The 143,107-nt window shown below is 52.1% G+C and overlaps 1 protein-coding gene and 1 pseudogene across 5 annotated transcripts; one reads left to right on the top strand and one right to left on the bottom strand.

The window, feature by feature from the left end:
- Nucleotides 1–40,730: 40,730 nt before the first annotated feature.
- Nucleotides 40,731–41,590, top strand: LOC129021839 (large ribosomal subunit protein eL8-like; annotated as a pseudogene).
- Nucleotides 41,591–82,181: 40,591 nt separating this feature from the next.
- SRC (SRC proto-oncogene, non-receptor tyrosine kinase) lies at nt 82,182–142,265 on the bottom strand. 5 transcript variants are annotated; one of them, XM_063659459.1, is made up of 17 exons: nt 141,888–142,229; nt 140,912–141,030; nt 122,187–122,260; nt 104,889–105,056; nt 103,273–103,530; nt 101,505–101,604; nt 101,202–101,219; nt 94,613–94,645; nt 93,635–93,733; nt 93,351–93,454; nt 91,310–91,459; nt 89,769–89,924; nt 87,303–87,482; nt 85,915–85,991; nt 85,011–85,164; nt 84,719–84,850; nt 82,182–84,428 (listed from the first exon to the last, which is right to left on the bottom strand). In XM_063659459.1, the coding sequence occupies exons 5-17, from the start codon at nt 103,520–103,522 to the stop codon at nt 84,220–84,222; spliced, it is 1,662 nt and encodes a 553-aa protein (XP_063515529.1). In that variant the 5' UTR covers nt 103,523–103,530; nt 104,889–105,056; nt 122,187–122,260; nt 140,912–141,030; nt 141,888–142,229; the 3' UTR covers nt 82,182–84,219. The 5 variants fall into 5 exon arrangements, with proteins under 5 accessions (XP_063515529.1, XP_054323745.1, XP_063515530.1 ...); XM_054467770.2 differs by lacking the exon at nt 140,912–141,030 and having other exon boundaries at nt 141,888–142,230; XM_063659460.1 differs by lacking the exons at nt 94,613–94,645; nt 101,202–101,219 and having other exon boundaries at nt 141,888–142,265.
- Nucleotides 142,266–143,107: the final 842 nt, after the last annotated feature.

Below are 143,107 nucleotides of genomic sequence, written 5' to 3'. Positions count from 1 at the left end.
AATCAGCTCCTTCCTGGACCCTCTGCCTGCTCCAACTCCCCCTCCCTCGTTTCTCAGCCAGACCCAGTTCATTCCCCCAACACCAACAGGGGCTTCTGCCCCTTGCCCCAAAGTTGCTGTGACAAAAGTCCCCAAAGGCCAGGTCTAGGAGATGCCTGAGCCTCCGCTGACCTCTGTGGATGTGGCCCACCAGTGGCCACTCTCTGGAAATGTTCCTTCATGGGCTTCTGGGACTCTCTTTCCCTGTCTTCCCCTCTTTCTCAGGCTCCCCTTCCCCTGTCCAGTGCTGGTGCTGCCCAGGGCTCTGACTCCAGCCTTCTCTCTCACTGTGCACCTTTTCCCTCAACTTCATGCATCCTTGAAGCTTTGCCTCCCTCCTGGAGGCTGATTCCCAAAACTGATAGTCCACACTGGGCTCCTTTAATCTCCAGTCCAACACACCCATCTTCCTCTCTACATCCTCTTCCAGGTCCAGCCCAGATCTCTCGTCTGAGCTCCAGAACCTGATGGCCAGCCATCTCAGACATCAACAACATATCCCAAATGAAATTCTTGGTTTGTTATTTTTTCACTTCATTATGCTCTTTAATTCAAATTCCTAATCTTTCTTCTGCAAATTTGTTCTTGACTGATGTCTCCTATTTTGGGAGACACTTAGCAGTCCCCTAGAATCTCTGCCTTCTTCTCTTGCAACATCTCATGGAAAGGTCAGTTGATCTTACCTCCTAACCAACTCCATCATCATGACCGTGGCTCAGTCCAAGCCGTCATCTCTTGCTTGGTCACTGCAGGTACTTGCCAACTTTCTTCCCAATAATCCAACCCCCACAGAGCAACCAGAGTAGCCTTTTTTGGTTCTGTTTTGTTTTTGAGACGGAGTCTTGCTCTGTCGCCCAGGCTGGTGTGCAGTAGTGCGATCTTGGCTCACTGAAACTTCTGCTTGAACTTCCGGGGTTCAAGCAATTCTCCTGCCTCAGCCTCCTGAGTAGCTGGAATTACAGGCATGTGCCACCACACCCAGCTAGTTTTTGTATGTTTAGTAGAGATGGGTTTTGACTGTGTTGGTCAGGCTGGTCTCGAACTCCTGACCTCAGGTGATCCGGCCGCCTCAGCCTCCCAAAGTGCCGGGATTACAGGCATGAGCCACTGCACCCAACCCATAAGCAAATTCTTCTAGTCCTCCAGTGCACCAAGCTCATTCCTCTCTTAGAGCTTTGGCTCCCATTGCTCCTCATACCTGGAAAGCACTTTCCCACCACCCTCTTCGCAGACTTTTGGGCTCAGCTTAAATGTTTCCCAAGAGAGACCCTCCCCAACCACCCATCTAAAGTGGGGCTCCTACCCCACGCTCTCTCTCACATTCTGTTTGCTTCCCCCACAGCCTTTGCAATCACTTCTTTGGCAACTGCCTTTTCCTCTGTTTTGGAGGACTCTCCCCTAATAGACTGTAAGCTCCTTGAAGTCCGTTTCTTCAGAGACCATTTCTTCCCTGCCTGCTCTTTTATCTCTGGCGCCTAGCACACATTTGTTGAGTGAAGAATAAGGCTGTATTGACATTCTGTATCTCACGTGGTCTTGACAACCCCATTTCACAGAAAAGGAAGCTGAGATGTCCCAAGACGAAGTAGTGTGGGGAGGGCCCAACACAGTGCATGACTGGCAGGGATGTGGCTCAAAGCCACATCTCCTGACCCTGCCTCCAAGATTTCAGGATTGAGTGCACCACTGGCCTGCCCCTGTGGAGCACAACAATACCATGTGATCTCCAGGGAGAGGAGGTAGCTAGAAAAACATGTATTGTGTAAAAAAGTCATGCTATGGGAAACCCAAGGTTAGATTACCAAAAGGGAAATTGGGTGTGGGAGTTAGATGCTTGGGGAAGTGATCTGATATGAAACAGAGATTTCAAGGGTTCTAACCCTAACAGACATTGCAGAATAAAACAAAACAAAATAACCATCATTTTGTAACAGAAAGAAAGACATCTCAATGAAACAGAATAGAAAGCCCAGATGCAGATCCCTAGAATGTCTAATTCTATGACTTATGAGAGCAGAGGCACTGCAAATGAATGGGGGCAGGCAGGGGGAATGAAATGATTTGTCACTTAGTGAGGCTGGAAAATTATTTTATCTATTTCAGAAACAAAAAGCGATTATTTATCTCTCTTTATATCAACCACCAACATCAATGCCCTGTGATTTATTTAAATTTTTTTCTTTTTTCTTTTTTTTTGTCTTCTTTACTTTTTTATTGATGTCATCTTTTCAGTAAGTGTCAGGTGATTTTTTTTTTTTTTTTTTTTTTTTTTTTTTTTTTTTTTAGACAGAGCTTCACTCTTGTTGCCCAGGCTGGAGTGCAATGGCATGATCTTGGCTCACTGTAACCCCCACCTCCTGGGTTTAAGTGGTTCTCTGCCTCAGCCTCCCAAGTAGCTGGGATTACAAGCACCCACCACCATACCCGGCTAATTTTTTTTGTATTTTTAGTAGAGACGGGGTTTCGCCATGTTGACCAGGCTGGTCTTGAACTCCAGACTTCAGGTGATCCGCCTACCTCAGCCTCCCAAAGTGCTGGGATTACGGGCATGAGCCACCATGTCCGGCTGTGTCAGATGATTTAAATGCAAGAAAAAAAAAAGCTTAGTAATAACTAGAAAAAATTGGAAATGATTCATTATCCAAACTGTGGTCGAGGAAGGCCATTGTAGCATTTACAGCAATACAGAGAACTGTGCTGGAAAATACAAATATAATTGACTATAGGAAATGTAAAGCTTCTGTGTGTTGGAAATTCTCATAAATAAAACATTCACAGAGGCAGTAAGAATTTTCATAATGAAACATTGGGGTGATAAAAGGCTATAAGAGCCCATTTATGAAAGATGAAGTTCAAAAGGCAAATTCAGTTGAAAATGTTGAACTTACTCATAATAAAATAAATGTAAATTTGAATGCAGGGATACCACTTTTGGCCCATCGAATGAGTACTTTACAAAGCAAGAGTTCACAGAGCTCATTCAGCCCTGGTGGCATGGGCCCTCTCTTGCACAGCTGGCAGGACTGTGAAGTGGCAAAATCTTTCTACAAGGCAATTTGTTTAAGATGTGTGAAGAGCCTCAAAAAGGTTCATACTGTTTGACTCAGTAATTCCATTTGCAGGAAGCTCATCCCAAGAAGTGCTCTAAAGCAATGCCCAAAGATTTCTGCAGAAAGATGTGCACTGTGGCTTTAGGTATCATAGCAAAAAAGAAAAAAGGAAGTTATCAAAATCTCCAGCTCCAGGAGAAAGGTTAGGCAAATTATGTTCCATTCGTTAACTGGATTATTAGGCAGCCATTAAACATAATAATTACAAAGGATGTTGACTAATATGGGGAAATGTTTAGCATATAATCAGTGGAAAAGGATGGTGCAAAATTACTTACAATAAAAGCATCTATTGTAAATAAATGCATTAAAAAGGCTAAGAAGAGATGTGCTTTTCCAGCGCATTTTTACAGAACTTGACAATGGATGCTGGGATTCTTGTCAAGATGTTTTAGTTCTTCATGACTTACTTCTCTCCAAATTTTCTGCCATATTTGGATATTGCTGTTTTTATGATAATATATTTCATTTTTCCCTTATTTATTTTGCTTAGACTGTTGGAGAAATATAATATATTTCAAAAGTGCAGAAGAGAGCAAGAATAATATAATGAATACAATATACTTACCATCTAACCAATATAATGAATGCAATATACTCATCCATCCATGTATTTATTTTTACAATAGAAAAAGAAGAAAAAAAATAAGAGCTAGGTCTTAAGGAAACGGTACCTGCATCAGGCAATTTTTGAAGGGGTGAGGGCGTGGAGGGGGTAGGCAGGAAAGGAAAGAAAATGGTTCTGCATGAGGAGGCTGCCTGGGTGGGCCTTCTTCAAAAAACCTCAGAGTTAAAGAACAGGGAGGGAGCTTCAAGCTCCTGGCGACAAATGTCCATCATTTGAAATGCCCTTTCTAGTATATGGCAAATTCCCTCTGGACACAGGTCAAATCCTGAGCTCCTCAGTTCTGTAGGTCAGTGTGTCTATCCCTGTGCCATTGCCACACTGTTTAATCCTTTTGTTGCTTTGTCGTATGCTACCTAGTAGGGCAAATCCAGTCCTTTTTCTCCTACTGTGTTCCACCACTTGTTTTTCTTTCTCAAAATTATCTTGGCTATTCTTGCCCATCTCCTGTACCATATGACTTTTAGAATCAGCTTATTAAGTTCCATTAAAACATCCTAGTGGGATTTTGATGAGGAAGACATTGAATTTCTAAATTAATTTTGAGAGAATTGACATCTTTACAATATCAAATCTTCAGGACCCTAACATTTCAAGGGTGGTTGAGTCAGAGGTTCTGATTAATGAGACTGGGAAGGAAAAGTCGTCATAGAGACGGGTTAAAAACAAGGAGAGGGTGTTGTCATGGAAACCAAGAGAGCCCAGCATTTTGAGAAGGCGAGAGTGATCAACAATATCAAACCCTGCAGAGAATTCCAATAAGACAGGGTTGGAAAAACACCCACTCAAGTTGGTAATTAGGAGGTTATCGGAGCCTTCAGCAAGAGCAGTTTCAGGGGTGTGATGGAGCAGAACCCCGACTGCAGTGCCTGAGGATGATAGATAGTCAGTCAGTGAAGACAGCCCTTTTACAGAAGTTTAGATAATTAAGTTTCGATAATTAGAAAAGTTTAGAGAAGGATTGTCTGGGAGCTAGAAAGTGAGATGCGGAGTCAAGAGCAAGTTTTCAACTCAATTCCACACATATTTTTTGAGCACCTCTTGTGTGCTGGCTAGTTGTTGGGGAGACCATGCGAAAAAGATAGACACACATCCCTGCCCATGTGGAGCTTATTGTCTAAAAGGGGCTCCTGTTGCTTCCCCTAAAAGGGGAAATAGATGTGAATTAATTACATGAATAAAAGGATAATTAGCAACACTGATACTCATGAAAGACAAGTGTGTGGTGCTGAAAACAGTAAGGAGACCCCCAGAAGGGATCTGAAAGATGAGTGGGTATCAACCAGGCTAGGAGGAATCAGAAAGAGCATTCCAGGCAGAGGGAACAGCCCAGACAAAGGCCCAGCAGTGGGAGGGGCAGAGTGTGTTCTGGGAGGGGAAGAAAGCCAGTAAGGCTGGAACACAGTGGATGAGGGGAAGCAGGGTAAAACATCTGAATGGAAGAGCCAGCCAGCTGGAAAGGTTTGGGGCTTTATTCCAAGAATGATGGGGAGTCTTTGGAGACATTTAAGCATGGCAATGACTTGTTCCAATTTGCATGTGGAAAGTATCACTCTGGGCTGGGCACAGTGGCTCATGCCTGTAATCCCAGCACTTTGGGACACTGAGGAGGGTGGATCACCTAAGGTCAGGAGTTCAAGACCAGCCTCGCCAACAAGGCAAAACCCCATCTCTACTAAAAAAATACCAAAAAAAAAAAAAAAAATTAGCTCAGCATGGTATCGCATGCCTGTAATCCCAGCTACTCGGGAGGCTGAGGCAGGAGAATCACTTGAACCTGGGAGATGGAGAATGCAGTGAGCTGAGATCATGCCATTGCTCTCCAGCCTAGATGACAGAGTGAGACTCTGTCAGAAAGAGGAAGGAAGGAAGGAAAGAGGGAGGGAGGGAAGGAAGGAAGGAAGGAAGGAAAATGAAAGAATGAAAGGAAGGAAGGAAAACGAAAGAACAAAAGGAAGGAAGGAAGGAAGAACGAAAGAACGAAAGGAAGGAATGAAGGAAAGAAGGAAGGAACGAAGGAAGGAAGGAGGGAAGGACGGAAGGAAGGAATCACTCTGGCTTCTAGCGAGGAAGGGATGGCAGGAGTGCAGGAGGGGATGGAGCTGAAAAGAACCGGAAGGGCCCAGGAGCCACTGGGAAATGAAGTCTCCAGGCTTGAGGCTGGACTGTGGAGGTGGGTGGTGAGAGCCAGTGAGCTGTGGAGGAAGATGCCAGGCATCTCCTGGGTCTACTGGCTGGTGGCATCTCTCCATGAGATGTGGGACTCTGGTGAAGCACCATATTTGGATGAGAAGAGTTGTCTGTTGAGTCAGTTGAGCATGAGGTGCCTTTGGGACTTGTGGGTTCTGGAGTCCATAGGAGAACTTGGGCTGGAATTGGAAATTGCAGAGACTTTGGGTCCAAGCCGGGGTGGAGGTGGTGTTGAAGCAGCTCAGAGATGGGTGAGATTAAGGAACAGAGCACAGAGGAATGAGCAGACGACAGAGGCTGAGCCCAGGCGAGCACTCGGGTTCAGGTGGCTGGGTAAGGGAAGAGGACACCAAGAAGGAAGGACCAGGGAGGAAAGCAGCAGGGGGGACTGCCTGGGGCCCATGGAAGAGAGTTTCCAAAAGGACACAGTGGCGGTGGCAAGGAGCTCAGGGGAGGTAAAAGTTGATTGGTGACCCTGAACTTGTCCGTCAGGGCCATTTGTCAGTTTTTCGGGGATGCAGAGGGATGGGTCAGGAGCAAGGTTGACACAGGGTCTATCTGTCAAGAGAGGAGAGTCAACAAAGGGGGGCAGAATTTTTTGTTTCATTTTGGTTTTAATAAAAGGGCAACATTTGCATATTAATATTCCCAAAGGAAGGTACCTGTGGGATATGAGTTACTGTGGAGCAGAAGCAATTAGCTAAATGAGGCCTCCAAGGAAATGAGGCCACATGGACGAGAGGGATCCACCCTGGCGGTAACACACATCCAACCTCTCGGGACAGCGTTCGATTGGCCTTTTACTGAGTAATCTGCGTCCCACTTTCTGTCTGGGAACTTGTATGTGACCTTTGTGTTTTAACTGTGTCTCCCTTTGGCAGGAATTTCATCCCACTCCATGGCCAGGACCCTGTCTCATTCATTTTGGAATCCTCCCCAGTCTGGAGCAGCCAACTGGGGCTGTTGAACAAATATTTTCTGATTTGAAATAAAATGTCTGAAATGGGAGGTCAAAAATTTTTAGCCAAAAAGAGTTTGTGATTATTGAAACAAACAAATTCCGTGTGTTTGCTGAATTTTGCACGACAGAGTGAAGGAGGGGCTAGGAGAGTTGGAGGAGGAGGTTGTGTGGTTGGCATCCTTGTCATGCAGGGATGATGGGGTATGGGACAGGAGGTCTGCTCAGGAGGGAGAACCAGGATCCCCCACCCCAGCATGGGCACAGGACTTCACAGTTTACACAGTTGAGTCAGAGCTAAGTTTTATATGATCCCCACAAACCCCACGAGGCTGACAGGGATTCCACGGAGAAGCAAAGAAGGAAAATGAGACTCTGCACAGGGCACTAGCTGTGGAAGGCCTCAGGGCACGCTAGTGGCAAGTAGAGGACTCAACCTCTGCGCCTCTTGCCTCTGACTCCAGCGTCCCAGCCCCTCTACATCCCAGGGTGAGCTCCAACTAGGTTCATGTCCAGAACTTGACTTCGGGGGGAATCTAGTCCACAATCAAAAGTCAAAGTTATGAAAGATGAAAGCAGAGTTTGCAGGTCATGAGGGGAAGGCATTCACCAGAAGGCTGTCTGGAGTGGGAGGTTTGACCAGCCTTCCTGGCTAGCAAAATATAACCCAAAACCACATCAATGAGATGACAGTGGCAGGGTGCAGGTCCAAGCTCCAGGACTCAGGGAAAGGCGACTTGTGTGTGATGGGCATGAATGCCACATTGTCACAGACAGGATACACAGACTGCTCTGCTCTGCCTGGCAGGATCTTGCCTCTTCTGGTCCCATCCTCACTTCCTGGCAACCACAGCCTCTGTCTCTCCGAGTTTGGCAAGCCCTAGCTTCCCTGGGTCGGCAAGCTCACTCTTGGCCCCAACCAAGCCCAGACACCCTCCGGTGCCAGCTCGGCTCCACAAGGCTGCTCAGGGAATTCTGCTGCCTTTGCTCCCCTTGATGTAACCACCAGGTTAGACTTAAGGCTTCTGCTCTGGAATCCCCCAGACTTGTCTGGGACTCCATCAGATTCCTCCTTGGGATTCAGTCCAGGGGCTGGAAGATGAGCCCCTTCTGGGGGATCCAGCCAGTACTAATATTCTGCTTGAATCTCCTTGGATTTCTCTCCTTCTGCCCACAGGTTGAACTCTTACCCCCTTCAGGGAGCTCGGGCTCCACCATCATCGTGAACTGTCTTTTCCAGCTATTGTCTATGCATAAACTCTTTGCCTCTTCCTTTACCTTTAACTCCAAATCCTCCAAGCTTTATAGAATCTAGAATGTTTCCTTTCTCAAGTCCCAGCTCTTGCCCTGAAAATCTACGGCTTTCATTCCTGTAGACTCCCCTGTGGACAATAGTCCACACAACTGTGATTTGTGCTACAGATTCACAAAAGCCCACAGAGGAGCTCAAAGGCCAAGCCAGGGACTCTATGTAATGTCAGCACCCCAAAAACAGTGCACCCAGGAAGCTTGGACAGTGGGGCGAAGAATGAGGGTAGAGGATATTAAACCCATACACAGTATAACAGAAAAATATTACCATACTCCACAGAGCTAAGAAGGGACACCATGAAGCAGTGAAGAAAGAAGGGATTAGTTAATAAATGGTGTTGGAACGATCGCTAAGCTGTTTGGAAAAGCAAATCCACTCATTCTTTACTTCATGTCATACATCAGCATCAAGTTCAGATGGATTAAAGATTTAAATTAAAAATCACACTTGAATAAAGTAGAAGTGAATATTCACCCCAAACTCTCGGTGAGCCTTCTAAGCTTAAAAGCAAGGGAAGCAATCACAAAGAAAATAAGAAGAAAATAGATTAAAAATTTTAGATTTAACTGTGTGGAAATTGAAAACAACTTCCGAGGATGTCACGCAGAGGGTTAATATCCTTGGTGTTTAAGAATCCATACAAATTGAGTTTTAAAAATTCAAATCACTGCTGGGTAAATGTGAAGGGATGAACACTCAATTAACAGAAGATTAATTTTTTGTGGCTCATAGGTTGAACCCATTTTCCAATATCTAATTATTTTTTAAAAAGTAAATTAAAACAACAGTGAGATAACACTTTTTGCCCATCACAGAGTGAAGAAAAAAATTTTAATGAGAATACCCCATGCTGGCTAGGGTGTGATGAAACAGACAATACTGCTGATGGGAATGTAAATTACTACAGCCTTTGACCCAGTAATTACACTTATGGTGCTCCATCAGAAGGAAATAATCTCAAATCGACAAAGATTTATGTACAAAGAGATGTAGTATGCCCTTGTTTCTAATAAAAAATGGAAGCAACCCAAAAAACCAACTATAGGGGAAATGTTAAGCAAATTATTTTATATCCACTCAAATGGACAATTATTCATTCACTAATTGTATTTTTACAAAAAGCTCAAAAATTCTTATAATATAAAAAGTGGAGCAGCAACTGAGAAGCCAGGGTGCAAATTATATGCAGGATATAATCTCAGCTGTGGAAAACAGAAAAGAACATCCAAATAAAGACTGGGAGGAAGTGCACTGGGACCCTGAACCTAAGGGCACAGGGCTCAGGACCGGTCAGCTTTGATGGGGGAAAGAGAAATAAATGGAAGATGCTCAAGTGGGGTCCTGGGTGTAGTCTCACGTAAAAAACAACTTCATATCCGGAGGAGAGGGGGAATGGAGTCTTGCTTCAGCCTGGCTGTCTGATCCAGCCTGCCCTAAAGCTCCAAGAAAGAATTGCCCTGGGCATTGAGCTCAAGGAATTGCCATTCAGTGTGTACATCCAGAGCACAGGTCACCATGAGGGGCCAGAAAGGAAAACGGTCAGGAATCAGGCCAGGACACAGGGCACCATGAGGGGCCAGAAAGGAAAAGGGTTGGGAATCAGGCCAGGAAGTTCATGCAGGCCCTTTGAGCCATGCTAGGGAGTTTAGGACTTTTATCCCAAGAGAAACGAGGAGCCATTGAAGGTCTTTAAGCTTCACCTTTCAAATAGATTACAATATTAGCAGGGTCTCCCTTCTTTGCAATACCAAAAACCCAACTCTAACTCAGGCATAAAAATATAAGTAAAAAATAAAAAGGGTAAAACCAAAATGATAAAACTTCTAGGATAAAACATATAAGAGAACAACCTTCATAACCTTGGGTCAGGCAAAAATTTCTTAGCTACAACACCATAAAAGAACTAAATGATAAACGCATGATTCATGAAGCAATAAATCGATCAACTGGACTCCATCAAATTTTTTTTTTAAGTATGCTCTTTTAATCGCTGAGAGAATGAAGGGACAAACAACAAACTGGGAGAAAATATTTGCAAATCATATATCTGATAAAGAACTTGTATCCAGAATATTTATAAAGAAGTCTTAAAACTCAATGATTAAAAAAAAAAAACAACCCAATAAGAAATGAGCAAAAGATTTGAACAAACACTTCCCCAAAGAAGATAAACAGATGGCAAATTAACATACAAAAAGATGCTACAAGATTTGGACTTAATCTTGTAGGCAATAGGATGCCGTGGAAGAGTTTTGAGCAGGCAAGAGCCACAGGCAGATATATGTCGTATGACGATCTCACTGGGACTTGGAGAAGCAAGTGGATCAGGGAGGGGTAATGGCCACAGTTCAAAGTTGACTTTGTGGGGCCTGCAGACACCTGGGGGAGATGGCCAGCAGAAAGTCATGGCCAGCGGGAAGTCAGGTCCAGCAGTCTGGTTTTCAGGAGGACATCTCAACCAGAGATGCAGAGTTGGGGTGTCCATGTCTTGGGGAGACTGAGAAGTAGGGAGAGTCCTGTTGGAATCTAAGGACCTCCAACCCATCATTTCAGGGGCTGGCAGAGCCTGGGGCACCTACAAAAGCAATGGAGAGAAAGAAATGTCAGTGCCACGTGGCCACGTGAGCAGAGCTGGAGAGCAGGTTGTCATGGAAACTGGGCTAGTGAAGCGTTTCTAGGAGAGCAAGATCAGCAGGACCAAATGTAGCAGAAAATCCAAACCGATGAAGGCTGAAAATTTCTTTTGATTTGGCAATTAGTGCAACATTGATGAGCTTAACAAGAGCAATTTCAGGAGACCAGGGGCCAGGGAAAGGGTGGAGACAGAGAGAGATTTAGGAAATAAAATCCCCAGAGTTGGGGATGGGGTGCACCCTGGGGGAGGAGAAGCAGAGGAGGAGGAGGAGGAAGAGGAGGGCAGTGTCAAGCAAGACCCCTGGGTTTCTGGCATTCAGAATGGGTTGAATGGCAGCGGGAAGGGAAGCTGCAAGACGATCAGGTTTGCAAGAGGAAAATCAGGAGTTCCATTTGGGACATTTTTATCCAACAAATGCATTTTAGTATTTACGATGTGCCAGACACTGTTCTAGGAGTGTTACTTAATGTTAATTCATTCATACTTACAACTATCCCATAAGGTAGATACTACCTCATCTATCATCATTTACACACAAGGAAACAGAGACACAAAGAGGTTGAGAAACTTGCCCACAGCAAGGAGGTGGCAGAGTTCAGACTTGAAGCCAGCCCATCCAGACATGTTGGCGTGAGGTCCCTGAAGTAAACAAATGGGGTGTCAAGGAGGCAGGTGAATCTGGGATCTGGGGGTTGGCAGGGTTGGAGGGGTAAGAGTGGATCCAAGCAGGGAAGGACCTGATTTGGTGTGGAGTGTACACTGGAGGTCGCTGGGTCCAGGAGGGTGTCGAAGCGTCAGGGGTGGGTGATACTGCAGGAAAGAGTCCAGGCAGATGCCCAGACCATGCCAGCATTTAGGGGGCCCCCCAGGGAGATTGAAAAGGGAAGGCCAGAGGACAGACATGAGGAGGAGACACACGGGAACCCAAGGAAGAGGGTTTCCAGAAGGTGAACTGGCTGGCCATGGGCTGTGTCCACAGAGGGCAGAGGAGGTAGCTTGGCCCTGGGGAGGCTTTGGGGGGATCCTTGTCAGAGCAGCCTCGGGTGAAGGCAGAGGAGCCGTAAAAAGGGAGGCAGTCAAGGCTCTAGCTACAAGGGAGGGAGGGACAAGGGGGAGAGACAGGGGAGCAGGGCCCCGAAAGGTATTATTTTTAAGTGGAAACAATTTTTTAATTTTTAAATGTTTTTCATTAAATCAGAAACTACATTTATATGGTTCAAAATTCAAAATCCACAAATGGCCACCCAGAGAAAAGTCTCCCTCCTGTCCGTCTCCTCCAGCCCCTCAGTCCACCTTTGTAAAGGCAATTGGCATATCCTTCCAGAGACAGAAAAATGAAAATCACAATGTGGAATTCTGGAAATAGAAAAGCAGTTCAGAATCCTGAGGTTCTTAAGAAGAGGACGGTGTTCGGAGTGAGCGACGCAACAGAGACACAATCAAGCTGGGTGCAGCAGAAAATTAGCTTTGGACAAGAACATGTGTTTCGGTGAATAGAACAAAATTGAATCATTTTCTTTCTGCCAAGTAACGTGAGCTCAGCATTCTTCTGGGGCCCTCTCGCCTGTCCCTGGGTCCTGGTGGCAGCTGGCATCACAGGGACTTTGTCCTGCCCCACAGCTGGAGACACCAGCCCTCGCCTTCACCCTCAGCACCTGGCGACTGGCATTCGTCCTGGTGGCTGCTGAATTCACATTTTCTGACATGAAATGCAAATGTCTGAAATGCAGTTCAATCTTTAAAAAAAAAATGATGAAAACCAATTGGGGTGTCAAAGAAGACATAGTGAGCAGAGGCTGGGTTTGGGGGAGGGTAGGTGTGGGGTAGGGGAGAAGAGGCTGTTGACAGGGAGGGCTCCTGACTCCTGGGGTTCCTGTGGGATCAGGAGATAAAGGCTGCATGCAGTAGGACTAGGATTCTCAGGGCAAGTTTGCCCTCCCTTGCCTCAAAAGCCCCAACTCTGGAGGCAGGTGCTGGACTAACAGGAAGCCCACGGGGTTATGGGATGGGCTCAGGGCAAGGATCACTTTCAGGGGAAAGGCCTCAGGGGACAGAGTGACCCCTGCCTCACCCCATGACTCCAGGCAGATGGCCACCCCTCTCTGTGCCTCAGTCTCTCTGGTTGTAGAAATAGTGGGCAGGTGGTTCGGGGAGAGCTAGCAAAGAGCCACCACTCCCTTCTTCCAGCAATTTGGGCCCTGACCACGGTGGACTCTCGGGATCCTTAGGCCACCTTCCCTGTCTATAGCGGATGCCTCGGAGGCCACTCAGAGCCCTGTTGTCTAGTACACATCACAGTCATGGAACCAGAGCAAGGGGGCTCAAGGGGTCAGTGGGCACCCCCAAGACAGTCTGGCAGTTTGAAGGGGTGGGAATGGGCCCTGGGGTCTGCCTGAGCCTTGAGAGGTACATCCTCGGGGAGCCAGGTTAAGTTCTCAAGTGGGCCTTAGAACAGCATCACCGTGCAATAAGAGGGGCTGGCCAGGCTACTCCCACTGGCACCATCCCTGCCACCTTCACGGTACCTGGACCCTCAACTCTTGCTGCTTTGGGGAGTGGCCTTCATGAGTCTTGTGAAGGGTTATGACCCCTGAGAAGGGGAAAACTGCCATCAGACTCTCACACTCTTTATATAAACTTAATTATTATTATTATTATTTATTTTTTTTTTAGATATAGGGTCTCACTCTGTTGCCCAGGCTGGAGTGCATTGCTGCGATCATAGCTCACTGTAGCCTCGAACTCCTGGATTCAAGTGATCCTTCCTCCTCAGCCTCCCAAGTAGCTGGGACTAAGGTGTGTGCCACCACGCCAGGCTAATGCTAATTTTTAAACATTTTTGTAGAAACGGGATCTTGCTGTGTTGCCCAGGCTGGTTTCAAACTTCTGAGCTCAAGTGATCCTCCCGCCTCAGCCTCCAAAGCACTGGGATTATAGGCATAAGCCACCATGCCCAGCCTGAACTTCGATATTATAATTGAAAAAATAATACTTTTATGGAGGTAATGTCCGCCTCCCTCCCCAGAGGCCACCACAGCCACCTGGATGTCATGAATCCTTGAGGGCTTCAAGGAGCTAGCATTAAGGTGGAGGAGAAGGATTGGAAGGGGGGAATTGGAGGTGCACAGGATGAGCTGGCCTATCAGATGTGGGGTACAGGAGGGAGAACAATGGGATGCTTGTGCTCAGGTTCCCACCCGGGAGTTCTGGTGGGTGTTTGTAGTATCCCTTGCAGGAGGCAAACTGAGAGTCCTCTGTGGAATATGACAGGTTTGGTTTAGGACATCTTGGGCTGGGGGACACCCAAGGGATGTGAGCATCAGAAGTTGCCCGGTGCAGCAGATGCCTCGCTCAGCTGCAGCTCCAGCTCACCGGGTACAAATGGGCCTTTGTCCTTCCCCGTCTCTCTAGATGCTTCCCTCCACATTCCCCAGCAACTACTCCATACATTCTCCTGCTTTCCACAAAACACTGACTTCCCTCCCTGCCCTGCCTCAGGGAATGGGGCTGTTTTGTTTCCCAGCATAGATTCCCACTAAATATTTGCTGATTGGCTAAAAGCATCCAAATGGAGATCTTACCTGAGAGCCCCTGTGCCAGACACGGGAGACACAGCAGAAGATGCCAGAAGCCCTGGACCACACAAAGCTCTTAAACTAGCAGAGGAGACGACAAAAAAACCAGGTGTGCAAATGACTACAAACTCTGTCTTCAGGTGGTCGTGAGTGTGAGGGCGAACATGCAGGATGAGGGCAACAGGCTGGAGGATGACCTGAGCCTGCGGTTGCAATGGCGAGGGAAGGGGGCAAGCCATTTAGATGGAATATTCAGGAAAGGCCTCTTGGAAAAGGTAGCTTTCTGTCCGAGATCTCAAAAACACGAGGAGTAAGTCATGTGCTGATTGGGGGAGGGAGGCATGCCTGTCAGAGGGACTGTCTTAATTTGCTAGGGCTATGAGAATAAGTGCTTCAAACTGGTGGCTTCAACATCAGAAAGGTATTGTCTCTGTTCTGGAGGCAAGAAGTCCAAGATGAAGGGGTCGGTAGGGAGCTTCTGGGGACTGTGAGGGAGAATCTGTCCCAGGCCTTCTCCTAGCTTCTGGAGGTTGGCTGGTGACCTTTGGCATTCCCACTCTTGTAGACCAGCACATCCATTTTCACCTTCACGTGGCGTTCTCCCTGTGTGTGTCTGTGTCCAAATCTCTCCTTCTTATAAAGACACCAGTCATAATGGATTAGGGGCTCACCCTACTCCAGTGTGACCTCATCTGTATTAGGTTGTTCTTGCATTGCTGTAAAGGAATACCTAAGACTGAGTAATTTATAAAGAAAAGAGGTTTAATTGGCTCACAGTTGTGCAGGCTATACAGGAAACATAGCAGCTTCTGCTTTGGCAAGGCCTCAGGAAACTTAGAATCGTGGCAGAAGGTGTGAAGGGGAAGCAGGCTCATCTTATACGGCCAGAGCAGGATCAAAAGGGAGTAGGGTGGCACTACCCACTTTTAAACAGCCAGATCTCGTGAGAACTTATGAGAACAGCACCGAGGGGGATGGTGCTAAACCGTTCATGAGAAACCACTCCATGCCCCACGATCCAATCACATCCCATCAGGCCTCACCTTCAACACTAGGGATTACACTTCAACATGAGATTAGGTGGGGACACAGATCCAAACCATATCATCATCTTAATGAATTACATCTACACAACCCTATTTCTTTTTTGAGATTTAGTCTTGCTCTGTCACCCAGGCTGGAGTGCAGTGGTGTGATCTTGGCCCACTGCAACCTCCGCCTCCTGGGTTCAAGCGATTCCCCTGCCTCAGCCTCCAGAGTAGCTGGGATTACAGGCATGTCTCACCATGCCCGGCTAATTTTTGTATTTTTAGTAGAGATGAGGTTTCACCGTGTTGGCCAGGCTGGTCTTGAACTCCTGACGTCAGGTGATCCACCTGCTTTGGCCTCTCAAAGTGCTGGGATTACAGGCTTGAGCCATTTCTCCCAGCCTACACAACCCTATTTCCAAATAAGGTCACAATCTGGAGTATAGGAGGTTAGGACTTGAACACATGAATTGTGGGGGTGTGCAGTTCAGCCCATTAACAGGGATCCTGTAAAGCAAGGCCCTGTAAATGGGCTGAGTTGCATGTCCCCACAATGTCCATGTCCTGGTGTGTTCCAGGACGGGCAACAAGGCTGGTGTGGCTGCACCAGTGAGCAAGGGGAAGGGAGCAGGAGGGTGGAGTGGGAAATGGAGACACTTCACGCAGGGCCTTATTGGAGTTTATTCCAACTGCGGTGGGGGGCATTGTGGGTCTGAGAACTGACTTCAATTTCTTAAAGATCCTCCGGCCACCATGTGGGAGTAACCGAGTGAGTCTGCAGGTGGAGTCCTCTGCACCAAAGGGGCTGAGCAGGCCCAGCAAGAACACAGTGGGAGACATGACAATGTCAGGATGGGTTCCAGACATGAGCCAGCTGAGCAGGAGGGCCAACGGGATTTCCGGAGCCAGCTGCTCTGGGGACTGAGGCAGAGATGCATAGAGGGCCTTGCCATCTGCTTGCACCCCAAGTAGGGTGGGGGCTGAGAAGTGCCAGCCATGGCTGCTAGCCAGGGGGCTTTAGTGGCCTGGGCTACAGCTCAGAGACCAACGTCTAACCTGGAACACCAGGCTGGGAAGGAGGACACAGTCCAGTAACCTGAGGGAATGCCAAGGAGAAGAGGCCTGGGGCTGAGTCCCGGACCTCACCAGACATAGGCACTGGATGCAGAAAGACAAGCCCGCCAGAAATGTTGATGAAGGCCCACAAGGGGGTCCTAGGGGAGCAGGAGAAGGTACCAAGGAGACTGATGAAGGTCCTCAAGGGGGTCCCGGGGGAACAGGAGAAGGCGCTCTGGGAAGCAACGGAGGAGGGCGTTTCCAGCAGGTGGACAGGGTCACCCGTGGGCTGTGAGCAGAGAGGTTGGATGGTGGATGAGGAAGCCATGGAGCCCCTGGGCTTGGCCGATGGGAAGCTTTGGAGGACCTTCGTGGGAGCAGCTGGTGAGGAGAGGGGAGGGGCACAACTGGTTGGGAAACCACTCAAGAAAGGAAAAGGAAGGAAGGAGAGAGGCAGGAAGGCAGGGTCCAGCGAGAACTAGTTTTGATCAAGCATGAGATGTGTGAGGGTTAGTGAGTGGAAGGGGCCAGGACATTGAACAATTAAGGATGCAGCAGGGAGCAGATGGGGCATTGCAGAGGGATTATGATCGGACAGTCACATGTGTCAGGTTGAACAAGACCTAATTAAACCACTGCCTCTCATGGGCAACCTGATCCTTGTGTCCTTCTAGGGCTTAGCACTCCCCCTCCATGGGTGGTAGCAGCCCCTGCAGGCCCCAGTTTCATCTCACCTCCTGGCTGGGATCTTGTATTCCTCATCTTCCCTCACCCTTGGCTCTTGCAATGATCAGTAAGGCTGATAAGTGCAGAATATATTTTGTTTTGTATTTTGTATTATTATTATTATTTTCAGAGACAAGGTCTTGCTCTGTCACTCGGGCTGGAGTGCAGCAGTGCAATCATAGCTCATCGCAGCCTCAAACTCCTGGGCTCAAGCAAGCCTTCTGCCTCAGCTTCTCAAGTAGCTGGGAATACAGGGGTGCACTCTTCGCCCTGCTAATTAAAACAAATTTTTTTTAGAAATGGGGGGTCTTGCTATGTTGCTCAGACTAGTCTCAAACTCCTGGCCGCAAACAATTCTCCCACCTCAACATCTCATTATTTTGTATTAACACACCTAGAACCCACACAATACAGTGCACAAATCTTAAGTGTGTGGCCCAGTGAATTTTTAATTACACACACACCCATGTAATCACCACCTAAATATAAAATAATTCCATCCCCTAGAAGCTTCCCTTGTACCCCTTGTCCGTTAGTACCCAACCCCACAGAAGTAATTACTATTCTGACTTCTATCACCCAAGAGTGGTTTTGCTTGTTCTTAAACTTCAGATGAATGGAATCAGTGTGTCTCCTCGCGTCTGGCTTCTTTCATGAAACCTGTCTATGAGATTCACGCAGGTTGCTGTGTGTAAGTGTAGTTTATTCTTTCTCATTGCTATGTAGTATTCCTTCTTATGAATATACCACCAAGGGATCTATTTGTGCATGTGTTAGCGCTCCGAGAGGAAGGGCCGGGGACACTGAGCAATTAAGGATACAGCAGTGAGCAGATGGGATATAGTAGAGGGATAACCCGGCAGTCACATGCATTAGGTTGAACAGGACCTTATTAAACCAGCTACCTCTCATGGGTAACCTAATCCCTGTGTCCTTCTAGGACCTATCATTGATGACATTTGGGTTGTTTCTAGTTTTTCGCTATGACAGATAAAGCTGCTGGGAGCATTCAGTGTACATCTTTGAGTGGCCTGTGTACTCCTTTCTCTTAGGTATATCCCTAGGAGTGGGATTCCTGGGTCGTGGGATAGGCATATGTTCAGCTTTCACAGATATTGTCAAACAGTTTTCCCAGTGGTTGTACCAATTTGCACTCAGCAGAAAGGGCTTATTTATTTATTTCTTTGTTTATTTATTTATTTATTTAGAGAGGGTCTCACTCTGTCGCCAAGGTTGGAGTGTGGTGGTGTGTAGTGTGTGGCTCACCGCAGCCTGGACCCTCAGGGCTCAGGCACCCCTCCCACTTCAGCCTCCCAAGTTGCCGCGACTACAAGTGTGCACCACCATGCCCAGCTAATTTTTGTACTCTTCTTTTTTTTTTTTTTTCTTTTTGTAGAGACAGGATTTCGCCGTGTTGCCCAGGTTTGTCTCAAACTCCTGGCCTCAAGCAATCCTCCTACCTCAGCTTCACAAAGTGCTGGGATTACAGGCATGAGGCACTGTGCCTGGCCAGAAAGGGCTTTTTTAAAAAGAAAAAAAAGTCAGGTTTATTGAGGTACCATTTGCATAGAATGACATTCACTCTTCTCAGTGGACAGTTTTAACAAATGCATATCATTGCATACCTCCCACCACAATTAAGATATAAAACATTTCCATCAACTCTAAAACTCCCTCATGCCCCACCAGCCCCTGGCAACCACCGATCTGTCCCCTGTCCCTCTACTTTGCCTTTTCCAGAATGTCGTAAATGGAGCCATACGGTATGTAGCCTTTTGGGTCTGGCTTCTTTCACTTATCGTAATGCGTCTGAAATTCACCCATGTTGCTGTGTGATTCAATATTTGTTCCTCCTTATTTCTGAGAATCGTTCTATTATATGGCTGTGCCACAATGTGTTTGTTTGTTTGTTTTAATGTCTTTGCAAGTTGAAAGATATTTGGGTTGTTTCACATATGGGGCAACTATGGATAAAATTACGATCAATGTCTATGTAGAGGCGTTTGAGTGGACAAGAGTTGTCCTTTCTAGGGGAAATACCCAAGAGTGGGGTTCCTGCGTATGTTTAACTTTATAAGAAACCGTTAAACCATTTTTAAAGGCTTACCATTTTGGCACTTCCACCAGCAATCTATGAGAGTTCCAGTTACCCTTCATCCTCACCAGCACTTCATATATTGTTAGGTTTTGTGGTTTGGTTTGGTTTTTTAATTTTCGCTATTCTAAGTGGGTATGTAGGGGTTCAAATCTTTTTCTCATATTTTTGTTGAGTTGGCTGGGAGGGTTTCAAGTGGAGGAACAGCATAATCAGATGTGTAGTTGAGAGGGAGCTGGAGGGAAAGCTAGACCAGAGTGGATGAGCCTGTCTTCTGGGGTCTGGGAGGTGCTTGGTGCATTCAACGGGATGACAAGGCCCACCTCAAGAGGATGGCCCTGAGGGTGCAGGGTGCCAGAGTCTGAATGAGGTTTCGGAGGGCGTTAGGGAAGAGCTGGTAATTCGTTGGCTGTCGTGTTCACCACTGCCTTGGGCTGGAGTCCCCAGAAGCAGACCCTGGGACAAGAATTTCGGAGCAAGTGATTTATTGAGGAAGCGGTCTCAAGACAAACCGGACAGGGAATGCGGAAGCAGGACAGGAAAGGGAGAGGAGGTCCGGCCAGGCTGTGACCTCAGACCGGGTCCCGCAGGGGGCTGCCTCAGCCTCACCCCACAGGGGAACTCCACTGGGTAAGTCACACTCCCGAGCTGTCCCTCCTGGAGGCAAGGAAGCTGGGCTTTCAGACTCTTGCACCAAGGCAGGCATTGGCTATAGGATTTGGGGTGCATTGTGCGGTTGGGACGTAAAACATAAATACCCATGTACTTCCAGCCCTCGAAACCTGTGGGAAAAGAAGCTCCTGGAACTTTAGTCCAAAACACAACTTGCAAGGGCTAGTCGTGGGAAACTAACTTACCAAAGATAGGGTTCAGGGGCATAAAACACTGGCTAAGCAGGGTCTGAAAGGATCTAGCAGAGCCTCAACACGTCCCACCGCAAACGCAGCATCGTAGCACCTAGAACAGGGTCTGGCCCCTGGTAGGTGCCCAGTAAATACTTGCTGAAATCACTGAATGAATGAAGCACTGAAGGCAGATGCCAGGGAGATGGGACACTCAGGAAGGAGGGCTGGTTCTGAGGAAAGATAGAGTTTGAATCTTTGAATCTTTGCTCAAAAAGCATCTCTTAATTTTAGCAAAGAGGCTAAGACTTTTCAAAACCATCAAGTTCCGGCTTCTTCATGTTTTTAACAGTTATTCACTTAGTTCACCTATTTCATCTTGCATTTACCATAAACATCAAAAATAGAGTTTGGTTTGGGGCCTGATGACTTTGAGGTGGTGACATGTCATCAGCAGTGTTAGCCAAGGATCCAGCAGTCAGAGAGATGATGGCCCCGGAAAAGGGTGTCGAGAGAGGAGAGAAGAGGAGGAAGGAGGCGGGTAGTGGCTCACACCTGTAATCCCAGCACTCTGAGGGGGTGAGGCTGGAGGGTCGCTTGAGCCCAGGCGCTTAAGGCTGTAGTGAGCCGTGATCGCGCCACTGCACTCCAGCCCGAGTGACAAACAAGACCCTGTCTCTCAAAAAGGAAAAAAGAAAAAGAAGAGGAGAGAAAAAGGAAGTCTTCGAGGCTTAGCGAGCCAGGGAAGAGGAGCTACAAAGAGTGAGGAGGGGACAAAGTGGCCAGAGAGTGAGCAAGAAAGCCAGGAAAGAAGTGGATGCTGGGGAAACCCAGGGTTCACACGTTTGAGGAAGAAGAGGTGGTTGATGGTCTCAGATGCTGCCAAGTTAACACCACTGGCTGAGCCCTCATGGAAGACCCTGATGACATTGGCCAGGGAGGTTTCGATTGCCCACAGGGCCTGGAGCAGCCCAGAAGGGGAAGCCAGGCCTGAGAAGGAGGAAGACTGTTGGTAGAGGGGTGGAGGAAAAAGACAGGGTATACTAAGAAGGAAGAAATGGGCTGGGAGGCCCCATGTCGACGAGATCCAGGCCTGGTGGAAGGCTCAGATCTAAGCAATCCCTCAGTGTTGGGCTGAGCTGCCAAGGTGAACTCATCAAGTCCTCAGTGTGTAACTTTATCCCTGTGTCCTGGGTGAACTTTGTGGGGTCCCAGATCCTCCTGGGCAGGGGGGCGGTGTTACATCATGCCTGGGGCCCCCAGCAGTTGTCCCACCTGACTGTGGCTGATGTTGAAAGCCCCCAAGAGGGCAGGCAGGCAGGTGAGCCCGTGGGAGCCTCGTGGCATCCCGGAAAAAAACATGGGGGTAGTGAGGATTATGACAAGAAGGGGAGATGCAGGGAAGGGTGCCCAGGAAGGAGGGGGACTTTGATGAAGGCAGAGGCATGGATGGGAGCTTTTGAGAATTTATGGGTGGAGAGAAAAGAGCCAGCAGAGAGGGAGAAATTGGAGGAAGGAAAAGACAGATGTAAGGCCCGGGAGGAGACAGGCAGGGGACAGCTGGCCTTGGACACAGGAAGGTGCAGGAAGATCGCTGCAGAGGCGTGAGGGAGGGGAGTGGCAGCGGCCAGTGCCTCCACAAACGCCTCTGTTTTCTCCATTGAGCAGGAGCTGGGCTTGTCTGTGGGGCCCAGGGGAACAAGGGGGGAATGGGGGCCCGGGCGGAACAACTGCTACGGGAACGGAAAGGAGTTTGGGGACCAGTCAAGGGGTTGCTGAGCTGCACTTAAGATCCAGCCAAGGTTGGAGAAAATTAATCTGTGCTGGTGCCAATCAGCATGGTGATGTGATTTGTGCCTTCAGCACTTGGCAGCCCAGGGTGAAATGGAGAAAACAGGCGGTTTTCTTAGCTCCTGCTCACCCGCCATCTCGTTGAATCTGCCTGGCAACACCCACTGCCTCCGATTTACAGATGAGAAAACTGAGGCCCGGGGAGAGGAGGCCACATGGCTGGAGTGTTGCGACAAGTGAGTGGGGACACAGGACCCAGTCCAGGGCCATGGACTCCCTGCTTGGGGCAGCTCTCGTGGTCTTGCAACCTGCTGCTGGCACACACTGTGAAAAGCGTTATGGCAGCCCCTGTCCTCACCATTGAAACACACATGGAGCCTGTTCCCTTGTGTGCCCAGAACTGTGCTCAGCTCAGCTTTGCCTGCTCACTAAAAACCTGTCAGGGAGGGACAAGGAGGAAGCTGCAGTTCAGAGGAGGCACGTAACTGATCCAGGGTCACACAGCATTAAGATATCAATTCTCCCCAAATTGATCTATAGATTCAATGCAATTGCAATCAAAATCCTAGCAGACTTTTGGTAGAAACTGACAAACTGATTGTAAAACTGATATAGAAATGCAAAAGACCGGCCGGGCGAGGTGGCTCGCTCCTGTAATCCCAGCACTTTGGGAGGCAGAGGCGGGTGGATCACCTGAGGTCAGGAGTTCAAGACCAGCCTGGCCAACATGGTGAAACCCTGTCTCTAATAAAAATACAAAAATTAGCCAGGCATGTTGGCGGGCACCTGTAATCCCAGCTACTCAGAAGGCTGAGGGAGGAGGATCGCTTGAACCCAGGAGGCAGAGGTTGCAGTGAGCTGAGATCACGCCATTGCACACTAGCCTGGGCAACAAGAGAAAGACTCCGTCCCCTCCACAAAAAAAAAGAAATGCAAAGGACCTAAAATAACCAAAACAATTTCAACAAAGAAGAACACATTAGGAGGTCTTATACTACCTAATTTCAGGACTTACTACAAACCGACAGTAATCTAGATAAAGTGGTATTGCCTGCGGTTAAATGGAACCTAATAGACAGTCCAGATGTAAAACCACACATACACAGTCAATTAATTGACTTTTGACAAGAGTGCCAAGGCAATTCAACAAGGAAAGGATAATTTTCCTGAAATGCTGCTGGAACAATTGAAAAACCACATGGAAAAAAAACGAGGCTTAACCCTTATCTCACATCATATCCAGAATTTATAAAGAACATTCTGGCCAGGTACAGTGGCTCATGCCTGTAATTCCAGCACTCTGAAAGGCCGAGGCGGGTGGATTGCTTGAGCCCAAGAGTTTAAGACCAGCCTGGCAACATGGCAAAACCCACCTCTACAAAAAAATACAAAAATGAGCCAGGTGTGGTGGCACACATCTGTAGTCCCAGCTACTCAGGAGGTTGAAGTAGGAGGATCACCTGAGCCAACTGCAGAGGTTGAAGCCAAGGATTACCTTGACCGGGGAGGTGGAGGCCAAGATTATGCCACTCCACTCCAGCCTTGGCGACAGAGAGACCCTGTCTCAAAAACAAAGCAAAACAGGAATGCTTACAACTCAGTAATAACAAGATACTCAAGCTGATTTTTCTTTTAATTAGCAGAGATCTGAACAGATACTTCACCAAAGAAGAATATGAGTGACAGATAAGTACATGAAAAGATTCTCAACATTATCATTCAGAAGATGCAAATCAAAGCTGCAGTGAGATTCCACTGCACACTCACTAGAATGGCTCAAATAAAACACTGACCATACCACATCTTAGCAAGACTGTGGAGCACCTGAAACTCTCATACATCGCTGGTGGGAGTTCATAACGGTGCAATCACTTTGGAAAACATTTTAGCAATTTCCTATCAAGTTAAACATGCACCAACCATTCAACCCAGCAATTCCTCTTCTATATACTTACCTGAGAGAAATGAAAACATGTGTCCACACAAAGGCCAGCCCTAAAATATCATAGCAGCTTTATTCATAATAGCCTAAAACTGGGGATAAAATAAATGTCTGGCTGGGTGCAGTGGCTCATGCCTGTAATCCCAACACTTTGGGAGGCCAAGGTGGGCGAATCACCTGAGGTCAGGAGTTTGAGACCAGCCTGGCCAACATGGTGAAACCCCATCTCTACTAAAAATATGAAAATTAGCTGGGCGTGGTGGCGGGCACCTGTAGTCCCAGCAACTCAGGAGGCTGAGGCAGGAGAATCCCTTGAACCCAGGAGGCAGAGGTTGCAGTGAGCTGAGGTTGCAGTGAGCTGAGGTTGCACTACTGCATTACAGCCTGGGTGACAGAGTGAGACTCCATCTCAAAAAAATAAAAATAAAAATAAACTGGGAAAAAAAATAAATGTTCATCGGCATGCAAAAAGGTAAATAAATATGTATATAGTTATAGAATGAAATACTACTCAGGAATGAAAGGAGCAAACTACTGATACACGGATTAATCTCAGAAACATTATGCTGAATAAAACAAGCCAGAAGCAAAAAGGTACTTCCTGCATGATTCCACTATGTGCAACTCAGGAAAATGTAAATCTGATCTACATTGATGGAAAGCAGCTTATTGGTTGCCTGAGGCAAGGAGTGGTGAGAGATTGACTTCAAAGGGCCGTGGAGGGAAGTTTCTGGGGACAGGAAAGTTCTATATCTTGATTGTAGTGGTGGTTACATTGGTGTATGCATTTGTCAAAACTCATCAAGATGTACACTTAAAATGGATGCATTTCATTGCATGTAAATTATACTTCAATAATTTAAAAATATTATGAAAATCATTATCATGAGAAAAATAGAACTCTGTGAACCTGCTTATACCTAATTTATTGTGTATTGATTATTTTTATTTACTGTTGAGGAGGGAGAACCATAATCCTGGGGCCTCTGCATGGTCTGTTTTTTTGTTGTTGGTGGTGGTGGTTTTTTTTTTCTTTTGAGACAGAGTCTTGCTCTGTCACTCAAGCTGGAGTGCGGTGGCGTGATCTCAGTTCACTGCAATCTCTGCCTCCCAGGTTCAAGCAATTCTAGTGCTTCAGCTTCTCAAGTAGCTAGGATTATAGGCACCCACTACCACGACTTGCTAATTTTTGTATTTTTTGTAGAGATGGGGATTTCATTATCTTGGCCAGGCTGGTCTTGAACTCCTGACCTCAGGTGATCCATCCACCTCAGCCTCTCAAAATGCTGGGATTACAGGCATGAGCCACCACACCCGGCCCTCTGGTCTTAATCTAGCCCTGGAAGGTTAGTGAGGGCCAGATACCAGAAGGCCTTGAATGCCAAGTATGGTAGTTTTAAGATGTCTACAAATGCTTTTACACACCTCCCTTCAAGGAAGAACCTAATTCCTCTATTCTGAGTGTGGACCGAACTTAGTGACTTGCTTCTAGCTATAGGACAAAGCGACCAAACTTAGTGACTTGCTTCTAGCTATAGGACAAAGCAGAAGAGATGGTGTAGGATTTTGAAGACTCGGTCATAAAAGGACTGCAGCTCCTCCCTTCCTCTTCCTCCTTCCTACTCTCCACTCTCTCTCTTCTTCTCTCTGATTACCTCCTCTTTGGGAAACCAGCTGCCATGCCCTGAAGACACTTAGGGAACCCTGGGAAGAGAGCCACATGGTGAGGAACTAAGACCTCCTGCCAACAGCCACTTGATTGGGCCATCTTGACAGCAGAGCCTCCAGCTCTGGTCAGGACTCCAGATCACTAAGCCCCAGCTAATAGCTTCACTACAGTCTCCTGAGAGACCCTGATCCAGAACCATTCAGCTATGCTCCCAGACTGCTGGCCCTCAGCAACTGTGTCAGATAACAATGGTTTGTTGTTTTAAAATGCTAAGTTTTGGAACAATTTGTTACACAGCAATGGATAACTAATACATATTTTGGTATTTGGAAGTGGAGTGCTACCATAACAAAAACCTAAAATATGAGAATTGCTTTGGAACCAGGTATTGGGGAGAAGCTGAAAGATTTTGAAGAGAATTATAGTGAACATTTGAAGAGTTCAAAGAGAAACTATTTATAGAAGCGTGACGTCCTTTGCAGACTGCAGTGAGGATTTTGTTTTGTTTTCTTTAAGTGAGGAAGATCTTATTGGAAACTGGAGGGAAAGGGATCCTTCTAATGTAGTAGCAAAAAGTTTAGTAACACTATTGCTTACAGTAACACAAAAAGTACAAAATGTGCCCAGTGAGCCAAGTGATCTAGTGAAGGAGATTTCCAGGCAAACTGTTGAAGATGTCATCTGTTTATTTTTGGTACTTATGGTAAACGCAAGATTAAAGAGGTGAACTAAGTGAATAACTGTTAAACATGAAGAAGCCAGGACTTCATGGTTTTGAAAAGTCTTAGCCTCCTTGCTAAAATTAAGAAATGCTTTTTGAGTAAAGATTCAATCCAGAACATTGCCAAGAAAATATAATCTAAAAATCAGGTGAGGGTGTGGCTGCAAAAGATCTAAAGTGGTTCCTCAGAGTACTCTCAGTCAGCAAAGGGCCCTCTAAAAAATTTAAAGACTTGCCTCACAGACCCTCTGACTCAAACAGTTGGATGTTTAAGAGCTTGTCTCTGCAGAACCACAAAGTAGTCAAGGGCTTATCTCAAGAGATTTTTGGGTATGGCTTTTGTCTTGTAGAGTATATCCCAAAAAGATTCACAGGAGAACAACAACATTTTTAAAAGAATTATATCACCAGGCACAGTGGCTCATGCCTATAATTCCAGCACTTTGGGAGGCCGAGGCAGGAGGATTGCTTGAACCCAGGAATTCAAGACCAGCCTGGGCAACAAAGTGAAACCCCATCTCTAAGAAAATATAAAAATTAGCCAAACGTGGTGGTGTGTGCCTGTAGTCCCAGCTACTGGAGAGGCTGAAGTGGGAGAATCACTTGAACCTGGGAAGCAGACGTTGCAGTGAGCTGAGATCACACCACTGCACTCCAGCCTGGGTGACAGAGTAAGACCCTGTCTGGGGAAAAAAAAAAAAAGAATTATATAGCAGAAATATATATGCAGAAATAGCATCAGCATATACTGAAAGGGACAGAGGTAATGTGAAAGGAAAGAGGCCTTCGAACTTGCTAAATTCTACTAGCAGGAAGCAGGCTGAGAAAAGAACACAGTTGTAAACACAGGCTACTTTTTACTTTGAGGTAGACCCAAGGGCCTAGAGGGAGACAGAAAGAGCAGAGCACCTTGGAAAATTATTTTTGAGCCAGAGTAGCTTAAGTCCTAACCCTTCAACATTTCCCCAGCTAGATTTCAGAATTACTATGGAGCAGTGACTTCTTTGTGCTTCCTATTTCCCCCGGTTCTGAACGATTATCCTATACCTATTCCACCATTGTATATTGGGTGCAGAGTGGGGTTGAGGGGTAGATAGGTAACTCACCTCTTGGGATTCACAGGTTTACTCATTGAGAGGGAGTGTACTGGCGGGGACATGCTTAGGGAACCACTCCCAAGGAGCCTCACCCACACCTGCATATGGTTTAGATGACAAAAGTCTTGAGTTCAAGCTCATACTGTACCAGTATGAGACTTCAGGGTCCTTCGGAGGGTGGACTGTATTTTGCATGTTAGAAGAATGTAAATAATTTGTGGTCAGAGGGCAGACTATAGTGCTTTTAACATATGTCCACAAATTTTTTTTCTTTTTTCTTTTTGAGACAGAGTCTTGCTCTTTTGCCCAGCCTGGAGTGCAGTGGCATAATCTCAGCTCACTGCAGCCTCCACCTCCCAGGTTCAAGCCATTCTCCTGCCTCAGCCTCCCAAATAGCTAGGTATGTCCACAAATCCTTTGATACTCTTACCTTTAAGATGTAGAGCTTAATTCCTTTCCCCTGAAGGTAGGCTGGACTTAATGAGTAACTAGTGAATAAAATAAAGTGGAGGTGACAATGTACAGCCTCAGAAACTAGGTCATAAAAGTCACTGCAGCTCCCCAGTGTCCCCTCTCCCTCCCCACCCTCTTCCCCTCTTTACCTTTCTTTGTCATCACTCTCTCTGGGGGAATCCAGCTGCCATGAAAGAACACTCAGGCAACCCTGTGGAAAGCCCATGTGGTAAGGAAATGAGGCCTCCTGACAACAGCCCTGGGAGGGAGCCATCTTGGAAGCAGATCCTTAGCCCCAGTTGAAGCCTTCAGGATGCAGCAGCCCCAGCTGTCAGCCTGACTACACCTCATGAGAAAACCTGAGCCAGAAACACTCAACCAGGCTGCTCGAAGAATTTTGACCTCAGAAACTGTGAGAAAATGATTTTGTCATGTTAAGCTGATTGCATGGGTGTAATTTGTTGTTATGTTGTAAAAGATGATACACCAACTTAAGGAATTTGATATTTCTCGCAGGAGCAATGGGGTGCAGTGGAAGGCATTAGAGAAAGGAAATGACATAAAAAGTTCTGGGATTAGTGCTATGGTCTGAATGTTTATATCCCCCCACAAAATTCATACGTTGAAATCCTAATCCTCAGGTGATGGTATTAGGAGGTGGAGCCTTTGGGGGATGATTAAGTCATGAGGACTCTACTCTTATGAATGGGATTAGTGCCCTTGTAAAAGGGGCCTGAGGAAAAAGACAAACAACTCCATTAAAAAATGGGCAAAGGATATGAACAGATACTTCTTAAAAGAAGACATACATGTGGCCAACAAGCATATGAAAAAATGTTCCACATCACTGATCATTAGAGAAATGGAAATTGAAACCATAGTGTGATAGCATCTCACACTGGGCAGAATGGCTATTATTAAAAAGTCAAAAAATAACAGATGCTGGTGAGGTTGCAGAGAAAAGTGAACGCTTATACACTGCTGGTGAGAATGTAAACTAGTTCAGCCACTGTGGAAAGCAGTTTGGAGATTTCTCAAAGAACTTATAATAGAACTAATATCTGACCTAGCAATCCCATTACTGGGTATATACCCAAAGGAATAAAATCATTCTACCATAAAGACACATACATGTTCATCATAGCACTATTCACAATAGCAAAGACCTGGAATCAACCTCAATGCCCATCAACGGTGGACTAGATAAAGAAAAATGTGGTAAACATACACCATGGAATACTATGCAGCCATAAAAAGAATAATATCATGTCCTTTGCAGCAACATACATGGGGCTGGAGGCCATTATCCTAAGTGAATTAATGCATGAGCAGAAAACCAAATACTGCATGTTCTCACTTATAAGTGGGAGCTAAACATTGAGTACACAGGGACACAAAGAAGGGAGCAATAACATAGAGGCCTACTTGAGGGTGGAGGGTGGGAAGAGGGTGATGATGGAAAAACTACCTATCAGGTACTATGCTTATTACCTGGGTAATAAAATAATCTGCACACTAATGCCCCAAGATATGCAATTATCTGCACATGTACCCCATGAACGTAAAATAAAAGTTGGAAAGAAAAATGAATGATTTTCTTAAAAAGCAGCCTGAGAGAGACTCCTCACCCCTTGCACCATGTAAGGACACAGCTGAAAGGCACTGTCTATGGACCAGGGAGCCTTCATCAGACACCAGATCTGCTGGTGCTGTGACCTTGGACTTCCCAGCCTCCAGAACTTTGAGAAATAAATATTTGTTGCTTGTAAACCACCCAGTCTATGGTAATTTGTTATAGAAGCCTGAATAGAATAAGGCATTTAGAAAGAATTTTCTTGGTCCCAGAGTGAAGAAGGGGTTGGAAGTCACAAGATTCACAGAACACTGCATAGAGATGGAGACTGTGAAGCCAGGTGTCTGTGCCACACAGCTGAGTCAGGGAGTTGCACTCTGGGCAGAGGAAGAAGCCTGTGCTGGGGCAAGGAGGCCAGACATTGCCTTATGTCAGAGGTGGTAGGTGTAGGTAGAGAATGAGATTCTGAGCATAACTGTGAATGGATGGTGAGCAGCTTAGGCCCTGGACAGGCCTTTCTACCCCTTCCCCATCCTAACCTCAGCCAGCACCAGCAGTTGCTCCAGGATGTGTTGGGCGCCTACAGAAACGCTGCTCAACTTAAATCCCTGTGAGCCCCACAGTCAAGCCGGCCTATCCCCACTGTGCACTGGGGATGCAGCAGTGAATAAACAGACAAAATTCCCTGCCCTCATCAAGCTTCCATGTTAATGGAAAAAGACAGGTAAAGAGCAGAAGGAGGTTAGGGGACGAAGACAGGCAATTAATTTTATAGACAGTAAATATATACATAGAGAGAAATACACAAGGTAATGGGGCATTACAAGTTGAGGTAGTTGCAATTCTAAGTACAGTGATATCTTATCTCAGGCTGCTATAACAAAATACCATCTACTGGATGGTTTAAGCAATATTTATTTCTCATTGTTCTGGAGGCTGGGAAGTCTAAGATCAAGGTACCAGCGTATTTGGTGTCTGGTGAGGGCCCTGTTCCTAGTTTGCAGATGAATGCTTTCTTGCTGTATCCTCACATGACACAGAGAGAGGGATCTGGTCCTCTCTTCCTCTTCTTTTAAGGGAACTAATCCCATCATGGAGGCTTAACTCTCATGACCTCATCAAAACCTAATCACTTCCCAAAGTCCCACTTCCAAATACCACTACACTGGGCATTAAGGCTTCAACACCTGAATTTTGGGAAAACACAAACATTCAGTACATAGCAGGTGGTTAGGGAAGGGTTCACTGAGAGGGTAACGTGAGCACTTGTGAAGTGAACAAGCTGGCCACCTGGATATCTGGGGGAAGCGTTCCAGGTAGAGGGAACCAAGTGCAAAGGCTCTAAGGTAGGATCATGACTCCCAATGTCTCTACTAACCAATAAAGAGCTTTATGAAAATTGGAAAAAAAAAAAACTAGGCAAAACATTGGAAACAATTGTTTGCAGACATTGAACAACAGGCAGTAGCATAAGACAGTGATCCCTGAAGAAAGGTAAGCAAATCAAGTTAGCTCTACAGTTCACCCAGCTTTCTGCCTGGAGGCATCTTAGGTGCAGGGAGGGGTAATTCAAATAGAGTCCAGCAGTATTGCTGAGTTGATCTTTGAGACAAAGAACAAAGTTCAGGTAGGCTTAGTTGGCTGTAAGTTGAGGGGCAGAGTACCTGACTGAAGGAAGAAAAATAGCTCCAGAAATCTACATATGTCCTCTTGAATCACTGCCATGTGCAAGGCTTCAGGTGTGTAGGGTGAAATTCCCTGAGGCCAGGCAAAGAAAGACCAAAGCATTTTAATTTGAACAATTCCCAGAATTCACACAGGTTAGGAACTATCCCATAAGTAAAGGCTACTGTGGACCCACCCTAAAAGAGCTTAAAAATAAGCCTCAAAATTATCAAAGTAATTAGCAAATAATTTAACTGCATGCCACTCTTTAACAGAAGACAACACAATTCCAGACCATCAATAGTGTAACATTTACAATGTCCAGCATCCAGTCAAAAATTCCTAGACAGGCCAAGAATCAAAAATTGTAGCTCATAACTAGGAGAAAAATCAGTAAATAGAAACAGATCCCAAAATAACAGAGATAATGAAACAAGTAAGCAAGAATGCTAAAGGGCTTTTCTATCTATATATTTAAAAGAAATAGACAATCTTTCTTCTAAGCAGAGGCAACCCCAAACCAGGGCTCATGGCTTGGAGAACAGAACAAGGGCTGGGTTTTTTCCTCCACTGACATCCTCTGCCAGGTGCCCTCATGCCATGAACAACCATAGATGACAGCCCTGGTGTCTGTCTGCTCAAGGAACACCAAGGAGGCCCATGTGGCTGGAGCAACATGAGCAAGGGGGAAAGGAGTGGGAGATGAAAGGAGAGAGGTAACAGGAAATAGACTGGGTAAGGCCTGTGGGCCATGGTGAGAATATTAGCTTTTACTGTGAGTGACATGGAAGCTATGGGAGGATTTAAGCACAGGTGATTCATGATTCTTCCAGAGGTTAATGGAGGATGAAGAGGGGGTGGGAGTGGAGGATGGACAACAAAGGAGGAAGCCTCTTCAGTGGTCCAAGCACAAGATGCTGGGGCCTGGCCAGAGAGAGGGGCTGAAGGGATTGGGGTTAGAAGGGTCTCAGAGTGGTCGCTTGGAAAGAGACTTGGCAGGAAGCGGGACAGATGTGCCATGGGCAGCAGAAGGAGTCAGAGATGGCTCAGTCTCCCACTGCAGTCTGAGGCAGGCAGCGGGGCTCAGTGCTAATGTGAACCGGAAAAGAAACACATCTCAGGGTGTGAAGATGATGCAATGGGTTGGATTCTCCTGTGGAGGAATCTAGTGGCTTGAGAAGAAGAGAACAAGGTGGGGAGTCTTGGTTGCAGGAGCAGCTGGGGAGATGTCAGCACAGAGGGCAGGGGATGAGCTCATCCGGGGAGTGTGTGAGGAGTGAGAGAAACAGAAGGAAAGGAAGACAGACCAGACAGACAGACCCTGCCCCAGAGTTAGCTGAGCATGCTACAGATGGCTGGATGGAGAGGCAGGCAGATGAAATGTCCATGAGAGTGCCAGAGAGGGTGGAAGCCAAACCTGACCATCCCTCAGAAAGAGATGACCCACTTGCACGTACACACAAGTACACACACACACACAGCAGGAATGATGCGTGGACAGAGCAAATTCCATAAGTTTCCTCTGGAGAGCAGAAGGAAGTGCAGCTGAGGAGGATGAAGACAGGGGTGGGAGAAGGGGGCTCGGAGAGACAGGCCCACAGACAGGCAGAGACACAGGGGAAGTACACAGAGGGGGCACACACACTGACTCACGTATGGGAGCTGTCCAGCTCCTGGAAGATGCTCAGTGTCCAAAGTGGGTGGATGAATGGATGGGAGAGCAAGTGGATGCACAGGGGTGAGAAGTCACCAAGCAAATGAGAATCAGAATGAGAAAAGCTCCAAGTAAAGAGGAACCCACAGATGTGACCCAGGGCGAGACACATCGACACAATTGTGATGCAACGTGAGGACCAAATCTAGAGGGAATATGGAATAATGAGAGAGAATGGGAAAAGGAAGGAGAGAGATTCAGAGAGGCAGAGAGGCAGATGTGTGCACACACAGACAGACAGACAAGCAGGCACACGGCAGCCTGATGACACACTGGGGACCCTAGAGTGAGACACAGAAAGAGCCCATGCACAGAAGCTGCTACCACCTCACCAAAAGAGCAGGGACACCAAAATGCTCATCGGCAGGAGGAGGCCAGCTCAACCATGGTGCATCTGATAAAAGAATGTGATGCATCTAAGCTCTGACATGGAAGGAGACCCAAGACACATTGCTGAATGAGGAAGTCCACTGCCAAATCACATGCACAGTATGTAGCATTTATGTTCAAACAACAATAACCAAACCAACAATAATGGAACAGGTTTTCTCTTCTTTCCTTCCTTCCTTCCTTCCTTCCTTCCTTTTTTCTTCCTATCAATCATCTAGCTAGCTAGCTACCAGTATAATTCACATCAATCTACTAACTGAGGATCCACGTGGGAAAATAAGTAGAAATCAGGATTTGGGAGGAGGTTTCAAATGAGATTTTAGTCTTTCCTTCCTGAAATTTTAGTTTTTTTTTTTCAACTTGAAGTTCCTCCAGCTGCAGACATTCTTCAGCCTTCCTCTGTGCTGACACTCAGAGAGAACTCAGATGCAGGCTCTCAAGATGCCCATAGTCTGGCGGGAAAGATCCCCCCAAACACACGCATGTGCCTGGCTGTTCCCAGGGGTGTGATCCTGTGATGCTACAGGCTTTCAGGGGAGAGGCCCTGGGGCTTCATCAGGGAGGATGAAGTGCCTGAGCCAAGAGAAACCTTGCTGTGTGCCAGGCAGACCAGGTGAGAGACGTTCCTGCCAAGGGCAGCTTGAGCAAAGGCCAGGAGGTGGGGAGAGGCTGAGTCTTTCTGCACTGCAAGAGGTTCCTCGTGTCTGGAGACAGGGCAGGAGAAGTCACCAAGAGTGTGAGGGTTTGGCCTGATCCAGAGCCTTAAAGCGGGAAAAATTAGCTTGAAGTTTATCAGGAGGGTGGGGAGGTGGGGAAGCTGGCTTAGTGGGGTTAGGCCAGCGAAGGGTGAGCTGCCAGGTGGGAGATTTAGAAAGGTGGCTTGGGTGGCCTCACCAAGTGTAGACAGGAAGGGGCAAGGCTGGAGACAGGACACCCGGGAGGCCCTGGGAGCTGACACCCAGATGGGATGGTGGTAGTGTGCTAGAGGCACAGCCCTATGGTGGGACTGGATGTGGTCAGAAGAAGTCAAGAAAGTGCCTGAGACTTGGTCTACTTGTGTTGAGGATGGGGAGCTGGGCAGGTGAGGAGGTTGGAGAAAAGAAGAGCAGTGTGGGAAGGGCAGGGAAGTGTCTAGTCCTGTGCTCAGGTACATGGATGTGCAAGTCCCAGTTCAGGAGAGAGCTCTATGTCCAAGAAGGACAATGGGTGGCCACAGATGTCCTGGGGGTAGAGGAAGCTGCCCTTGGGGAACGGGCAGGGCAAGAAGGGGTGGAGGACTGAGCTCTGGGAAGCATCAGTACTGAGAGGTGGATGGAAGAGAGAAACTGCCCAAGGGGTGAGAGAAAAGCCAGGAGCACCCAGTGTCCTGAAGGAGGAGAGAGTGGCCTCCCAAGCAAGGATGGGCACCCCAATCAGGACCCCAATGGGCCAGGAGAAATAAGGAGGCAAAAGGGACCATGGGCTTTGGCAAGAAGGAGGTCTATGGAGAGCTCTCTTGAGAACCATGGTGGGCTCAATGTGGCTGGGGTCCCTTGCCAAGGATGGGGTATGTGTGGGCTGGGAATGGAAGCAAGTAAAGCCAAAGGTCCCTTTCCTAGATTTTCTGCGGATGGACAGAGAGAGAAGATGGAGCATGGGAGGAACAGGTCACCAGAACCCATCTCTCGTGCTGGAAAGCAGACTCAGGAGGAGGCAAGAGGATGGCTGTCACCAGGGCAACCGTGCTGGCCATGGGATGAAAGGAGCAAAGGAGGAGATGGGAGATTTGGGAGAAAGAGTCAGCACAAGTTTAAAGGAAGGAGGTGGGGAGAAGGGGAAGCCTGGATTTCTGTCCCTGGAGATGGAGGATGAGAGCATAAGATGAAGCCTGGAGAGGAGGGAGGTTGGTTGGAGCCTGGGGAGTCTATAATGCTGGGAGTATGACTGAGTGGGGCTGAGGACAGGACAGTGAGTAGACAGGTCTGGGACAGGGGAGATGAGCACAGAAATGCAGAGAAGTTTGTGTGCAGGGACTTCTGAAGCCTTGGTGTGGATAGTGTGGCCCATGGAAGGACAAGGGCAGAGGGGTGAGGACCCAGCCCTGGGGAGCACTGATAGTAGAGATCAGGAGGAAAGAGAAGGGTCTGAGAAAGTGGCCAAGACAGAGAACACACACGCATATACGCACATGCAGGAACACACACGGTGATGCTTGGAGACTTCCAAAGTCCCTATCACCCCATCTTCCCATGGGTGGTAACTGATCCTTTCTCCCCCTGGACTCCTTAGAACACAGCCCTGGGTTTTGGAGTCTTTGTCTTCAACAGAACACTCAGGTGCTCAATGTATGTCAGGTGGTAGGAGGGATGGATGGATGGATGGATGGATGGATGGATGGATGGATAGATGGATGGATGGATGAAAGAGTAGGTGGATGGATGGATGGATGGATGTATAGATGGATGGATGGATGGATGGATGTATAGATGGATGGATGGATGAAAGAGTAGGTGGATGAATGGGTGGGTGGACATATGTATGGATGGGTGGATGGATAGGTGGGTGAATGGGTGGATGGGCAGATGGATGGCTGAATGAATGGCTGAATGAATAGATGGATGGAGGAATGGGTGGATGGATGGATGCATGTATGTATGGGTGGGTAGATGTACGGATGGAAGGGTGGATGGGTGGATGAATGGATGGATGGATGGATGCATGTATGGATGGGTGGGTAGATGTATGGATGGATGGGTGGATGGATGGATGGATGGATGGATGGATGGATGGATGGATGGATGGATGGATGGATGGATGGATGAATGCATGCATGGATGGATGGATAGATGAATGCATGTATGGATGGATGGATGGATGGATGGGTGGATGGACGGATGGATGGATGGATGGATGGATGGATGGATGGATGGATGGACAAAGGAAGACAATTATCCCCTCATCTCCACACGATGCTGCAGCAGGGACTGAGAGAATGGGGGCCTTTAGCAGCCCCTCGGAGAAAAAATTGGCAGGGAGGGGGAACAGATGGGCCGTGGGTGGCTAAACAGGAGTAGTCAGAGACGATGCAGGGCTCCTGGCTGCAGCACCACACCGAGGAAGGCACTGACATTCAGTGTTAATGAGAACAGGAAAGGGGCCAGTTTGTAGTGCAGAGATGATTAGATGAGTTTGAGGTGCCTCTGGAGGGGCCCAGTCAACACTGGCCCCAAATCTGTGGCATGCAACAGAGAATGGAGGTGGGGTGATTTTCAGATGCAGGAGGAGATTGGGGGGTGTCCTTACAGAGGCCTCTATGCCCAAGGTGCATAGGGGGCACCTCTTGTGCAGAGGGCAGGTGCAGCGCAAGAGGAGGGAAAGAAGAGGACAGGAGAGGACAGATGGACAAACCTTGGTCCAGAGCTCACCAGGCATGTTGTGGATAGATGGAGTTCATGAGAGTGACAGGGAGGATGGGACCCAGCCCTGACCATACCTTACAGAGAAGTGACTCACACACATGTGCACCTGTGCACACACACAAAGAGTAAAACTCTCCAAGCCCCAGAAAGAGAGAGAGGGAGCTGACGGGGAAAGTGGTAGGCACACACACGCACGAACATGTGAGCACACATGCACAGAGCAGGAATGACGCACAGACTTGAAGCAAAATCCAATAAGCCTCCTCTGGAGAGCAGGAGGGAGTGAGGCTGAGCAAGATGCAGGAAGAGGCAGTGTTGGCGGGGCACATCAATAATAAAGTTAAAAAATGAAATGAAGAGGGGGCGGCAGGACCCTCGGGGAGCTGAGACGCAGGCAGATGCAGAGATGCGTGCACACGGAAGAGGAGGGAAAGACGGGGGAGGACAAGCCTGACAAAGGGCCTAAATAGAGGGGTGCACAGTGGGACCCACACCTCCACACAGAAGCAGCCACAAATCATGACCCTTGGGGCAAGGGCCAAATCTGGAGAGGAGAAGAAACAGGGGAGAGGATGAGGAAAGATGAAGGAAGGAAGGAGACAGACAGACTCCCAGAGACCTGAAGAGGCAGCACATTCCACGGACAGACAGAAAAGAACCCACATACTGTAGACGAATTCTGAGGACTGCCCCCCGCCCCACCACGCCAGAACTCAGCAGAGGGCAAGGCAGAAGGGGAGTCGGTGACAGATAAGGTTGTGGTGACCTTATCTGTCATGGTGAAAAGGGGAAAACACCCATGTCCATCCACAAGAGAGCTGGTCACCCACAGTGCAGCTCTCTCCCGAAAGACCCAGATCTGTGAAACAGGGTGCATCCTGGGGTATGCTTGCACACTGGCCCTCTGGGGAGAATGTTCCCTATGGGTTGCTTGTGCCCGCTTCTGTAGTGTAAATACTACCATCATGGACAATTTCAGGCTAGCATCGTGCCATCGCTGAGCAGGATGATGAAGAGGTGCCCACCTCGGCTCTTGCACACCAATGACAGTGCACCCACGTGTTCGCGGAAAGAACTCGAAGACTCATCACTGGACAGACAAAGCTATTCGCAAAATTTACGCAGACTAAATGGTATTTATATTTTAAACAACACCCCACCACCACCAAATGCAGCTCTATTTTATTTAGATGAGAGGACATATATAGGCTGTGTGGACAGGGTCACACAGAACTGGCCACAGAGGTTCCCCTTTTTGGGGGAGATGGAGGTGGGATGCGAGAGGGAGAGAAAAGAGACTTCAGCCTTTTGTCATGCTTTAATTTTGTGAAAGCATAAAAAAATTTAAAATTTTTGTGCAAAGATAATTTCTTCATGTACCACACACAATTAAAAACTAATTTTTTAATTAGGAGAGGAAGAAAATGGAAGGAAAAAAGAGAGCACAAGAGTGAGGAGGAGGGAGCGCTCTCCTCAGTCTGTCTGTCCTCAGTTCGTCTGTCCCTCCAGCCTCTGCCATAGTCACAGCCATTCAGCAAAGACAAATCAGATGCAGGTCCTGCCCTCAAGGTGCTCACAGCCTGGGGGTGGAGAAAGTTGCCCAACACACGTATATCTGGGTGCTCCGGACACAGAACCCTCACCCAATAGGTCAGGGGTCCCCAGGAAGAGCTTAGCAAGGACTCTTGAGGAGGACAGGGGGCTTCCCAGGGCCTCCCATGACCCTGCTCAGCAGAGCTGCAGGATGAGAGGGGAGATACTGGACGGGGTCAGCATGAGGACAGTCACCCAGGCTCTAGGGAAGGCTGCCTGGGGGGCAGAGCACAGGGAAAGGGAGGATGGGGCCCTGGGAACATGGACACAGAGGGCTGATGGAAGCCAAGGAGGCTGCAGAGAAAACAGGAGAAGGGTGGCCCGAGAGGTAGAATCAAGGAAAGAAAGGGGGTGAGAAGCCAGGAGAGATCCCCAGCATCAGAGGCCATCAATGGAGAGAAAATGGGCTGTGGGATTTGGAGGCCTTATTTCTCCCCATTGGTAGGTACAGAGCAGCTGCAGGGGTGAGCAGGATGGGACGGAGGGAGTGGCCACAGCCAGGGATGAGAGTTCCCACCCGGTTGGTCTGGGATTAAAGAAGGCATAGGAGGAAGAAGGGAACAGGTCAAGGGAGAAGGAAGAACTCCTGGGTAGGAGTGGGGTGAGCTTGCCCACCTGCTGAGACAGCGCAGGGGAGGGTGTAGGGGAGGGGACAGCTGTTGCCGGGGAATGGCACTGCCTGGGAGCACAGAGAGGATCAGAGGAGAAGATGGGAGAGGGCCCTTAGAGGAGGAAGTGGCCCTGGGCTGGAAGTGGGAGGCAGGCAGAAGGCATGGGGCCTGCCTGTTTTCAGTCCTGGATTTGGGAAAACAGGGGAAACACAGAGCCTGTGGAGGACTTAGTGAGTCAATGCTGTTGGCAGGGTCTTCAGTGGGGTGCATGGTTGAATGCACGCTGCTTCAGCAGAGAGGTCTAGCGTGGGCCCAGAGATGTGGACATCTCTCCCTTTCACACACCACACACACTGTGAGGCACAGCGACACAAACACATGGGTTGCACCTATCACCCCATATTTTCATTGCAGATGATGAGTCTGCTTCCTTATGGACACAGATCCACCAGGATGTCTCCTGGGCTCTGGGAGCTGTGTGTTTTGTTCAGCAGAACATCCAGTAGGTGTTGAGTGTATGCTTGTTGGATGGATGGATGGATGAATGGGTGGGTGATAGATGGGTAGATGATGGATGGATGGATGATGGATGGGTGGGTAGATGAATGGGTGGATAGATGAATGGATGGGTAGATGGATAGATAAATGATGGATGGATACATAAAAATGAATGGGAGGAAGGAAGGATGGAAAGAAAGGAGGGAAGAAGGAAGGCAGGAAGGAAGGAAGGAAGGAAGGAAAATAGATGGATGTGTGGGTGGATGAATGGATGGAGTGGTTACACAGGCCTATGGTCCAGGCATGAGATGCTAAGGCCTGCTGTGGCCAGGGCTGAGGAGTTGGGCTAGGGTCTTGAACAGCCCCTTGGAGGAAGATTCAGCAGCAGGAAGGGGAGACAGATGTGCCATGGATGACAGGAGAGGGAGGTGTCAGAGATAACGCCTGGCAGCTGAGATAACTCCTGGCAGGTGATGATGCTCAGTGCTGAGACCAGGAAGCGTGTGGCTGGCCCTGGGAGGTAATGGGTTGGAATGTGAAGATGACTTGGGGGTGAGAAGCTCTGGGTCCATATTGGTTCCAAGTCTGATTGTGCATTTGAGGGCAGAGTTCGGATGGCAAGTGAGAGACAGGGGTGTCAGCCAGAAGAGTGGGACCAGAACAAGGAATGAGGCCTGACCTTGGAGGACAGGAGGAGGAGGTGGAGTTGAGAAGGAGAGGGGAGGACATAACAGATCATAGCCTGGAGCTCAGCGAGCACTGTGCGTTCAGAGGGATGGGGGCAGGCTGGGCCGGGGTGTTTGCAGCTAGCTCGTCTGTAATAGTGATCATGGGGAAGCAGCCACATGCCCATCCACAGAGTGGCATCAACCACCATTCACCTGGCCTCTGCACTACCATGCAGCAGAGATCCTGAGACCTGGAAGCCATCTGTGATCCGCTGTTGTGCAGAGAAGCCCACCACAGAGCAAGTGTGCCTGGTTCAATATGATTCTCATTTGACATCAAAACCAGAGCCAGCACCACCCACAGGACTGGCCTTTTTTCATGAGAAAATATCATATACAGAGAGTGGAATGATTCTCCCAAATCAATACTGTGATTACTTCGGGGGAGCAGTATTTGTACCCTGGGCTAGATGGGATGGGAAGTGGACAAGAACACCAGTCTTATGTACAACACTTTGATTTTTATTTTTTACAAAGACAGTGGGTCCGTGAATGACTAGTGTAATTAAAAATTAATTTTACAGCCAGGTGCTGTGGCTCATGCCCCTGTGGTCCCAGCACTTTGGGAGGCTGAGACAGGAGGATCACTTGAGGGCCAGGAGTTCAAGACCAGCCTGGACAACATAGCATGACCTCATCTCTATAAAAAAGTTTTTAAAAATCAGCTGGGTGTACTCTCTCCTCCCGCCGCCCAAGATGCCGAAAGGAAAGAAGGCCAAGGGGATGAAGGTGGCTCCAGCCCCTGCTGTCGTCGTGAAGAAGCAGGAGGCCAAGAAAGTGGTGAATCCCCTGTTTGAGAAAAGGCCTAAGAATTTTGGCGTTGGACAGGACATCCAGCCCAAAAGAGACCTCACCCGCTTTGTGAAATGGCCCCGCTACATCAGGTTGCAGCAGCAGAGAGCCTTCCTCTATAAATGGCTGAAAGTGCCTCCTGCAATTAACCAGTTCACCCAGGCCCTGGACCGCCAAAGAGCTACTCAGCTGCTTGAGCTGGCCCACAAGTACAGAGCAGAGACAAAGCAAGAGAAGAAACAGAGGTTCTTGGCCCAGGCCGAGGAGAAAGCTGCTGGCAAAGGGGACATCTCCACTAAGAGACTACCTGTCCTTCAAGCAGGAGTTAATACCCAGTCACCACCTTGGTGGAGAATAAGAAAGCTCAGCTGGTGGTGACTGCACGCGATGTAGGCTCCATCAAGCTGGTTGTCTTCTTGCCTGCCCTGTGTCATAAAATGGGGGTCCCTTACTGCATTATCAAGGGGAAGGCAAGACTGGGGCGTCTAGTCCACAGGAAGACCTGCGCCACTGTCGCCTTCACGCAGGTTAACTGGGAAGACAAAAGTGCTTTGGCTAAGCTGGTGGAAGCTATCAGGACCAATTACAACAAGAGATACGATGAGATCCACCATCACTGGGGAGGCAATGTCCGGGGTCCCAAGTCTGTGGCTCGCATCGCCAAGCTCAAAAAGGCAAAGGCTAAAGAACTTGCCACTAAACTGGGTTAAATGTACACTGTTGAGTTTTCTGTACATAAAAATAATTAAAATAATACAAATTTTGCTTCAAAAAAATTAGCTGGGCGTAGTGGCACATACCTGTAGTCCCAGTTACTCAGGAGGCTGAAGTGGGAGGATCGCTTGAGCCCAGGAGTTAGAGGCTGCAGTGAGCTATGGTTGTGCCACTGTGCTCCAGCCTGGGCAACAGAGCAAGACCCTGTCTCAAAAGAAAATTAACATTATAAAGGGTAAGAGGTGAGGTGGCAAAGGAGGAGCAAAAGAGACTAGTAGAAAGACACACCTTCCATTTGTCCATCCTCCTCTCCAACCTGAGACCCAAAAGGAAGCCAGGTGCAGGTCCTCTTCCCAGGAAGCTCCATGTCTGAGCGAAGAGAACGATGCCCTCATACCCATGCCCAGGGGCTCCTGGAGGACAGGAGTCAGCCAGCAAAGGCCTCTGTGGGGAAGACCCAGGGCCTCATTGTCCTCATTCCACCTGCCAGTTGTACACTGTCCTCCCACCCAGTTTCCTCACTCTTATCTAGTTTGGATTCCACAGTCCCTCTCTCTTTGTTATTGAACTTGCAAAGCCTCAGCTCTTCAACTGCACAGACTTTGATTCTCCACTTATTCTCAGCCTCCTTTGTTTTTTGCAATGATGCCTTATTCTTAATACGTGGAGGGGGAAGGAAGAAGAAGGAGGCCAGAGGTGGAGTAGGAGGACGTACCTGTAGGGTGTTCACAGGGAGACCGCGTCTCCACCCCAGGCAGATGGGAGCTTACGTCTGGACTTTGCTGTGTGCAAAAAGGCATGGACAGTAAGCCACCCTGTTTCCCAGAGAAAACTGCCCCAGCAGAAAAGGCAGAACAGGAAGAAGCGGCAGGAAGCTCAGGCCTGGGGCTCTGCAACATTCCAAGCAGGGTGAACAGAAAGTCCCACAAAGGAAGCAGAGAAGGATCGCCCAGGGAAGTGGGAGAAAAACCAAGAGCCATTGGCAGCCTCAGGGACAGAGGAGGAGAGAACGGCCTGCATCAGAAGCTGCCCGGTGGTGAGGTGGGACCAGAAAGAGCTGGTTGAGTTTGGCCAACGGGAAGCTGGTGGGGACCTTGCCTGAACCTGGTGGTGGGTTCAGAGCCAGCCACAAGTAGCCATAGAGAAGTGGGGCTGTGGAGAAAACAGCAGAGCTCAGGGTTCCCTCCCCAGCACTTCTGTGGACAGGAGTTGGTGGGGGGCAGGGCAGGAAGGAGACGTTAACAGAAGGCCAAGATCTCAAGAGAATTTCTCCCTGAACTCTGGGCTTCTGCAGGGCATAGCCTGGGGTTTGGGTGTCTGTGTCATAATCAGAGCACCTAGGAAGTGTCCAACTGATGTTTGGTGGTGGAGGGATGGATGGTGGAAGGATGGATGGATGGATGTGATCCAGGCACTAGATTCTTACATCTGGGCTGAGGCAGGGGCTGAGGGGATGGAGAGGGATTATCTACCTGCCCTTTCGAGGCAGATCTGACAGGAAGAGGGGACAGATGGACCGTGAAGACAGGGATAAGAGCAACCAGAGGTGACTTGGTGCTCCTGGCTGCTGAGTCCTGGGTGGCAGAGATGCTCAGTGCCAATGAGAATGGAGATAGAGCACCTCTGGTGGGTACAAAAACAATGCGATGGCTTGAGCTGGGCAGGGCTTCCTCAAGCTTGAGCCTGTGGCTTAAGGGGAAGGGAAAGGGTCTGGGCTGCATGAGGGGCCAAAGGGGTGGTGTTAACACAGAAAGCTATGGGTGAGCACATTCAGGGAATGTGTGCAGAGCAAGCAGAAGACTCCAGATAGGCCTTGGGGCCCCATGGTGTCAGAACAGACAGAGGGGGAGTTAGGGAAGTAGAGGAGGAGAGACAGGACAGACAGACCGCCCTTGGCACTGAACTAACTAAGTAGTTTATAGACAAATAAAAGAGCGGGAGGCAAACAGCAAGGAGAGTGACAGAGAGGGTGGGGGGCAACTCTAGTCACACCTCAGAGCAAGAGATGAGACCCACACGTGTGTTCACAACAGTGAGACTGAAGAGGAAAAAGGACATGGGTCTTGGCACTCAGTAGCCGCTATGTGTTTGTGGATGGATGGATGGATGGATGGATAATGAATGAATGGGTAGAGAGATGGACGGATGGACGAATGAATGGATGGGAGAATAGACGGAGAGATGGATGGATGGATGGATGGATGGATGGATGGATGGATGGATGGGAGAATGGATGGATGATGAATGGATGGATGGATGGATGGATGGATGGATGGATGGATGGATGGATGGGAGAATGGATGGATGGATGATGAATGGATGGATGGATGGTTGGATGGATGATAGATAATGGATAAATGAATGGATGAATAGATGGAGTGGAAGGATGTGTGGATGGATGGAGTAATTCAAGGAGTAAGAATAAAATCAGATAAAAGAGCCAGGAAGAGAAAGACTCCTATGTGACCACTTTGCTGGTCATCATTGTGATAACCAAAATTTCCTCTGGGAAAGGGGGTGGAAACTAGGATCAGGAAAATCAATAAGAAATTTAGAACTTTAGAGCAAAACTCCACAAGCCCCAGAAAAGAGAGAGCTGCAGGGGAAAGTCAGCCAGCACATGCACACAGCACACACACACACACACACACACACACGCACACAGAGATACACTGCAAGAATGACGCACAGCCTCAGAGCAAAATTCAATAACTCTCCTCTAGAGAGAGGGAAAGAGCAGAGATGAGCAAGACAAAGTCAGATACAGGAAGAGAAGGGGGAGTAGACGTCAATAAGAAAGTTGAAAACAAGAGGGGGCGTGAGCCATGCCAGCAGGCAGTGGGGGTGGCAGGCAGAGGCCCAGCATGGGCTCACAGGGGAACCAAACCCTCCAAAAGGTGTGCCACTCCGCACATGGCACCTGGGAGGGGCTCCATGCATGTTGGCTGGATGGATGTGTGGATGGGGGTGATGGGTGGATGAAGTAACCCAGAGACTGGAAACAAAACCTGATAAAGGGCTCTGTTAAAGCCCTTTAAAACCTGATAAAACCTGTTAAAGCCCTTTAAAACCTGATAAAGGGTTTGTTAAAACCTGATAAAGGAGAGAGAAAGTTCTAGATGCCCTCTACTTCCCCTGTCCTTTTCACCCTTCTCCTTTGCTCTAGGAGGCTAATGACACCCTTCAGGGAGGTGCCCTGCCCTCTGGCTTCCAGCTGGGCTTGGCCAGTGAGATGGCCAGCAGGAGATGATGGGGGAGGAGAATGAGATAAGGATGCTCATTCCCCCAGGTCATCTCAGGCTGGGTGGTCCCTCTCCTAGAGGTCTCAGCTCCCAGCAAGGCAGCCCCTATAGGTGACAGTTTGCCTCCAGGGCCTGGTCATTCATTACTTCCACCCTTCACCCCTTAGAGAGTAGGGGATGGTCACAGCCTCACAACTATCAGCTCTAGGTTTCTGCAAAATCCCACATCCTGCAATATAGCACCTTTGTAAACAAACTCGCCTCAGATTTTCCTAAATTTAAGTGTTCCATCCCTTTCCTGTTAGGACACTGACTAACACAAACCCACAGTGGAAAAAATAGACCACACACACACACACACACACCCCCTTGCTGGGACACATAAAGTGACAGCTACATCTAGAAAGAACAGGGAGGGATGAGAAGCTGAGAGGGAACAAGAAAGAAAAGGAGCCAGAAAGAGTAACGCAGGGCCCTGAGAGGCGGAAGGGAGAACGCACCAATAGGAAGGGGAAGCAGGGACACAGGTGTTCGTGGCAACCTCATTTTAACGACAAAAGAGTAGAAACCATCTAAATGCCCATTACCAGAAGAACGGCCAATAAACCATGACAGCTCTGCCTGCTGGAATACTATGCAGCTGACGAAAAGGCAGATGGATAGCTTTATGTATTGAGATGGAAGGAGATCCCCAAAATATGTCAAGTCAAAGTCCCACTGAAGAGCAATATTCATAGCTCAATGCAATTTCTATGGGAAAAAAAATGCCCTAAGCCAAAACCTACCAAAAAAATCAGATTCTATAGGGGAAAAAATATACATTTTTATGTTTAAAAATATGTATATAGTACAGAATGATTCCTGCTAAAGTAAGAACTGGTTTTCCCCAGAGGAAAGGGCTAGAGAACAGGATGGGAGGAGTGAGTGTCAAAGGAGACCTTTAATTTTATTTGTAATACTTTACTCTTATGCAAAGATGATATGGTCATGTGTCACTTAAGTAATTAAACATTCATGTTTTTTTCAAGACAGGCTCTTGCTCTGTCACCCAGGCTGGAGTGCAGTGGTGAGATCACAGCTCACTGCAGCCTCTTTGAACTTCTGGGCTCTGGTGATCCTCCTGCCTCAGCCTCCCTAGTAGCTGGGACTATAGGCACATATACCACCACACCCAGCAAATTTTCTGATTTTTTTGTAGAGACAAGGTTTCACCATAAGTAATTTTTTGAAAGAGAAAGAGAACAAAAGAGTTAAAGGAAGAGAAGAGATCCTCTAGAAAGACACAACTTTCATCCGTCTGGCTGCCTGTCCTTCCCTCCAGCCAGCCCCTCCTCCATGCTGAGCACCAGACATGCAGACTCTTCTCAAGAAGCTCAAAGAAAGATGTCCAAACCTAGCCGTTCCTGAGGGTCCCAGTGCCCTTGGGGGGCAGGGGAGCTTCTCCAGGGGAAGGTTCAGCAGGGCTCTCTGTGGGGAGGACACAGGAAGGAGGCCTGTGGAGGCCATGGCCAGCGGAAGAGCCCCTCAGGGCAATGGATGTGGGGGTCCTAGCTCAGCAGGAAGAGCTGGCCACAGACACAGTCAAGGCATGAATGGACCCTATGGCCTGAGAGGGGTGGAACCGACCCATAGAGAGTTTGTGCAGCAGGTTGGGGAAGGCAGGACCTGGCCTGGGGAGCGCTACAACGCAGCAGATCACAGAACAAGAGAATCCGCCAAAGCAAACAGGAGAGGTGACCCGAGAGGTGGCACGACAGACCCTCACTGTCCCAGGAGCTTAGGGAGGAGAGGGGTCCTGGTCCTGGCACCTGGACCAGGACCCCTCATGAATGAGGGGAGAGGAGGAGATAAAAGATCCTATTCCACTTGGCAGACAGGTCAGTGGAGGCCCCAGGTGAGCCCCTTGGTGGGCTCAAGGTCGGGGCAGGTGGTGGTCACAGAGGGCCACGGAGGGAAGAGGAGAAAGAGCCTGAAGTTCTGTCTCAAACTCTTCTGTGGAGGGAGGCGAGAGCAGACGAGAGGGAGATGGGAATAAAAAGTCAGCGGAGGGAGGCGAACAAGTTTGCCTCTGAAAAACCCAGGAGAGGGGAACATGGCGTTGCCAGGGCAACCACACGAATGGGGTAATGGAGAGGAGCGAAGGGAAGACAGGGTGGGAGTGTGGCTTAGAGGAGGCAAACCTGAAAGGTGGGGGCAGTAGAGGGGAGGGGCACCCGGACTCAAGTGCCCAGGGATGGTGAAGGGGAACACAGGGGAAGGATTAGGAAGTCAAAGATTTCTCCCTGGGCTTAGAGAGTTTGTGATGCTGGTGGGACATCCAGGAGGTGGGGGCGGGTAAGAAGATGTTTAGATATTTAGGCCTAGGGTGTACGTAGTGGGGCCTGGGTAGACACAGGGGCGAGCGGAGGGAATCTCAGAAGCCCCACAGGTGGGCGGCCTGGCCTGGGGAGGGGGTTATGCATGGAGGGGCGCAGATGGAAGAGAACACAGCCCAGGGTGGGCTGATGCTGGAGGGGTGAGGGAGGAACGGGTGTGGAGAAGTGGGCAATGCAGAAAGACACCACACGCACACATACACACAACACGCACACAACACACAACACAACACACACATGCACATGCACACGCCCAATGCACACACACAACACACATAACACAATACACACAACACACATAACACAATACACACAACACACACACCCACATGCACACAACACACATAACACAATACACACAACACACACACCCACATGCACACACACATTACACACACACCCTGAGTGTGATGCTCGGTGACCCAACCCAGTCTTCTTGTGATATAACAACTGGTCTGTCTGCCCTGGACTCCGAGTTTCTTCAGGACACAGCCTGGGTGGGACTCTGTGCTCTTCACCCTCAGCAGCACACACACAGATGTTCAATTCACGTTTGTTGAATGACTACTGGATAGATGGGTGGGCAGACACAGACAGATGAAGCAGGACAGGAAAGGTGGGAACCAACCTTGACCTTGTGTACACACTCATGCGCACACTGCAGGAATGATGCACAAACAGCCCAATTCAACAAGCTCCCCTGGAGAGCTGGAGGAGCGAGGCTGAGGGAGCGGGAGACAGAGGCACCAAGAGAGGGGGTGGTGCATCAAAGAAAAGTTTGAAAAGTCAAGGAAGGGGAGCAGAAGCCTAGGGAGGCAGACAGGCGGAGGAACAGGCGCGCAGCCCACCCGCTGGCTCCCAGGAGGCGCTCACGTGCATTTGTTAGGTGGGTGGTGAATGCTGCAGCACAGAGAGGGCAACTAAGCCTGAGAAAGGTCCCAGGGGGGAAAGCCCCCAGGGCGACGCAGGTGCCCGATGACTCCCACACCTGCCGTTCCCGCCCCACCGGCCCCCTTCCTCCTCCCTGCTCTGGGCTGGAGAGGCTGAGCCCCATGGATGAGCCTTGGGCCTACAGCTTCGCGCTGGACCTGGCCAGTAAGGATCCCCAGCAGGAGAGCGGAGGGAGGAGGGAGGGAGATCAGCGTGTCTGCTCCCCTGGAGCTCAGGCTGCTGTGCCCTCTGCTCTCAGCTGCCCTCTCAGCTGCCTTCTGGAAAATTCTCCTCCCTTGTTCCTTCGGATTCACTGGAAATCACAAGTTTGCTGCTCTCCTGGCTCCTGCACCCCCTCCCTCAGCACCTTTGTAAACACACCCTCCTGAGGCTTCCTGGATTGGAGGGAGACATCTGTTTCCTGTTGGGGCCTGAATGAAGATAGGAGCAGGGGTCAAAGGGCACCTCAGTCCTACATGGAAGGCTTCACGTTTTTTACAAATACAGTGGATCCTTATAGCATGTGCGGAGTTAAAAAATGATTTTCCAAAAGGAGATGGGAAGCAACAAGGGGAGAAAGAGTAAGAGGGTAGAAGAGCAGAGCTCGCAGATGCCCCGTCTGTCCTCATCTCCACACTTCCCTCGGTGCCAAGACCCTGCGAGAGGTCACACCCAGGCCCCACAGAGCCCATGGCCTGGCGGGGACAAGGACGACCACAAGCCTGGTGCTGAGTGCTCCCAGGGGAGTGCTCCCTGCGTCTAGGAGGGCACAAGGGAAGGCTCAGCAGGGGCTTCTCTGGGGAGGACAAGGGCCCAGGCCTTCTTCTCTACAATGGTGGGGCATGGGAGAAGGGGACGGAACCTGGTGGCCACTCCACATGGAGCCTCCCCGTCAGGCTGATGACATCTGGGCTCTGCACAGAGGGCCAGAGTGGAGCCTGGCCAGGGTCAGCCTTGGAAGGGCAGGAAACTGCTGGGGAGCAGGCAGGGCAGGGCCCTGGAGCACCGGAGTCCCATGCAGCTGGCAGGAGAAACCCTCCAAAGGAATGGAGGAGGCCCAACTGAGAGGTGCAGGAAAGCCTGGCCTCTGTGTCTGGGGCCCAGGGAGAGGCTGCTGTCCAGAAGCCAGCACTGGCCTCCATGGGGCAGGGGAGCGAAGAATGAGCGAAGAAGGTTTGTCAAGGAGCAGGTAGGCAGACTTGCGGGGCATTATGAGGGGCTTAGAGGGCAGGGGTCCTCAGTTGCAGAGGGGAAGGCAGAGAAAACGCCAGGCTTAATACTCCCTCCCCAGCTCATCTGTGGCCAAACAGGAGGAAGCCTATGAGGGCGCACAGTCTCACCCCCACCTCCACCGCCTCATCTACCTGCTGAGAGGGCCATGGGGAGGAGAGAGTGTGGGGTGGGGGCGGGAGTGAGATTTTGCGGAAAAGATTGTGAAGACCTGGGGCAGATTAGAGGTGGGGCCGGGAGAGGGGAGGGGTGGCCAGACAGCTGGGTCTGGAAGTAGGGGTGGGGGTAGGAGAATGGAGAGTTTGATCCTGGCTCAGGGAGTCTGTGAAGCTGGTGGAACCAGTGAACAGAGCCGGGGAGAGAATAGTGAACATGTGATGTCTGGGGCTTGAGCTGAAGAGCCGTGATGGAGGGGACACTGAGGTGAGGCAGCTTGTGGCAGGGCCTTTGAGTTCCCAGGAGTGGACAAGCAGGGAGATCTCAGGGAGGGAGAGAAGCAGAAGGGGGAGGTGCAGCTGCAGAGGTGTCTGTGCTAGAGAGCAAGGAGGAGGCAAAGGGGCTGGAGAAGTAGCCAGGAGTGACCCCACCCATGCACACATGCACCCCCCCACACATACACACATGCACACACACACACGCACACACACGCACACACACATGCACACACAGGTGCACACTCATATGTATACACATACGCACACATGTGCACATGCACACACACTGTGATTTGCAGAGTGACATAAAGTCTTAGGAAGCCTCCATCAGCCATCTTTTAGTGTAGGCATAACTGCTCTGTATTCTCCCTGGACTCTGAGCTCCCACAGGCCAAGGCCTAAGGCTCTGTGGCCTGTGACCCCAGCGAATACTGAGTGGGTGCTCAGTGCAAGTCTGTTAATGGATGGATGAAAGGATGGATGATGAGGGAATAGGTAATGGGGGAATGGATGATGGGTGGACAGAAGATGGGGGGATGAATAATGGGAGGATGGATGATAGGGGATGGATGGGTAATAGGGGAGATGAATGATGGGGGGTTGGATGGATGATGGATGGATGGATGATGGGGGATGGATGATGGGAGATGGATGGATGATGGGGGATGGATGATGGGAGATGGATGGATGGTGGGGGATGCATGGATGGTGGAGGATGGATGGATGGTGGGGGATGCATGGATGGTGGAGGATGGATGGATGGGGATGGATGATGGGGGATGGATGATGGGGATGAATGGATGGTGGGGGATACATGGATGATGGGGACATGGATGGATGATGTGGGGTGAATGGATGATGGGGGATGGATGGATAATGGGGAATGGATGGATAATGGGGGATTGATGATGGGGGATGGATGGATGGGGATGGATGGATGATGGGGACATGGATGGATGATGGGAGATGAATGGATAATGGAGGGATAGATGGATGGATGCTCCCAGCATCACAAACCTGACAACTGGGCTATGTCAGGGGCTGAAGTGATCGGAGTGGGGAGGGGGCTGCTTAGCCACCCCTTGCAGAGAGACTTGAAAGGAAAAGAGGACAGATGGGTAGTGGGCAGCAGGAGTGAGTGGAATCAGAGATGACTCGTGCTCCTGGCTGTGAAACCCCAGGTGGTGGTGAAGCTCAGTGCCAATGAGAACTGAGTGAGAAACACATTTGGAGGATGGGGACAGGATGTGCTGGGCTTGAGTGAAAGAGCCCAGTCTGTGTGAGCCACGATTCACTGGCAGGATGAGGAGAGAACAAGTAGGGTCTGGGCTGCAGGGGATGCTGGGGTGTCAATGCAAAGAATGACTCTGTGAACCTCAGGCAGCTGGTGAAAAGCTGGGGAGGGAATGATCCAGGACAGGAACCTGGGGCCCCAAGATGTAAGGGTTTGTAAAGCAGGAGGAGTCAGGAAGGAAAGGAAGAGACAGGACAAACAGGCAGACCCTGGTCCCGGCTCAACAAATATGATGTGTTGGATGGATGGACTGGCAGATGGACGAAGAATCACTGAGAAAAACAGAGAGGATGGAATCCAATGTAGACCAACATATGTACACATGTGCATGCACACACAGTAAGACCTGGAGAAAGTGGGAAACTTTATGAGCTTGAGAAAAAGAGAAGGAGCTAGGGGGAAGCTGTGCGCACGCATGTGCATGTGCACACACATACAAACACACACACAGCAAGAAGGATGCACCAACTCAGAGCAAAATTAAACAACACTTCTTGAGAGAGTGGGAAAAAAACACACTGAGCCGGAAGACCAAGACAGAAGCTGGATGAGCAAGATGATGTGTACATTCAAAAAATTAGAGCATGGGAAGTAGAGCAAGGTGAGGTCTTCAGGGAGATGGCCAGGCAGGCAGGTGAGACCCAGGCACATGCATGCACACAGACACCCTGACACACACATGGCCAAGCTTGAACCCCAGTTCCTGGAACAGGCTCAGTGCGTTTTTGTGAATAGGTACATGGTGGGTGGCAGGATGGGTGGGGTAGCCCAGAGGGTGAGAACAAAAACATGAGAAAGGCCCCAGAGAGGAGTCACCTGAAATTATCCTAATTTGGTTGTGATATCACTTTCCTGATGGGACCCCTTACTGTTACATAAACAGAATGGGGAACAGACAACACACACACTCCCTACACACATACTCAAGAACTAGGGCCAAGTCCAAGGGGAACTGCGAAAGATGAGGGAGAAACAAAGGGCAAATGAGGCCAAGAAGGGGAGTGACAGAGCACTTGGAGACCCCAAGAGACAGATGAATGCCCAGACAAGGTTTGGGGTGCCCTGGAACCTAAAAGAGGGAGCCAGAAGGAGACGTGTGTGTTCACTGCAGCCTCGTCTGTAATGGTGAAAAGGTAGAAACAACCAAAATGTCTTTCCCTGGTGAAATGTCTAAATAAACCCCAGTGCCTCCCTTTTCCAGAATCCTATCAGCAGAGGAAAAGAATGTAGTGCAACTCTCTGTTCTAAAGGGGGAAGAGGGCCCTATGGGGGCTGCTGGAGGTAAAAGCCCCTGGAGAATAATGTATACAGTATGAGGCCATTTCTTTAAAAAACACCAAACAGTATTCTGCATTTTCTAGAGGAATATATATGCTTCCATTTCCAACTGTTCGTTGACTTTTTTTTTATATTGGCCATTTTTACATTAGCCTTTTATTGTGCAACCTTGCTAAACTCACTTTCTAGTTCTGGGTGGGGGGGTTGTAGATTCTTTGGAAGTTTCTATATAGATAGTAATGTCATCTGCTAATGGAGACAGTTTTAGTTCTTCCTTTCCAATCTATATCTTCTTTCATTTCTTTTTATTGTCTTATTGCACTGGCTAGGACTGCCAATATGATGTTAAATAGTAGGTGCCCTTGCCTTGTTCCTGATCTTAAAGGAAAGCAGTCTCATCATTGGCTTTGTTTTCGGCTGTTTTATGAGAGAGAAAGAGAGAGAGAGAGGGAGAGAGAGAGAGAAGAATTTTTTCCCACTAATTTGATAACTTAGTTTCCTCTTAGGAAAGAGAGGATTGGGGACCAGGAGGTAGGGTGGTGGGTACAGTGGAAGAGACTTTAGTCTCATATGTAATGTTTTAATCTTTTAAGAAGAAAATGTATTTGGATATCACTGATGAGATTGGAAAGTAAAAGTAATTTTGGTTAAAAAAAAAATAGAAGAATGACAGGAAGGGGAGAAAGGGACTGATAAAGAAGAGGATGAGGCCAGGCGCAGTGGCTCATACCTGTAATCCCAGCACTTTGGGAGGCCAAGGTGGGCGGATCAGTTGAGGCCAGGAGTTCGAGACCAGCCTGGGCAAAATGGTGAAACCCCATTTCCACAAAAAAATACAAAAAAATTAGCCAGGTGTGGTGGCATGCCCCTGTAGTCCCAGCTACTCTGGAGGCTGAGGTGGGAGGATCACTTGAGCCCGGGAGGTCAAGGCTGCAGTGAGCTGTGATTGTGCCACTGCACTCCAGCCTGGGTGACAGGCTGAAACCTTGTCTAAACAATAAAAAAAAAAAGAAGAAGAAGACAAAGAGGACACCCACAGACATACATGCCTTCCGTCTATCTGTCCATCCCCTTCCCCACCCAGCCACACACATCCTTAGCCTTCCTCTGTGCTGACATCCACAGAAGACCCTGACATCAAGGTTCACAGTCTGGTATGGGAGAAAGGTGCCCAAACCAAGCCATGCCTGGCTGTTCCTTGGGGGAGCTCTTGGGAGATGATAGGGGTCCTGGGGGAGAGAAGCCAGCAGAGGCTTCATCAAAGGGGACATACAGTGTCTTATTCTTGAAAGATGGGTTTGGGAAGGGAAGGAAAAGAGGTCATTGTAGCCGATGGTGAGGAGAACGCCATAAGACACCCACAAGGACCTCTCACCTTGGGCAGATGAATGTGCAAAGGACAAGAGACTGAAGATCTGGCACACAGGACGTGGGTAGAGGGTCCTGCCTGAGCACCTTGGCTGGCACAGAGGAAGCAGGGGTGGCAACACTGAAGCCAATGGCTCCCTCCCCAGCTCTTCTGATGATGGAAGGAAAGAGGGGACAGAAGGGAGACAGATCAAGATGAGAGTTTCTCTACAAGTTAGAGAGAAGTGGGCATGCTCCCCAGCTGAGAGCAGCCAGGAGAGAAAGGAGAACGGCCGTTGCCAGGGCAACAATGCTGGCCATGAGGATGGAGAGGACCAAAGGGGAAGACAGGGGAGAGATGTTGGAGGAAGAATCAGCAAGAAATTAGAGTCAAATTGGAGATGGATATCTCTTCCCCATCCAAGGAGGAAGAGAAGGTGTCTGGGTTTTTGTTCTCAGAGATGGGGGTGGGAACAAGGAAGGGGAGTGGGGATGTTAAGGGGTTTGATGCTATCTTGGCAAGTCTGTGGTGTTGCTGAGCATCTGAGTGGATTTGTCTAGTATAGCATCTACAACAAAATATTTAAAAATGGAATAACTGAATAAAGTAATAAGTTAACAAATGAATAAATGAATGAGGCAAACCAGAAGTTACATCAAAGCCCACTATGTGAGAGAGAAATAGAAATATGACCCACAGTGACACAGACAGGCACAGACATGGGTGTGCATTCACACACTCACACACACACACGATGATGCACTCACAAAGGGGAGGCCAAACCTGTGCGGGCTCAGAGTGAGAACCCTGAAGCCAAGAGACAGGGAGGAAGGGAGCTCAGAGAGCAAGTCAGGGAGGCAGAGAGGTGAGTGGAGGGCACAGAGGTGAGAGCTGTTAAGGAACCAACCTGAAAGGACCTTAGCCATACCTGTAACCCACAGAATTTACATAGCTCCTACTGCATGCCAGACAGTGCTGAATGACCAAATTACAGCACAGAGCAGAACAGATCCAGCCCCGGCTGGGTGGACATACATGAGCACCGTCTGTGTGAAGGGCATCTCTGCAGAGTGGATGCACATGAGCATCGTCTGCGTGAAGAGCATCTCTGCAGAGTGGATGTACATGAGCATCGTCTGCGTGAAGAGCATCTCTGCAGCCCTGGGCAGGGACAGCATGGTGCAGGCACACTAATCATAGAAGGACCTGGGCCAAAGCAGGAGGACATAGCCCTGGTGGAGGGTTGGATGGAGGAAGGAGGTATGAAAAAGTGATAAGTAAGACAGATGCCGGCTAGGTGCAGTGGCTCACGCCTGTAATCCCAGCACTTTGGGAGGCTGAGGTGGGAGGATTGCTTGAGCTCAGGGGTTCAAGACCAGCCTGGACAACATGGCGAAACCCCGTCTCTACCAAAAATACAAAAATTAGCAGGGCGTTGGTTCGTGTGCCTGTAGTCCTAGCTACTCGGGAGGCTTAGGTGCTTGAGCTGGGGAGGCAGAGGTTCCAGTGAGCCGTGATTATGCCACTGCACTCAAGCTTGGGTGACAGAGCCAGACCCTGTCTGAAAAAAAAGACAGAGATCACTCCCCCAAACACACTGTGTGATGACAAAAGGGACATAAAGTCTTGGGAAGTCTCCATTACCCATCTTGAAGGGCAGTGACAACTATTCTGTCTCCCCTCTCGACTCTGATCTCCTGCCTTTGGGGCCTGTGTGCTCAGCAGGGACCCAGTGTGTACTCAGTGCAAGTCTATTAATGGATGGGTGGGTGATGAGTGGATGGACAGATGGATGGATGGGTATAGTGGTCCAGCCTTCAATTTTCTAGGCCAGGGCTGTGACAGGGGCTGATAAGATGGTGGGGGTTGGGGGGTGCTGAGCAGCTTTTGGGGAAAGATGATACAGGAAGAACAGATGGGCTGTGGGCGGCAGGAGAGTGAGACTCATAGATGACTTGGGGCTCCTGGCTGTGGACCCAGGCAGGCAATGACACTCAGCACTAACGAGAACAGGGAGAGAAACACATCAGGGGTGCGGAAATGATGTGGTGAGTTTGTCATCCACTGAGTTTGTGATACCAAAGACAGCTGAGGATTGGCTTTGAGTATCCAACTTGTGAGCATGAGGGCAACCTGGCCCGTGGGGCCGTCAGCACCAAGGGCAGGGCAAGCTGGTGCAGAGGAGGAGGGTGGAGCTCAGGACATGCACCGGGGCCCCAAGATGTGATGGCAGGTGGAAGAAGAGGAGGAGAAGGAGAGAAAGGCAGGGATGGCAGACAGCGTGCATTCACACATGCACACACGTACACAATGGAGCAGCCCAGGTCCTGACATGAAGCAGGTGTTTAATCAACCTCTTGTGGCTGAATCAACAAATAGATGGAAAAGGTGTAAATGACAGTGACCCAGAGACCAGGAACCGCCCATCCCAAGTCCCAGGGGAAAAGAAGTGAGAGACTGACAGGTGTACACACACACACACACACACACACACAGCATGAATGGCTTGCAGACTCAGAGCAAAAACCCAACAAGGCTTCTCTGTAGAGAGAAAGGGAAAATGTGGCTTTGGAAGGAGATAAAAACCCAGGCATTGAGGGAAGGGAGATGGGACCCTCAGACACACAGCAGGGACATGGATACAGGCACCCTATAGATACAGGCACAAACTCACCTCTCACTGACTGGCACAGAATATTTTAGATGGATGGATGGGTGGGTGGATGGATTGATGGATAGATGGACGGATAAATGGAAGAGTGGATGAATGGATGGGTGAATGGGTGAGTGGATGGGTGGATGGATGAATGGATGAGTGAGTGGGTGGGTGGATGGATGGATGGATACATGAAAGTGAATGAATGGATGGGTTGATGGATGAGTGGGTGGAGAGATGGATAGATGGATAAATGGAGGACTGAATGAATGGATGGGTGAATAGATGAGTGGATGGGTTGATGGATGAGTGGATGAGTGAGTGAGTGGATGGATGGATGGGTAAATGGAAGTGAATGAATGGATGGGTGGATGGATGAGTGGATGGGTGGATGGATAGGTGAGTGAGTAGGTGGGTGGAGAGGAGGATGGGTGGATAGATAGATAGGGGGTGGGTGTGTGGATGGATGGATGGATGGAATAATCCAGAGATGAGAACAAAACCTGATTGCTTTTCAGCCTTTTGGCTAATATCAAGTGAGAACAACACATGATAAGGGTCCAGAACATGAGAGATTCACAGATGTGTCCACACACACATATCACACATCTACACTGTCTAGTATAGCATCCACTACAATATATTTAAAGATGGAATAACTGAATAGAGTAATAAATTAGCAAATGAATGAGGCAAACCAGAAGTTATGTGGTTTGCCTCATTCAAATTTGCCCACATAGTGGGCAAACCAAAGCCCACTATGTGAGAGAGAAACAGAAATATGACCCACAGTGACACAGACAGGCACAGACATGGGTGTGCATTCACACACTCACACACACACACACGATGATGCACTCACAAAGGGGAGGCCAAACTTGTGCGGGCTCAGAGTGAGAACCCTGAAGCCAAGAGACATGGAGGAAGGGAGCTCAGAGAGCAAGTCAGGGAGGCAGAGAGGTGAGTGGAGGGCACAGAGGTGAGAGCTGTTAAGGAACCAACCTGAAAGGACCTGAACCATGCCTGTAACCCACAAGAATTTACAGAGCTCCTACTGCATGCCAGACAGTCCTGAATGACCAAATTACAGCAGGGAGCAGACCAGACCCAGCCCCGGCTGTCCCGGAGCTGACCCTCCAGTACAGAAGACAGAAAGAAAGGAGGAGTAAATTAATGAAATCATTTCAGATAATGATAAGAGCAAAGAAGAGGATAAAGTAGGCTGGTGAGACTGAGTCCGGGGGACGGTCAGGAAAGGCCATCCTGAGAAGGTGGCATCTGAACCTAGCACTGAGTGACAAGGAGGAAGGACATAGCCTCGTGGATTCCTGGGAGGAAAGTCTTCCAGTCCGAAGGAACTGCTGGCTGAGCCCTAAGACAGGTATGAGCTCGGTGTATCTGGGGGAGAGCAAGCAGGTCAGCGGGGCTGGAACCAAGCAAGTGGGAGGGAGGCAATGCAGGAAATGAAGCCAGAGCTGGGATCAGGGTCACATCATGTCAGATTTTGTAGACTATGACATAAAACTTGGATGTTATGAGCAGGAGGTGACATGATCCTATTTACAAGATCCCTCTGGTTCTAGATGGAGAATGAGTTGGAAACAGGAGTAAAAACAGAGAGCCCACAGAGGAGGCTGGGCTGGTGTCCCAGAGGAATGATGGGGGCTTGAGTTAGCATGGGGCAGCTAGGCTGAAAAACACGGAATGGACGTGGGGAGCTTTGGGAGTTAAGTCAGTACTTACCAGTGGATTAAACACGGATATGAGTGATGGAAGAATAGGGGGCTCCAGAATGACTTCTAGGGTCTTAGAGTGGTGTCAGTAACTGATGTGGGAAAGACTGGGGAAGGAACAAGTTTGTGGGAAGATGGAATGAGTTCTGCTTTGGACATAGTGAGTTTGAGATGCCTCCTGGACATCCAAGTTGAGATGCGGAATGGGCAGTGGAGTCGAGTTCAGGGAGAGCTGGAGTTAGGAAGTCGTCAGTAAATAGATGTTGTTTCAACCCAGTGAGCTGATGGAGATCAGGAGAGGGTGTGGGTACAAAACAGAAGGGGGCCATTTAGAGGTTGGGGAAGCAGCAGGATCCAGCACCAGAGGCTGAGAAGGAAAAGTACAAGAGCGTCGTATCATGAAGGCTAAGACGAGTGAATGTTTTGAGACTGAAGAAGTGATCAACCTCATCAGGCACTGCTGATGGGACAAAGAAGATGAGGCCTGAGGAGTGACCGCTGGATAGGACAAGATGGAGGTCACTGGTGATCCTGCCAAAAGCAATGCCAGCAGCAAAGTGGGGATGGAAGGCTAATTAGAGGGGCTAAAGAAAGAATAGTTGGGGATTGACTTCCAAAGTCTTGTTTTGATCAAAGACGTGCTCAAGCAAATGAGGTGGAATGGCAGCGGATGAATGCTGGGGAGTGGGATGGCTCAAAATTGAGATTTCAGAGTTGGCACTGTCATTGTATGGCAAGAACAAAGATGTGATCGTAGCTGCAGTTGAACAAAGGACAATATTTTGGGCACCTGGGAGGTCCAGACCACAGTGTTGGCTACGCCATCCATGTTGGCATTGAAGTCATCAAGAATGGCCACAGAATTCAGAATAGAGAAGACAGAGAACCAAGAAACAAACAGTGACTGAGGGGACACAAGAAGGGCTTGGCAAATGACCACCCCAATGAGAAGTACTAGTGGACGTAAACAACACAGAATTAAGAGTGATGTGGGGTGCCCTCCATGGTAGGGCACATGGCAGTCTTCTTTGCTAGCACAAGGACCCCAGAGAGAGAAGGAGCATGTGTAGGGGATGACGCTGAGTCCACGTGGTCCAGGTGGAGCAGCAGGTGCCTGAGGGACCTCGGGGTAGAACCCTCCAGGAAATGGCTAATCAGAGGCTCAGAATAAAAGTTAGGCAAGAGATAGAGACTCCGGAATCATCAGTATTTGTGTGGTTATTGAAACAGTGAGGAAAAGAGGGGAAAGGGAGTCATGAGGAGGGCTGGGGATGCAACCCTGAGGATGAGAAAGGGTGGCATGTCTGGAGAGACCCTTGTTTTAGACGTGTGTGTGTGTGCGCGCGCGTGTGCGTGTGTGTGTGAGATACTGGGTCTCGCTCTGCCACCCAGGTTGGAGTACAGTGGCACGATCTTGGCTCACTGCAACCTCTGCTTCTCCACCTCAAGCGATCCTCCCACTTCAGCCTCCCAAGTAGCTGGGATTACAGGTGCCCACCACCATGCCCAGCTATTATTTTAGACTTGAGTGGTAGCTGTGCCAGGTCCTGAAGTGAGGGCAGCCAGGCAGAGGCCCAGCTTGGAGGATCGAAGTCAGGGGCTCATTTGGAGCATGTGACGTTTGAGTGGCCACAGACTGACACATGGAGATGGCCACAGGGCTGCTGGACATCCATGCCTGGGGCTCAGGCCCAAGCTAGGAATCATCAGTGCAAGCCTTGCTGGGTTTTCAAGTCATAGGACTGGGTGAGTCAGGATTCCCAAGGAAGTGAGGAGAGAAACAGAGACCGAGAAAGAGAAGATAAGCAGACATTGAGCCAGGGGCTCACCAACATTTCAACAACCTCTACAAGGGGTTCTCCAGGGGATGGTCATCGGAGGACATGAGGAGAAATGCGGGAGGGACATCCCAGAAAGTGCTGAAATGCTGCCGAGAGTCAGAGGAAGAGAAAAACTAACATTTAAAATGTCCATGAAATCTGGCAGCATGGGGGCCACCTATGAGCTTGACCAGGGGAAGGGGCTGATGGGAGTGGGTGGAGGAAATGGGGCTAGTGGCGGTGGGGGGAGTGCAATTCTTTCCCAGAGCTTTTCTAAGAAGAAAGGAAAGGAAAGGAAAGGAATGGAGCTGTAGCTGGAAGAGAGATGGAGTCACGGGAAGGATCTTTTTCTAAGACCGGAGAGGCTTGCAGGCTGGCTCAGGAGACCCAGGGCATTTCCAAAGGGCAGCCATCATTCAAAAATGGTACAAATTGTGCCCTAGAGACAAGGAGTGTGGGGGATGGGCAATCTGAGAGGAATATAAGGAAAAGAAAATGGCATACTCATGGGGTCGTTCATTCATTCATTCATTCAGAAAATCTTTAGTCACAGCTACCCGTTTAATCTTTAATTACAGCTACAGATTGCAACAGCTTTTCGATATTTGCCTAATCCTCGAGATACTCCATGAGGAACATGTCGTCACCAGCTTCGTGAACGGACACGGGGACTTAGGAAGGTAACAGGTGTTTGAGTAAGAAGTGGAGGGTGAGAGCGGAGGTGGTGGGCCAGGGAGGGGGCCCCGGAGGACAGTCGGCAGGAAGTGGGGACAGATGGGTGGTGGGCGGCAGGCACTGGAAGAGTCAGAGATGACTCCGGGCTCCTGGCTGCAGCCCCGGTGGGTGGTGACGCCCAGCGCTAATGAGAACAGGAGAAAAGCACATTTGGGGACTGTAACGACAGGCAGTGGGCTTGAGGCATCGGTGGAGGGGCCAGCAGGTGCCGGCCTTGTGCCTTCATCCAGGCGAATGGCAGGGAGGGACCCTGGGGGTCAGCACAGTGGGTAGGGAATGGGCTGCCCAGTGAGAAGGTGCAGAAGGTGGACAGGGGACAGGGAGCCCAGGGCAGGACAGAAACTGCAGAAAAGAGAAAGACTCCAGGGCCCTTTACACTGAGAGAGAAATGCTTGACACATACCACCTCACACCACCTTACAGGGTGATTCTGGAGCCAGACAGCCTGGGTTCAAATCCTACCTTCACTACTTACTTGCCGTGTGACCTGGGACAAATCTTTTCACCTCTCTGAGCCTTGGTTTCACCATCCGTGAAAGGAAATAATCATAGGATCTATACTTGTACCGTAAGGATTAAATGAAAAGCCCATGGAAGGTGCTTAGGACAGTTTCCAGCGTGTGGTGAGCACTGTGTAAGGATTCATGGCTGCTGCTCTTCTGTTCTGTCTTGTTTTGTCCTTGAGCACCAACAGCCTTGAGAAAGGCAGACGGACACAAAGAGACCCATGATGTGACTGAGGCTTGTTATGAGAGAGCCCAGGGTGGAAGCCACTTTCTAAAGGGGAAGCAGGAAAGGCTTCAGAAGGAAGGGCCATTTGAGCAGGGCCTCAAAGGATGCATAGAAGTTAGCCAGGTGGAGAAAGAAGGTGTGTTCCTTCTTCCAGCTGCTCCCAGGATTCCCTGAGTGCACTCAGCCCCGTGCTAGGCAGGCGAGGAAAATCTCCAGAGAGAACTGGAGTGCCAGGCCCACCCTCTGCCACCCCTATCCTGGGTACGAGGCAGGTACAGAGAGACAGATAATTACAAGAGAAGATGGGAACAGCAGCAACAATGGGATGGTGCCCAGGGGTAATGGGAGCCCCAAGGCAGGATGCCCACTTGCAGGGTGACAGGAAGGGGTGCTGTGAGAAGAAGGGAGCTGGGTAAAGGGGAGGAGGAGGGAAGGAGGGTGCATCCCAGACCGAGGGGACAGCCATAGCAAAGTGTCAAAGCTGGGGAAGGCCACTCATGTCACCAGTGATCCTGACCAGGCTTCCCTCCCCCATCCTCACCTCCTGCAGGTCTCCATAATTTCTCTCCCATGCTTATTCCCTGAGTATCTATTAAACATCTCGGAGGAGCCACACCTGCATGGACCAACTTCTTTCCTTCTTCCCCACTGCCACCGCAGCCCCTCACAGCCTCTGCACCTTCCTTCTTCTTCCTTGCTGCCAGAGGGCACATTACCAAACTCCGCCACTGTGACAGATCACCCCCTTGTTCTATAACCTTCACTAGCTCCCTACGGCCCATGCAGTAAAGTCCAGAATTCCCAATGTCTGCTAAAACGGGGCAACAGCAGCTTTCCTGGCATTGGCCCAGGCTCTTCCCACGGCCAAGACCTCCCCTAAGGGCACTTTCTCACCCCTCAGTCCCCACTGGACATGCCTCCCTCCTCAGCTTCCTTTCGCTCCCTGGCTCCCTCTGTCTCCCACATCACCCCTTACTCTGCATCCTTCTGGACTCTTGCTGTCTCTCTGGGCATCTCGGTCTCTCCCTGGGTGTCTCTGCCTTTTTGCCTCCCTTTGTCTCTCCCTCTGTCTCTCTCTGTCTCTCTGTATCTCTCTATGTCTCTCGGTCTCTCTCCGGGTTACTGTTATGCTCTGGGTTTCTGTATCTCTTCCTCTGTTTCCCTCTGTGTCTCTTCATCTCTCTGTCTCTGTCTGTCTCTCTCCCTCCCTCTCTCTGTGTCTCTCTCTCTCTGTGTGTCTCTCTGTTGCCCTCTCCATTTCTCTCTCCCCCTCTCTCTCTCCTCCTTGCTCTCTCTCCATCACTGTCTCTCTCCCTCCCTCTCTGTCTCTCCCTCCCTCCCATTCTCTCTCTGTACCTCTCCGTCTCCCTCTCCATTTCTCTGTCTCTCTCTCTCCCTCTCTGTCTCTCTCCCCGCCTCTGTCCTCCTGGAGTCTGTGTTCCATTCCCCTCACACTCCACAGCTGGTGGCCAGCACGTTGGTGCAGACCCTAAAGCCCTCCAGGGCAGGCTGTGTGCTGAGTCCCAGTCTTTGTGTTGGGCTCCAGGTCTGCCCCTGGAGGGTCTTTCTCCTGGCCCCCAACCCCACAACTTTTGTCTTCTGTTTCTCAGTGCCTGTCTCTAGAATTAAATTCCATCTCCTTCCAATCTGTGGGTGAGTGCTGCTGTGCGTGTGGTGCCCGCACACCTGTGTGTGTTCACACATCTGTCCCTCTGTCCACCTGCCTCGGTCAGGCCTGCTCTCCAAGTCTCTCTGAGTCACTCATTCAAATACCAGCCAGGGAGCCCTCCTGTGTGCCAGGAGAGGGGCTGGGGGCGCCATCGCCAGTGATAAGAATGACTGTAGTGCCATCGGAGAAAACGTTCCTGGAACTGGCCAGGTGCACAGCCTTTGGAAGAGAAGCTAGTGGCAGCTCCATGTCAGAGAGAAGGAAACTGAAGCTCAAGGGTGAGGATGAAAGCAGCGACCCTGGAGGGAGACTCAGACCTACCTGCTCCAAATCCACACTCCATGCCCCTCTCTGATGTCCTCCTGCCCTGTACTGAGCTGGAGGCCTTGGGGAGAAACTGAGGCAGAGACGGGGCACAGCTAGTTCAGGGTCAGAGTTTAGGCTGGGAGCCTCATGAGAGTGCGGGACTCTTATGGGTCTCTCCGTCCCTCTGCTCACCATTCCCACCCCCACCCCCCAGGTCCTCTCAGCCACACTGTGAAGTCACCGCAGGCTAGTGGAGGGGCCCCAGGCAGAATCCAGGCCTGCAATGACAAAGCCCAGGCCAGGGCAAGGGGGCAGGGAGGAGACAGGACCTCACGGAGATGTTTGGGGTTCAGAATGGCAGGAAGCAGGACACTCCGGCTTGGGTGGCAGAAGCCAGGGGTCAAGCAGGGGTCCCACTGCGTGCTGACAACAGGTAATTGGTGCTCCCATGGCACGGCCCACTTCCCAGCCCCTACGAGGGTAGAGCAAGGGGGAAGCTCCTCCATGGCCAGTCCCCTGGTCCCCTACCCCCTCATCTTCTGGGCCACACGAGGAAAGCTCCTGGAAACAGAACTGTTTCCTGCTTCCACTCGCTGCTGGGAGCTGTGTCCTCTGCCTACACCGCCCCACTCCACTCCTCGAGGCTCTGTGCCATCCTTTAGGAACCCAAAGACAAAGGGATGGGGACAGGAAAAGGGACTGGGGACCACAGGCAGGCACCTAGCACAGTCATCCCTGCATCCCGAAGCGGGCAGAGGAGGAAGGAGGAGGGAGGGAGGGCGGAGAACGCGGGGTCTCTGTCTCTCTCTCCCCCCCATCTATTTCTTTCTAGCTTCCCCCTACGCACACACACACGCACTCGCACCCACACGAAGGGAGAGAAGTAGGAGACCCTCAAACAGACGGACCTTCCCGACAAAGACATTCAGATGGGCTGACAAAGACACACAGGGGTGCCCCAAGTGGGGACCCCCAAATGTTTCTGAAAGAATGAATAAGAGAGTAGAGAGTGGGGTAGAATCTGCAAAGAAAGAGTGAGAAAAACAGTGCACAGACACAAGGCAAAGATAATGAAAAGCTCCCCAAAATGTCGGCGACGGCTCCTCTCTCCCTGGGAGGTGGGAGCACAGGGATTATTATTTGTCTTCCTCTGCACATTCTTTTTGGTATTTTCCACCTTTTCTACAGGGAACACATATGACATCTGAAACCAAAGGAAAACAATAAATGTCATTTCTGAAAGAAAGGAAATGTTCGCGGAGGGGAACAAAGGCTGGCAGGGCTGCAGAGGCGGTGAGGGGAGGCGGGAGCACGTGCAGCCTGGCTCACACCCACCCACCGCACACACACACACACCCCTCAGCGCCCACACTCACACACACACCACACACACACACACACACACAGCCCATTCTTCAGGCTCACAGCAGGAGCAGCGAGAGTGAAATTCCAGAAATCTCCAGGAAAAAGGGTGGAGAAGAGGAGGAAGGAGAGGCAGCCAGGAAGGCTGGAGGTGGAGGGAAGGACAGACAGACACACTCACTCACCCCGGCACAGGCACACCTCAGAGGGACACGAGCAATAGGCACCAGCACCCTGTTACTCCTGTGGGTGGTGGGTGCAATGTTCATGGGGTTTTTTTTTTTTTTTTTATTACAAAGTAATAAAGCTTTCTGTGCTCACGGCAGATAATTTAGAAAGAAATGATGCTCCATTTTTGAATGAGCAAAAGAAGTGATGAATGGGGGTGACCCGGGGGAATAGAGGGAGAGCGAACTATGAGGAAACCACAGAAAGGAAGCGAGGGAGACAAAAGTGAGTGGAGGGACACACACACACGCACACACACACACACACACAGAGGATGCAGTGAAGGGCAAGATGGCAGTTCACAAAGGCACAGAGAAAGGGAGGCGGCAGAAAGACAAGCGCACACACAGGCAGAAGGTGTCCAGGGAGCCAGATGTGTGGACACCCCGCCCCCCATATGCACCCCAGGAGCTCCCACAGAGTAGGGACAAAATCCAAGGAACCTTGAGAGACAGCAGGAGACACACTCTCCCACAGACACACACGGCGCAGCCCGGCATCTGCAGAGTGGGGTTTGTGAATGAATGAAAGTGGATGTGTGTGGGAACCCCCAGGGTGAGGGCAGAACGGAGACAGAGAAAGGCGCCCAGAGACAGAGGGGCTCAGAGACAGACCAGAGAGACGGTGACAGACTGAGAAAGGCAGAGTCCCTGAGAGGAACAGAGAGAGAGGGCCAGGCAGAGCCCAAGGGAAGAAGGGGCGGACAAGAGTGTGCAAGGTACGCACACTTGTGCACGGGGGCCCGGGCTACAGACCAATGTGGGGGCCACTTTCCACCCTACACCCAGGGGCCCCTCCTTTTGGGAAATGGAACCCACGGAGGCTTCGATTGTTTTCTCTGTATTTTCTAAACATCCTGTCATAAAGATGCAGCGTTACCTTTGCAATCGGGAAAAAAACACATGCCTGGGAAGAAGAAAGAAGATAAAGAAACAAAACTGTCGCAGAGAGAGTGAATGGAGATGAAGTTACAGAGAACAGTGAGGGGAGGCCATCAGATGCACACGCACACACACACAATACGCACACATGCACACACGCACATATATACACACAAAAACATACACACATACGCTTGCATACACATGCATACACACACATACACACACATGCATACACACTCATGCATACACATACATACACACATATACATACACATGTGTTTGCACACGGGGAAGGAGGAGCAGGGAAGCTGTGGGCAAGGAACAAGGAGGGGCCAGCAAGGTGGGGTAGGCCTCCAAGGCACTGAGCCCCAAACCCCAAACAGGCTGGCACCCACTGAGAAGGAGGCTGGGGTGTGTTTGGGGCGACCTGCTGCTGTGTGCAGGCTTCCAGGGTTAGGTTGGGCTGCAGCCGGTTCCCCTTGAACCTACCTCCATCTGGGGGCAAGTCTGGGCTGACCTGGAGGCTGGGCAGGGAAAGGGTCTCCCAGAGGAAAGGTCCCAGAGCCCAGGAGCACAAAGCAGGGCCCTGGGGGAGGAAGAGGAGTTTGCCAGAGGGGAAGAAGGCACGGGGGAAAGGGGGGCCCGGTCACCGGCAGAGGACAAAGGCTGAGCACGAGGACAAAGGCTTGGAGGAGCAGAAGATCCTGGTGTGAGACACGGAGACAGATAGCGGCAGAGACAGAGGACAGAGGACAGAGGAGGCAGGGGCCAGGCGGGGCCTGGGCGTGGGCATCTGGAGGACTTGGGACGGGCGCCGCTCTGGGTTTCCGACCCTGATGGGAGCAGAAGCAGAGGCCACTGAGGAAGCCAGCAGTGTCCTTCCAGGGAGAGTTGGGGTGGCCGTAGAGAGGGAGGTGGGGATTGAGAGCTGTCGGGGGTGTGGAGGGGAGTTCAGGAGTCCTCACGACGGTTTGTGGATGGGGGAGGGGCAGGCCAGCCCTGGCCTGGGCGAGTGGGCTGAGGCTGGGAATCTCCAGCTCTGTAACCAGGGACCAGGTGTGACCAGAGGGTGGGTTTAGCTCTGTGGCCTCCTGAGGGACATGGGGGATGTGGGGATCCCTCAGGATGGAGCTCCAGGAGCAGTGAGACCACAGCTGGAGGCACCAGTGAGAGGACAAGACCCCAGGATGGACCCCTCAGGGCCCCCAGCAGGGTAGGGCTAGGCAGAGGGAGGGCAAAGAGACACATTCACAGACACACATAGACACAAACACTCAGAGACACACAGACACACACACATACACACAGACACACTCAAAGACACACACAGACACACATAGACACATTCACAGACACATAGACACACACAGATATAGACACACACACAGAGACACACACACAGACACACTCAGAGACACACACAGACACATAGATATACACACAGTCACAGACACACAGACATACACACAGTCACAGACACACACTCACACACGGACACATAGAAACACACTCACAGACACACAGACACACACAGAAACAGACACACACTCAGAGACACAGACCACAAAGACACATACTCCAGAACACACACAGACACACACTCCCAGACACAGAGATACACACTCAGAGACATACACACACTCAGACACACAGAGATACTCAGAGACATACATAGAGACACACACATACACAGAGACACACAGACGCACACACTCACAGACACACAGATACACACTCAGAGACACACAGAAATACACACACACACTCACAGACACACACAGAGATACACAGAGACACACAGAAATACACACCCACTCACGGACACACACAGAGATACACGCTCAGAGACACACACATTCACAGACACACACAGACACACAAAGATACGCACTCAGAGACATACACAGAGACACATACACAGAAATACACAGACACACAGACACAGAGATACACACTCACAGACACACAAACACACATGCTCACAGACACACACAGAGATACGCACTCAGAGACACACACACAGACACACACAGCTGCACAGGAGTCGAGAAGAAGGGAGAGAAGATGGAGCCTAAGAGAGGAGGAAGGGAAATACGTGGCATGAGCAGAGTCAGACATGGCACATCTGGAAAAATTGAGAAGGGAGGAGAGAGGCCAAGAGATGGAGAGAGAGGGAGAGAAGAACAGGAGCAGAGAGAGACAGAGAGAGAGGCAGAGACAGCCTGAGAGATGGAGAGAGACTGAGAGATGCTGAGAGATGGAGAGAGACAGAGAGATGCTGAGAGATGGAGAGAGACAGAGAGATGCTGAGAGATGGAGAGAGACAGAGAGACTGAGAGATGGAGAGAGACAGAGAGATGCTGAGAGATGGAGAGAGACAGAGAGATGCTGAGAGATGGAGAGAGACAGAAAGAGATGCTGAGAAATGGAGAGAGACAGAGGCTGAGAGATGGAGAGAGACAGAGAGATGCTGAGAGATGGAGAGAGACAGAGAGACTGAGAGATGGAGAGAGACAGAGAGATGCTGAGAGATGGAGAGAGACAGAGAGATGCTGAGAGACGGAGAGAGACAGAGAGATGCTGAGAGATGGAGAGAGACAGAGAGATGCTGAGAGATGGAGAGAGACAGAGAGATGCTGAGAGATGGAGAGAGACAGAGAGATGCTGAGAGATGGAGAGAGACAGAAAGAGATGCTGAGAGATGGAGAGAGACAGAGGCTGAGAGATGGAGAGAGACTGAGAGATGGAGAGAGACTGAGAGATGGAGAGAGACAGAGAGATGCTGAGAGACGGAGAGAGACAGAGAGACTGAGAGATGGAGAGAGACAGAGAGATGCTGAGAGACGGAGAGAGACAGAGAGATGCTGAGAGATGGAGAGAGACAGAGAGATGCTGAGAGATGGAGAGAGACAGAAAGAGATGCTGAGAGATGGAGAGAGACAGAGGCTGAGAGATGGAGAGAGACAGAGAGAGACTGAGAGATGGAGAGAGACAGAAAGAGATGCTGAGAGATGGAGAGAGACAGAGGCTGAGACATGGAGAGAGACAGACAGACAGGCTGAGAGACGGAGAGAGACAGAGGCTGAGACATGGAGAGAGACAGACAGACAGGCTGAGAGACGGAGAGAGACAGAGGCTGAGACATGGAGAGAGACAGACAGACAGGCTGAGAGACGGAGAGAGACAGAGGCTGAGACATGGAGAGAGACAGACAGGCTGAGAGACGGAGAGAGACAGAGGCTGAGACATGGAGAGAGACAGACAGACAGGCTGAGAGACGGAGAGAGACAGAGGCTGAGACATGGAGAGAGACAGACAGACAGGCTGAGAGACGGAGAGAGACAGAGCCAGAGAAGAACGGGAGCGGGCAGTGAGCAGCAGGCACTGGGAAGCTGCCCACCACCTCCCTTCCCTCCCTCCCAACCTCCGACTCTCTGACAGCCAGGGCAGATTTTAGTAACGCCTTAGAGACAGAGAACAGGCTGGAGGCAGGGGAAGAGCCAGAGATACACACACACGCACACACACACACATGCACACACTCATACATGCACGCACACACACGTGCCCGGCCAGCACACGGGAGCGACTCGAGGGGTGCTGCCTGAAGGAGGGAGTGGATGCGGTGACTTACAGAATGAGCACAAAAGCCAGACCCCGCAGAGAGCGGGCCAGGCAGGGGTTCTGGTGTTTTCTCTGTGTGTGTGTGTGTGTGTGTGTGTGTGTGTGTGTGTGTGTGTGTGTCTCACATGCTCAAAGAATGACAATGACCTCCAGGGCTAGAGCAGAGAGAAAGCAAAGAGTACAGTGTGATGAGATAGACAGATGGACAAACAGACAGACTGACTGACTGAGAGAGGGCACTGGGGGGCACTGTGACACACACACAGGGCAAAGTATTTGATGCTCAAAAGGAGCAATGAAGCACTAATGCTCCAGTGGGGGAAGGCATTGCAGAAAGACAGTCAGACAGACAGACACACAGTGGGGAGGAAACTGGGCGTGGGACACTCAGAAGAGGAGCGGGAAGACAGAGAGGGAGAGGAGGAGGGGCCGAGGGGCCAGGACACACGGCCCCTCCTCTCATCCTCCAGAGTCCCTCTCTATAGCCGCCTGGGGGGAAGCCGCTCCTGGGCCCAGGGGACCCAGAGCCAGGTGGCTCACAGCCTGGCCTGACGGACAGATGGGACGCCATCAGCACACAGTGCGGCAGGAGCGCTCCTGGAAGCCCCTTCCCTCAGGAAGCCACGGTGGCAAGGGAAACACTGACTCTGCTTGGGAGTGGGAGGCACGGGGAGGGGAAGGCGGGAACAGTCCCCCGGTCTGCAGGGGGAGGTGACTTGGAGCCAGATGCCCAATCACCGGGGCAGGTTGGAAAGGGACACCTCACACAGAGAGGTTGCAAGGGCCAGGAGGGGTGAGAATGTGTGTGAGGGCGGGGTGGTGTCTGAGATAACAGGCCATCTGGGTGGCCGGTGGCTGGTGTAGGGGTGACAGAGAAGGGGTAAGGCTTGAGAGGCAATGGGGGTTGAAGTGTGCAAGGGTTTGACGCCCAGGCTAACGCCTGGACGGCGCCCGCGGGATGGAGGGAGCCCAGGAGGGGTGGAAGCAGCCAGGGACACATGGCCAGAAGTGCTTGAGAGGCAGCCACGGGCTCCATGTGCACACTGGGAAGGGGAGGACGGAGCTGGGCGTGGCCTCCCCGGGACTGGGTGAATGAGGGGAGGGATTTCCACTGCATCCTGGCCAGACAGAGCTCAGAAATGAGATTGTTCGTTCAATCAAGCCCCTTCTACATGCCAGGCACCATTCTAGGAGCTGGAGATGGAACACTGGACGAGACAGACATGGGCCTGCCCTTATGGGGCTTTCAGCATAGTGGCAGAGACGATAGCGTAAGAGACTGAAACTAAGCCAGAAATCAACGTGTAAGAGGATGGCAGGGAGTGATCAGTGTAAGACAAACAGCAGCGTAGGGGGAAAGAGAGTGACAGAGACGCATTCAGATGGTGTGGCCAGGTAGGGCCTCTCTGGGGATGGGCAGTCCAGGCAGCAGGAACGGCCTGTGTATCGAAGGCACAGTAAGGGCAGGGTGACTGCAGCACAAGAAGTGGCGGGGTCTGCGGGCGGCCGAGGAGGGTGCAGGCTAGAGCCAAAGGGCCTTCCCTGAAGGTCGGGCAAGGGCCTTGGATCCGCATCCGAAAGGTAGGGCTCCTGGAGGGAAGCGGGGCTCTGGTGAGGACTGAGGAGCATGTCAGGGCCCTGCCCGGCTCTGCCCAGCCCTGCCCCACAGGAGTTTGTGGGTGCAGAGCTCAGGTACACCTTGAAAGTTCCAGACAAACTCGCTCAGCAGCAGGAAGGCCACCAGAGGGGCGAGGGTGGGAACTCCATGGCACAGACGCAGGCCTGACGCACGCAGGAAGGGGAAGAAAGCTCCAGAAAGGCTCAGAGGGAGAGAGGGAGGGGCTGGAGAGCTCAGAGCAGCGAGGCAAGGCCCCCCATACCGCCAGGGGCTCCCAGATGACGCACACACCAGGCCCACGCGGGGAGAGGGTCTCAGCTGCGCTCTGTGACGCAGGCCGCGCGCCAGGCAAGGCAGTGACAAGCAGACCCTGACAAAGCCCCCAGGAGGGGACTCAGGGAAGAGGAGGGGGAGACGGACAGAGAGAGGGGAGTCGTGATGCCTCCAGAGCCCCCAGAGAGGGAAGGAAGGACACATGGATGGGATCACCCAGACAGACCCCTGCACTCAGGGAGTTCCCCCAACTCATCTCTGCACCCAGGCAGGACTGGCCGGCAGCCCCATACACCGAGACAGACACACAGACAGCACCCCACAGACAGCTGCCATGCTGCAGTCCTCCCTCTACACTGGCAAAACCGGCCAGCCAGAAACCCACTCCAGGACACACAGACCACCACACACACACCCCAACACAAGAAACACACACACACACAAATCAGACGCCAGGACTGCCCAACAGCAGAATGCACACACACACACACACATCTCTCACAGACACGAAGACAGAGGGACAGGCAGACCAGATACGCAGCACCGACAGAGACAGACAGACAGACAGGGACAGGCCCGCAGACCCTCCCTCAGACAGGCCGAAACACCCCGCTGCAGTGGAAAGAGTTGGGTGGGACAACAGGAGGCGGGAGGAAGGAAAGGGGTTCACTAGAAGAGAGAAGTCACAGCTGAGGAGGAGTGTATGAGCCCACGGCCCGCAGCCCAGCACACTCCACTGGAGTCTCCCCACCAGACCAGGGACCAGGGCCGCGGATCTGCCTCTGTATCCCTAAGTCTGCCCCCTGTGGGTGCTGGGTCAGGGAGCATCTACCAAAGGCACGACCAAATTTGCCTGCTGTGAGCCAAGTGCAGGCCAGAGCGCTGCACGGGCTGCTGCACTGCAGGAGGTGACAGGTGACAGAGACTCCAAGGAGGGGACTAGAGCACAGCCCAGGAGGGGACATGAATCCCAAGGCAAGGTGCTGGGGAAGGGACGGGGCAAGACCCATTGGCGGACCACATGGACAGGACGTGGGCGAGGAGGGGAAGGGGACCAGCCCAGGGTCTGAGCTGGATGCTGCCAGGTAGTGGGCATATGAGGTGGGACACCCCAGGCTTTGGAGAAAGAGGGGTGTGTGAGTCCATCGTGAGGTGCCCATGGAATGTCCGGAAGGTTGTATGCAGGGAGGGCTGGAACTCAGGGGATGGAGGTGGGGTGGTCCCTACAAAGGGGGAGCTGAGCCCCAGAGTGGGGACAGTCACCAGGCATGGTGGGAAGGGAGAAGAGGACGAGGAACAACAGTATGTTAGAAGGCCAAGACTTGAAGAAGGAGTCCTCTGGAAGCAGGGCAGGCTTAGGGGACCAATGTGTCTACAGTAAGATGCCGGAGAAGTTGAGGAAGATGAGGACAAGGTCATGTGTGCAGGGAGGTAGGCGAGGTGCTGGTGAGAGCCATGCGGGAGGTCCGGCACAAATCACAGCTGGAGTGAGTGAGAAGGAGGTGCGGACAGCAAGACAGCTCAGGATGGAGAGGGGAAGGATGGGGTAGGGGCTTGAAGGGGGCTGGGGGTTGCTCTGCAGCGGAAGAGATGGACCATGATGAGTGGACAGGCCTGGGCTCGGCTCGGAGATCCTGGCTAGAGACCCCGATGTTGGCAGCTTATGTGTGGAGCAAAGGGAGTTGGCAGAAGGGAATGGGGGGGATGCCAGGGGCAGGAGGAGGCGGCCAGAGCTGGCATGGAGACGGACAGGCCGGCACACGCCCAGGGTGAGAGCCAGCCTGCGCCCATCCCTCAGAGACAGCGAGGGGAGGAAGGAGGGGTGGGAGAGCCAGAGAGAGACACAGGGCTGGGCTACCCTGGAACAATCTCGATGGAACCCCCAGGAGTGGGAGAGAAAGGGAGGAAGGCAGAGGTGGGGGAAGGAGAGCGAGGGGGGAGGTGGTGGGCAATCGGGGAGACACACACACACACACACACACACTCCTACAGGGACACACAGAATAGAAGCAGAATTCAATAACAACTTGGAGAGGGAGCGGAGCGGGAGAGAGCAGGCAGGGAGGGTAGTAGGGGAGGGAGGTAGGCACACGCAGAGCCCGTCTTAGGAGGTGTTCAATAACCGCTGATGGAGTGCAGGAACAAAGACAAGGGGCTCCCAGAGGGAAGCAACAGCTGAGAAAGTTGCAGGATAGACAGACAGACAAAATGTCACGCACACACACAGTGAGAAACACCCCGAGCCTCGAGGGGCGGGTGGGAGGGAGCCTGCCCTCGAGGGCCGGGACGGTCTGTTTCTTGCTCTGGGTGGTGGAGGCACAGGTGCAGACACATGTGAAATTCATCAAAGCTTTTCATTTCAGATTTGTGCATCTTACGATACGTAAGTCAGATCCCAATTCTTTAAAATGAGAGGAAGAGGATAAAAGGTGGAAGGAAAGGTGAATGCGTCAGACAGGCAGACAGGAACAGACACACACACACAGGTACCAGTGATGCCCAGGGAAGAACAAAACCCGACCAAGTAAGAGGAAAAAGGAAATAAAATGGAACCTGACCAGGAGAGAAAGACCGACTCCTAGACACCCACATGGAAAAGGAGAGGCCCCTGGGAGACCTGAATTGGGGGTAGGGGATTTATAAGGCAGGAAGGAAATCGCCTTGAGCTAGAGGGGGCATAAGAGAGTGGCAGGGGAATGGCCCGGCAGGGGTGACCTGCTGGAGGTGGAGTGAGGCTGCATGAGGCCCCCTGATGAGGGAAGGAGCCAAACAGGATGCCCCTGATGAGGGAAGGAGCCAAACAGGAACGGGCCTTGAAGGGTTTGGGGCTGGGTGATGGGTGTGGGGCCCAGGAGGCAGCTTTGTTCTCAGGTCCCGGTCCAGAACCCACAAGCGGGGAGGGATGGAGATGGAGAGGTGAAGAGGGTGGACGCTGAAATGGCCCCGCAGGAGGGTGCAGGGGGGCGGGTGACAAGAGTGCAGGCCCAGGAAAGGGGTGGGGAGGTAGAAAAGGGCCCACAAATAACTCTTGGACAGACAGACAGATGGTTAGATGGATGGATGGACAGAGCACCCTCTCTCATCTGCAGAGCGAAAGCAAAGCCTCAGAGATGATGCAGAAAGAGACAAGGAGAGATTTAGGGGAAGTGGAGAGAGATGGATCCAGGCAGGTGTGCAAAGGTCAAGATGGAGCCAGAGAGAGCAAAGGGGAGAGGAGATCTGTCTCTGTCTCTCCCCCCTACACCACACACACACTCGCGTGCACACACACACCTGTGTGCACAACTCACAAGAGCTGTTCTGCATGTGTGGACCAAAGGAAAGTACAAAGGAAATTACCCCAGGGTGGGAGTGAAGGATTAGGTACAGCAGCAGAGATGATGCCCTGACAGCTTGTCACATACTGGTTCACGTGCACAGACCTCGCCCTGTGAACCCACACACATACAGCCAGGGCAGATTTCAGAGTGCCTTAGAGACTGGCGAGAACAGGTGGGAAGGAGGGAGAAGTGGAGACACACACACACACACACACACACACACACACACACACAGCCCAGTACACAGGAGAGATGAAGAGGTGTTGATTGAACTGAGGGACAAGTGCAAGGGACTCAGAACGAACACAAAAGCCAAGCCCTGCAGAAAGGGGGCCGGGGAGGGGCTGCTCTGACCCTCCACACACACACATACACACACATACACATGCACATTCTCTCTCTCTCTCTCTCTCACACACACACACAGGCAGGAGCAGCTGCTCCGAGACAAGTGTTTTGGGAAGAGCTGTGAAAGTGAAAGAAACAAACCCCCAGCCGATGGCAGCGACCCCCACGCTGGAGCAAGGGGAGGCAGCTGCTGCCCACGCCGGAATCCCACCAGCCTGCAGCCACGGTAGGCAGGAGCCTCAGGGAACAATGAGGAGCCAGACCTGTTAGCCGCACATACACATGCTCACGCCTGGGAGGACCCTATGAGTGTGTGTGTGTAGGGGGGCGCTTTGGAAATGAATGGGAGGTGGAGTCATGGCCAAAACTGTTGGAAAGAGAGCAAGAACACACACACACTCATTCATACACATTCACAACACACACACACACACTCTCACACACATAAAGACACAATCATGTACACACATATACACACTCATACACACACATGCACTCACACGCACACTCAGGTACATACACTCACATGCACACATATACACATATACACAATACATACACACTCACATACACATACACATACACATGTACACTCACACAGGCACATACACTCACATGCACACTTACACACACACACACATACACGACTTTGCAGCCACTTCCTAACGGGAACAACTAATTAGTGCCTGAATGGGCTAGGCTAAAACTAACAGGCAAAGATAGAAACAAAGGGACAAAGACTCAGACAACAGAGAGAACGAAACAAAAGACAGAGCGAGAAAAAGAGACACAGAAATGGAGCCAAAGACAGGAAAAGAGAGAGAGAAAAGGAGAAAGAGAACGACCCAGTGGCCTGCCTCATGGGAGTGGCTCAATCAGGATTTTACGAAGGAGCAAGTGAATGAATGAAAGAAAGAAAGGAGGAGAGGTCTCGATGGGTGGGAGGGGCCTCAGCACAGCCGTTGCTGGATGCAGGCAACGGCAAGGGACCACAGGCCACGGCCACACCACACACATGCCGTGCTGCACACACGCTGCACCACATCCACACCACCCAAACCATACACTACACAACCGTGCACCACACGCACCACACACCACACACACCGCAGACCACACTCACACCTGCACTGTGATAGAGAAGGTGTGGGGATTGGGGGGGACACAGGGAGGGTGAGGAAGGGGGGACCCAGACCTGAGGATGCCACGTGCACACGCATGCACACACACTCACTCATACACAGACACACACACACAAATGCAGGAAGCCCGGAGAAAAGACAAAATGCCAGCAAAACCCCAAACAGGAGAGGGAAGGAGACAGAAGGCAAATACAGGAGAGACAGGTGCCGACTGTGCACTTGTCACCCTCTCTTGGTGTCTGTCTGTCTATATGTCGGCCTGGCCCTCTCTCTCACTCCCTCCCATACACACACACACACACACACACACACACACACACACACCCTGCTGGGCAGGAGCAGCTGCTGCATGGTGTTCTAGGAAGAACCAAGGGGGAGAGGGAAAACAACCACCACCCATAGCAGTGACCCCAATACTGGAGCAAGGGGAGGCAGGCAGGCAAAGGGTCGGGAGCAAAGAGCATGGCCCACCCTGGAAAGCTCACAGCCTGCAGATCTGGAAGGGCAGGAGACCTGGGGAAAGATGAGGAACCAAGACCCCTGCTCCCTGGCAGACACGCCGACGCACAGACACACGGACACACACAGGTGTTTGTTGCAGGAATGAATGAATGAATGAATGAATGAATGAATGAATGAATGAGGGGACCCCGGAGAAAGAGACAAACCTGTTATGGTGAAAGAGAAGAACATAAGCCAGGCACAGTGGCTCATGCCTGTGATCCCAGCACTTTAGGAGGCTGAGGTGGGCGGATCTCTTGAGCCTGGAGTGGCTCAAGGAGGAGGAGTTCAAGGAGTTCAAGACCAGCCTGAGCAACATAGTGAGACCCCGTTTCTATTAAAAAAAATAGCCAGGCACGGTTGTGCACGCCTGTAGTCCCAGCTACTCAGGAGGCTGAGGTGGGAGGATCACTTGAGCCCAGGAGGTTGAGGCTGCAGTAAGCCGTGATTGCACCACTGCATTCCAGCCTGGGAGACAGAGCAAGAACCTGTCTCAAAACAAACAAACAAACAAACAAAAAACAGAAATGGACACAGAGATGAAGACGGGGGATGTGGCGCGCGCGCACACACACACGCACACACACATACACACACGCATCGTCTTGCTTTAACGCACTAACACAAGGACAAACTGCAGAGGCAAAATGAAGAAGCCAGACACAGAGAGCGTAGAAGGCGGGGAGCATACACAGCCTGCCCGGCATGGCATTCGCCCAGGCCTGGCAAGAGGAGGGGATCAGTGAATCTATAGCCCATGCACCATACTTTTGGGATCCCAAGAAAATGTTTCAATTTCTTTTAAAATCAGAAGAAAAACGAACTTTTAACTCAAAGAAAATGCTTCAGTATGTCTTATTAATATATTCATGTTGATACCAATGCTATTGTAACATGTAATTTTTAATTTTCTTTTCTAAGGGCAAAGGTGCCTAGGCCCACAAAAGTCCAAATGGGACTCCAGTTGGGTGCCCAGCCTGCGACAAGACCAAAGCCAGGACAGATCTCACTGCAGGGAGTATCAGAGACAAGGGAACCCAGCAAAGGGGGTTATCAGGAGGGCTTCCCAGAGGAGGTGGGATTTGCAGGCTGAAGAAAGGAAAGATGTCGGCCAGGTACAATGGCTCATGCCTGTAATCCCAGCACTTTGGGAGGCTGAGGCTGGCGGATCATGAGGTCAAAAGATCAAGACCATCCTGGCCAACCAACATGGTGAAACCCTGTCTCTACTAAAAATATAAAAATTAGCTGGGTGTAGTGGCGCACTCCTGTAGTCCCAGCTACTCGGGAGGCTGAGGCAGGAGAATCGCTTGAACCCGGGAGGCAGAGGTTGCAATGAGCCAAGATTGCGCCATTGCACTCCAGCCCAGGCAACAGAGTGAGACTCTGTCTCAAAAAAAAAGAAAGGAAAGATGTCAGGCAGGGGCACCATGAGCAACGCCTGCATGGTGGGGATCGGGATGCCACAGGTCAGCCGGAGCCAGGCCAGAATGGAAGGTGCGGGAGACACAGGGCTCTGAGTGGGGCCAGAAGTGGTAAGAGGAAATGAAAGCCCACAGCAGAGCGTAAGTGAGAGAAGGCTGAGCCACCCAGGGCATGTGGCTCTGTGCCGGAGGTCCCCCTGCTGACGGAGTGGGAGTGGACAAGTGAGTTGAGTTTTCGGAGGTTGCAGGTAAGATGTCCAGGGATGGTTGCCAGGGAAATTGTCCAGGAGGCAAGCCTTGAGGCTGAGGCTGGACCAGGATGGGAGTGAGGAGAAGAACACCCCCAGACGCCAAGTCCAGGAGCCTCTGGGACAGGGGAAGTGAGGTGAGCAAGAGATTCATGCACAGACACACATGTACACAGGTGCACACATGTACACAGATGCACACACACACTGACACGGTGGCAAGAACAGGAGGGAGGGAGAAGGGGAAGTCAGGTGGGAGGTAGATGGACAGACACAAAGGCACAGAGATCTGGACACATGGACACATGCACACGTGCCCACACACACAACCTGGGGGTGGAACAATCAAAGAGAGAGATGAGCATTTAATGAGACCACAGCAAGAGGCAGGCGGGAGGCAGAGGCTGACACACAGACAGACAGATGGACACGGCCCCAGGATCCCAGGAGACACGCTCCAAGGGCTGGGTGGGAAAAGCCCCAGAAAGGGGAGGGCTGCGGAGAGTGAGAATCAGGATGGACCTCACAGACAGATGGACAAAAAGCTTCTCTCCCTGCCGCTCCCTCCCTGCCACCAACTCCAGCCCCTCTGTCTCCATCCCCTTTTCCTGTCTGTCCTGTCTGAATCTCTGAATCTCTGCCCGTCTCTTTTTCTATGAACCACAGCGTTTCAGAGCCTCCAAGAGAAAAATGGGAAAAGAAGACAGAGATGATAGAAAACGCAGAGTGTGCATGTGTGTGTGTGTGCATGTGTATGCGTGTGTGTGTGTGTGTCTGTGCATGCGTGCACCCAGCATGAAGTCTGGTCTGGAGAATGTAACTAGGGAGGGAGGAAGAGAGGGGACGAGAGAAGCAGAGGATGAACAAAGAGACTTTCGAAGCTCATAGGAAAAAGCCTGCAAGGCAACAGCAGCAGGGACACGCATATGCCGCACACCCCTACACACACCACACACCACACACACCCTGCATGCACCCTGGAGACATGCCCCAGACTCCAGACGGGAGGGGCGGAGCAGGGGGTGTGAAATATGGTTGGTTGGTTGGTTTGTTTGTGTTTTTCTGTATCTTTCCGATTTTGCCAGAAAGAATATATATTCTTTTTTTGTCATGGGGGAAACATTTTAGTTTTCTCAAAAAGAAAAAAATGCATGCAGAATTAAGAGTAAAACCAACTGAAGTCAGAAAGGAAAGGCTGAGGGGGCATGGAGCCCTGGGGTCTCATATCCCCGGGAGACACCTGGACACTACACAGGGCCAAAGGAGGGGACAGTGGGGCCAGGAGACTGTGGCTCAGGCAGGGTGGATGACATCTCTCGCCTCTGCACTCCATCTCTGTGTGTCTATCTCTGTCTCCCTTACACACCGACTCCAGCACAAGCCAACTGGACACAGGCCCAGAGTGAGGAAGTCCCAACCAGAGAAGGAGCCAGACACAGGAGTGGGAGAGACAGAGCGACTTTCCCGCCTGCCTTCCCTGAGCAGACATTACCCATGTGGCGGGACCTGGGATCACTAGGGAGAACGTCACCCAGTCCCTCAAGCGCTTGTTCTAGTGGGCGGGCTGACAAGCTCTGCGGATTCCAGGGCGTCAGGGAGAGCTCCCAGGGGCGGTCTGTGGCCTCGGAGATGTGCTTTTCAGGATGAATAGGAGTTTGCCAGGTTGTAGAGAGGGAAGAAAGGGCATTCCCAGCGGTGAAAACAGCCTGGGCAAAGGCATGGAGGTGTGGGAGGGCCTGCGAAGAGTCAGAGATGTGAAGAGGTGGATGGGGAGAAAAATCTGAGAGGCAGAAAGGGAGGGTGGGGACTAGAGAAAGAGAGACAGCAACCAGGCAAAGAGGAAAAGAGACAGAAATTAGCAACAGTGAGACAGAGAGACACATAGAGAAAGAAAAGGAAAATCAGCCAGGCATAGTGACTCACGCCTGTAATCCCTACACTTTGGGAGCCCGAGGGGGCAGATCACCTGAACCCAGGAGTTCAAGACCAGTCTGGGCAACATAGCAAGACCCTGTCTCTGCAAAAAAAAAAAAAAAAAAAAAAAAAAAAAAAAAAAAAAAAAAAATTAGCTGGGGTATGAGGGCACACAGCTGTGGTTCCAGCTACTCAGGAGGCTGAGGCAGGAGAATGGCTTGAGCCCAGGAGGTGGAGGTTGCAGTGAGTCACTGCACTCCAGCCTGGGGGACAGAGCAAGATTCCATCTCAAAAAAAGGGAGGGAGGGAGGGGAAAGGGAAATAAAGAAAAAGAAAAGGAAAGAGAAAGAAAGAAAAAAGCAAGGAAGGCGGGGTGTGGGATTTTAAAAACCTACATATTAGGTACAACGTACTCTACTCGGCTGACGAGTGTACTACAAAACTCACCCCTATATAATTTATCCATGTAACCAAAAACCACTTGTAACCCCAAAAGCTACTGAAATTTTTAAAAATTAAAAAAGAAGAAATAGGAAACTTATGTAAGGCCAGAGAGGGCTGGAGAGGCACTGACAGACAAGAGAGAGGAAGAGAGAGAAATGCTCAGATGGACAAGGAAGAAGACAGGCCGCGCGGTGGCAGGTCCCGCCTGTCCCGGCGCGCGGGGTTGGGGTTGGACCCTGCTGCGCCGCGCATGCGCACGCCTGACCCGCCACGGCAGCGCGGGCGAGCGCTTTGTCCCAGTTGTGCTCGCACGTGGCCCTGCACCCCCCCGGGCACACGTGGGTCCCGCCGGGTATGGCCAGCGCGGGGGGTGCGAGCCCAAGCTCACACGGGTCCACGGGCACACATGCTGTTCCCACCCACATCCACGTGAACCCAGCTGCACACCTCGGTGCCCACACACTCCAGGAGCCCACAGGCTCATGAAGCCCCTGGATCTGTGTTCACACAGTACACACACATTCTGCACACACAGCCAGAGCAAGCGGACCGGCTCACCTCATCGCGTTAATGCCCAAGCACACACATCTGGGACGCATTTGCATGAGCCCAGGCTCACAGACCACCTAGACAGGTGCTCACACACAAATATCCAAGCACCATGTCTGCGAACAGAGCCCACACACACACACCCATGAATACAAAGGCACACGCATCCAGGTACACTCCCACCAGCAAGCAGAGAACACCTGCCACAACTTCACATCCAGACCCCCATATCTACTCCGGAGACACACGCACACCCACACGCCCCCCACCCTCTGCGACCTCCAGAAGCCACCCTGACCCGGACACTATGATGTGTTTGGCTTGTGAAAATAACACTGAACAGAAAAATGTCCAGTTTTTGAAATTTGTTATTAAGCAATGTTGTGGCCAGAGTTGACTCCGGTGCACAGGTGTGTGATCTGATGTATATTTGTGTAAAATAAATGTGTTCATATAGACGGTAGCAAATCAACCTTCAAGACTGTGTGCTTTGGTGGTGGGGAAGGAGGGAGGAGGGGAAGGGTCTTTGGATTTTTCTTCAGCGTTTTCAGGACTTTTGTGGATCGACCCAGCACCCCTGCCCTGCACTCCTAGGAAACACACGAAGAGCACACATAGCGGTATTCTCGTCGTGTATTTGTGATCTCCTCTAGGCAGGCCTGACAGCCCCACCCACTCCCCAGTGTCACTGCTACCATCCACCACGGACATTTGAGTCCTGAACTTGTCATGTTCGGGGAAGTCCTGTGATGTGCCTTGTCCTTCTCCCACGTGCTCACCCTCTAACACAGGTGCAGATGTGCACAAACAGCCACATTCTGCCGTAGCTGTCTCCAATTTGATGTCACCCCTGCCTTGGCCTGAGGCCCTCCAGCTACTAGTGTTGCCCAAAGACCCCTCAAAAGGGGCAGTTTGTTCTCGCATTCTGCCCCATCTCGCTCTCCAGCACACAGTAGATGTCCAATAAACTGTTGATCAAATTCTGAGGTCTGTTTGTGTTTAATCAGACAATATGCAAAGTATTTACAACCAATTCTGGATACCCCCACCCACCCCCAAGTCTGGGCCTTGGAATTTCGGACCCCCAGGCCCGGCCCAGAGCCAGGGGTCCCCCAGGCCTCTGCATAGTCATCTGAAATCTACAAAACACTGTTAAAAAAAAAAAAAAAAAAGGACAGTATTAAGACACCTTACACAAAGGGCCTTAGGCAGTTGGAGAGGGATTTGAGAGCTCGCTGGGGTGAGTGAGCCCAGATTTGACTGGAATGGACGGGAGAAGACTTGGGTAATAAACACGTATGAAAGGAAAAGTTGAAATCTCATAGGCAGGCACTGCTTGGCCTCCTTCCCCACTGGCAGGGCCTGGCTGGCTCAAGAACCCCTGGTAGTGGGAATGTTATTGCTATGATGAGGGGGCCATGGTGAAATGTACAACGTGTTTGGGAGACGGAGCGGGGGGACATTTTTACATGTTAAATATGGACGCACATGGAGACACGCACACATGCACACACATACACACACACAGGGACCCTTGGCAAGATGCCACAAACTGTCAGCTGCCCCTTTACAGATGGGCACACTGAGGCCCAGCGAGAATCCACCACACACTCGAAAGCTGAACAGAGCCAGAGCCCAGTCTCCTGATGTCCCAGGGCTGGGCTCACCATGTATGTCCTGCCACAGGGCCTGGACCGGAGCTGAGCAGTTGCAGAGGCCATGGCCACATGTGGGGCAGACTCGGCAGCCCAGAGAGACAGCAGGGGCCACCCAAGGTTACACAGCCAGTCCTGGTGCGTGGCAGTGGGTAACACGTCCTCTTTCACCCCCACTTAGGCACTCTTTTCCCTCCTCATGAGTTAAAGGGTGCCGACTTGCAGAGGAGAACAGGGCCAGTAATTGAAATGCCACAGGACAAAGTACGGGAAGGAGGCCAGGACCAGGGCCTCCTGGACTCTTGGCTCTTCTATGTCTGCTTGATTGCCTCCAGAGCCGAGGGGCTCACTCCCTTTCATGGCCGGCTGGCTCCGAAGGTCAAAAATCACCCACAAGCTGATTGAAGCCTCTCTCTCCACACCTGCACCTTTTACCCTGATTCCCAGCTCAGCCCCACATCTGCCTCCATGCTGTTCCCAACAGCTGGGCTTAGCTGGCAGCGGCAGTGGGAATCTGCCATCTCGAATGCATCCTCAGACCCCTCGTCTCCTGGGCTGTCCCAGTCTTTCCATGATGCCTCCGATGAACTGTTGGTTCCTGAGGATGACAGAGGGAGCACCAGGTTCCAAGCCCGCCTCCACTCTGAACTGCTCCGTGGCCTTGGGCATGTCACATCCCCTCTCGGATGTCTCCCCATGGGTGAAATGGGGGCAAGGAAGTGATGATCTCGAAGGGTCCCTCAGGTCTAAAGAGGGCAGGGTTTGAGGGGGTACTCATCCCACCCACCCACCATCATCAGGCCAGGCAAGGCCTCGTGCTGCCCAGCCTGGGAGCAGCGGCAGAGGGTCTGTCTCAGCAGCCTCCGCCTACAGGTGTTTCCAGAATGGATGGCAAGGGGCAGGTTGGCAGGCAGGCGGGGCCAGGGACCCATCGCTCCTCTTTGGAAAGGCTCTTTGGCCAGCTCTCGACATAGACCGGGGGTGGCACAGAAGTGGGAAAGGAGTTCAGTGAGTTGAGCAGGCTGAGGCTGGAAAAGGGCACCCTCAGCCCCGGCCCCGGCCCTTCTCCTGGTTCCTCTTCCAGAGACCCACAGAGCTCCAGGAGGGAGTGCGGGGAGAGGCGTGCGGCTACAGCGGGAGCTGGACAGAGTCACTGTGCTGATCTCGCACACCCACCGCCCTCTCAGGCCACCCTAGGTCCAGAAGCCCCTTCCACGCCACCAAAGAGGAAGGGCCTCGCCCCTGGCAATTCAGCCCCACAGAGAGAGGACCAACAGCAGGCAGGCAGAGAGGGGCAAGCCCCGAGACAGGGGCCACCCAGCCCAGGATCCAAGCCGAGAAGCCGGTCTGGGCCCGCCTGCGCCTAGAGGTTCTCCCCGGGCTGGTACTGGGGCTCGGTGGACGTGAAGTAGTCCTCCAGGAAGGCCTGCAGGTACTCGAAGGTGGGCCGCTCCTCAGGCTCCTTCCGCCAGCACTGGCACATGAGGTCGTGCAGGGACTCGGGACACTCCGGCGGGCAGGGCATCCGGTAGCCCCGCTCCACCTGGTCCAGCACCTCGCGGTTCACCATCCCTGTGGGCAGAGCGAGGCATGGGGAGCCTGGCTCCGGTGAGGAAAGTGGGGTGGGGGAAGCTGATGGGGAGGGCAGCGAGGGCTTCCTGCCTAGGACAGGTTGGGTGTGACCATAGATAAGTCCTGTCCCCGAAGCTGAGCGCATGGACCATCGAGAGAGCCTAACATCAGACGCTCAACTTCTTTGTTTCACGGATGGGGAAACAGGCCCAGCAGGAGTCATGACTTGCCCAAGGCCACCAGGGCAGAGGGGTTCAGGGACCACAGACGGGACATGAGGACCTTCTTACCAGGGTAGGGCACCCGTCCCTTTGTGGTGAGCTCAGTCAGCAGGATCCCGAAGGACCATACGTCCGACTTGATGGTGAAGCGGCCATAGAGGGCAGCTTCCGGAGCCGTCCACTTGATGGGGAATTTGGCACCTGCAGGAACGAGAAAGGTCAGGGCAGCTCTGACCTCCTGTCACGACCACTCTGCTAGATAAGCACCATGAGGAATGACAGCTGAGGAAAAAACTGAGGCTCAGAGCAGGACGTGACCTGTCCCAGGCCAAGCGCGACATACCACACAGCCCCTGCCCACCTTGCCGCGCCGTGTACTCATTGTCTTCGATGAGCCGAGCCAGCCCGAAGTCGGCCACTTTGCACACCAGGTTCTCTCCCACCAGGATGTTGGCTGCACGAAGGTCCCGGTGGACGTAGTTCATCCGCTCCACGTATGCCATGCCTGAGGCGATCTGCAGGCGGAACCGTGGGAGCCCAGCTCAGGTGCCACCCATGCCCTCCCAGGGCCACAAAGCGCTCCGGGGCTGGAGAGCCAACCACCCCTTCCCCACCCTCCCCACACTTCTTCAGGCAAGTGAGGTCAGTTCATAGTAAATGCTGTTGGCATCGAAAGCAGGAGCAGTGCTCTGCGGGAGTAGGGAGCACAGGGCAGAGGGCAGAGGGCAAAGGTCAAAGGGGAGGCACGAGATCAGATGCAGCCAGGAAAGCGAGGTGACCATGGAAAGAGGCCCCAGCGGACCCAGACACAGATGAGTGCCAGGTCCTGCCTGCTGCCCAAGTCCCCTCTCTGAGCCTCAGTTTTCTCATCCGTCCAATGGGAATAACAGCCAGTCCTCATCACTCCTGGTCGTGATGAGGATTAAATGAAAAAAAAAAAAGGCTTGTTGAGCACTGCCTACAGCAAGCATGAACACATCTGCTAAGTGACTAAATGACCTTTATAAAGACGACAACTGAGGCCCGAGGTCCCACAGTAAGTCAGTGACCCCTGATGCCCAGGTAAGGGCTTTCTGCTGCCCAGAATCACCACTCAGGGCACCTGTAAGCAGACCTGGTAAATACGTGCAGCAAGATCAATGAGTGTGGAGGCAATCAAGGCAGGCTTCTTGGAGAGGGCACTCAAGAGGCCAGAACTGGCTGCACCAGATGGGGCTGGGTGCTTGAGGACCAAGGGTGTGGGGAGGCAGGAGGGGCTGACTCACCTGAGCAGCCATGTCCACCAGCTGAGGCAGCCGCAGGTACTTGCCTGTCTCCCCCTTGAGAAAGTCCAGCAAACTCCCTGGGCAGAGAGAGACCCAGCTCCAGCTCCTGCCCTGTCCCTCTGCCAGGATGCAGTGATTCCCAAAACCCGTCCTCCCAGTCGGCTGGCCTTGCTTTAACCAGCACAGCAGATTTTATGTAAACTCATCTCTGAATAAAGTCTCACTCAGTGCCTGTCACTCAAAAGGCAAGCAGAATGGGAAACAAGCAGAAGTCCACCTCCAGGTGAACAGGTAAACTGTGCTAATGCAGACAGCGGAGTCCTGCTCAGCGACAACAGGAACAAACTGCTGGGAGACGCAACAAGGATGCATCTCAGGCCGGGAGCAGTAGCTCCTGCCTGCAATCCCAGCACTGTGGGAGGCCGAGGCGGGAAGATCGCTTGAGCCCAGTAGTTTGAGACCAGCCCGAGCTACACAGTAAGTCTCTGTCTGTACAAAAAATACAAAAAAAAAAAAAAAGTAGCTGGGCAGGATGTTGTGCACCTGTAGTCCCAGCTACTTGAGAGGCTGAGATGAAAAGATCAATTGAGCCTGGGAGGTCAAGGCTGCAGGGAGCTATGATCACGCCACTGCACTCCAGCCTGGGCAACATAGCAAGACCTCATCTCAAAAAATAAAAAATTTAAATGTAAAAAGTAAAAAAAGGATGCATCCCAGATGTAAAAGATTCCATGTATGAAATTCTAGAATAAACAAAACAAATTTATAATGACAGAAAGCAAATCAGTGGGTGCTTGGGTTTGGGGCTGGAGGGTACTGTCTGCAAAGGGCATGAGGAACTTTCTGGGTGATGGCGATGTTATATATCTTCATTATGGTTAGGGGTACACAGTAAATCCACTTGTTAAAACCCACTGAACTGAACACTTAAAAGGGGTGTATTTTATCATATGTAAACTATACCTCCAAAAAGTGGGATTTTGAAAAATAACTAATTAGTTTAAAAATGACTGCGGCTCACACCTGTAATCCCAGCACTTTGGGAAGTGGAAGTGGGAGGATTGCTTGAGCCCAAGAGTTCAAGACCAGCCTGGGCAACATACGGTCCCATCTCTACAAAAAATAAAAAATTAGCTGGGCCTGGTGACACACACCTGTGGTCCCAGCTACTTTGGGGGCTGAAGTGGGAGAACTGCTTGAGCCTGGAAGGTTGAGGCTGAAGTTAGCTATGATTGCACCACTGCACTCCGGCCCAGGCAACAGAGAATTTGGCTCTACTGCATTCCACCTTTGAAGATGCCCATTCTAGACATGAGAGGAAATGAGGCTCATGCCCCCTGCCCTGTCCGGAGTGCCCCTGCCCCCTGCCCGGGCCAGCCAGGCCTCACCCTTGCTCATGTACTCCGTGACGATGTAAATAGGCTCCTCTGAAACCACAGCATACAACTGCACCAGCTTCTCATGCCTCAGCTTCTTCATGACCTGGGCCTCCTGTAGGAAGGCCTCTGGAGACATCGTGCCGGGCTTCAGGGTTTTGATGGCCACCCTGGTGGTACCGTTCCAGGTCCCTGTTGAGGAGGGATGCAGGCTGACTCGGTGGAGCCCCCCAACTCCTACCACACAGGGATCCAGGATCTGCCCGCCTGGGCACCAGTGTCAGCTGTGGCCTCCACAGCCATGTGACAAACCCAGTCAAAGCCTGGGCCCTTTCTGAGCCTCAGTCTCCCCATCTGTACAATGGATACAATGACAGGGTGCTCCTCATGGCATTGTTACTAGGATTAAATGCTCAAGAACCAGTAGCTGTTGTCGGGACTGTGATTATTAAGAATGTCCAGGCTGGGCATGGTGGCTCATGCCTGTAATCCCAGCACTTTAGGGGGCCGAGGCGGGTGGATCATTTGAGGTCAGGAGTTCAAGACCAGCCTGGCCAACATGGTGAAACCCTGTCTCCACTAAAAATACAAAAAATAGCTGGGTGGTAGTGGTGTGTGCCTGTAATACTGGGTACTTGGGAGGCTGAGGCAGGAGAATGGCTTGAGCCTGGGATGCGGAAGTTGCAGTGAGCCGAAACCGTGCCACTGTACTCCAGCCTGGGTGACAGAGTGAGATCCTGTCTAAAAAAAAAAAAAAAGTCCTAAAAAGCAGCTTATTAGCCTGGACAGATAGGGGACCAAGGTTCCAACTCAACCGGTATCACTTCTAGGTTGGTCATGTTCCCTCTGGGCAGGACTTTGAACGTGCCTCGTGTGTTAGCAAATGCAATGTGTACTGGTGGAGGCCAGGGGTGATGTGGAGCTAGCCCAGGGACTTCTGAGGCTGCTGCCAGAACAAGAGGTCACCTCTGGAGCCCACCCGCCCCCAAAAATGAGACACTGTCCTAAGCATGAGGGCTTGGGGGTCAGGCTGGCCAGAGCCTGACTCTCACCTCCTCCTCCTGCCAGCAGAGACCATGAGAGAGTCAGTTCCCCTCTCTAAGCCTCAGTTATCTCATCTGGAAAATGGGGATTCCATAGTGCCCACCCGTGGAGCTGTTTGAGGATTGAATGAGATTTTAACCACTGGGCCAGCCCCACTGTGAGGGCTCAGTAAGTAATGTGGTTATCATTTCACTACTATCTGCTTTTCTAACTGTGGGGCTCTGGGGGAAGCTGCATTCTAGACCAGCATGTTTAATCCAGGTTCTTGTCCCAGCGGGCCTCGAGGTTCCTTTGATGTGTGACCTTGGGCCCGTCCCTCCCAGTCGCTGGGCCTCCGTCCGAGGGTTGGGGCTCAGGCCCATCTCTGTGGTCCTCCTGGCTCAGGCCATCTGCATGTGGCACTTCATGAGTCGACCTGGAGCACCCAGGGAGGAAGTGAGGCCCTTCCCAGGGACAGCACCTCTCAGCCAAGCCAGAAATGAGTTTTGCAGCCACCAGAATGGCTGACGCTGTGCATTCACCCGAATGGCTGACGCTGTGCATTCCCCCTGGTTGTGCTCAAGTCCTCACTTTGTGGCTGTGCCCACACCCTGGCTTGTCACCCCTCTTCCCTCTCACCAGCTCAAAGCTCACGCCTCCCCTTCCCAGACGGCCTGACCTCCAGCCTCCAGGCCTCTGTCCCTGCAGTGCCTTCCACACAGGATGCCTCTCTGCTCTCCTCCATCAGCCCTCTGGAGGGCGGAACGTGGAGGCAGTGGGACTGAGCGGAGATGCGGCTCAGATGAAACCACCTTGAAAACGGCGCACCGTGATCCCCGCTAGCACCATGGGCTTACGGGCTTACAACTGCCGTCTCTCCTCCACCCTGGCCTCCGGTCCCTCCGTGTGAGCAGAAAGCAGCCGGTGGAAGAGGGGCCTGAGTTTTGTTAGGGCTGCACAGTGCTCATGCTTTGCTGTTTCTCCAGGGTTAGACAGGAAATTGCTAACAGACCCAGACCATGCCAGACCTAAGCTTCCCAGCACTCCCTCCCACGAGCCGGGCTTCTCTCTCCATGGAGAACAGCTAGTGTGTGGACAGGCACTGGGTCAGGGTCTCCACAATCTCCCATAGGTCCCACTGTCACCAGCCCCATTCACAATCGGGAAGACTGAGGCTCTGTGAGGCCACCGGGCCCAGCCTACACAGCAGGTCTGTGCAATGCCCAGCCCCGTGCGGATCTTGGAATCAGGTGCTATGGTTTGCACGGTCCGGGGCACAGTGCTTGGGTGGCCACAACCCAACTCGGTGCCAGCCACCGCTGGAGAGCTCCAGATTTACAACAGGGCCCCATCATCCAGCAGAAGCAGCTAAAGGCAAAGGGACCAAGGGAGCCCGGAGCTGCCACACGGTGTGGGCGGTGGATGCCTCTCCTGAGGGCAGGGGCCAGGCCTTACCCATCCACACCTCGCCAAAGCAGCCCTGGCCCAGCTTGACCTCCAGCCGCAGCGACTCCCGAGGGATCTCCCAGGCATCCTTGGCCAGGCCCTGAGTCTGTGGCTTGGACGTGGGGCACACGGTGGTGAGGCGGTGGCACAGGCCGTCGGCGTGTTCTGAGGAGGAGGAAGGAGGAGCAGTTAGGCGGGGCTTCTGCCCTGGGGCCTCCCTGCCCCTCAGTGTGTGTCGCCCTACGTGCCAGATGCACGCAGATTTCAGGGGACATGCAGGGCGCCCTCAAAGCCAGGCATCTACATCTGTGTGCACACAGCCCCACCCCCACACAGGCCCACAATGCTTTATGCATCTGCTGAGTCAGTCATTCAGTCAGTCATTCAGCAGACAGTAGGGGGTGCCAGGGACCCTGCGGGGAGGGAACAAGTCCAGGGAACCTGCCCTCAGGAACTCAGAGTCCAGGGAGGAGCCTCGCTTCCCTAATCACCTCCCAGGACCACAGATGTGAATGTGACTGGAGAGCTGTTCGCGCAACAGCACGAGGGGCCTGGGAGGCTTCCTGGAGGAAGCAGCAACTGAGCTTGGATGTGCAGGAGGGTGAGGGGTTAAGTAGGGAAGAGCCCTCCAGGCAGGGGCACAGCCAGAGCAAAGGCTCTGAGGAAAGAACAGCTGCAGGGCTGGAGAAGTGGAGGCCAAAGGGGCTACAGGGAGCGGGTGGGGAAGGGCGGCACCAGGCGGAGGTGGGGAGGCAGTCGGGATTAGACCACTCGGGTGCCGGTGGGGGTCTTTATCCCAAGATTCCAAGACAGGCCCTGGAGAGTTCTGATCGGAGGGAAAGGGGTTCAGAACGAGCCACACAGTGGTGGCCGAAGAGACAGAGAGTGGTGGGTGATCCCAGAGGAAGTAAGGAGGCCGAGCTGAGAGGAGGAGGAGGCTCGGGGTGGGGAGTGGACCAACACCTGTGCACAGAGGCCATGCGTGCCACGGACACACAGGGACACAGGCACCCACAGGCCCCTAACACTGCAGTCAGCTCCGGATGCCCAGGTGGGTGGGCTACAGCACTGCGCCCACGCCCGAGCCCTCACCCAGCATGCAAGCCCCGCGAGCTCCCTCTGCCGCTCTCTTCCCTCTTTGCTGCAATCGATCTGGCCGCCCCCTCCTCCTCTCCCAGCAACCGGTTCAGACCGGTCCTAGGGCTACAGAGACAAATGACACCAGCCTCTGTCCCCTCCCCTCCAGCTTACTCTGGGGCTCCTCAGGGCAGCCCCCTCCGTACCAGCCAGCTGCAGAGAAAGGCAGGGAGTGGGACGCTGCATGGAGCAGGGGGAGAGGGGAATAGGGAGGAGGGGGACGGGGGGAAAGAAGAGGAAGAAGAAGGAGACGGAGGAAAGGAGGGAAAAGGGAGGAGAGAGGAAGGGAAGGGGGAGGGGGAAAGTGGGGAGGGGAGCAGGATAACAGAAGCCCCAACCCTTCTAGGCTCCAAGGCCCCTCCCCAGGGTCTGCAGCTGAGGCTTTGCCCGCCCGCCCTCCGAGGCTGGCTCACTGGAGTAGTAGGCCACCAGCTGCTGCAGGCTGTTGAACTGGGTGCGGGAGGTGATGTAGAAGCCGCCGCTGTCCAGCTTGCGGATCTTGTAGTGCTTCACGTTGAGGCCCTTGGCGTTGTCGAAGTCAGACACTGAGAGGCAGTAGGCACCTGCGGGGCACCGAGGGGAGCCATGACCGCCACGCCCTCTCTCCCGCACGCCACTGCTTTGGACACCATTCTGTGCCTGCCTGACATTGGAGGGAAGGGAGGCCCAGGCGGGGCCCCAGGCCCACCCGGTCTCTCAACAGCCAGCCCCGGGCCAGCCACAGAGGCAGGGCCAAGGGACCCAAGAGACACTTGATTAGAATGTCCTGCCATGCACCCTTGGCCCCAGCAAGACCTCCATATCCCGGGTGCGCATCCTAGCTATGAGACTTGGAGGGGTTGCTGGCCCTCTCTGGGCCTCAGTTTCCTCCTCTGCACAATGCGGGTGCTCCCAGGGCTGCTGGGGAGATTCCATGCAACCACATACAGAAGGGCCCGGCACACACTGGGCACTCAATAACTGTTTGCTGGGAGCCTGTGAGTGGCTCCCTGTGGCTGTGTGGCCCTGGCCTAACTGCTTTCCCTTTCTCGGTCAGCTCGCGGGGGCACTGTCCATGTCCCCCCCAACCTCCTTGCTGAAGACAGGCCCAGGCTCAGGCAGGAGGGGGTGGCTGGCAGAGGCTTTGGCCGTCATGGGCAGGAGACCACGGGCTGGGTGTGGCCTGAAGGCTGCCTGGGTCAAACGGGGCCAGCCCTGGTGCCTCCCCTCTTTCCCTTGAGCATAGAAAAGCTTTTGGCCGGAAAAGTTTCCTCCCATCCAGCAGGCCTGGGTAGGACCAGAGGCCAAGAGACACCCAAATGGCATCAGGGAACAAGGCTGAGCCCCGGAGGCAGGGGCAGAGCTCCAGCGGCCAGGGACAGGCCTTCTCAGGAGCCTGGCCAGGCAATGCACGGGCATGGGGGAAGCCCAGCCATCCTAGCCCACAGACCTCCCCCTCTGCGATCTTCAGGAGGAGATTACAATCCCAGCGTACAGAAAAAATGAGGTCCAGAGAAGGAAGTGGCCCGCCTGGGGTCACCCAGCAAACCAGAGACAGGGCTGGGGCTCAAACCCACATCCGAGGACTCAAAGCCTGCCTTAGGCAACCATGATTTTCTACTGATGGCCCGGGCTGGTGCATGTGGAAGCCACAGGCCTGAGGCTGAAGCCAACCCCGGCCACATGTGCATACACACACAAGCATGCCCGTGCCCAGTGGCCACATGCTCACACAAGTACACGCTCCCCAGGCCCTCGGGCACCAGACAAACCACAACAGTCCATTCCCACACAGTGACACACAGACAATTCCACCCCACATGCACACACACACACGCCCAGACGTACACACAGCGTGCACACCCGCACATGGCTGCACGACTGCTCGTAAATGCACGGCTCGATATGGATGCTCTGCTCCCCATCTCCCGCTGAGCCCCAGGCCCACAGGAAGCAGCCCAGCTTGGTTGCCATGGTGACGGGCGCCTGCAACCCACTTTCAGAGGGGCTGGAGAGAAAGGGGATGGTCTTCATTCTCTGGCTCGGGGGAGGGACAGGAGAGGGGCAGGGACCAGGACTGCGGTTGGGGGAGGGCAAAGCCAGGCTCCAGCATCCAGTGCGGCCCAGGGACTCCTGGGGAAGGGGAAGAAGCAGGGTTCATTGTAGCAGCATCTACCCTGGGAACGAGCCTGTTACTGTGTGACACTCAGACCTCCAGACAACCTAATGTCCGTCTTTCATCTGAGAAAACTGAGGCCAGAGAGACTAAGCCTCATCTTTCTCCGGACATCTGGCCACCGCGGGTTACTCAGCGTTCCTCAAATGCACCTCCCTGACTTTGATCCTGCCATTACCTCCACCCGGAAGGCTCTTCCCTCCCTACTCGGCAAACCAAACTCCTGCTCATTCCACAACACCCAGCTCAAACCACTCACAGAAGACTCAGTATCCATTGGCCAGCAAGAGTGCTCGTACCTTTCGTGGTCTCACTTTCTCGCACAAGGAAGGTCCCTCTCGGGTTCTCCGCGTTGAGCAGTAACCGCTCTGACTCCCGTCTGGTGATCTTGCCAAAATACCACCTGGGGGTGGGAGGACGGAGGATGGTGCTGACTGTCCGGGCTTCTGCCCACTCACAGTGCTTCTCCCTGGATATGGCTGGGGCGCTGGGCAGCCAGACCTCCCACCCCAGCCCAGGAGAGGTGCTCTGCACCGGCAGTGTCCAGGGACAACGGGTAGAGGCAGCCAGAGACGGTACTCACTCCTCGGCCTGGATGGAGTCGGAGGGCGCCACGTAGTTGCTGGGGATGTAGCCTGTCTGTCCTGTGCTGAGCGAGTGGGCCAGCCACCAGTCTCCCTCTCTGAGCAGGGACAGAAGGAGGGAGGAAAGGAGAAGGGAGCCGTCAGCCACAAGCCCGGTGCCCACCATCCTCCTAGGTGCTGTGCTCAGGGCTCTAGTGGCTGAGGGAGGCCCAGGGAGGTGGTGGGGCCAGCGTGAGTCCCCGCGGCATGCCAGATCCAGCTGGCCTGGAACTCCTCCCCTCCCTGCCCCAGACGCCTTTTTGCCAAAGCTGGATCAGATGGACTTTGTCTTGGACCAGGGCAGGACTGGCCTTGGTCATCTGAGGCTCAAATCCACAGGGGAGGAGTCCCGGGACAGGAAGAAATTCACTTCCTTTCAGATGTACCAAGACATCTCAAGATGCCGAGAGCTGCCTTGGGAGGGAGGGAGGGAGCCCCCTGTCTCTGCGGGCAAGTAAGGTTGTAATAGAAGAGATTCCTGGCTGAGAGAAAGTCAAGTGACACCTACAAAGTGTCCCCATGCTCTGAGATTCGGAAGCCCGCTCCTGGGAGCTGGTGAGACCTGGGTGGAGACAAGCAGAGGCCCTTCTGGGACCCAGTGACCATCCAGGCCCCAATCCTGCAAACTAGAGCAAGGCTTGCCTCTGTCCCAAATCACGGGTCACACCTAAAGGGCTCCTCAGCTGAAAACTACAGGCCTCCTCCTCCAGCCTACCCATCTGCAGGGGGAAACTGAGGCCAGAGGGGGCTGGGACTTGCCCAAAGTCACACAGTGAGCCCTGTCAGAGGGGGTGAGGTGGCGGAGCCCCAATGCCCAGGGCACTTCTATGCAAAAGTGAGGAGAAGGAGTGGGGGGTATGATGGGGATGGGGCAGGAGGAGCTCCCGGCGTGGTCGGGTCCCCTGGGCCTGGGCGGGAGCGGGGAGGGGCGGAAGTACCTTTGCAGCCATCTGAATGTGAACCAGGTCTGGCTGGAGCGGGGGTCCAGAGACACAGAGGAGGGAGGAGAGAGCGAGAGCCCAACAGGAGAGAAGAGGCAGAGATGGGGGTGGTGAGAGGCGGAGAGTGGCAGAAAGAGCAGGGGAGAGAGCGGGAGAGCCAGGCGGTGCTGGGGACAGGGGACGAGGGGGCAGCCACAGAGGCCTCACATCCAAAGCAACCAAGGGGACAGGGACACGGTCCACAGGGAGTGAGGAGAGGTCAATGGGCAGGGAGACCTGGGAACTAGGGTCCAGCCCCCTCTCATTCCCGCTGTACAGCTGGGAAGACTGAGGCCAGAGAAGCAAAGGCCTCTTTGCTCAAGGTCACACAGCCGGGCCCGGGCTCCTGACTCCCAGATAGAAGGAGCGCCCCCTACAGGGTGCACCAGGGCTTGACAGCTTGCTTGGCTCTTCTCAATCCAAGGCCACTTTTGTACTTCACCAGGACCCTGAGAAGACACATGGCAGGCAGGGTGGCCCCCACCCACCGCCAGGACCCAGACAGAGAAAGGCCCTTGCCTGCAGTCACACAATCTGAACATGAACCTGGATCCCTGGCTCCCACTTCTTCTGAGCTGCCCCTGGCCACATTCTTCAGCCCATGTAGAAGATGGAGAAGTTGAGGCCAGGAGGGAGCAGGGCTTGGGGAGCTCTCCAGGGACCTGTCGAAGGACAGGTGAGCACCTGAGACCCTGGGCTTCGGCCGGATGGCTCAAAGTGAGCCAGAGGGTGTTGTGTCCCCTCCTGATGGAGTGAGGTGAGGGGGTGTGACTGGGGCTGTGTGGCCTGTCCTGGCTCTGTGACGGCCACACACACACTCGGGCAGGGGGGCAAGCCATGTGGGGTCACTGGGGGGAGGGCCCGGGAGTAAGGGGGCAAGACCCACCTCAAGGAAAGAAGCCTTTGGATGCCCCAAATCCCCACCCACCTCCTTGTTGTACATCCACCCGGGGTGTCCACACTTGTCTCTCCCACTGACCCTCAAGGCCACCCTGCAAGAGAGGAAGGCAGGGCTCCAGGCCCCAGATGAAGAAACTGGCTCAGAAATGTCAAGGGATCAGCGCAGGGACACACAGCACCCAGGCCAGAGTAGCCCAGCATTTTATTTATTTATTTATTTATTTATTTATTTATTTTGAGATGGAGTCTCGCTCTATCACCCAGGCTGGAGTGCAACAGCGCGATCTTGGCTCACTGCAAACTTCACCTCCTGGGTTCAAGCGATTCTCCTGCCTCAGCCTCCTGAGTAGTTGGGATTACAGGCAAGCGCCACCATGCCCAGCTAATTTTTGTATTTTTAGTAGAGACGGGGTTTCACCATGTTGGCCAGGGTGGTCTCGAACTCCTGACCTCAAGTGATCTGCCCACCTCGGCCTCCCAAAGTGCTGGGATTACAGGAGTGAGCCACCACGCCTGGCCAGCACTTTCTTTAGAGAGTTGGGGAAACTGAGGGACAGAGAGGTGCAGGGACTTGCCCAAAGCTACAAAGCAAGGACTCAAATCACAGAAAACAGCTCTCTGAGATCTTTCGGTTCAAAGCCTCCATTTACTAGTGGGGGAAAATGAGACACAGATAGGCCAGTGATTTGCCCAAAGCCACACGGTCAATCAATGGCAGAGCAAGAGTGAGAAGCAGGGCCCCTGACTGTCCACAGCCAGGCACAGTAGGGCCTCCCCAGGCCCCAGAGAGGCTGAGACCTTTGGGAAAGCCAGTGGCAGATGAAAGAGGAGGCTGCAGGGCGGGGTCAGAGGACAGGCCACAGTGGGAAGGGGCCAAGGTCTAAGGCCAGACACTAAAAATTGAGGCCGTTTGACAAAGCTGCAGTCCGCAGGCTGGCCGGCCTCTGGGGAGCCTCCAGCCACCCACTCAGAATGCAAGGCTGGCAGGAGGCCTGTGCTCGGAGGCCGGCCAAGCAGAGCCCAAGAGCGAGAGGAGTGCAGCTGATGCTACCCAGATTTCAGCGAGCAGGGCTCCCGGCTCCCCAGAGTCAGCCCACCTGTGAGTCTGGGGTTTCATGGTCCAGTCTGGAGGTTTCATTTCACAAAGGGCAGGGAGAGAGATGAGATGCACTCCAATTTTACTGAAGGACCCAAGGTCCAGTCTCAGCCTGGCCCCTGATTTAGAGGGGTCTGAGGTAATGGGCTTCAGTGCTGGACTGCCCTAGACACCATCCCAGCTCGCCACTTGCTGGCTGTCTGACCTTGGCCCCTCCGCACCACACTCACCAGTCTCAGTTTCCTCATCTGCAGGGTTAACCATGTCTCCCCCCGCAGGATATAAAATGCCAGAACAGATAGTGCACGGTGGCTCACACCTGTAATCCCAACACTTTGGGAGGCCAAGGTGGATGGATCTCTCGGGGTCAGGAGTTCGAGACCAGCCTAGCAACATGGCGAAACCCCGTCTCTAATAAAAATATAAAAATTAGCTGGGCATGGTGGTGCATGCCTGTAATCTCAGCTACTTGGGAAGCTGGGAAGCTGAGGCAGGAGAATCACTTGAACCCAGGAGGCAGAGATTGCAGTGAGCCAAGATCGCACCACTGCACTCCAGCCTGGGCCACAGAGCAAGACTCGGTCTCAGAAAAAAAAAAAAAAAAAGCCAGATCAGAGCCCAGCACAACATGCATCAGCTGTTAGATCTGGATTTAGCTAAAAAATAAAAATAAAAACAACTAAATTGGTACTTCCACAGTGCCCCTTCCTACTCTTTAAAACGTTTTTAAAAACCAAAGCAGCACAGTCCCAGTCTCCAACAAGGATTTGCTGTGTGATCTTGGGCAAGTACCCTGCCCTCTCTGAGTCTTAGTTTCCTCATATGTAAAAAGCAGACAACATTCACAGAATCTCCTATGCAGGCAAAGTGTGTAAACAGTGAGCGTCATGCTGGGCTCAGAGTAAACTGAGATAATGACTGTGATGATCATCTGAGCCTCAGTTTGCCCACCTGTGAAATGGAGGTATCAATCCCCATCTTCCCATGTCAAGGGCTTGGGAGGCTCAAACCTGCCTCTGGTGGCTGCGGTCACCAGTCACAGCAGCATCAAGCCATCAGGGAGAGGAGTTCTACTGCATCCAGCACCTTCCCCTGGGCCTGGTCCTATTCAGGTGGGCAGCAAGCAGGGAAGGAAGGGAAGCCTTCCCACCCATGGCTAGAAGAGGGGCCAAGAGTCGCAGAGCCACGATTTTTCACAACTGCTGGTCACCAGCTGTGTAACCTCAAGCAACTGTCTTCACCTCTGTGAGCCTCGGGATCCTCTTTTGGGGCCCTAATCCTTGGGGCCAGCCAGGGTGGCGTGTGGCTCAGGGGCACGGCAGCTTTGGAACCTGGGACATGTGCCAGCGTGGGCACTGACATTCGCTCCCTTGGGCTGCTGTGACTGGTTGGGAGGGCACTCTGGGGATGGCCGCTGAGCTGGTGCACCACAGCTGAGGCTGGCTGGGCGGGCAGTTGCCAGGAGGTCAAGTTGCCAAGCCCCAAGACCTGGGGCACATGGTCTGTGGGGTGAGGGAGGAGCGAGGCAGGGGTGAAGCCAGCACAGGTCTCTGGAGGAGAGCATGAAGGCAAGGCCCCAAGGCTCTGGACTCCCGAGGTGCCCCCTGCCGCCATACCCGGGGCAAGGAGGCAGAGGCCAGCTAAGGCGCTGTTGCCCGGAAGCGCCTGCCAGAAAACTCCCAAAAGAAGCTCCTGGAATTTGGGTGGGAGGAAGGGGCAGTTCAGGGAGCAACCCAGAGTCAGATCCAGAGGGGCCCTGACTCCTGAGACTCCGATGTCAGATGAGGTAGCTTGAGGCAGTCAGACCTCAGCCCCAGAGGGCTTCCTCACGCCCAGGGCCACACAATACCCAGAATACCAGGACCGAGGGCCATGTGGCACCAAGATCCATGGCAGGGGATCTCTCGGTCTGCTACTGCGAGGACCACCACTTGGACAGACCCCATCCACAGACGGGTTCCTCCTCTAGCTCTCTACTGCTGACAGCCAGCCCAGCCTCCACACGTGCCTGGGCCCCAGGCTAGATTCAGAAAGCCCCCCACTCTTACAAGGTGGGGGAGGGACTACACAGTAATAGGCCCTGAGCACTGATGGCGGAAGGACGTGCATGCAGGCAGGTCCTCGGGGTGAGGTGTGAGACTCGAACACCTTAAGTTCAGGTGGCCCATCTCCTACCAAGCCCCGCCCCCCCAAATCCCTTTCCCTCTCCTCTTCTACTAATACCAGCCCCTCACCTACACCTCCCTCCTTCACGTCTTTTTTTTTTTTTTTTTTTTTTGAGACAGAGTCTTGCTCTGTCACCCAGGCTGGAGTGCAGTAGCACGATCATAGCTCACTGCAGCCTTCAACTCCTGGCTCAAGCGATCCTCCCGCCTCAGCCTCCTGAGTAGCTGGGACTACTGGCACGCACCACCACACCTAGCTAATTTATTTTTATATTTTGTAGAGGCCAGTTCTCCCTACGTTTCCCAGGCTGGTCTCAAACTTCTGGGTTCAAGCGATCCTCCTGCCTCAGCCTCCCAAAGGGCTGGGATTACAGGCATGAGCCACCACGCTCAGCCACCATCTCTGACGTCTAAGCGAAGGAGCATTGGAGCATTGTGATATGAGGAGGGGCTCCCAATCCACCAATCCCCATCTCCCAATCAGCTACCCCAGGGTCTTCCCTGAATGAGATTCCATCACTTCCAGGCCTCCTGGCAGCCCCAGCCTCCTGGCCAAACCTCCCCCAGCCCACCCTCCCTGGAAGGCAAGAAGAGTGGAGGGAAAGGGCTGGAAAAAGGCAAGCATGGGGCTACTCTCTGACTCCAGGTGAAAAAGGCAGAACCAAAGTTCTCCGAGCCCTTCCTGACTCCACAGCTCTGCCCCAGCTGTCACCCCAGTCTGAGACGCTTGGTAGAGACTCCACCAGGACTTCAGAGCCATCCTGCTGACGCCCCTCCCCTGCACGGGCCTCTCCCTCCTGTGACCTCTGCTGCACCTCCACTGAGCCTTCCTGAAAGGACCATGGGTCGGAGGGCCAGCCTAGTCTTCCAGCTCTGCCACTACTAGCCATGTGATCTTGGGTAAGTTATTTCACCTCTCTGGGCCTCAGTTTCCACATCTGTAAAATGGTGCAAGTAAGACTTCCCATTTCTCAAGGCTATGGTGATGCGTAAATAAAATAATGCAACTTCCAGCACTCAGCACACGGCCCAGCTCACATAGAGAGCACAAGAAATGGTGACGTTGTCACTGCTGCTCATTCATCCTGTTCACCATCACCTGCTGGGCACCCGTCACTGTGCTGAGTTACAGGCGCTATGGGGACCCAGAAGTAAGGTGCACCAGAGAGCCGCCCTCCAGCAGCTCCCAGTTTAGGGGGGAAGCAGACACAAACAGCTGGTGACAATAAGGAAACTGTAGCTTCGCACCAGGGCTCTGCCATGCAAGGGGGGAGGGGGAGCCGGAAGAGCCCCCCAACCCCCCGCACCAAGAGCAGCTTGAGGAGGGCAGAAAGTTGCTGCTTCGGTTCCAATCCTGGCTTTGCTACGTGGCAGCTGTGTGACCTTGGACAAGGGCCTTCACATCGCTGAGCCTCAGTTTCCTCATCTGCAAAATGGAGACAGCCCCCTCCCCGATCACTTCAGCCCTGGCTAGACTGCAGAGAGGAGTCAATACGAGGACACAGGTGGAGACGACTGGCATGGCAACTGGCACCTCTGTTCCCTTTTGCCCCCCTGAGAAGGCAGTCCTGCACTGATCTTGAGCGATGAACAGGAGTTCCCCAGGCAGACACTGGAGAAAGGGCATTTCAGGCAAAGGGAAGAGCATGCGCAAGGCAAGTGGGGCATGAGCAAGCCAGACACGCTCCGGGCAGTGGAAACCCCCAACTTCCTTAGCCAGGTCTTCGAGGACACCCAGAGATCGATTCTCCTCTGCCCTCTAGAACCTTCCTGCCTTCCACACCCTTGAAGGCGTCAGCCCCCTCCAGCCCGGCACCCTCCCGCAAGCTGCCCTTCCACCACCTCCACCTCCCAGAGAACTTCACTGGCTTTCCTTCGAGGCCCTTGACCCTCTCAGTCCCTGTGGTCATCACCGGAGGCAGGCCCACAGCAGGGGCTCCAGGAGCTGACTCTGGGCTCGCCCACTGCCTGAGTCTTGGCCTGGACTGGGGCCATGGGCTGTCTCCCTGGCCACATGCTGGCTCCGGGATGGCGTGGCCAAGGCCTTCTCCACCCAGGCCATCCCCATCACAGCACTGGGTCCTGCATGCAGCAGACACTTGGGTGGGCTGACGGGGCAGAATGGGAGGGTGAGTGAGTAGGAAGGTGGATGGGGAGGAGGTGTGCAGGAGAGTGCAATGAAAGGACCCCTGATCACAGCCTGCGTTAAGGTCCAGGACCTAATCAAATTGATGGGGGCAGCGGGGGCGAGAGGAGAAGCTGGGAGGTGAGGAGCAGCCAAGAGAGCCAGAGATCACAGGCAGGGAGTGGAAGCGCATGCAGACAGCAGCCCCCACCCCCTGCAAAGCACCCCGCCCAGCCCGCCGCCCACGGAGCATGTACACACCTGACATCCACCTTCCTCCTAAGGGCCAGCGAGAGAGAAGCAGAGAGAGGGAGAAGCTGAGAGAGGGCTGGAGGGAGCAAGCGAGAGCCAGGGATTGGGAGGAGTTCCCCACAGCTGGGGGAGCGACAGCAGGTGCTGCCCAGGGCGAGAGTGCAGCAGGCGCCTGCCTCCACGCTGCCCTGGGCTTCGCGCTGCCCTGGGCTCTGCACTGTGCTGCCCTGACGCCAGATCCTGCATGAGCCCCTGCCCGCTTTGAAGTCCCACCACCCAGCCCTGAGGGGCAATAGGGAAGGGGACACTCACGTGTTGTTGACAATCTGGAGCCGCTCGCCTTTCTTGAAGGACAGGTCTGTCTCCGTCCTAGACTCATAGTCATAGAGGGCCACAAAGGTGGTCACTCCCCCTGCAGAGAGGGGTGGGGTATGTCAGAACGGTGGGGCCACACGGAAGGCATGGGCAGGAGGGCCCTGTACCCAGGAGGAGTGGATTTGTCTCCCACACACCACAAGTGCTTAGCCCAAAGACACAGTCAGGTTCAGTGAAGATGGGCCTGTGCACGTGTCCACTGCATCCGTGTATCTGCGCATCCCTGCAAGGGCATGTGGGAGCAGGAGCATCCCTTCCTGTCCGCGTCCGTCCCCGGGGCTTTGGGCAGTGCTGGGTGCTGGCTTATCCGTTTGGTGCCTGTCTTGCTCTAGGACCAGAAGTCGCCAATAACAAGCATCTTTGTTTTGTTTCCAGAGCCAGGCACATAGTAGGTGCTCAAGAAAGAGCTATAGGCTGAACGAAGCGGTGAATGAGGAACCCTGCCCCCGGAGGCTCGCTCTCTCTCTATAAAGTGTGTCACTCTGGGCGCTCCTGGTGTCCAGGAAGATTTGGCTCCAAGTAACTGCCCCCTCAAAAAGGCCCCCGGACCCCCTTCCACCATTTTAAGCTACAACCTCCACCTTCATACATCCCCCAGCCCTCCCTCCCTGCCTGTTTTGTGCCTTCGCAGCAGCGCCACTTCTAAACACCCTCCACGAGCTGCCCTTTGCTTCCTTCCCCCAGGTGGGTTCTGTCTGCACCGCTGGGGCCCGGGCAGCAGAGGAGCCCTGGCCTGTAGTAGGAACTCCACATATACTTATTGAACAAATGAATGGTGTGTCTGTGGGTCTGTTTCTCTCGCTTGGGCGTGCGTCTGCGTCTGAGGGGTCCACGCCTGTCCCTGTGTCTCTGAGCGTTCGCATGTTCTCGATGCACCTGCTTGTACCTGTCGCCTGGGCGGCCACGATGGTGAGATGGTGATTTCCAGCTGAGCGTGTGTCTGTGTCTTGTGTGTGTCTCTGAATGCGCTTCTGACGGCATGTGCGTGTGTCTTCAGCTACAAGTGTGAGGTCACCTGTGCATGTGAGTTTGTATCTGGGTACATCTGCGTTGGGGATGTGTCTGCGGGTGTCTGTGACCCTGCCTCCACCCCGCATGTGTGCGTGTCCCTGGCGGGGGTGTAGCCGTGTGCGTGGCCCAGCGTGTGCCTGTGGGGAGAGTGCACGGGTCTGAGTGAAGTCTGCGTGGAGTGTCTGGGGCACGGCCGTGGCTCTCCAAGCGGCCCTCTCCGGGGCTGCGGTGACCGCAGAGCGCCAGCAGAGGGCGCAGGGGCGCATCCTGGCGCGGGCCCAGCCGGGGCCGTCCGGTGCCCCGTTCCCCGAGCGACCCAGCGGTCCCCTCCGCCGCACGTGGGCCGCGCGTCCCGACTCATCTCTGGGCGGACCCAGGCAACGAAAAAGGCCTGGGCGCCAGGCAGCAGCAGGCCCGGTCCCCGCGCCGCCCCTCTCTCTGGGCCTCAGCGTCCCACTAGGACCCCATCACCAGACCCCGCGTCCTCTGCGCCTGCTCCACCCCAAAGCCAGCGGCGGCGGCGCGGACGCTTCACAGTGTGTACGGCCCCTCCCGCATACCCAAGTCACCCAGGGGCGCTACCCCTGGCGAGAGGAAGGGCCTGTGCAGAGGGGGCGGCCCCGGGCACACAGCCCTGCCGCCTCCCCGCCGTGGCCCCGGGTGGGCGAGGACCCCGCGCCGCCCGCGCACTGACCGGCCAGCGGGCCCGCCCTCTGCGGGGAGGTGACGGTGTCCGAGGAGTTGAAGCCTCCGAACAGCTTGGGCTCGGCGGCCGCGGGGGCGAAGGCCGCGCTTGGGCCGCGGTGGCCGTCGGCCGAGGCTGGCTTGCTGGGGGTCTGCGAGGCGGGGAAAGCGCCCCCGCCAGCGCCGTGCACGTTCTCGGCGGGCTCCAGGCTGCGGCGCCGCTGGCTGGCATCCTTGGGCTTGCTCTTGTTGCTGCCCATGGTCCTGGCTGGAGAGAGAGAAGACACTGGAACAGGCAGGGCTGCCGGGGCCCCTTGGCCGGCCTCCCTCCCACCCATTCCACAGATGGGGAAAACGAGGCCCAAAGAGAGGCACCAGGGCCGGGCGCGGTGGCTCACGCCTGTAATCCCAGCACTTTGGGAGGCCGAGGCGGGCGGATCACTTGAGGTCAGGAGTTCGAGACCAGCCTGGCCAACACGCGGAAACCCGGTCTCTACTTGAAAAAGAAAAAAAAAATTAGCCGGGCATGGTGGCACGCGCCTGTAGTCCCAGCTACTCCGGAGGGTGAGGCAGGAGAATCGCTTGAACAGGGGAGGCAGAGGCTGCAGTGAGCCCAGATCCTGCCACTGCACTCCAGCCTGGGCGTCAGAGGAAGACTCCGTCTCAAAAAATGAAAAGAAAAAGAAAAAAAGGGGGGACGGGGCACCAGCCTTTTTGGGAGAGTTAGCCTCTCAAAACCTCGATGTCTTCATCTGTAAAATGAGCGTAAGGATGGCATCCATCCATAAAGGGCTTCCTCGGTCCAGCGCCAGGAACGGAAGAAATGCCTCATAATCAGAAGCCCTGACCTTACCCACCCACCTCCCCCTGAGTCACTGTTTCCCTCCCTCCTGGCAGGGACAGTATCTGACCCACGCCTATGTCCCAGGCACCTAGCACATGGAGGGGGCTCATTGAGGGTTTGTTGAATGAATACGTGGCTGACGGAAATTGCCTAACGCTGGGGAAAGGTGCTAAAAGTGGCAGCCAAGGCCATACAGCAGGAGGTTTGAAGCAGAGATGGCTGGGAGCTCACTCCAGCCACAGGGCCTTCACACATACCATTCCCACTGCCCAAATGCTGTTCCCTGGCCACTTCACCAGGGTGACTGGTGCCTCCTTCCGTTCTCAATTCAAAAGTCCCCTCCTTGGGGAGTGTTCCCCAAATCCTTTCGCTGGGTCCCCCTGACTTCTGTCTGTCTTTGATAACACGTGGTCCTGTTTTGTTTTTGTTGTTTGAATTCATACGGTTATGTGACTACTGTCATGGGCTTTTGTTCATCTTGTTCACTGCTGTGCTCCCAGTGCCTAGCATGGGGTGTGGCAAACAGTAGGTGCTCAGTAAACAGCTGAACGCATGAATGACTATTTAAGAGCTAAGGGACTTCAGAGCCAGAAACCTGGGAGGTCCAGAGAGACGGAAACACAGAGTAAACCAAGTTGAAAACTCCCCCTGATGCCCACAGTCCTGCCACCACCCTCTGCCTCCCACTTCCCCATCCGCAGGCCCTGGCGGGTCCCAGCTCCCACCCAGACTGGCTGGGGTCTCCCCACCCATCTTGAGCCCTGATAGGGCCATCATCTCACCTGGTAGAAGGCAGGGGCTGTCCCAGAGGACCTGGGAGGCAGCCTGGGGTCTTGGCACGAACACCAGGTGTGGAGTCAGGGGTCTCGAAATAGAGGCCCTGCTCCACCTCTCCCCGCTGTGTGTCCCTAGGCAAGTGGCTTCCCCTCTCTGGGCCTCAGCGTCCTCATCTGCAAAGCAGGGATAAAGCAGACATCTCAGCACTGTTTTGAGGATGTCATTAGAAAGAGAAATCATAATGGCGCCCACTCTCTGATCACTGTTCATCAGGCTATGGCTCTAGCAGGCCCAGTGCTAAGAGCCTCCTAGACCTGAAATATCCTTCAACCCTCCCAAAGTGTTTTCAACCCTCTCAAAGCAAGAGCAAGACAGGGTATGGCATGGTGGTGAGAGTGGGCTCTGGAGCTGGGCTGTCCACATCCAGATCCTGGCTCTACCCCTAAACAGCTGTGTGACCTTAGGCATGTGACTTAACTTCTCTCTGTGCCCTGTTTCCTCATCTGTAACGATGGGGTCATTGTGGTAAATGCACAAGACACTGTAGGGTGCTAGGGGCATCACAGGTCACCCTGCACCTCAGCCGTTATTGATATTGTGTGATTCTGGACACACCAGGGAGGCAGGTTCCGATTATTCTTTGGGGAGGCAGAAGGCCTGGGAATCAGTCCAAATTTTCCTCCGAGAACCCATGAGTGGGGAAAAGGCCCCCTGACTGGCTGGGTCCTCGGGCAAGGCTGTTTGCCCTGAGCTCCCAGCCCAGCTATGAGACGCCCCCTGCCTGTGTGAACTTCAGCCTGTCCCCTGCGCCCGTGGGGCCTCAGGCTACCCAGCTGCACAATGGGGGTATGGTTTGCATGCTCCCTGGGGACCACCCAGCTCAGAGAATGTGGGGTTGGGGAGGCCCTGGGAAGACCTGCTGAACAGCTCAAGGGATTACCACAGTCTCCTGAGGGACAAGTCAATGGACCTGGAGACAGGTCCAAAGTCAGTTTCTATGGCAACCTATTCCATTGAGGTCACGATGCCCATCAGCACTCACCCAGCTGGTGTCCCACAAGACCTGCTGACCTGGTTACCTGCAGCCCGAGGCTTGATGGGGGCCCAACCAGCCCTCCCCCTAGCCACTTGCTTCCTGGTGCAGCATTTATAGTACCTACTAGCAGGCCCTGTGCTCCTCACTATAGGGGGACATAGAGACGAATTAGCCAGGTCCTGCCTCAGGACCCCAAAGCAGGGGACTTGTTTATGAGACTTTAAGAGGAAGTAAAACTTTTTTAAAAAAATTTTTATGGAGGAAGAACTATCTAAGAGCCTGAATTTTCTTTAGAATAAAATAAATGTTGAGGAGTGAGCTCCCTGTCACTGGAGGTAATCAAAGATGGGAGAATGGGTACTTGGCTGATGTGCCATGAAGGGAGACAGAGAGCCAGGGCTAGACCTTAAGGGCCCTTCCAGTATCAAGGATACATGTCCCCTCTTGGAAGGGGACAAGAAGAAAAGACAGAGCCCCTGACCCTTGCACTCACAAACATGAAGACCAGTCCCCACTGGGGCACTCAGAAAAAGCATAACAGGGACCTTTAAGACCAAGCTGAGGTCCTGAGCCACCAAGTGCAATGTCTGTTGGTTTGTGAGACTCTTTTTTCGGTCTTGGTGGTTGATCCTGGTGTTTGTGGAGAGGCAGACGGTCGAGGTTAAGAGCCAGAGTGCTGGAGCAGACTCCCTGGTTTGAATCCTGGCCTGCCGCCCTTCGCCTCAGTTTTCCTCTCTATCGATCGGGAATAACACCCATGTCAGGGCTGCTGGGAGAATCCGTGAGATAAGTACACGGAACATGCTCAGGATGGCGCGGAACGTTGCCAGGCCTCCATAAATGGTAACTTTTATCATTCAGAGTGGACTCTTTGAGAACTACAGGAAGATTAAAAAAAAAGGAAAAGAAAAAATAAAAGAAAATGCCCCATAATTCTGCCCCTAGAAGACAAACACCTGGGTGTGGTGGTGCGTTTCCTTCCAGCATCACAGCAAAGCAAGACGGTCAACAAACTGGGGTGCACCCAATGCCCCTCCACTGTGCACTCGTGGCTGTCAGGGCCAGGCAGGACCCATCTCCATGCCCCCAGAGACCAGGACGGGCCTGCCACCCACTAGGTGCTCTGGAACTATTTGCAGAATAGACAAAAGACTAAATGGGCACGGATGTGTAATTTGCATCCTACTTTGTTCCTGCAATGCCACACTGAAAAGACTAAATGTCATTCCGTGGTATTCAAATACTCCCAGAGCTCAGACCTTGAATTGGACCTTGCTCTAAGTACTTTGCAAACATTGACTCATCGGCTCCTCATGATAAGCTAGGAGGTAAATACTAATCATGTCTTTATCTTACTGTTGAGGACATTAAGATACAGAGAGGTTGAAGAACTTGCCTGAAGTCACACAGCATGGGTGAGAGTGAAAAGGGGCCACCACACTGGGCAGGTGGGAATCAGGGGCTGAAACTCACAGGCCCCACCTCCTACCCTCTGTCCAGCTACCCTCCTACCAGCTGTCCTGCCTGGCCCTGACAGCTACGAGTGCACAGTGGAGGGCATTGGGTGCACCCCAGTTTGTTGACCGTCTTGCTTTGCTGTGATGCTGGAAGGAAACGCACCACCATACCCAGGTGTTTGTCTTCTAGGGGCAGAATTATGGGGCATTTTCTTTTATTTTTTCTTTTCCTTTTTTTTTAATCTTCCTGTAGTTCTCAAAGAGTCCACTCTGAATGATATAAGTTACCATTTATGGAGGCCTGGCAACGTTCCGCACCATCCTGAGCATGTTCCGTGTACTCTCTCTCACAAAGCAGCCAGATGGCCTTGGAAGAGGGGTGAGAGGATAAAGCAGCCCACTCCACTCCCAGAGAAAGCCTGAGAAAGCTCCGAGCAGAACGTGCTTGAGCAAGAATGGCGCACTGAGGGTCATGCAGGTAGCACTGTGGCCCCCACTTTCCAGATGAGGAGACTGAGGCCCTGAGATACCCAGAGGAGATTCTATACTGCCGCCTCCCTCTTTTCACTTAGTGTGTTAGTGTGTTCGGAGCATCTTCTCAGGCCACTCCAAGCTCTCTCGTTCTTTATCTTTTTTCTTTTCCTTTTTTTTTTTTTTTTTTTTTTTGAGATGGAGTCTCACTCTGTCGCCCAGGCTGGAGTGCAGTGGCGCGATCTCGGCTCACTACAACCTCCGCCTCCCAGGTTCCAGCGATTCTCCTGCCTCAGCCTCCCAAGTAGCTGGGATTACAGGCACCGAATACCACGCCTGGCTAATTATTATTATTATTATTTTTTTTTTTTTTTGAGACAGAGTCTCCCTCTGTCACCCAGGCTGGAGTGCAATGGTGTGATCTCGGCTCACTGCAACCTTCGCCTCCCAGGTTCAAGCAATTCTACTGCCTCAGCCTCCTGAGTAGCTGGGATTACAGGTGTGTGCCACCACTCCCAGCTAATTCTGGTATTTTTAGTAGACACCGGGTTTCACCATGTTGGCCGGGCTGGTCTCAAAAGCTACACAGCTCTTCACTCGATGACTCAGTGAGGGTGGGAGTTAGTCTCGGAGGGCTGCTTCCATGCTGTGGGACCTCACGGGAGACCACCCTCCTCCCTGGCACAGAGCTGTATCCTTGGGCTTCCTGGTTCTGAGGCCCAACCGCCAAGTCACCGTGAGTTGCTCCTTGGAGAGGGGCCAACCCCCCTCATCTCTTCCGCCACTTGCAGCCTCCAAGGTACAGATAGACCCTTGCGGGGGTCAAGGGGAAGCAGTGGGGGCCCCACACTGGGGCTGCCTGAGGTTCCCAGGAAAAGGTGGCCCCTTTCCTTCGGGAAGCCACTCCTCACCGCGGGCTCTGGACTCCTCAGCCTGCACTACGGCTCGCTCCCTCGAGAGGTGCCGAGTTGCTGCCATAAGAACTTTTCCCTCGGCGTTCCCAGTGCCTTGAGCTCAGCAGGTCCCCAACTGGCCTAGCACCTCCCACTGAGCCTGCATCCCCCACCGACCCCCATCCCCATCACTGACTCAGCGACACCCCTGCACATCCCACCCCAGTCATTCTCCAGGTATTCACAGAGCACCTGCCATGTGCCAAGCCCTGTGTGGGGCTCTGCCCTTGGGGAGCCCTAGGGTAGTTCCCGAATCTTCCTCAAGCGCATTCCTCCCCTCCACCCTGTCTATCTCCAGTCTTTCAGGCCAGGGCCCTGTGATCCTGGGCCTGGACACAGCAGTGTGGGCCCCTCCAGTCCACCCTCCCCCCGCAGCCAGAGGCGGCTCTGTAAACCTCACAGACAACCGGGGCTCCCCCGCTTAAAACTCTCCATGGAAAGCCATTAACAACCTACGTGTTCCTCAGAGAGGGGCTTGTTAAATAAAGGGGCTCCAGTCATCAAGTGGATAGCAGTGCAGCCATTACAAAGAATGAGAGCTGAGAGTGGCCCAAGAAGAGACCCCAACACACTGTTTCAGTGAAAAGAAGGCGGTGGCAGTGTGGAATCTCCTCTGGGCATATTAGGGCCTCAGTTTCCTCCTCTGGAAAATGGGGACGACGCTACCCACATAATAGGGTTGTGAGCAATCAAACATGATAATGCAGGCAGTGGGCTTAGTGTGTGTGGTGCTGGGCCTGTAGCAAACATGAGCTGCTATTATCTCTGTAAAGAAGATTGAGCCTGGGCAACACAGTGAGACTCTATCTCTATAGAAAATTAAAAATTAGCCTGTAGTCCCAGCTACTTGGGAGGCTGAAGTGGGGGGATCACTTGAGCCCTGGAGTTTGAGGCTGCAGTGAACTATCATCGCACCACTGCACTCCGGCCTGGGTGACAGAACAAGACCCTGTCTCAAAAAAAAAAAAAAAGAAGAAAGAAAGGAAATTGCACACACACACATGCACTCTGCCTGGGCGACAGAGTGAGACCATGTCTCACAAAAAAAAAAAAAAAAAAAAACTAAAAGAGTAGAATTGGATTGTTCGTAACACAAAGGAATGATAGCTGCTTGAGGTGACAGATACCCCACTTACCCTGATGTGATTATTACACAATGGATGCCTGTATCAAGATATCTCATGTACCCCATAAATATATACACCTACTATGTACCCATAAAAATTAAAAATTAAAAAAAAAAACTTAAAAAAAAGAAAGCTCTGGAAGGATTCCAAATTCATCACAATGTTTCATCTCAAAAGTGTGGGATGGGGAGAGGAAAATCCCTTTTTCACTTTACACCCTGTATCAGTTGACATTTAGAAATGACTTTGTCATGATTTTCTAAAGTGAGAATTTTTAAAAATATTCAAGAGCTTCCCATCATAACCCTGTGGATGAGGCCTAAAGCCATCACCTGGGTCCACACGGCCCTGCAGCTGGTGCTGCTGCCGTCTCCCACGGTGTGTCCCATCCTCCCACAATGATCTGCCCAACCACAGGGTACCACACACTCTCTCTCACCTCCTGGCTCGCAGATGCTCAGAACACACTGCTGTTCAGCCACTACACACCAGCCCCTTCCTTCCTGACTCTGAAGAACATCATCTCACCTCTTCTAAGGGTGGAGAGCAGGCCAGGAGCTTAGGAGCTGAGAGTGAGGACTCCAGTCAAACCTGGGTTTGAGTCCTGGCTGCACTTCTTAGTAGCTACATTTTGTTGGCAAGTCACTTTGCCTGTGAGTTTCCTCCCCTTTAAAATGGGGATAGAAACCTAACAACTGAAAAGTACGAGTGAGAGTCCTTGTGGCACGAAAAGAATAAGTGCACAATAAACAGCACACAATGTTGTTTACTGTTGTTATTATCATCCCAAGGGAAGAAGAGGAGGCAGTGGCAGGGCCTTGAACGCCAAGCACAAGGCTGGGCGCTTTACCCACAGTTGGTTCTTAATTGTCCCAACAGCACAGTGAAGCAGGGACTGTAACTGCATCCACTTTACAGATGGGATCAAGGTTCAGAGAAACTAAAATCTTGTCCAAGGCCACACAGCAAGTGAGTGCAGCAGAGCTGGGATGCTCATGGTTCAGGAGAGCGGTGTCAGAACCTACATCTGGTGCCCCGCCCACCGTGCCAATGACCCCATGGCCCAAAGCAACACAGGGGTCAGAGGGCAACCTATGACCTCATCGCCCACATCTTAAACCTTCCAGGGAAGCAGAAGCATCACAGAGCAGTCAAAAACTACAGGTGGGGCCGGGCACAATGGCTCATGCCTGTAATTCCAGCACTTTGGGAGGCCGAGGCAGGTGGATTACCTGAGGTCAGGAGTTAGAGACCAGCCTGGCCAACATGGTGAAACCTCATCTCTACTAGAAATACAAAATTAGCTGGGCATGGTGGCGCATGCCTGTAATCCCAACTACTTGATAGGCTGAGGTAGGAGAATCACTTGAACCAGGGAGGTGGAGGTTACAGTGAGCAGACATCGTGCCATTGCACTCCAGCCTGGGCAACAAGAGCAAAACTCCATCTCCTATATATATACAGGTGGCCTGAGGCCAGAATGCCAGGTTCAGATGCCAGCTTGTAACTTCCTAACCATGCAGCCTTGGGAAATGGGAATTGGTGTGATTGTTCCTACATAATGCCGGGCTCATTGTGAGGAAAGCGTGATGTCATATTTGTAAAGTGCCTGGCACATAGAAAGTGCTCAATATCTAACTGGCTATTATTATGATTTCTGTGGAAGGCCTTGTTCAGACACTTGCCCTCTCTTGCAGTCACTTTGATAGTTAGGCAAAAGCCTCCAAAATGCCTACTATATGTGCCATGCCCTGTGCATGGTCCTGAGGGGTGTTGTCTGGTGGAGTTGATTAGGAGCCAAGGCCTACAAAAGCCCCTTTACAGGGAAAGAACCCAGAAAAGACAAGGATATCACTATGGACTGAATGTGCGTCTCTCACCCCAGATTCACATGTCGAAGCCCTAATCCCCAGTGTGGTGGTGTTTGGAGGTGGGCCTTGGGAGGTGATTAGGTTTAGATGAGTCATAAGGATGGAGTCCTTATGACGGGATTAGTGCCCTTGTGAGAAGAGGAGGAAACCAGAGCCCTGTCTCTCTCTGCCATGTGAGGACACATTAAGAAGGTGGCCGTTTGCAAACCAGGAAGAGAGTCCTCATCAGACACTGAATCTGCTGCCACCTTGATATTGGACTCTCCAGCCTTCAGAGCTGTGAGAAATAAATGTTCATGGTTTAAGCTGCCCAGTCTATGGTATTTTGTTACAGCAGCCTGAATGAACTAAGATACGTGTCCACCAGTTAACCCCACTCTTAAGATACTTGCCAATACAATTAGCTTAGAAAAAGAGGGTTGGGTGTGGTGGCTCACACCTGTAATCCCAGCACTTTGGGAGGCTGAGGCGGACAGATTGCTGGAGCCCATGAGTTTCAGACTCTCCAGGGAAACATGGTAAAACACCATCTCTAAAAAAAAACACAAAAATTTGGCCAGGTGTGTTGGCTCATGCATGTAATCCCAATACCTTGTGAGGCAGAGGCAGAGGCAGGAGGATCACATGAGCCTGAGGAGTTTCAGACTAGCCTGGGCAACATGGTGAAACCCCATTTCTACCAAAAATACACAAAAGAAATTAGCCAGGCATGATGGCATGCACCTGTAGTCCCAGCTACGCAGGAGGCTGAAGTGAGAGAATCACTTGAGTCTGGAAGGTTGAGGCTGCAGTGATCCATTATCACAGCACGGCACTCCAGCCTGAGCAGCAGAGTGAGACTCTGTCTCAAAAAAAAAAAAAAAAAAAAAAAAAAAAAGGAAAGAGGCCGGGTGTGGTGGCTCATGCCTGTAATCCCAGCACTTTGGGAGGCCAAGGCAGGTGGATCACCTGAGGTCAGGAGTTCGAGATCAGCCTGGCCAACATGGTGAAACCTCGTCTCTACTAAAAATAAAAAAATTAGTCAGGCATGGTGGTGGGCACCTGTAACCCCAGCTACTCTTGAGAGGCTGAGGCAGGAGAATCACTTGAACCCAGGAGGCAGAGGTTGCAGTGAGTGGAGATCATGGCACTACACTCCAGCCTGGGTGACAGAGTGAGACTCTGTCTCAAAAAAAAAAAAGAATAGAAAAAGAAATTGAAGAATAAAATGGAATTAGAAAAGAGAAGGTAAGAGTATTATTATTGGCCAGGTGCGGTGGCTCACACCTGTAATCCCAACATTTTGGGAGGCAGAGGCGGGTGGATCACCTGAGGTCAGGAGTTCAAGATCAGCCTGGCCAACACGGTGAAACCCCATCTCTACTAAAAGTACAAAAATAAGCTAGGTGTGGTGGCGCATGCCTGTAATCCCAGCTACTCTGGAGGCTGAGACATGAGAGTCGCTTGAACCTGGGAGGTGGAGGTTGCAGTGAGCCAAGATTGCGCTACTGCACTCCAGCCTGGGCAACAGAGCAAGACTCTGTCTCGAAAAAAAAAGAGGAGTATTATTATAGTATTTGGTATAGGTATAAATCTGGGAAATCCAAGAGAATCTACTGCAAAACTATTAAACCAAAAGCAAATTAAGTAAAGTGGCAGGGAATTAAGTTAACATTCCCAAATCAATTATGTGTATATATACCAATTGCAATTAGAAAATAAAATGAAAGAAAGCTTAGCATTATAAAAATATCGGCCAGGGGCAGTGGCTCACACCTGTAATCCCAGCACTTTGGGAGGCCGAGGTGGGCAGATCATGAGGTCAGGAATTCAAGACCAGCCTGGCCAATATGGTGAAACCTCGTCTCTACTATAAATACAAAAATTAGCAGTGTGTGGTGGCAGGCACCTGTAGTCCTAGCTACTCGGGAGGCTGAGGCAGAAGAATCACTTGAACCCGGGAGGCGGAGTTTGCAGTGAGCCAAGATAATGCCACTGCACTCCAGCCTGGGCAACAGAGCAAGACTCTATCTAAAAAAAAAAAATTATTCATAAATCAATCTAAAAGTTCAACGTGATCCCAATTAAAAAAAAAACCCAAGACTTTTTTTAACTAGGCGAGTCAATTTCTAAATTTGTAAGTAAAAACATATGAATAACAGTAGCCAGAGAACTCCTAAAAAGAAGAGTAATGAGGGAGAAACAGCCCAGCCAGACAGTAAACCTTACTATAAAGACACAGTAATTAAAACTGTGTGCTGTTGGCACATCAGTACATCAGGGGAACAGAATAGAGTCCAAAAGTTGTCCTGAAACATATGGGAATTTACTATATAATGAAGATGGCAGTTCATACCAGTGAGAAAAAGGTGGATGATTTTTAAGATGGAGTTAGGACCAACAATCTGCCATCAGAAAACAAAGCTGGATCTCAATCTCACGATATATGCCAATAAATTACAAATCAATCAGATTTAAACCACAAAATACTCAAACAATAAAGCTCTAAAAAGGGGAAGAGCTGGGTGCCGTGGCGTATGCCTATAATCCCAACACTTTGGGAGGCCAAGGCAGGAGGGCTGTTTGAGTCCAGGAGTTTGAGACCAGCTGAACAACATGGCGAAAACTCATATCCACAAAAAAAAATATACGTGTGTGTATATATGTATATATGTACATATGTGTATATATGTACATATATGTATATATGTGTACATATGTGTATATATGTACATATGTGTATATATGTACATATATGTATATATGTGTACATATGTGTATATATGTACATATATGTATATATGTATATATGTACATATATGTGTGTATGTACATATGTGTGTGTATATGTACATATGTGTATATATGTACATATGTGTGTATGTATATATGTACATATGTGTATATGTGTGTATATGTACATATGTGTGTATGTGTATATATGTACATATGTGTATATGTATTTATATATGTGTGTGTGTGTATATATGTATATATGTGTATATATATGTATAAAGGGGAAAAGATAATGAATTTTCATATCTCTGAATGCGGAAAGCTTCCTAAACACGACATGAGACCTAGAAACCATTTTTTAAATGATAAATCAATCTACATAAAAATCTGAAATGCTCAATAGACATCATAAACAAGTTCAAAGGACAAACAAAGAAAAATAATTGCAACTCATATGATAGGTAAGGGTGTTTTTTTTTTTCTTAGCATGTATATAATAAGCTCCCATAAAATAAGAAAAATGACAACATATAGTTTACAGAAAAAGCAAACAAATGGCTCGCAAACATATGACAAGATGCTCAACCTCACTCATAAGATAAATGCAAATTCAAACCATACCAGCCACCCAACAACAGCAGATACACATTCTTCTCAAGTACACATGGAACATTCTCTGGGATAGACCATATGCTACACCATAAAACAAGCCTCAATAAATTTAAAAGGAGTGAAATCATACAAAGTATGTTTCCAACCACAATAGAATGAAGAAACCAATAACAGAAAGAAATTTGGAAAATTAAAATATGTGAAAACTAAACAACACGCTCCTCAATAACCAGTGAGTCAAAGAATAAATCACCAAAAAGCTTAGAAAATACTTTGAGATGAAAGAAAATGAAGATACAGCATATCCAAATATATGGATGTGGTAAAAGAGAACTTAAAGGGAAATTTCTAGCTGTAAAATCCTATATTTAAAAAAAAAAGAAACCATCTAGATGTGGTGGCTCACGCCTGTAATCCTAGCACTTTGGGAGGCTGAGACAGGTGGATCACTTGAGCTCAGGAGTTCAAGACTAGCCTAAGCGACATGGTGAAACTCCCATCTCTAAAACACACACACACACACACACACACACACAAATCGTCAGGCATGGTGGCACCTGCTGGTAGTCCCAGCTACTCGGGAGGCTGACGCAGGAGGACTGCTCAAGCCCTGGAGTTCAGAGCTGCAATGAGCCATGATCGTGCCACTTACACTCCAGCCTGGGCAACAGAGTGAGACCCTCTCTCAAAAAATAGAAATAGGCCGGGTATAGTGGCTCACGCTTGTAGTCCTAGCACTTTGGGAGACCAAGGGGGGTGGATTGGAGGTCAGGAGTTCAAGACCAGCCTGGCCAACATGGTGAAACCCCATCTCTACTAAAAATACAAAAATCAGCCAGGCGTGGTGGCAGGTGCCTGTAATCCCAGCTACTTGGGAGGCTGAGGCAAGAGAATTGCTTGAACCTGGGAGGTGGAGGTTGCAGTGAGCCAAGATCACACCATTGCACTCTAGCCCGGGCAACAAGAGCGAAACTCCGTCTCAGAATAAATAAATAAATAAAAATAAAAATAAGAAAGATTTCAAATCAATAACCTAAACTTCTACCTTAAGACACTGGGAAAAGAAGAGCAAACTAAACCTAAGGCTATACAAGGAAAGAAAGAATAAAGATTAGAGCAGAAATTAATGAAATAAAAAATAAAAAGCAACAGAGAAAATCAATAAAACCAAGAGGTGATTCTTTGAAAAGATAAACAAAATTGACAAACCTTTAGCTAGATTGAACACAAAAAAAAGGGAAGACTCAAATTACTAAACTCAGGAATGAAAGGGAAGACATTATTACTAACCTTAAAGAAAGAAAGATTACAAGAGACTACTATGAATGATTCTATGTCAACAAACTAGATAACTTAGATGAAATTCCTAGGAAAAAAACACAAATTATCAAAAATAAGAAGAAATAGGCTGGGCACGGTGGCTCACGCCTGTAATCTCAGCACTTTGGGAGGCCAAGGCAGGCGGATCACCTGAGTTCAGGAGTTCAAGACCAGCCTGGCCCACATGTATGCGGTGAAACCCTGTCTCTACTAAAAATAAAAAATTAGCCGGGCGTGGTGGCACATGCCTGTAATCCCAGCTACTCAGGAGGCTGAAGCAGGAGAATTGCTTGAACCCAGGAGGCGGAGGTTGAGGGGGGCCAAGATTGCGCCATTGCACTCCGGCGTGGGCAACGAGAGTGAAACTCCGTCTCAAAAAAGAAAAAAAAAAAAAGAAGAAGAAATAGAAAATTCAAATAAATCTAAAGTAAGTAAAGAGATGGAATTATTAATTTTAAATCTTCTCACAGAAGCAGCCCAGGCCCAGATAGCTGGACTGGTGAATTCTACCAAATATTTAAAGAAGAAATTATACCAGTTCTTCTCTAGGAAACACTTCCCAACTCATTTTCTGAAGCCGGTATTACCCCGATACCATAACCACACAACGACATCACAAGAAAAGAAAATTACAGACCAATAACTTTTATGAAAATGAATATATATATTACATATATATAAATCTTCTACAAAATACTAGAAAACTGGATCCAGCAACATATGAAAAGAATTAGACGCCATGACCAAGTAAGACCAATCTCAGGAATATAAAATCGGTTTAACTTTTTTTTTGAGACAGAGTCTTTCTCTGTCGCCCAGGCTGGAGTGTAGTGACACGATCTCGGCTCACTGCAACCTCCACCTCCTGGGTTCAAGTGATTCTCGTTCCTCAGCCTCCCAAGTAGCTGGGATTACAGGTGCTTGCCAGCACAGCCGGCTAATTTTTGTATTTTTAGTAGAGACGAGGTTTCGCCATGTTGGCCAGGCTGGTTTTGAACTCCTGACCTCAGGCAATCCTCCCGCCTTGGTCTCCCAAAGTGCAGGGATTACAGGCGTAAGGCACCAAGCCCAGCCAAAGTTGGTTTAACTTCTGAAAATCGATTAATGTGATACACTATACCAATATAATAAAGGTCAAGAACCATGTAATAATTCTAATACATGTAGAAAAAGCATTTGACAAAATCCAACACTCCTTCATGACAGAAACAATAGAAGGGAACCCCCTCACCCAGATAAAGAGCAGCAGTGAAAACCTCATGGCTAGGCCGGGCGTGGTGGCTCACACCTGTAATCCCAGCACTCTGGGAGGCAGAGCCGGGTGGATCACGTGAGGTCAGGAGTTAGAGACCAGTCTGGCCAACATGGTAAAATCTCGTCTCTACTAAAAATACAAAAATTAGCTGGGCGTGGTGGCAGATGCCAGTAATTCCAGCTACTCAGGAGGCCGAGGCAGGAGAATCGCTTGAACCCAGGAGGCAAAGGTTTCAGTGAGCCAAGATCGCACCACTGCACTCCAGCCTGGGTGACAGAGTGAGACTCCCGTCTTAAAAAAAAAAAAAAAAGAAAAGAAAAAAGAAATAGAAAACCCCATAGCTAATATCCTACTTAATGGTAAAAGACTGTGTGCCATCCCCCTAAGATCAGAAATGACAAGAATATCTACTCTCACCACTTCTATTCAAGATTGTACTGGAGCTTCTAGCCAGGACAATTAGGAACGAAAATGAAACATAAGGCATCCAGATTAGAAAGGAAGAAGTAAAACTCTCTTTATTTGCAGATAATAGGATCTTATATATAGAAAATCCTAAGAATTCCATCAAAAAATCAGTAGAACTAATAAATGAGTTCAGCAAGGCTGTAAAGTACAAAATCAATATACAAAAATACATTGTATTTCTACAGGCTGGCAATGAAGAATCCAAAAATAAAATTAAGAAGGAAATTTATGATAGCATCAAAAGACTACTTAGGAATAAGATTAATAAAAGTATAAAACTTATACTCCGAAAACTACCAAAAAAAATCAAAAGAAATGGAAAGACATCCCGTGTTCATGGCTCAGAAGCCTAAATATTATTAAGATGGCAATACTCCCCAATTGGTCTGCTCCCTATCAAAGTCCCAGCTAGTTTCTTTGCCAAAATTGACAAACTGATCTTAAAATTCATATGGAAAGTAATGGGACCCAGAATAGCCAAAACAGTCTTTAAGAAAAACAAAGTTTGAGGACTCACACTTTTCAATTTCAAAACTGTAAAACAACAGTAACAGCATGGTACTGGTATAAGTGTAGACTTATAAACCAGTGGAGGGGAATTCAGAGTCCAAAAGGAAACACTCACATTGACAGTCAATTATTTTATACAAGGGTGCCAAGACAATTGAAGGGAGAAGAAGCTGGACACCTTCCTCAAATCCTGCATAAACATCAACTCAAATTGGATCACAAACCTAAATGAAAGAGGTAAAAATAAAAAACTCTCATAAGAAAATATAGGCATAAATGTTATGACCTTGGATTATGATTTCTTTTTTTGTTTGGTTGGTTTATTTGTGTTTGTTTGTTTATTTGTCTGTTTGTTTTGAGACGGAGTCTCACTCTGTTGCCCAGGCTGGAGTGAAATGGTGCTATCTCAGCTCACTGCAAGCTCCGCCTCCCAGATTCAAGTGATTGTCCTGCCTCATCCTCCTGAGTAGCTGGGATCACAGGTGCCTGCCAATGCACCTGGCTAATTTTTGTATTTTTAGTAGAGACGGGGTTTCACCATGTTGGCCAGGCTGGTCTCTAACTCCTGACCTCAGGTGACCCACCCGCCTCGGCCTCCCGAAGTGCTGGGATTACAGGTGTGAGCCACCACCCCTGGCCAGGTTATGATTTCTTAAATACGACACCTAGAGCACAAGCAACAAAAGGAAAAATAAACTGCACTTCATCACAATTAAAAACTTCTGTTTTCCAAAGAACAACAGCAAGAAAGTAAAAGCACAACCCACAGAATAGGAGAAAATATTTGCAAATCATATATCTGACAAGAGACTTGTATCTACAATATATGAAAATCTTACAGTGGCTCATGCATGTAATCCCAGTGCTTTGGAAGCCAAGACAGGAGGATCTCTTGAGGCCAGGAGCTTGAGACCAGCCTGGGAAACATAGTGAGACCCCTGCTAAAAATTTTTTAAAAATTAGCAAGGCGTGGTGTTGCATGCCTGTGGTCCTAGCTACTCAGGAGGCTGAGATGGGAGGATTGCTTGAGCCCAGGAATTTGAGGTTACAGTCAGCTATGATCACAGCATTGCACTCCAGCCTGGGTGGCAGAGTAAGATCCTATCTCTACAAAATTAAAAAAAAAAAAAATTAAGTCAGGCATGGTAGCATGCACTTATAGTCCTAGGTACTTGGGAGGCTGAGGCAGGGGGATCACTTGAGGCCAGGACTTCTAGACTAGCCTGGGCAACATAGTGAGACCCTGTCTCTAAGAAAAAAAAAATAGATTACATTAACAATAAAAATAGGCAAAGAACTTGAATAGACTTTCCTCCAAAGAAGATATACAAATTGCCAATAAGCACATGAAAAGATGCTTAATGTCGCTAGTAATTAGGGAAATACAAATCAAAACAGCCGAGTACAGTGGCACATGCCTGTAATCCCAGCACTTTGGGAGGCTGAGGTGCGAGGATTACTTGAGCCCAGGAGTTCAAGACCAGCCTGGGCAACACGATGAGACCCCATCTCGACAAATTAAAAAAAAAAAAAAAAATTAGCCAGGCGTGGTGGCACACACTTTTGGTCCCAGCTGCTCAGGAGGCTGAGATGAGAGGATTGTTAGAGCCCAAGAGTTTGAGGCTGCAGTGGGCCTTGGCAACAGAGTGAGACCCTGTCTCAAAAAAAAAAAAAAAAAAAAATCAAAACCACAATGAGATGCCACTTCACAGACACTAGGATGGATGGCTAGAATCTAAAAGACAAATGTTGGCAAGGATGTGGAGAAATTGGAACCCTCAGACATTGCTGATGGGAATGTAAAATGGTGCAGCTGCTTTGCAAAAACAGTCTGGCAGTTCCTCAAAAAGTTAAACACGGAATTACCATATGATCTAGCAACTCTACTCCTAGGTACACACTCGAAAGAAATGAAAAACATATGTCTATACAAAAACTTGTGCATGAATGTCCAGAACAGCATTACCCATAATAGCCAGAAAGCCCAAATGTCCATCAACTGATGAATGGATAAATAAAATATGGTATATCCATATGATAGAATATTATTTGGCAAGAAAAAAAGAATGAAATATTGATCCATGCTACAACATGAGTGAATCTTGAAAACATCATGCTAAGTGAAAGAAGCCAGCCACAAAAGAGCACCCTTGAACGATTCCATTTCTATTAAATGTCCAGAATAGGCAAATCTATAGAAACAGAAACTAGATTAGTAGCTGCCTAGGCCTAGGGAAGGGAAGTTTAGGGGGAAGTGGGGAGTGACTGTAATGGGTAAAGTTTCTTTCTGGGGTAATGAAAATGTTCTAAATTTGACTGTGGTGACAATTGTACAATTCTGTGACTCTACTAAAAACCACTGAATTGTATACTTTAAATAGATAAATTGTATGGTATGTGAATTTTATCTCAGTAAAGCTGAGATACACATTTTTCAAATAAACTACACTGGGGGCCACTGTTCACCTACCAGATTGGCAAATTGCACCTATGCAATTTATCCCCAAATTTGATAACATCCTATGCTGGTGAGAGTGAGGAGAACAGAGGGTGTGGTGACACCAGCACAATCTCTCTGAAGGACAATTTGGCAATACCGATCACAATTACACACCCACTGGCCCTGCAAGGCGGAATTGATCCTAAAAGAACACACGAACACAAGGCATATGATTGAGGATATTCATTTGTGGAATTGTCTAGAACAAGCAAAAGACTGGAAACAACCAAAATATCTGTCCTTAATTAAATAAAGTGTGACCACCATACATGCAGTGGAATACTACGCAACCATGAACAAGAAAAGTGCAGCACAAATAAATGATCTCTGAGGTACACTGTCAAGAGAAAAAAGTCAGTTGAGGACAGGGTACAGTGTGTGCTATCATTTGTTTAAAAAAAAGAAATTTCTGGCCAGGGGTGATGGCTCATACCTATAAACCCAGCACTTTTGGAGGCCAAGACAGGAGGGTCGCTTGAGCCCAGGCATTCGAGACCAGCCTAGGCAACACAGTGAGACTCTGTCTCTACAAAAAAAATAAATAATTAGCTGGGTGTGGTGCGTGTGCCTGTAGTCCCAGCTCCTTGGGACGCCGAGGTGGGAGGATCATTTGAGCCCAGGAGTTCGAGGCTACAGTGAGCATGATTGTGACACTGCACTACAGCCTGGGCAACAGAGTAAGACCCTGTCTGAGAAAAAAAAAAATTCTTTGCAAATGTATAATATTGAGTCAAGTGCAGAAGCTAAAAATATCAACACCCGGCATTCCCATCATTATTGAAATTCACATTATGCTAAAAAAAATTGTTAATATACATGCTTATATATGCTTGGATCTCCCTGGAAGGATACACCAGAAATTTTTTCAAGTGGTTGCCTTTGGCAAGGAGACCTGGGTGTGAGAGAGACTTACTTTTCCCTGTCGCGCGCGTGTGTGTCTGTGTGTGTGTGTGTGTGTGTGTGTGTTGATGTTTTTTCTTCCCTTTTTAAGAAAAAACACAGGCTTACCTGGTTTCAAATCCTGGCTCTGTCTCTCATAGCTGGGCAAGTTGCTTCACTTCTCTGAGCCTCTGTTCTCTGTTCTGTAAAGGGAGGGATAATAGGATTAATATCCACCTTGCAAGGTTGGTGTGGAAGATGAAATAAGACAGCACAAGCTCAGGGCCTCCCCCTGTGCCTGGCTCCTAGCAGGGGCACAGTCCCTGTTTGCCATTCATCTGTTATTATGGACACAGCAGTGCACTGTAACAGGGACCACCAGAGAGCCTCAGAGCAAGTGTTCCAAGGACCAGCATCTCCTCTGGCTGGGAGAAACTGGGAAAGGCTTCCTGGGGGAGGCAGCATTTGCGAACGCCTTCGAGGACAAGGATTTCCACAAGTAGAGATGAATGGGGGCCACGTTCTTGGCAAAGGGGACCACACAAGCAAGAGGCCGGGAGTGGGAAAGCCCTGGACGGCCACTCAGTGGTGCACTCCTGGGCTTCTCCAACAAGACTTAGCTGAGCACCTACTGCGCCCCAGATGCCATAGTGGGAAAAAAAGCCATGTGGCTGGGCTGGCCAAGGGAGGAACTACTGAAAGTATCGTGACAAGGATAATGAGGGGCTAGGTCCACGTGCTCATAGAGCAGGCCAGGAAATGGAGGCTCAGAAAGGGAGAGGGGCCATCCAAGATCACACAGCAGGTTCCCAATTTCTGAACATAGCCTCTCTCAGCTCCATCCTCTTCTTGTCCCCTAGACCTGGAGAAGAGAAAGTCCAGAGGGGTCCTCCTGCCTTGCCCTCATCACGGGGTGGACACAGAGGCCAAATAAACCAGGGGCCCCACAAGGAGGAGGGACGGTTGGTCCTCAGAAGATAACAGCTACGGCGTCACCATCACGGTGCTCCTGGGTGGGGGGCACCATGCTTACGAGCTCAGTGAACCACCCCAACCCTCTGTGGTGGGCCCTGATTTGCAGATGAGGAAACTGAAGCACAGAGAGGCGGAGCTGCTTGCCTGATGTCACACAGCTCATAAGACCCAGCACCAGGAGGCAAACCCAAACTATCTGGGTTCCACCGTCTCATACCCCAGAGCCCATTCCTCAAAGGAGGCCCCGGCAGGGCATCTATCAGTGATCGCATCCTCTCAGAAGGGTCCAGGGTGGAAGCTGTTCTCAGCCAGTCCTGGAATGCCTCCTGATAACAGTGCCCCAATGGCAGGGGAGAGGTGGGAGGCAGGGCAGGGAAGAGCAGTGGTGGGTATATTATCAGGCCTGTGCGGGGATGGAGACGGAAGGCGGTGGGCAGGGACTTGGCCCATTGGCAGCCATCCTCTCCCTGATGGGAGAGCGGAAGCGCTTGTCAGGCACCTGCCGTGCACCACACTCATCACCCCATCGCACAGATGAGGAAACCGAAGCACAGACAGGTTAAATGGTGTGCCTGAGATCCCAACTCTTAGCAGCCAAGTGAAAATCCCTAACCCTCTGCACGTCTCCCTAACCGGGACGGCCACCCAGAGCCCCTGGGAACCACCCAAGGAGGGAGCCTGGGCTCCTCTTGGCAAAACCCAATGTCACCAGCTGCTCTGGTCCAGGCCGGGGGTGGAATGGGGTGTGCTGATGGGGGTGCAGAAACCCACACTTCTCCCCCTCAGCTTCTCCCCCTCACATCCTCCCGCCTGGGGGTCACGCTCCCCTCCAATGTTCCCAGCAGCCCTGTAGCAAGCTGTGGCCACACTCATTTTACACACAAGGCCACAGGGGCTCCAGGAGGCTGCCCCAGCTAGAAGGCAGACAGCCAGGATGCCAGCCAGATCCGAGGGACACCAGAGCCCACCCTACCCCACCTCCCCTGTGAGGAGCACAGCAAGGGCGGCCCAGGAGGGAGCCTGGGTGCAGAGGTGCAGGCGGACCAGGGTGCCAGGTGGGCAGGGCCTTGTTCAGAGCGAGGTCTGGCCAGAGTGTGTTCTGGTATAACTGGATCACTGCTGGCCCTTGGCCTAGGCAGGAGGGGGCCCGGAGAAGACCCCGAGAGGGATATGTTCAATGCAAGTCACGAAGGCCTGCAAAACTGAGAGCAGGGCCAGGAAGCTTTTCTCTGGCCCCTGGGAGCCGGAGGTCAGAGCATGGTGGCCCTTCCCACAGTGTCTTGTCAGGGACAGTCATCTCCAGCTCCAAAGGGCCAGAGGGGCAAGAGGAGACACCTAAACCATGGTGGCCTTCCCAGAGGAGAGGGTATCTCAGCTGAGGCCCAAAGGCTAGGAGGTTTGTGAAGAGAGGGTAGGGAGTGTGATCCAGGCAGGTGGGATGGCTTTGACAAGGCCTGCAGCTGGGACCGCTTAGAGAAAGGCGAGGGAGCTATGTCAATTTCAGTCCTGCAGCCTCAGTTTCCTCAGCAGCAAAATGGGGGAAAGACTGGCACAAGGGGTGGCTTTCTCTTCCCTGTACCCACTTCCCACCATCTCTCCCTCCTCCAAGCCCCCACGCCCCGGAGTGAGGTCACTGAGAAGGAGACAGCATCTAGGGACTGGTGAGTTGGAGGGGTTAGGAGGCTTCGCAGACCCCCCCACCCCACTCCAGGAACCATCCCAGAGTCTATCACCAGGCAGCCCCGTAACAGGGTGGGCAGGGCAGCTCACAAGGCCAGGGGTCACAGCCCCAACCCCCAGGAGCTTTTGTGGGCCCTTCTCCTTGGCAGATGAGGAGGCTAAGGCTCAGAGAGGGGGCTGCCAGCCCTTGGTCACACAGCAAGGCCAAGCCCTGCCCTGGAATAAGGGTGTGGGCTGGGGGTAATGGCACTGAGGATAAGATTCTTGGGGCACCAGGCCCCAAAGCACTGAGCTGAGGAGAAACTGGAAGAGGAGACAAAACCTTGGGGCCCGGCCTGCTGAGGGCTAACCACCACGTGGCTGAGTGGAAGGCTTCCATCAGAATTACTGTGCGGCCAGGAGCAGTGGCTTGCACCTGTAATCCCAGTGACTCAGGAGGCCAAGATGGGAGGATCGCTTGAGGCCAAGAGTTTGAGACCAGCCTGGGCAACAAAGTGAGACCCCCATCTCTACAAAAAAAATAGAAAAAAAATGTAACCGGTCATGGTGGTGCCCAAGAGTTCCAGCTACTCGGGAAGCCGAGGGGGGAGAATTGCTTGCACCCAGGAGTTTGAGGCTGCAGTGAGCTATGATTACACCACTGCACTCCAGCCTGGGCAACAGAGTGAGACCTTGTCTCAAAAAAATAAAGAAAGAAAGAAGAGCTAACCTGGGCTTCAGCGTCTCTACCCGCACACAGAGACCCCGGCATCTCTACCCGCACACAGAGACCCCGGCATCTCTACCCGCACACAGGGACCCCGGCATCTCTACCCGCACACAGGGACCCCGGCATCTCTACCCGCACACAGGGACCCCGGCATCTCTACCCGCACACAGGGACCCCGGCATCTCTACCCGCACACAGGGACCCCGGCATCTCTACCCGCACACAGGGACCCCGGCATCTCTACCCGCACACAGGGACCCCGGCATCTCTACCTGCACACAGAGGCCCCGGCATCTCTACCTGCACACAGAGGTCCTCAGCAGCACCCCTGCCCCTGCACATTGTCAGGAGAGGATCACAGTGAACACTGAGGTGGCAAGTTTTGCTCTCTCCCAGCCGTAGGTCATCTTCCCGAGAGCCCCCAGCTGCCCCACCCCTGATGGCTGATGGCTGATGTGCCTTGTGGAGACGGCTGCCAGCCGGCCCCTGCCCACGGCACCCACTGTTCCCTGCCAGCTGCTCTGGGAACACACAGTGCCCCCTCCTCCCCGCCCACACCCATGCAGTATCTCCCTCCAGGGACACTGGTGGGCAGGAGCGCCTAGTGGCCAGGCCCCTCCACACGGCCCAGCCTGAGCTCCAAACCCACCCCCTGGCCCCATTCAAGCCTGCAGGTGGCCTGCCCCTGGCTGTGTGGTCACAGGAAGGTCAGCCTCCCTTTACTCATCCATGAAATGGGTCTCTGGCAGGTCTCAGAGGGAGGAGAGGGCATCCGAGACAGGCCGGGGACAGTGATCGTAAGATGATAAAAACGATCGACACTCCAGCCTGGTGATCACAGGACCAAGGCCAAACTCGGATGGAGGGGGCCTGCCGCAAGCTCCCATCCCTTGATCCTCTCTTAAACTCGTAACTACCCTCTAGCTTCCAAGCCTTTGCACATGTTCTTCCCTCCCCTAAGCTCCACCACCCACCTCCCCTTTCCCTGACCCACCATGAACTACAGTGTACCCTTTGGGCCTGACCACAGGCAGTACCTGACCTTGCCTGCCCCCCCCACAAGCTGAGAGAGGGACCGCCACCCTTTTCTGGGCTCACATAGCCTCCACCACATAGGGATTAAGAGCTAGACTACCAGGATTCAAAACCTAGCTCTGGCCCTTCCTTGCTGTGTGACCTTGGGAAAGTTACTCCACCTCTCTGTGGCTCCACTGCCTCTCCTATAAAATAGTGATACACATCATCTACCTCAAAGGACTGTTGTGAAGATTAAATAAGTTTATGTCTGTGAAGCACACAGGACTGGGCCCAGACCCTAGCAAGTGTGCCCTAAGTGTTTGCTATCAGTCAAAAGAGTAGGAGCAGCCATTCTTTGTTGAGCACCTACTATGTGCCGGGCCTGTGCTAGGCATCCTACTTGAATGATCTCACAATAGCATGACAACGGGGGCTATTATGAACCTCACTTTATGGCAAGGAGGGGGAAGTCCAGAGACATCAGTTGCACCATCAAAGTATATCTGGGAGAGGAGGGGATTTTTGCTGATATTAAGAAGTTAGGCCATTAGGTGGTGGCTCACGCCTGTAATCCAGCACTTTGGGAGGCAGAGGCAGGAGGATCACTTGAGTCAGGAATTGACTCAGGAATGACCAGTTTTGGTAACATAGAGAGACCTCATCGCTACAAGTTAAAAATTTTAAAAACTAGCCAGGCGTGGGTGGTATGCACCTGTAGTCCCAGCTACTAGGGAGGCTGAGGTGGAAGGATCACTCAAGCCCAGGAGCTTGAGGCTGCAGTGAGCTGTGATTGCACCACTGCACTCCAGCCTGGGTGACAGAGTGAGACCCTGTCTCACCAAAAAAAAAAAAAAAAAGAGAGAGAGAGAGAGAAAGAAATTGTTAACATTTTTTACATGGACTATAGTTTTATGGCTACTTTTTAAACACAAGAGTCCTTGTCTTTTAGAGATACACACTGAAATATTTCACACATGAAATATGATGCCTGTGATTTGCTCTAAAATGACACAAGATAGGATGGGATAGAACAGGTGTGGAGGAGGCGGGACTGGCCATGGGTAGTGGTGCTTGGCTCAGCGATGGGTTCATGGGGTTCATTCTATGAACGTGCCTCCAGAATAGAGTGGGAAAAGCAAGATTAACTGAAATGATGCAAAGAAAAAAAAATGCCTGGCCCCTTGACCCTGCCAACAACTACCCTCAGACTGAGCGAACAGCCACGACCTGGACTAAGGCAGCAGCCACCTCACTGGTCCACCCGCCTCCACCCTCACCCCCCAGTCTGCTCTTCACACAGCAGCCAGGTGCACCCAGAACCCTCGTGTGACCCCATCTCGCTTGAAGTTCAAAGCCTGCGTTTTAGATGGCTCAGGTGCCCTCCCTGATCCACCCTCCTCTCCCTCCATTCTTCCCCTGTTCTTCCCCTTTCTCACTCTGTTCCCCTGGCCCCTCCAGTTCCACCAGCACTCCAGGCTCTCCCCTGCCTCGAGGTCTCTGCACTGGCTGTTCCCTCCCCAGGGAGCTGCATGGCTCCTTCCTCCCCTCCTTTGTTGTGAGCTTCTTTGAGGTGTGAGGACTTCCCTGGCCACCATCTAATTGCGACCCATCCTCCACGAGCCCGCCAGCAGGCCCACCCGCTTCCCTGCATTATGGATTCGTGGCCCTTACCGCCTTCTTACGGGCTGTGTGTGCAGTTTCCTTATTTGTTGTGTTTTTCTGTCTCCCCCTCTAGAATGTGAGCTTTGCAAAAGCAGGGATCTTTGGTTGGTTCCTTGCTATCTGCAGCTCTAGAACATTGTTGAGCACAGAAAATATTTGTGGGATGGATAGACCGACGGATGGTCCCCACCCAGGGCCCCACAGGAATAAGAGGTGGCAGGCCTCGGCCCCAGATCTGTCCAGTCCCACAGCCTATGCCCCGCCACTGTGCCCTCCTGCCACCTGCCTGGTCCATCTCTGCGGCAGAGCTTCTGCTCACCCTGACTTACACAGGGCAGAAGCAAGTCTGAGACAACTCCAGGCCCTGATCCCCACCCATCATGGCCCAGGCCAGGAACTGAGGTCCCAGAGGATGTTTGCTGAGTGAGCAAAGAGTGAGCAAGGGGCCGTGCGCGGGCCAGGGCAGCCAGGACATGCCTGGTCCCGTGTCCGTGGCGCGAACATGCTCAGGGACAGTAGACTCAAACCGGCTCTGCCAGTGGGGCTGGGGTGGAGACGGCAGGCTGGGGCGGACACCGGCAGACATGGAGGGGTGCACTGGGGACGGGGCCTGCAGCCCAGAAAGGGCAGAAGCCCAGCAGGGGGGCCACAGAGCTCCCACCAAACTCACGCCCTGTAGAGCACAACTGTCCCAGCCCCGGCCGCTCTTCTGCTTCCTCCCAGGCAGAAAAGAGGCCTCTATCAGACCCCAGCCCCTGGCCTGCACTGTAGGGGACTGGATCTCTTCCCAGTGGGACCTGTGCGGGGCCTGGAAGCTCTCCAAGGAAGCGTACTGCCTGGAAGTGGGTGGCGCCTGAACAGGGCAAGGAGAGGTAAGCCCTGGGCTGCGCGGAGACCACCCGGTACGGAAACCCTGATCTGTCCCAAGGTGCTGGGGAGCCTTGAGTGAATCCACAAGCCCTTCTGGACTCCATTTCCCTGTGTGGAAAGTGGTGTTGGGTATGGATTCCAGGACTGTGAGTCCCAAGGTGCTAAGTTACCTAAAAGGGACCACTCAGCCCTCCAGCCCCTTCCCAAAGCCCAGCTCTGGGGTGACCACAGCTAGAACCTGGGCCCACACACATGCCCTTACTCCCCACAAAAACAACAGTAATCAAAATCCTCACTAACTACTGAACACATGGTGTATGCAGGGCATCAGGTCGGCACTTCACACTCAGTCTCATCGGCTCCTCCTGCCAGCACTGTGGGGTAGGGACCGTTACTGTGCCCATTTCACAGGAAGGGAAGCTGAGGCCCAATTCACATGGCAAGTTGGAGTTCAGGCCTCCTGGCCCCATCCCGAGTCACACTGTGCAGCCTCCATCTCCCTGAGACAGGTACTGTCCCAGGTATGCTCTGAAGTCATTGGCTGGCATTTGGGGGGCACAGTCCATATTCTCCAAGTCCATAGCGCCCCTTGGTCCTGGGGAGGCTGAGACCTACCCCTGCCCCTCTGTGTAACCCAGGCCATGGGTGTGCCACTCACAGTCTCGGTATTCTCACCCGTAAAATGGGTAGAATCCTGCCGGCTTCGCCTAAGGTACATCCAGTAGCTGAAGCTGCAGGACCCAGAGGACTTGGGCCAGCCCTCAGGGCCAGGTGGGGAAGCCCTGGGGCTGCGCATCTCCAGATGCATGTGGGGAGGGCGGCCCACACGGACCAGAAGCCCACAGTCGTCTGTGAGGGGATGCTGCCCTTCACCACCAGCTGCCCAAAAGAGGAACGATGATTCCTCTTGTCCCGCTGTTCCCCAGCTCCAAGCCCTGTCAGTCCCACGTCCAACACACTCTGAATCCACTTCCCTCCCTCCCACCACGACCACATCCTCAGCCAGACCCGGCCTCCTCCTCTCAGGCTGGCTAATACGGAGCAAGGAACCCTTCTGAAATGTCAGTTTGAACCCTTCGTTCCTGCTTAATACCACCCACAGTACCCACACTCCTGACACAAAGGCCGAAGTCGTCACAGGGGCCTCCAAGGCCCTCAGTGGCCTCCACCAACCCTATCCCTCCCCTCACTCTACTCCATCCACACCGGCCGCCTGCCCCTTCCCTGAGAAGCCAGTACACTCCTGCCTCAGGGCCTTTGCACCTGCTGTTCCCACACCGGCAGCACACTCCACCCGCACCTACACCCTCACTCCCTTGCCTCCTTCAGGTCTTCAGGACTCGGCCATCTGCTCAGACAGGTCTTCCTCGACCACCTGTTTCTTGATACACCCAGCCAACTCTGCTCTCCAAGTCTCAGCTCCAAAGCCACTTCCTCACAGAAAGTCTCCCTCAAACCCCAGTCCAAGTGAAGATCTTCAACTTCTGCTTCCTAGCATGGACCGACCACAGCTCTGATGACATAACTCACTGTGCGAGAGCCTGTCTCACAGGGACAGGGGCCACTTCTGTCTTCCCTATAATTTAATACTCTGCAGCAGGTGTAATATTCAAAACAATGAACAGCTGGGATGCTTGGGTACCAGTGGGTCAGAACAGACACTGGCCAAAGGCACACAGCCTAGCATGGAGTGAGTACCTGATCATGAATGGATGGATGGATGGATGGATGGATGGATGGATGGATGGATGGATGGATGGATGGAAGAGCGAGCAGGGCACCCACAGTAGGCCTGGGACTTGCCTGAGAAGGTGGCCCAGAGAAGAGAAGGGCCCACCCGAGCTCACAGCCAGATGTTGGCCAGGGCAGCTGTAGTCAGCGCAGCCTGTCCTGCACAGCCCGACTTTCGTTTCCCATCCTCTGTGTCTGAGGAAGCTCCTTCTCCCCAGGGGAACTGAGTGAAGAGAAGGGGCAAGCAGTCCCCTGCTCCCCAAGGACAGGGGCTCTCAAGCTCCATCCGCCCTCCACAAAGGGGCTTTGTCCTCTGTGCTGAGAGCCCAGGGTAGACCGGAAGCCGCCCCCTGCAACCCAGCAAGTCTCAGTCCCCGAGCCGGCTGGGGCAACAGCTCTAGACGCAGACCCATGAGGCAGGCAGAGTGCTGGCACAGCTCCTCATAATATCATTTCATTCTCTCAGGAGCCATAGGAGGGAAGCTCTAGTGTGACCCCCATTTTTGTGGATGGGGAAACTGAGGCTCTCAAAGGCCAAGGTCTACCAGCCAGCAGGTAACAAAGCCTGGATTCTAATCCAGGCCCATCTGGCACCAGTGCCAACAGCCACGGCTCTCAACTCTCCCTGTCTACAGTCCAGACCCTCCGGGTTCAAGAGGGCAGAGGGGGTCTTTATAGAGGCAATCAGGCCTAGCCCTTCACCCAAGTCGGAGAGCTTTGCCCTGGTGAGGTTTACCCGAAAAGGAAGGGAGGCCGGGCCCTAACCCCAGAGCCCTTGCCCAGTGCCGCAGGCGCCTTGGGAATCTGCCAGTTGGGCTGCAACACGTCTCCACCACTTCCTGCCAGGCAGGCGTCTTCGAGGAAAGGATGGACAGGCAGAAGGACCCAGGGACAGAGGCTCCCCACCCTGCGCCCCATCACTCCCCCATCCATCCCAGACCTGGCCATTTCCCCTGCCAGTGCCCCCTTCTCTCCAGGCCCATCTGTTCTCAGTGCGGCCACCAGGGCCACCTCACTGAAGCCACACTGACCCTGACCCAGGCACTACCCAGAATGTGGGATACATTACTCTCATCCAGTAGCCCCTCCTCACTGCCCGAGGAGCAGGCCCCCGGGCCCTCTACCCATTGGCACCAGCCAATTGACCCAAGTCAAGACTCCATGGCTCCTCGGACCTCCAAGAGGAGCTGCTCACAGGGCACCTTCAGGCCCTTTGTCAAGCTCTATCTCCCCTCAGAGGTCCCTCCCATCCTTCCGGTAAGTCAGAGTACCTCCTCCCCCAGGAAGTCTTCCCTGACCCACTCCCTCCAAGGCCCCAGGTCAGCCCCTACCTTTTGCCCCAGGGAGAGGTTTTAGATCCCTGTCTTGAACCCTGTGGGCTGCCTTTACTTGGCAAAAGTAATTGAGCCTCTGAGGCCGGTCTGATCCTTCTCTGTCCTCCACATCTGCAGCAAGAGTCCGGCCTCAACCTGCTCTGCTCTCATCACCCCCAGGCCCAAGCCTGAGTGCCCTGTGAGGGTTTGAGGCTCTGCCTGATCAGCCAAGCCACCTTCTAACCCCCTTGGACATGGCCTGCTGTTCCCCACCTCCGTGGCTATCCACACCGCCTGGCTACTTCCTACCCCCAGACCTTTTTGCACACGGTCCCTTCTCCCTGGCCCACCCTCGCCCTTCTTTTTTTCCTCATGAGCTCCTGCTCACCCTTTAAGACCCAGGCCAGGTATCACCTCCTCCGGGAAGCTCTCCTGGCATTGTGCTGGGCTGCCATAGTTCATATGGCACCTACCCTGTGGCGCCATAGGGAAATGACTGGGGTCTGTGTCTGGCTCCCCCAGAATATAAGCTATGTCCCAAGTACATCCTTAGGGTTCCCAGCACCCATCACAAGGCCCAGATATCACCGGTGGATAACAGAGAGTCCAGCTGCCAACTCCCTACCCAGAGAACCCAGGGGCAGAGCCCAGGAGCCGCTCCCAGTGGCAGCACTGAGTCCTATTTTGCCCGTGATGCCCACAGCTCTAAGGTATGGGTGGAGTGGGTGGAGGGGGGAGCTCGCTGCAAATGGCCAACTGGTAACCAAACCCACTCCGTTTCTAAAACTAGGGCACAGGAGAGAAACGGGAACAGCAGTATTGTCCCCAAATAGAACTATGTCTCATCTGGTTCCGGGGCCTTCGGGAACACCTGGCGGGGTGGGGGTGGGGAGGGCAGGAGGCTGCTCCCGAGGCTTCAAACAGAAATCTAAAGTTTAGAGGGCAGGGGAGTCAGCTTCACCCAAAATCACCACAGTTGGCACTGAGATCCTGCCCACTTCACCCAGCGCCAGTACAAATCCCCACATTATGGGGTCCTCTCCCACCTCACCCACCTGGCTACAGGGTGCTCCCCAAACTGTGCCACCTCCAAGCCTGTGCTCACGTGTATCCTCTACCCAGGATGCTGTTCGCCCCTCCTGCCAGTCAGGATCCTACCCGTCCTCACAGCCGTACCCATTAACAGTGATACTTTCTATAAGCCTGGCATGGGGAGAATGAGCGCATCAAGCCTTCCCAACAGCCCGGTGAGGAAGACTCCTTACCCCTTCTCACAGGTGGGAAAACCAAGGCTCAGAAAGAGAAGCCACCACCCGGGGCACGCGGCAGCAAAGGCAGGCAGACGCAGTGATGTGGCAGGATCTGGGTGCTGGCAACCACAGGGCACCCAGAAGGCCTGGTGGGGATTGGTGCAGCCTCCCAACCAGGCCCAGCCTTGAGGACTTGGCACAACTCAGGGACAAAGTCCACAAGGCACAGCCCTGGCCTCCCAGGCAGAATAAAAAGCCAGACCTCACCTCCTCGGCCCCTGCCACTGCCCCTGCCTAGGGTGGCTTCTAAGAGACTGAGGAGACACACTGGGGGGATAAGATGGAACTATCTCTCCAACAACATGCACAGAGCATGGCACAGATGAGAAAATTGAGTCCTGGAAGTCAGTCCCTGCAGCTGTTGAGTGCTGCCTCCAGGCCAGGCCTTGAACTAAATGCTTTATGGAGATGACCGTACCCAGTCCCCACCCCAGCCCCACCGGGTGCACACTTGTTACCCTCATTTCCCAGATAGGGAAACTGAGCATCAGCGAGGGAAAGCAACTGACCCATAGTCCCAGGGCAAGCAGGTGGACAAGTAGACTTCAACCCAAACTAAAGGCAAGAAATTAGGACCTTGATTGAGTCTCTTCTCAGGTTCTAGGCCTCAGTTTCCCCATCTGGAAAGCAGAATGCGCCCCAGGAGACTTCTGGCTGTGACATCACATTGTGACCTGGCGGATGCCATTTCCTTTCTCTCCATTTTCCCATCTGGATAACGGGGTGGTCTTTCCCTTCTTCCCCAGGTTAATACAAATTACAATAAAATAACAACACACACTGAGCACTTACTATGTGCTGGCATTGCTGAGAGCGTAGCACACAAGACTTCATCCTTGGAACAAGCCCGTGGGGTGGGTTCTACCACTAGGCTCATTTTTCAGATGGGGAAACTGAGGCACAGAGAGGTTAAACTGACTCACCAAAGCCACACAGCTAGTGGGTGACAGCCGTTGGGGGTAGAGGAGAAGTCTCCCTGTCTTCGTGTTGCCCTGTGAGGAACTGTGGGGAGGGCTGGAGGGCTGATCAAGGGTCTGTGGAAGCAGAGAAGGGCTCAGCCCAGATGCGGTGGGGCAGGCCTGGCATGCCCAGGAGGCCCTGGGTTCAGATCCATGCACTGGATGACCTTGAGCAAGTCCCCTGGCTCCTGAGCTTCCTCTTTGGTGAAATGGGGCCAGGACCACTACCCTGTGAGGCTGCTGTGAGCATGAGACAACCATTTGCCTGGCACTGCAGAAGGGCTCAACTCCGTGCTGGAGGAATGAACACTGGCTGAAGGGACCGCAAGGGCTCATGGTGGCTCATTGCTCCTTCAGGGTCCCGGGTGTGTCTGGTCCTCCCTTCAGAAGTGAGAGGAAAACTGGCCCAATCTACCTCTTCTCTGATTTTTAGAAGGAACCCTCCAAGTCCCTTCAGGGCTGTGTGACCTCAGGCAAGTCACTTTACCTCTCTGAACCTCCAAATCCTCCTTTTGACAATAAGTCATGCTTTTCACAGGGCTCTGGGAGAGGGGTTCCAGACTGAGGAGACGGGCTCGGTGGGGAAAGAGTCCAGTTCCATTTGCCCAAGCAGAGAGAGCACCTGGTATGACCCTGACTTGAGGTCACAGTTTCCTCATCTGCCACACAAAGCTTATTACGGTGGTTCTGTCTGTCTCAGCCCCGCTGGTGCTGGGGATGCACAGAGGTAACTGAGGAAAGTTCTTTGTAAACTGTAAAGGGCTGTGCCCTTGGGAGTGATGATTACCATATTCCCTTAGAGGCAAAAAGAATCCTATGACTTGTCACCTAAGGCAGAATGTGTCAGAGCCATGAGGAAAGGCAAAGAAGGGACAAGGTGAAGTTCAATGGTGGATGTGGGGTCGGTACGGACTCATGGACTCAGTGGGACCGGGAGGGTGGCCACAAAGGCCTTCTGAAGCCAGAAGCATCTCAGCCACTGGAGGGGTACTGAGAGGGAGGGCACACCAGGCAGTGGGAGCTGCAGAGGCAAAGGTGTACGGCCCGATAACCCCGGTCAGGCAGGAAGATAGCTACAGCTCGAAAATGTGGGAGATGATCAGGGCAGGGCACCTCTAGGGGCCCTTGATGTGCAGCCTGAGCCCATCCCTGCCTCTCTCTGAGCTTCAGCTGCCTCCCAAAAAACAAGAGCAGGAACAGCTCTCACCTCTCAGGTCAAATGGGCAAGGATGCTCAAATAGAATCCACCTTTGAAGAGAGGGGCCCATTCAGTGAGGCGGAGGAGGGAGGCCAGGGTGAGGCATCGGGGCACTGGGAGGCTATGCTAGGTCACAGGCAGGCAAGGGCTAAGGCAGAAGCCAGGCTCAGGGAGGCTGGATGGAGCTGGCGGCTTCCAATCAATCCAGCCACCAAGCTTGTCTGTTTCTAGTTAATCTTCCCCCCACTCCCTTCCCCAAAGAACAAGCCAACCACGGACAAAGGTGGCTGGTCACTGCCCTGGTGATTTCCGGATCAATTGGCCTGCAGAGGCCCAGGATTCCTGCCTCATCAGGGAATCACCTTTCTAACAGGCACTCATAAATATCACACACTTCCTGAGTGCAGGCCCTGCACCCAAGCACTTGGCACACATTGGCTCATCGGATCTTCATGCCATCTTGTCAAAGCTGGTGCCAGCCTCGTCATCCCCATTTCACAGATGGGGAAACTGAGGTTCTAAGCTGTACAATCATACACAGCAAACAAGTGGCCAAGCCACGATTTGAACCCAGAACCAACTGGCTTCAAAGGCTTTGCTACTTCCATTACCCTTTATGGCATAAGCATCCTTGAGCACCCAAGATCCCAGTACTCCAGGTCCGACTGGGGAATCCATCAGCCAGAGCTGGAACCCAGAGAGTCAGAGTCACCTGCCCCCAGCACCACACCCCTCCTACACCTGGGAAAAGTTTTAGCCACGTTGGGTACACACTTAATAAGAATCAGATCCCCACAAATTACTCAACAGCCAGAAGTCTGGGCTCACACCTCACTTTGCTGCACTCCTGTGGCCCCAGCTCTTAGCCTCTCTGAGCTTCAGTCTCCTCTTCTGTGTAACAGGAATAAGAGTTTGACTGCTCCCAGGATGGAGCAAGGGACACAATGGGTCACCTTATTATGACCCAGCTCAGAAGGGCATGACATGAAGATATCGACATCAGACAAGGTAAAAGTCAAGGCCATGAATTTGGGCAAAGCAGCCTAAGAGAAGCTAATCAGACCCCAGCAGGGAGGCCATGCTTCCCCAGGCCACTCCAGCTCAATTTCCACTCCCAGCAACTGGATTCTGCCTGTGCCAGCCTCATAGCCCAGCAGGTCCAAGGGTTCAAGAGAACCCATTCCTAAAGTTTCTCAGTGGGTCCACAAATATCACCACCCACCCACCACAGACATCCCCACCCCTACATGAGCACCAAAGAAGACTCCGCTGGGCCTGCCCCTGGAGCACTCCCCAGCTAGGATCACCATCACAGAGCCTCAGTGGGAGGAGTCCTCACCATACAGATGAGGAAACTGAGGACCAGACAGGAAGGGATTTGGCCAAGATCATTCAACTTCTCCTCCCTTCTGGCTTCTCCTTTTACTCTGGAACTTCTCTGGGTAGTTATAAGGGAGAAGGAGGACCAAACAGACCAAAGTTGGGGGAAAGTCACTTGCCCAAGGACCCAGAGCAAGGAGTAGGGAGACGGAGGTCTGGCTCCCAGTTCTGAGATCCTCCCCAGTCATCTATGCCTGACTCAGCCTTACCAGGCTGTACGGTGGGAAGGAGGAGGCTGGCTGGCTGGGGAGAGTCCTGGATCGAAGACAAGAGCTCTGCATTTTTCTCCCAGTTTAGATGATTTGCCCTGGGTCTTTCTGGCCTCAATCCCCCCATCTGTGAAAGGAGGAGGTCAGAATAGATCAAGAATGACAAACTCATGGCACACATACAATACTCTCTTATCCTCTGCCCATGGCAGACATGACTAATCTATCACAGCACTCTTTCCCATGAAGCCAACACTGAGCCTCAGAATGCTTCTCAACACAGCACTCTAGGCCAGGGGGATGAAAGCCCAGAGGCTTCCCTAAACTAGATAATATCTGAGTCCCCAAGAGGGAGGAGAATGGGGAAAGAAAAATATAAAATTTTCTAAGCACCCAGTAGATTTGAGCCACTGGGAATACATTAGCTGATTTAATTCTCACAAGGGAGGTGTGCAGAGGCTGAGGTTCAGAGAGACTAAGTGACTTGGCTTTGGACAAACAGCAGGGAATGAGGCCTTGAACACAGGGGAGGCCTCTACTGGCTCTCCCTCCCCCAGGAACAGTGACACGGAGCCAGCCACCAGGTGGGGACCTAAGGTACAGCCTCATACCATCCTCTTGTTAGCCTTACTAGGTACAAGCCCTAGGCCCATTTCACAGCTTCAGAAACTGAATCACAGGACAGGGCATCAGCTGCCAGAGGCAGGACTTGAGCAGGTGCCTGGCCCTCCCCGGCCTCCACTAATTGAGTCCCTAATGTGTGCTAAGCACTTTATTTCTGTCCTCTTGGGACATCCTGGGGACCATGACTCACTATCCTACTTCAGGGATGAAGAAACTGAGGCTCCCCAGAGGAAGTGGCCCCCAGGAGCTCAAGGGGAAGCCAGAGGGGTTTCCCATGGAGATAAGGGGTGGGGGCCATGGAGGGGAAGGAAAGGGCTGTGGGAATCCGAAGGGAGATAGAGATGTGGGGACACACACCGAGGCAGGAAATGAAGCTCCGGCAAAAGGCCCAGAGCAGGGAAGTTGTGGCCTTTTTCAGTGGCTCTGCTGGACTAGGAGTCCAGAGCCCTACAGCCAAGGCCTAGCCCTGTCACTTGGCAACTGGGAGACCCTAGGCAAGTGGCTTTCCCTTCCTGGGTCTTAGTACTTACAACCGGAAAATTGAACCAATCACAGCGAAGGCAGGCTTTGAAGAAGCAGGGCTGGGCTAGACGCATGGCATTCTCCCCAGTTTAGCCTCTTCACACACAGAGAAGGCAAAGAGAGGGCAGGGCAGGACTCAAAGTCACCCTGCATATTGGCGGCCTTGGCTGCCAACATCCTCTCCTGAGCCAGCCCTGCCCCAACCGGCACCTTCAGACTCAATGAGATCACCCAGGCAAGGGCTTAGACCACAGAGCTAGCAGGGCCAGACCCAGAAAGGCCAGGTGACCTGTCCAATGCAACAGCGCAAAGCAGGTCCCATTTGCCAAGTACCTACCGGTGCCAGACACTGGGCACACAGCCCTCCTTTAAACCTAATCCAACGAGGAGACATCTATTGTCCCCATTTTCATGACAAAGAAACTAAGTCTCTCAAAAGATACAGTAAATGATCCAAAGACACACAGCAAGTGGGACGGTCAGAACATAAACCCAGGCCTGTCTGACTCTTGAGCCCTTACCAAACCTTTGGTCCCCATCTCTCGGGCTGACCCCTCCCTGCTCCACACCTCACTCCCAGCTTCCAGCCACCTGGCATTGCACTTCCCACATCCCCGGCTCTCATCCTCTCCAACCTTGCTGCTAGTGAACTCCTACTCCACTTCCAAAGCCCAGCCTCAAATACCCGCTCCTCTTGAGACCTGATCTAGGCCTCCATAAAATTTTGGAGTTCAGCCTACAGATCTAGTTCTATCGTCAGATCTATTTCTATTGGTCAGCTCTGTACCTCTGGCCTCCAGCTTGGGGCTGTTCACACAGGGGACACCAATCAGCCCCCTGTGTGACGATGAAGGCCAAACTCCTCCCCAGGGCCCACAAGGCCCCAGCATGGTCTGGCCCTGCTGATACACCCCCGTCATTCTACCTCTTACCCACTCCCCTTCATTGTGCACGCTCCAGCCTCACAGCTTCTCCCACTTATTCTCCATGACAGCACACGTCTTGGCACATACCTCAGGGCCTTTGCACATGTACTTCCTGCTGCCTGGCAAGCCCTTTCCCTAACTCCATGCCTGGTCAACCCCTACATGCCTCCTTCAAGATTGCTGTGTACCCTAGGCCTCTCTCCCTGAGCCCTTATCATATCTGTGATTATATAGTAACTCAACTGGCAACTTGTTTGCAACTTTGCTCACCCTCCAGATTCAAACTTCTGGGAGGCCAAGAACCTGTTCCCAGCTCCCCAGCAAGTATCCAACCAGGCTGACCACACCCCACCACCCCGGGGCCCCTGGGAAGGGAAAAAAGAGCTCCCTTTCCCCTTCTTTGCTGAGTGAACTCTTGCTCGTCCTCAGCTCAGGCCCTGCCACCTTCTAGACGCCTCCATGACTCCCACAGCTCCCACTCCCTGCTAACCCCAGCACAATACTGCTCAGCCCGAGTTCCAAGTTCCTGGTACACAGCAGGTGCTCAATACAGGGGTCACAAATGCTTATATATGGGGAGGTTTGAGAAAATGGGGTCAGCTGAGGACCAGGGAGATGGGCAGAAGGTCCCTCAACAGGTCACTGAGCCATCTCCTCTCTGGTTCCTGGGGCTTGGGGGAGCCAGACATCCCTCCACCCCACCCCCCAGGTCACAATCAGAGAAGCAAAAGCAGGAACCAGGCTGAGCTGTGGATAAGTCATGCTCCAAGAAGAGCTAGGGGACAGGGAGAGAGAGCCAGGGGCCTTCCTCCTAGAAGAGATGGGCCTAAGCTAAGCCTGGTGGGGCAAGGGCAGATAAGCAGCACCTGGAGGAGAGGGCACTCTGGGAGGGACACAGTTTAGCAGCAAAGGCCCAGGGGCACGCGGGAGGGCCTAGGCAGGCAGTCAGCTGAGAGAGGTGACACACTGTAAATCATTTCCTTGGGTGGAAAGACCACATCACCACATCACCAAAAAGGCCTCGTGGCTTTCATTCAATCCCTCAGCAGAACAGTCTTTTCCAACACTGCTGTATGTGCAGTCCTGTCTTGTGAACCTCCACTGCTCCATCAATGGAGGGATGCAAGGACAGCCAGACTGTGGTCTCTGAGGTCTGGGCTTTCATTCCAGCTTCCAACTGTAGGGCCTTGGTCAAGTCACTTCCCCTGTCTTAGCCTCAGTTTCCCCATCAGCAAAATGAGGATAAACAAGAGTCCTTACCTCCTAAAAGGTGTTCAGTAGATGTTGGCAGCTGTCATTACCATTGGCCCAGTTTTATACGTGGCAAAACTGAGGCCAGAAGGGAAAAGTGAGTTGCTTACGGTCACCCAGCTGCTGGCTGGCAGGACGGTGCCAGGGCTATTTCTTTCTCAAGGCACCAACCCATCCTCTTCTAGAATGAACTAGCCAGCAACCTCATATCTCACATCTCACCCATCTTTCTCAGCCAGTGTGTCCAGTGAACGATTCATTTATTGAGCATCTACTACACACCAAGCCTCTACCTGCAGAAGCGCTTAGAATCTTCCCCTGAGGATTCTCATTTCACGTATGGGGACTTAGAGGGGCAGTCTTTTGGCCCAAGCCACTGGGTGAGACAAGAATCTTCAGTGCCTTGATCCCCCAGCCAGGGGGCTGAGAAGACGGTCTGCAACAGGACTAGCCTGGCCCACCCTTGAAACCAAGTCTGATCCCAGCTGCACTGTGGCTGTGGCTGGGCCTGGACTTACCCCAGGTGACCCAGCAACCACTGCCCCAAATTGTACAGAGTCCATGAAGTTCAGGAGGCCTTGCCCAGGGGCACACACTGGCTCTGTCCACTCCTAAGTCCACCTGAAGGACACAGGGGCTGAAAGGATACCACACAGGTGAGCCCCTTCTGTTCACCCCATCCTTCCACCAGCCCAGCAATTCCAGCCAGGCCCACCTGCCACCAATGAGGAACCCAGCTCAGAGAGGCAGGCAGTTGTCTGAGGACACACAGCAGGGCAAGTGGCAGCCCTGGCGGGGACTCAAACCCACCCCCAATCCCAGCCCAGGCAGGCAGGTGGACCTGGCCCGGTGGCCAACCCCCAAAACTTTTGCCAACTTCTGAGCCGGCTGGTGGCTGGGCCTGCTCAGGGGCGAGGCTGGGGGCTGTGGGCAGTGGAGACCAAACGCAGTCTGGCCCAGTCCCTTCCAGGCCGGCAGCACCAGGCCCTACCCGAGGCCCCACGAGGGCAGGGAGGTCCTGGCAGTTCGGCCTGGTGCCCTGACCCCGGGGCCCCTCAGCCCGCCCTGCCGATCCCCCCACCTCCCACCCTGGGCCGGGGGGCGCAGGGCCGGGCAGCCCAGGCAGAGGCGGCGCCGACTGGCTCAGATTTCAGATTTGGCCTAGACCTGGCCCGGGGGCTAGGGCCCAGCTCGCTCGCTTCTCTGAGGGATCCTATGGGGAGCACGAGCTGGAGGGGGTCCCCACCAGCAAGGACCCCTGCGCCCCCCCGCCCAGCCCCCTCCCCCCGCGGCATCACAACAAAAGGCCGCGCCGGGCATGGCCCCGTGCGCCCGCCCGGCGCTCGGGTATCGCGGCTCGGCCCGGGGGGTTGGGAATTGGGGGGTGGACAGGAGTCCCCGCCGGCCCGCGATCCGACGCCAGGGTGGTCCGGGGCGGGGGCTCCCCCGCGCTGGCCGGGGCGGGGGGTCCGCGGAGGGGCGGGGGGCGCTCACCTGGGCCGGCGGGCGGGCGGGCGCACCGGCAGACGGACGCACTGGAGGGCGGACCGCGGGACGGCCAGCGGGTCGGGCAGACGGCGGCCTGGCCGCTCCGGCTCCCAGGCCGGAATGGATTCCGGGCCGGGAGAGACAGATCGAGAGAGAAAGGGAGGAGGAGGAGGAGGCGGCGGCGGCGGCCCGGGGAGGGGAAGAGGAGGGAGGGAGCGCGCGAGCTGGGAGGAGGGGCCCGGCAGGCAGCCGGGAGGAGGAGGAAGGAGGAAGCGCGCGGGGACGGATTCCCCGCCGGTGACCCGGGAGAGACCCAGGCGCGGCCCGAGCCGGGGGTCCGGGCGGGGTGGGGACACCGGGCACAGAAGCCCCGCCTCCCACTCCGCCAGAGCGCCCCACCCCGCGGCCCCCATCCGCCCCCAGGCCAAAATGCCCTCCCCAACCCACCCACCCTCTACGCCCCAGATCCGCCTCTCCCGAAATCACGATTGGTAATAATATCAACGGGCGTGGAGCGCCCGCTCTGGGCCAGGCGCCATGCTAAGCTGCTCAGGTCGACTTCAGGGTTTAATCCTAACCACCACCTGGCCTGAGCGGCAGAAGATCGCCCCACTTTACAGATGGGGAAACTGAGGCACTGACAAGAACCAGGCCTCGGACTTTAGCCTTGACCTGAGTTTCTCAAAGTAGGGGCTGCGGCAGGAGGGACAGGGTGGGGAGGAGTGACATTTATTTTAATAGTTATGGGTTCATTTTAAGTGCATAAGGACAAAACATCCCTGGCAGCCCATCGGAAGTCCCCTAGTTCTAGTTATTACTGCTTAGGAGGGGCTGACCAGGGCATCTGAGTGGCAGTCACACTTCCAAGTAAGAGGCTAAGTACCTCTGAACCAGGGCAGGAAGTGTAGCAGAAAAACGGGACATTGAGGAAATGCTGCTCTAGGCCACAAAGACTCCCCTCTCACCCCCTGGCACAGGCTTCAGGGCTATCCTTTTGGGGCTGAGCACCCCACCCTTGGCTCCTCACCTGTCCTGGAATCCTAGCACAGGGAAAGGTGGGCCTGGGTCCAGCTTTAAATATCACACCTGCCTCCGTGTTCCTTCTTTGAAAGTTCTCCCATTTCACAGATGGGAAATTAAGGCCCAGCCAGGTCAGGCTTCTATTCCCTGGGCAAAGGTCCCTGCTGAGCGGAGCTGGGAGGAGCACCCTAGAATGTGGAAGGCAA

This window comes from Pongo pygmaeus, chromosome 21 (genome assembly GCF_028885625.2).
Source record: "Pongo pygmaeus isolate AG05252 chromosome 21, NHGRI_mPonPyg2-v2.0_pri, whole genome shotgun sequence".
NCBI lineage: Eukaryota > Metazoa > Chordata > Mammalia > Primates > Hominidae > Pongo > Pongo pygmaeus.
The sequence above is the reverse complement of the archived record's forward strand: the minus strand, read 5'-3'. Positions and strand labels throughout refer to the sequence as shown.

Coding starts and splice junctions, on each gene's coding strand:
- SRC (XM_054467770.2), bottom strand. CDS start 103,522: ATGGGCAGCAACAAGAGCAAGCCCAAGGATGCCAGCCAGCGGCGCCGC. Junction 101,605..103,272: donor GAGGGCGGGCCCGCTGGCCG/GTCAGTGCGCGG, acceptor CCCTCTCTGCAG/GGGGAGTGACCACCTTTGTG. Junction 91,460..93,350: donor AGAAAGTGAGACCACGAAAG/GTACGAGCACTC, acceptor GGTGCCCCGCAG/GTGCCTACTGCCTCTCAGTG.